Source organism: Pongo pygmaeus, chromosome 17, assembly GCF_028885625.2.
Source record: "Pongo pygmaeus isolate AG05252 chromosome 17, NHGRI_mPonPyg2-v2.0_pri, whole genome shotgun sequence".
Taxonomy (NCBI): Eukaryota; Metazoa; Chordata; class Mammalia; order Primates; family Hominidae; genus Pongo; species Pongo pygmaeus.
In genome coordinates this window covers 25,153,201-25,275,096 of record NC_072390.2, presented here as the reverse complement: position 1 = coordinate 25,275,096, position 121,896 = coordinate 25,153,201, and the positions used below count along the sequence as shown (strand labels likewise).

The 121,896-nt window shown below is 41.2% G+C and overlaps 1 protein-coding gene across 2 annotated transcripts; it reads left to right on the top strand.

Annotated features, from left to right (window-relative positions):
- The first annotated feature begins 9,086 nt into the window (after positions 1-9,086).
- On the top strand, positions 9,087-49,985 carry VAPA (VAMP associated protein A). Of its 2 annotated transcripts, XM_054460259.2 has the most exons (7): positions 9,087-9,826; positions 27,048-27,200; positions 31,363-31,466; positions 32,233-32,313; positions 40,117-40,251; positions 45,568-45,741; positions 49,214-49,985. In XM_054460259.2, the coding sequence occupies exons 1-7, from the start codon at positions 9,748-9,750 to the stop codon at positions 49,370-49,372; spliced, it is 885 nt and encodes a 294-aa protein (XP_054316234.1). In that variant the 5' UTR covers positions 9,087-9,747; the 3' UTR covers positions 49,373-49,985. The 2 variants fall into 2 exon arrangements, with proteins under 2 accessions (XP_054316234.1, XP_054316235.1); XM_054460260.2 differs by lacking the exon at positions 40,117-40,251 and having other exon boundaries at positions 9,135-9,826.
- Positions 49,986-121,896: the final 71,911 nt, after the last annotated feature.

Below are 121,896 nucleotides of genomic sequence, written 5' to 3'. Positions count from 1 at the left end.
TCCTGACCTCAAGTGATCTGCCTTCTTTGGCCGCCCAAAGTGCTGGGATTACAGGCTTGAGCCACACCTGGCCTTTTAATTATTTTTAGTTGACAGATGATAATTGTGTATATTTATTGGGTACAATGTGATTTTTTGATATATGTATACATTTTTAAAAAGATTCAATCAAGCTAATTAACACATGCATCACCTCACCAACTTACCATTTTTTTGTAAGGACATTAAAGATCTATTCTTTTAGCAATTTTGAAATATGCAATACATTATTATTAACCGTGGTCACCATGTAGTACAATAGATCACTGAAACGTATTTTTCTAGTCTAACCGAAACTTTGTACACTTTGGTCAACATCTTCCCTTTCCCTACCCCTCTCCTTCCCTGCAGCCTCTGTTTCTACAAGTTTCCTTGCTGAGTTCCCAGACCTAAGCCAAGTTTACATTTGGAGCTCATGGACTGAAGAGATGGCCAAGTCCCCAGGAAGAAGCAGGCAACAAAACCACGGCTAAGAAAAACCATGATGATTCCCCCAGGACTGTCCCAAAGGGACCTATGGCCATTTACTTGGGTCACTATATGTTGGGGAGGAGGGAATACCCAGACCTTGAAAAGATTGTTGGACACAGGGACTTAGTTGACATGAATACCTCGAGATCTGAAATGTCATCTTGCGTGTGTCCCTTCCCCGTCCCACCTTAGGGCCCTGGCTAAAGTAATATGTTTTATATGTGTACAATCAGCCCCTCGGTTGCCACACATCTACTTAGTGGTCATTTTCTTGGGCCCTGGCTGCTGAAATAACACCTTTGGGTCCGTGGTGTGTGGGGTAGGAGCTATCACACTAGGGAAGGCTAAGTAGGAGTCTCTAAAGCTGCCCCCACCCCAGGACCAAAATAGTAAATCAAAGCACTATTGCATCACAGGGTTTAATGCCTATTAGAGCTTGAAAGGATACAAGGTGGTGGTCCCTCCTATCATGTCTCCTTTTGCTCAGCCAGTCTGATGCTTGCAATGATCTGATCGTAGAATACCAAAAGCCTAACCAAGCTGCGGCCCTACTACAGCTGCCAAACAGAGCAGTATTGTTGCTAAAGCAGATTATTAAAACCTCAGGTACATGTTATGTGGCCACTGATTTGGCAAATGTGCTCTTTTCTATTCTGAAGAGCAGCAGTCTGTATTCATGTGGAACGGACAACAGCATTAATTTACTGTCTTGCTTCAGGGCGTTGTGAACTTTTCTACCCTCTGTCATCATACAGTATGAAGAAACCCAGACAGTCTGGACATCCTGCGGAACATTACAGTGATCCATTACATGGGTGACATCATGCTGATTGGGCAGGACAAACAAGAGGTAGCCAGCATTTGGGAGGTCTTGTTAGGACAGGGACCTGCCACTTCAGGAAAGTTTTTGGGGGTCCAGTAATCAGAAGTATGCCGGATACTTCCTCCAAATTAAAAGACAGATTCTTGCTTTTGCATCTCCCGCCACAAAGAAGGAAACTCAGGAGCAGCAGCTCCTGAACCAAAGCTGTATTCCTAGAATGGAATGTGGTGAGCAAAGACAGATGAGAAAAACTACAGGGGAAGGAGTTGGAGGGAGCTAGCAATGGGGTCTAAGGTTGATTTAAACCCACTGCCAAAAAGAATAGGTCCATCATAAGTCTGAAACTAGTAAAATAGTGTCTGAGGAGTTCAGAGCACAGACTACAGACAAGAGAATTAAAAATACGCTGTTTTAAAGGGCTAGTCTCAGAAACACATGGCTTCTGGGGAAGAAAAAGCAAAGCAAAAAAACGAAGGGAATTTGTCAATACCAAAAACTACATACACTCTTACCTTTTGAACTACAAGTCCCATTTCTAGGAATCTACTCTTTAGATATACCTCCAACATATGAAAATACATATGCACAAGGCTATTCATTGCTCACCACAAAGACTTGCAGTGGGTGGGCATGAGACAGGAATACTTTCACCTTGCACTCATCTACTGAACTGACCAATCTATAAACCAAGCTTGGGCTCGTTCTTCTTTTTCCACCCAGTTGTACAGAATCCTCCATGTGGCCATGGGTGTGAGCCTGAGGTTGCAAGCTGGGGTAAGCACTGTGGGTGATATGGGGTTTGGGCAACTTGTTCATTGATTGTTAATTGCAAGATAATTAGAGACAGCCTAAATGCCTATGCATGGGAAAGTGGTTGAATAACATCCACTGAGAGGAGTACTACGCAGCTGTAAGAACAAGGAAGTGCTCTATGACCTGTTATGGAGTGAAACTAGTATAACTAGCAAATATCCCATGTCTAGGATGTATTAAGTGAAAAAAGCAAAGCACAAAAAGGGCATAATATTTTACCCTTTAACTAAAAATGAGCATTATACAACTTAGGCAACATGGGGAGACCCGTCTCTGCAAAAAATTAAAAAGTTAGCCTGGCATGGTTGCACATCCCTGTGGTTCCTGCTACTTGGGGGGCCGAGACAGGAGGAATGCTTGAGCTCAGGAGGTTGAGGCTGCAGTGAGCTGTGTTCATGTGTCTGCACTCCAGCCGGGCAACAGAGTGAAACTTTGTCTCAAAAACAAAAATGTATTATATAAGAAAATATACGTACATCTGCTCATTTGTGCCAAAGAGTAAATTAGGAGCTGAAATTGGTTACCTACAAGTGTTGGGTGATAACAGACGGGAAATATTGGTATTTCTGAGAATGGAGTCACAGGAATCAGGGAGAGATACTTTGCTAACCGTGTTCATACTTAGAACCATGCTAATTTTTACTCTTAGAGCCATGTTAATGCTTCACAAACTCCCAAAATAAGTGGTTAAAATAGTGGGGATGGGACAAAATGGAATGCGAAAAGTAATAAATGAATTTACCATAATTGTATTATGAATGAATAACATAACCACACTGAAGAGGTGGGAGAGAAAAGCACTAGCCAAAGTTACTTTGGAAAACAGTATTTTATTGTATATTGTAAAGGAAAAGGCAAAATGAACTAGACACAAATATTGTACTCTAGTTTCCTACCTGTTTTTCACAGGGGTATGCAAGAATGAGACTCCTTCATATGCACATTATGATTCAGCAGATCAGTAAATTTATGGAAGGTGATGAGACTCAAATGTTATTAAGAACATCATAAGGAAGAGAAACTGTATCTCCAATTCATTTAGTGGAAGTGGATCATCGTAAAGGTCTTCATCATCATGGTCTTTACGCTGAGTGGGCTGAAGAGGAAGATAAGGGAGGAGTTGGTCTTGCTGTCTCAGGGGTAGCAGAGGTGGGAGAAAATTCCCATGTAAGTGGACCCACACAGTTCAAACCCATGTTTTTCAATAATTAACTGTAATTCAAAATAAAAATTAGAAAACCATAAATATATGTTGAGCAGCTTCCACGTCTCAGGCCCTGTTGCAGATGCTAGAGATATGCCAGCGAACAGCATGAGGCGTGAGGCCCCTGCTCTCATGGGGTTTACATTAAGTCATAGGTCTCATGCTAATCACTCACCATTTGTAATAAAGACAATGAGAATTTACCCTGTACAGATTGAAATATTCTGACTGAAGGTTTACATAATTTATAGTGACACTCGGCTTCTGTCTTAATGATGTCACAAAAGAAAATGTAGAATCAGGGAACAGACATTGTTTACTACACTGCTGAACAGCTCTGGAATTTATATACTCATTTCCAAAAGTACATAGTTACTAAGTCTTCTTGGTGGGCACAATGTAATTTCAGCTTAATGCATTTTTTCTTAAATTGAACCATGCTGATAAGATTGATGTGTGATAAGCCACACCTGATAATTGCCCTTTACATGTAAGTCTAGAAACTTCAAGAACGATCCATACACATTTAATTAAATCTATGACTTGTATCTGAATTGTGACTTCATTTCCATTATTTAGCTTTACAATTCTTCAAAATCCACAATTCTATTGATCTTTGACCAGATTACAAATAGGAACAATGACAGCTGCCGTGGCCATGGGCTCAGTTCGTTTGTCACAGTTGTGTATGATTGCCTTCCCCTGCGGGGAACTGGGCAAGGGGCAAGCCTGGTGGTTCAGTCCTCTGGAGTCCTGATGCTTGTTGGGCTTTTTCTTTTTGCCAGCATGCTCTGGCACTGGCAAACAAGTCATTTAGAGGGAGCTGAGGAGAGAGCAACAGAATCTGAGAAAAGCAGGCGATGTGTGAGTTTTCCAAGGGTTCAAGAATTTTTATCACAGCTGTAAGGTCAAGTACAACGTTGTGAGCCACTAAGGTGGATACATTAAGTCTCCAGGGTTTCCTCATTCCAAAAAAGAGCCTAGATGCAAAGGAGTGGCTTCCGCAACCCTCCAGGGTAAGGCAACCCTGGAGAAAGTCGGAATGGGGATAACTGAGCCATCCATGGTAATAACCATGGCCTCCTTTCTTACTCACCTCTCTGGCCACTTTTCTTCCACCCAGGCTAACTCATTCTACTTAATGAGATATTTGAAAGTTGCAGTTTCCCAAGAAGGAGTACAAGGTTCTGGTCATTTCTCTGTCTGTATTAGGTGACTTCCTATATGCCCGTGACCATTCATGCTCAAGACTTGGAGGTTCAGTTTTCAGCGCAGAGCAGCTGCTCCTGAGTTCCCACCAGAACACTCTATTGCTTATTTAACATTTCCTCATGAATGTCTCAAAGGCATCTTACATCAAACTGGCTTAGTGATCTTTCCTTCCCTGTACTCCAACATCAGAATCTGGTCCTCTGTCTCTGTGACTAGTACCATCATTCATTCACCTGCACACACCAGAAGAAGGGGAGTGATTCCTCATTCTCTTACTTTCTCTTACCACTCCTGTATCTAATCAATAGCTGATTGGTTATTGCTTCTACCACCTAAATATCTCTCAAATCTGTTCGTATTTATTTGCTCCATCTCCACTGTGTCTACCTTAGCCCAAACTGTCATTCTCTGCAATACCATCCTCTGTAACACCATCCTCTGTCTTCTGAATTATAGCACTAATCTAAACAGTTCTCCCCATATTCCCTCTTACTCCCTCTAATCCAATCACCACATTGTAGTCAAGAGAACTTTTAAGAATTGCTCCTATGACTCTATTGTTTAAACCCTTTGATGGTTTCCTATTTTCTTACGATAAAGACTCAAATCCTTAATATGGCCTGAAACAATCTGCATAATCTGGCTTTTCAGCCTCATCTCCTGCTACTCACTACCCACTTTATTCACCATAACACATCAGCCTTTCTTCTACAATTTGCAATGAGCCACGCTCATGTCAGTCTGGCCTTTGCATATGCTGTTCCCCTTTCCTGGATATCCAGATATCCTTCAGGATATACTTCTTATTACTCCCTGAAGGAGATAATCTCCAAACCCTCAACTCAGTTCCCACGGGTTACTCTCCCAGTACCCTAGACCTCTCATTCCTAGTGTTTACCACAATTCAAATGAAATAATTTTATAGTTATTTCACATTTGTCTCTCACTCTTGAATATAAGCCTATAAGGGTAGGGACCATGTCTATCAGCTCATGACTAATCACCAGTACCTGCTACAGTGCTGGGCACACAGCAGTAATTTAACATTTAATATTAATAAGGTAACAGTGCTGGAATCAGGCACTATTATAAGCTCTTCATGTGTAGGAACTCATTGAATCCTGGTAACAAACCCAGAATGTAGGTATTATTCTTCTTCTCATTTTACAGATGTAAAACAGGCACAGAGAGGTGGAGTGAGCTGCAAAGACCACACAGTGGAAAATGGAACTTGAACCTAGCAGTCTAGATTCAAAGCCTGTACTTTTACTTTACTGCCTCAATATTTATGGAAAGTATGCCTGTTTAAATGTTCACTGAAGTGAATTACTCAGAGAATTGCTCATAAACAAATTCATAATTATAGAGCACCTCTACTGTAAAGTTTAACATGTTTAACTATGTAGAAGGAGAGGGGTATAAGTACTTCGATACCATCCGTACTGAAAACCAAAAAAAAATTTGCCAAGTCCATAAGAGAGAACTTGTCCAAAGGTGAATACTATTAGTGATTCAAATAGGTTGAAATAATATTCAAAGCCTTTGTACTTCTTAGACTCATGAAAATTTGGTTGCTTGATATGCTGGAGTATATATATTTGCTAATACTTTAAGGCCTTTCTGTGCTGCATTAGCCAATCTAAAAAGAGCAAACAAAATGAACATAGGTCACATGGTTCATTATTCCTAGCTTAAATGTTAAACAATAGATAAGTCAATGACATTTTAAATTGTTGCCTTGATCACTGTGGGTTGTCATTTTATTGCGGCTTTGGGAAGAGCAAAAATGCACAGAATAGAACATTGGGCAACTTCCCCTGCCCATAGTTGAGCTCTATTACTAAGATGAGATGCTGTCATCTGTGTTTTCATTTCCACATTTAACAACAAAAGTGGCACTTGCCAACTATCATAAAGTTGTTCTGAGTAGGGTGTGATGATGTTTGTAAAGTTTGTAGTGCTGGAAGAAAGGTACTAATAAATATCAAAGCACAAACCACTTAAATAGTACACTATTTGATGTGAAGTAGATGATTCAAAATGACTCAGTGATTATTAATCTAATGCTCTAAAATATGAGTAGGGGATTAATCCCAAGATGTTTCACATATTCTTAGAATATCAGAATTTTAAATTCTTATATGTTTTAAGACTATACCTACATGATTTTTGAAGCAATATTGAGAAGCGAAAAAACAGTTGATTCCAACGACAGATGACTCAAATGGGCAGAGATTTCTTAATAATATAGACTGGGAAACTAGAATACATCCAATTCAGGCTTCCCATTAAATCTATAGTGAATGGGCGATCATTCATCCTTCCACAGGGGAGTTACTGGGAATTTCCTCCGCATGCTATTCTGCTAGTTGACTATTTGCACATGGGGGCTTCCCAAATGGTTTCTGGTAAGAGAAGTAGCCTTCCAGCTATGGAGGGACTGGATCAGCCTAGGCTAGCTGGCCCATGGACAAGAGTTCTTAGGCCAGCAAAAAACTGGAGTTTGTGAGGGCCTTTAGGGTTGTCAATTCACAACTAAACCTATGTGGGACACCATCCTTTGGACTGATTGTCACTTTTAGCTTTTTTTTTTCTTAAACAAAAACAAAAACAACTTGAACCCCCATTTTAATAAACAATTTTTTTTGTATTCTACCTTAATGATAATTGACATTTCAAAATAAATTTTGTGAATAGAAAGAAATCACAGTAAAGGTAAATTTAGAATATGCTTCAAACTACTTAAGCACTCTATCCTCCTGCATCCGGAGTTGATTCCTTCCAGTGGGTTCCTGGTCTCGCTGACTTCAAAAATGAAGCCCCGGACCTTCACGGTGAATGTTACAGCTCTTAAAGATGGCACAAACCTGGGCCAGGCATGGTGGCTCATGCCTGTAATCCCAACGCTTTGGGAGGCCAAGGCGGGTGGATCACTAGGTCAGGCCTGTAATCTCAGCACTTTGGGAGGCCAAGGCGGGTGAATCACGAGGTCAGAAGATCGAGACCATCCTGGTTAACATGGTGAAACCCCACCTCTACTAAAAATATAAAAAAATTAGCTGGGCATGGTGACGGGAACCTGTAGTCCCAGCTACTCAGGTGGCTGAGGCAGGTGAATGGCGTGAACCTGGGAGGCGGAGCTTGCATGAGCTGAGATCACGCCACTGCACTCTAGCCTGGGGGACAGAGTGAGACTCCGTCTCAAAAAAAAAAAAAAAAAAAGAAATGATGGCACAAATCCAAAGACTGAGCGGCAGCATTTGTTGTGAAGAGTAAAATAAAGCTTCCACAAGATGGAAAGGGACCCAAGCAGGCTGCCCCTGCAGGCTGGGGTGGCCAGTTTTTATTGGCTTATTTGTCCCTGCCTATGCCCTGCTGATTGGTCCATTTTACAGAGTGCTGATTGGTCCATTTTACAAACCTCTAGCTACCTACAGAGTGCTGATATGTGCGTTTTTACAGAGCACTGATTGGTGCATTTTACAAAACTCTAGCTAGCTACAGAGTGCTGATTGGTGCATTTTACAATCCTCTTGTAAGACAGAAAAGTTCTCCAAGTCCCCACCCAACCCAGAAATCCAGCTGGTTTCACCTCTCACTCCCAGGAACTTCAGGGCTGAAAACACATTCCTCCTGGGTGGCACAATCTTCTGTGAATGCCAGGCTAGCAATTCCAGCAGGCTGTTCCTGGATGAACTCTAATACCTGGATCGCACATGAAAACTTGGACTTGGTGCCTACGTCTAGACTGCTGTTTCGTCTCGTTTATTTTCTAGACAAACTGTGCTGCTCCATGGCAGTAGCATCAATATGTCTTTTGTTTCATGGCGCTACCTAGGGATTTAAATTCAAACCGTATCACAAAATACAATAAAGGTTTATTTACAGCACATTGGTTTCATTTGACGTTCCTGTACCGGACTACCCTGGCAATCGGCTAAAGTTTTGTCAGCAAGTTTGCTGCTGGGATTTTTCTCATTTGGTTCAGTTTACTACAGCCTATCGTAAGTGATGCAGATGGAATTAGTTTCTAACATGTGAACGTGAGAACTGTTTTGGTTTGGGTCCATCATTAAAACTGAAGAAGATTATTTGGGTTCGATGGTGTAGATTTTGACTTTTATTTCTAGTTTCTGTGTGCTTTGTCATATTTCCCTTTGCTTCCTAGACGAGGTGTGTTTCCTTATCTGATTTTGCATCACTGGAGAGAACTCAGGAAGCAGGAGAGGCTGGATTGGATACCACAGGGAATGCAGCCCTGCCAACAGAGAATTGGATAGAATTAGAGCAAACGGACACATCCCCCCACGCCTGTTCTCCACAGGGCAGATTTTATTAATATATTTCTAACATTGGGGCCTCGTTTCAGTCTTCAAAAGTTTTTTCTTTTTTAGCGCAAACTAGACGCGCTCTGAGAGCCAAAACTAGCGTCCGCGAACCCCACCCCATTCGCCTCCAACGGACCTAGCTCTCCTTTCCACCTACAAACAGCCGTTACTACAGTTCCCAGCAAGCACCGCGCAGGGCCGCAAAGGGCCAGGCCCTCGGCGAAGGCCCCGCCCCGCAGGGGGCATGCCGGGAGTTGTAGTGAATGGGCGCTTCCCTACTACAACTTGTCCCTTCCACTGGGCATTCCCACTTGGAAGAGTGTGATGCGCTGCCAGAGCAGTTTCTCTAGTTCCGTACTCGGACCTCAAGGTGACAGAGGACTGCGCCTCCAGCACTGCGCTGCGCATCGCGTCGGTCCCGCGGACCTTTGCCCCGCCTCCTTCCACACCCGTTCCCTTGACAGCTGGGCAGCGCTCCGGACCGCGACAAGCCGCGAGCGCGCAGGCGCAGCAGCCCCGCGCCGCGCTAGGCAGGCCTGGAGGGCGGGACGAGCGCTAGGGGCTCCCGGCCGCCGGGGCGCGCACGTAGGCACGCAGAGGCCGTCACGTGAGTCGCCGAGGATCGCAGTGCGCGTGGCCGTGGCGGCTGGTGTGGGGTTGAGTGAGTTGTGAGACCCGGAGCTGCTGACCCAGCGGGTGGCCCACCGAACCGGTGACACAGCGGCAGGCGTCAGGGCTCGGGAGCCGCGAGCCTGGCCTCGTCCTAGAGCTCGGCCGAGCCGTCGCCGCCGTCGTCCCCCGCCCCCAGTCAGCAAACCGCCGCCGCGGGCGCGCCCCCGCTCTGCGCTGTCTCTCCGATGGCGTCCGCCTCAGGGGCCATGGCGAAGCACGAGCAGATCCTGGTCCTCGACCCGCCCACAGACCTCAAATTCAAAGGTAGGCAGAACGGGGACACCCCCGGGTGGGGTGGGGCGCGCGGACGGCTGGCTGGCGGCGGGGGGCGCGGAGGGCACGTCGGCGGCCCTGGCCCGAGGGAGCGCCCCCTCCCCCACGCCCCGGCGCCTGCCCATTCCCGGCTGCTTCCTTGCCGCCACCTCGGCCGGCCTGCCCCTTGCTCCGGCCAGCTTCATCCCCTCCCGCCCGCCCGCGCTGCGGTGCGCGCGCCGGCCGGGGCGAGGCGGAGGGGAGCCGGGCCCTGGCGCCGCTGCCGCCGCCGCCGCCGCCGCCATCTTGCGGTCCCGCGGGGGCGCCTCCTGGGCGTCCGGTCCCGCCCGCGCCGCGGTCCGCTTGGGCCCGCGTCTTTGGCCCCAGAGGCCGACGGCGTGCTCCGGCGGGGCGTGGGCGGGTGGGCACCCGAGGGCGTGCGCTCTGGGCTGCGGCGGGGAGTGGGCTCTGGAGGTGGCGCAAGCTGCGTCTGTCGCCCGCTCCCGGCTGTCAGCGGCGGGGGGAGGCTAGGGCGCGGCGCGGGACCCCTTGGGAGTGAGAGCCGCCCCCCGGCCCGGGGAGAGCTCGGTGCAGCCGGCCCTCGGGTTCCGCGGAGGGCGTCGCTTCTCACCTTTTCGCCAGGTTTAGAACTCGGCCGTAAGGTGTAGGGCGCGCCGGGGAGGTGGAGAATTTTTGGAGGTGCCTGGCAAGGGCTGCCGGGTGCTGTTGGCACGGACCCAGGCGCGTGCGGGCAGGAGCGATGCGTCAGCCGCAAACGGAGAGTTGTAGGTTCATAGTAGCGGGGCTTCCTGCCTTCTACGACATTTCAGTGTGCCACCCGCGTGCTTTTATTTAGCCCTTTAGTTGAGCTCCTCTGCTGAGAAACCTTTAGTGCGTGTGACTTTTTTGCTTTTACGTTTGCGGTTTCCGACAGATCCTGAGAAGGCTGATAAGGTGTCACCCAGCTCTGGAACTTTGTAGGTTTTTGTAGTACTGCCGGTGATAAGTTTTTAGTCTGACTTGGTGACCCTGGAAGAATCCCAGGGGCTTTTGGTCCGTTTCCTTGTCAATATGTAGTGTACTTTAGGAAAGAGAGTTAAAATGTACAGATTTTTATTTTTTTCTTTGTTCTTAAGGAATACTGAAAGAGTGTGAACATCTAATAGAAAGTAGGTTCCTACCTATCTTTAGTTAAGTGTAAAGTGAGTCCCGTTTTGGAAGTCTATGTCTTCTATTTCAATTGTTGAATGAGAACAATTTTTGTGAGGTGTATAGCAATTCTAGTGCTAAAAGAAAAAATTAAATCCTTTATTGTTGTGTAAGGCTGAGTCCAAGAGAAAACCAACTACATTGTTTTCCATAGGAAAAACTTCAGTTTTAGGAATTTAAAATACATTCTGGAATTATGAGATTAATATTGCGTAATTACATTGCAAGCTTTTTAGTGCATTTACAAATTTCTTTGAATAGAAGTGTAAGTGAGCTACTTGTTGGGTAAGGATTTGGTTTTAAGAGAAGGTGCAGTGAATGTATTTTATTGCAAGTTTATGTAAGTTGTGTGATTTTTACGTAGTTTTAGCTGGGGGAAAACCTTTGAGGAATTATGAAAAGTCCTAACTCAGCCATTATCTTGGGATAATTTAATGTAAATCTGTGTGATGTGTTTTTTTTTAATATTTCCTTTTTATCTTTTGATTGGCTGTGTTTACAGTGAACATTTCCTCTACTGGATAACTATGTGTAAATTGCCATTAGGGATTTATGAGCCTTTACAACCAGTTTTAGGCCAGGAAATGTCCACAGAGTTTGAAGTTTTCTCCTTAGGGAAGTTGTTATGTTGCTATAGTAAGAGAGTAATAATAGTGGAGAAGCAGGTTTAAAAAACAAGCAAAAGCCCTACACAGTGACTTACTCATATATTTCCTTTTTTGAGGGTATTGGAGAATTACAGCTATGGTTATAGAACTCATTGTTTTTGTGTTGCCAGTAAAAATAAGACTAGCCAGGGAAACAGAAAAGGTGTGTAGATGGTATAACAGAGACACAACCGTGTCTGAGGAAAGAAGCCCTTTCTCTACGTGCCCCATCCCTCCCTTAGGAAGGCTTTAAGGAAAAGGCTTTTCATTTCAGGGGAGGTTTGGGCCAAGAGAGTAGTTGAGTAAACACACTGCTGTGAGAGAATGACTGGTACTTAAATGCCCAGTAGTTTGTTGTGTGTTTCAGTTTAAAGAGGAGATAATGGGGAGGATTGGGAGGTGGCATTTGGTGTTTGATTCCTTAATATGATCGTTTTAGTCAAAGGTAAATTGTTGGCTTTGATGGAAACCTTTGTGTATTTAAACGCACAGTTCAACACTGAAGGAGATTGATTTAGAATGTACAGTCTACTTGTGCTTAGTTTATGATAGAAAAAAATCATTTAACTGACTTACCCTAAGTCATTCAAAACATTCTTTTTAAGTGAAGGACTTTTAAAAGACAGTTTTGCAGAATTCTTTGTCATCTTCTAGTAGGTTTATTTTAGTTACTTTGATTCTGAGTTTGAGATGGTTTCTCCAGGAGTGACTCAGGTAATTATTCTGAGATTGGATGGTTTTTCTTTTATACACCTAACAACCATCTTGAAGATGAATTAACAGTATGTTGCACAGTTTTGCAAAAGCAGATACCAACTATTCAGTACGTTTTTCTATATACCTCAGTATTTAAAAAAAAGTTTGTTTTATACAGTCGTTAACATACAAAAGTGCATTTATGATGATGTAATGAATTCTGAAGTAGATCTCTTGTGTTAGTAAAGAAAAAGAAGTAGACACTGCTTTACTTCAAATTCTGTTTAAACCTTGGAAGTAATTTAACCTAGATTTCAGATTTGAAACTTGGTGTCTTATGTGAAAGATTTTTTTTGTCTTTAAAATTTTTTACATGATAAAATTCCGTTTATAATGTATTACACATTTTATTTTTCTACCTATTAGCAGTTTTTTTAAATTTTTTTGTTTTTTGAGATGGAGTCTTGCTCTGTTGCAGTGGCTTGATCTCGGCTGATTGCAGTCTCTGCCTCCCGGATTCAAGCAATTCTCCTGCCTCAGTCTCCAGAGTAGCTGGAACTACAGGCATGCACTACCATGCCCAGCTAATTTTGAATTTTTTGTAGAGACGGGGTTTTGCCAGGCTGGCCTCAAACTCCTGACCTCAGGTGATCCACCTGCCTTGGCCTCCCAAAGTGCTGGGGTTACAGGCGTGAGCCACCGCACCTGACCCCTATTAGCAGTTTTGTAGAAAAGTTTGAAGAAGAAAGTTTATAAAATGCTAAAATAAATTTCAAATATATTCTTAATGATCAGAGAGAGACGAAAATAAACCAAAATCCTTGTGTTGAGAGTGGCCCATAACAATAAATCAACAAAGAAAATTAAGCTCTCTGAGGGATCAAGGGACGTGTGGTGTCAACATCAGCTAGTGCATCTTTGCATAGAAACAGCACGGCGGGAAAATTAGAGAATACTCCTCTGGATGGATATTTAGCACATTTTTAGGTGTTTCCAGTCAGCTCTTCATGTTTCCCAGTGGCTATGCAAAACGCCTGGGGCTCTAAAGACATGAATGTAATCTTTAATCATATTACTCCGTTCCTTAGTTTTTAGGTAACTCTCAATTGCTCACAGAATAAAAGTCAGATTGTTTTTTTTTTCACTAAGACATACGATCTCTTCCATGATGTGCCTTCCTCTTGTAACACCTGTTAATCTGTACACATCCATACTTTCTTCCCTAAGAAAGAAAAACCCTGCTCATACCCAAGGTTCTTTGTTCCTCTGTTTTTGTTGGCTAAGGTAAAATTCCTTATGACTCAGACCATGTTCCATGAGATGTTTTCCCGCTGGTTTTCAATCACTGGCTGCATTGTTTTAACATATAAATACACCAGAGTCTTTCATTTTAAAAACAAATAAGCAGGCATGTACTTCTTTCACCATAACTCTTTCTAGTATGTGTCGCTCCCTGTGTCGCTCCCTGTCCTTCATTTCCTTTTCATTCAGACTTTTTGGAAAAATAGTCCATATTCACTGTTTTTCCATTTACTCACCTTTTATTCTCTCCTTAGTCCACGGTACTTTTTTCCTCTCACTACTTATTGCTAACTTAATCATTTCCAGTTTTTATCTCACTTGACCTCCCCCTGGCTCTTGACATTACCGACAGTTTCTCTAAAAAAAACCCTCAATTCTTCTGGCTTCTATAACACCATTGTCTTCTGATTTTCTTATTTGCTCCATTTATGGTCTTATTTGTGGCGTTTTTCTCAAATGCTCATGTTTCTGAGATTCTGATTTGGTTTCATTTATCTCACTCTGTGAACTTTCTTTGTTCATTTCATTGTTTTGAGGTTTTCTCTTTATCTTCCTTGCTCTCTGCAGATATTGCTACACCCCCAGGTCTGTTTTAATTCACATTTTACTGTCAGTCAAGAGCACATACTCAAACAACTTATTCACTATTTAGATTTGAATATTGCACAGATATTCTAAACTCAAAATATCCAAATTTTTTACTACCCATGCCTACTCTTCTTCCCATATTTTTTATTTTTATTTTTGAGACGGGGTCTTGCTCAGTTGCTCAACCTGGAGTGCAGTGGCATGCACGTTCTTGGCTCACTGCAGCCGTGACTTCCAGGGCTCAAGTGATCCTCCTGAATAGCCAGGACTATAGGTGTATGCTACCATGCCCAGCTAATTTTTTACGTACATATGGGGGTGTCGCTGTGTTGCCCAGGCTGATCTCGAACTCCTGACGTTGCGTGATCCTCCTGCCTTGGCCTCCTAAAGTGCTGGGATTACAGGCCTGAGCAATTGCACTTGGCTTTATTTTTATTTTTTAGTGGCATCATGATTACTCACATCAGAAACAATATGCATATCTAATAATTAAAATTTGTGTTTCTATTTTTGACATAATCACTTTGTCCACTTCAATGCGTTTCTACTTCCAAATTCATTTTTAAAATTCATTCAATTATGGATCTAATATGATTAGATTTGAGTATCTGCTACATGTCAGGTATGATGAATAAATGTTGGCACTACAGTTGTGAGTGAAACACAAGCCATGTTTTCATGGGGCAGCTCTAACAAGAGAGATAGATACTAATAAAATCATCAGAAGAATAACGTGTACCCCTGAAGAGCTATATAGTGCTACGAGAATGTAAAATAAAGGTCTTCGATCAGGCTGTCACCGTTGAACTAAGATTCCAACAATCAGTAAAAGTTATCCTGGTGAAGAAGAAAGGAAAATGCATGTTCAAATATCCGGTAGCAGGAGGGACCGTGAAACATTTACCATACTGAAAGAGGTCGGTGTGGCAGTGGTGAAAATAGCCAAGATGAATGTAGTGCTGGTTTAGTAGGTCAAGTTAGGAGTTTTGTTTTTATCCTGAGCCACTAGGGTTTTTAAGTGAGGGGAGGAGCAGTAAAGATGGAGGGAATGGAATAACATCACATTTGCATTAAAAAATAATTCTGGTAGCAATGTAAAATTATACTAGAGGGGAGAAAGAGATGAATTAGGCAGCTGCAGCAGTACTGGCAAGTGGTGACCCCTTGGACTGAGGTCACGGTATTGGAGGTGATGAAAAGTTAGGTTAAATCAGTGAGACTTGGTGATCTCTGTGTGCCCTGAGAGAAAAGGGTATGTTTGAGATTTCTGCTTATATAACTGGGGAAATGGTGGTGCTATTTGTTTAAGAAACGGTGGATGTCTGGATGAGGACAAAATACATCTTATTTGGGGGTGTGTGAGAGAGGTGTAGGAGGAAGACGTATGGTAGATGTGTTTAGGTCTTTCAGGATATTAACAAGAAGGTGGATTTGGTTAAATGGGTGTGTTACTTAAGGAAAGGTCTGGGCTTTGGATAATTTCCTTATTTCAGGTGATTACCTTTTATATTTACTAGTCAGCAGACATCTCCTTTTCTATTCTTTCATTTTTTCTTGAGATGGAGTCTCGCTTTGTCACCCATGGTGGTGTGCAGTGGCGCTATCTTGGCTCACTGCAACCTCTGCCTCCCGAGTTCAAGCGATGTTCCTGCCTCAGCCTCCCGAGTAGCTAGGATTACAGGTGTGCACCACCATGCCTGGCTAATTTTTGTATTTTTAGTAGAGACGGGGTTTTGCCAGGTTGGCCAGGCTGGTCTCCCTGACCTCAGGTGATCCACTTGCCTCTGCCTCCCAAAGTGTTGGGATTACAGGCGTGAGCCACCGTGCCCAGCCTCCTTTATTGTCAGCTCTTTACCCTGTCCTCCACACTGCTGCTAGAACTACGCTTTGGAAAAAGGAGGCTGTTACTGTTAGTCCCTTGGTTGAAGAACTGTAAATGTTTTCCCATTATGTACTTGAAAAATCCAAAATCCACTGCCTAACTCTCCAGCCTCAGTGTCTATTCTTTTTCTTCTGTCCATAACTTTGGCTATATGAAACCATTTTCCCAAACACTCCAGGCCACTGCAGTGCTTTGCACAGGCTCTGCTCAGAATATTGTCCTCCCTCACGTCTGTCAGGCAGCCTCTTATTTGAAGAATCACTTCCTCTTGAGAAGTCGTTGATATTCTACCAGTCCAAGTTGGTCAGAGCCGTCATGCCACTGTTGAAGCTTGTGCTTACCTGTAATAACAGTACTTTCACATTAGACAGTAGTTATGCTTACATATTCTCCCCTCCCAAACTGTACTATGAACTCTGAGTATATACCTGTTAACATTTGTAGTAACAAGTTCTGGCATCATAAAATGATTGTCCAGTAAGTGTTGATTGAGTTAATAAGACTCAGATGATTTCTCCAGTAATTTTTATTTTTTAGTCTTGGATCTTGACTCAGTTGGAGTTTTCACCTGCCTTTGCAGGTAATAGTGCTTTCAAAATTTTGTACTTCCAGAAAAGAGGTGGTAGGGTATTTTGTAAAGAGCTGACTAACCCTAAAGGTAGGTTGTTTCATGTTTGTGTTTTTTTTCATTTGTAAAGTGAGAGGTAGGACTAGGTGGTTTCTTGAGTGTTCTGTGTTTAAAAGTTTGTGTGAATATATGGCAATTGAGTACAGAAAGAAAATGCTATTTTTCTGTGCAGCAGAAAAATGCATATAAAGAATAGGGAAAACTATACTTTTAATCCTTTAAAAAGATTTTATTGTGTATATTTGAGGTATACATATAAGATGATGTTATGGGATACATATTGATAGTAAAATGGTTACTATAGTGAAGCAAATTGACATATACGTCATCTCAACATAGTTTCTTTTTATCTTACCTTTACTGACCATTTAGTGAAATCTTATTTGCCTTTCAGAGGTGGAAGTTAATACAGGATGGATCTTGCTTTCTTTTGATCATAAAGTTAGTTTTGGAAAAAAATTAAATGTGTGAGAGGACTGTTAACTTGCAAAGGCTTGTTTACTGGTTTAATTCATTTTATAACTGAAATGTGACTCAAATTAGTAAGTTTTAAATTAGTAAGTTTTAAACATTTGAAAACTTTCAAACATGAGCACCTTATAATATGAACCTCAGTATGCCTTAATTTAGTAAATTAAATTTAAATGTAAATTTAATAATTGACATTTTACTATAATCATAGTTGTTTATTTATATATTTTTGTTTGCCTCTGTGTTTGTATTTTTGTATTTTTTTGCAGCGGTCTCACTCTGACACCAGACTGAAGTGCAGTGGTGCTATCATAGCTCACTGCAGCCTTGAACTCCAGGGCCCAAGCGATCCTTCCGAGTAACTAGGACTACAGGTGCATGCCACTGTGCCCAGCTAATTATTATATGTTTTATTTTTTGTAGAGACAGTCTTGCTATTTTGCCCAGGCTGATCTTGAACTCCTGGCCTCAAGCGATCCTCCTGCCTCAGCCTCCCAAAGTGCTGGAATTACAGGCATGAGCCACCATATCTGGCCTACCTCAGTATTTTTAAAACAAATCCTGGATGATAGCATAACATTTCATCTCTAGATACTAGAGTTTGCATTTCTAACCAAAAAAGGACATTTTCTTTGCATAATCATGATACTCTTAACACATAATAAAATAACAGTAATTCTTTGATATCCTCTAATATTTAGTCTATTACAAAGAACAAAATCACACTTAAGAGTTTATTAACAAGCAATCTCAATGGCATAGGAAATCAGGTATACCTGGCCTCACAGGAAGAGGCTGTTTATAATCTAGATTCAAGGCCAGCCAATATATATGCTGGTGACTGACCAGTCAAAATTTTGATGCCTCACCTTGAAACACAACTATAAATAGATGGTTATAGGTTTTAGACCTTCAAGGTCATATGGACTGGGAGACAAAACAGTGGCTGATTTGGACCAGTGGCAAGCAGAAGCAACTAATTGAGAGAAAAAAGACAGAGAAATGTAGGCAGAGAGGTCTTTTGATCCCAGGAATTCGTTTCTCTTGAATACAGCCTCTTCCTGTGATGCCAGTTGTACTTCATTTCCTGTGCCACTGAATTGCTTACATCTTTATGATGAACTCTTCAGTATGGGTTTTTTTAATAATAAAACATTCTTTCTTAAATGAGATTGGATTTGATATTTTCTGAAGACATTTGTAACACATTATTTAACATTTCACTTTATAAAAAATAAATTCTGTAATCTGTTATACATATTTCACTTTGTAATTGTTATTCTGTAACACATATTTCACTTTATAAAAAGTCTAAACTGGTGTCTTCAATGCTTATAAAAGAAACCTCCACATCATTTTTGTTGACTTATGCATCATTAATATACCATAGCATGCTTAGCTGCTTTTCTCTGGTGTTTGGATGTTCTTTATAACTAGTTATCACAAATGTTTGATACTGTTCTGAAAATTCAGATTTAAAGGAGTGAGAAGTTTAGTTACGTATCTTTCAGCCTTTTAAGGAAATGATTAGATTGAATTACCATTAAAAAGTAGGGATGTTAATTAAAAAAGAATTGTTGCTATGAGAGGACTTCTAAACGTGTGTTTATAGTATAACTTGACAAATTTCTCATGGGCCTATGTTTTGACAGCTCTTTTGTTTTGTAGCTGTATGTTTCATGTATGTGTGTATATGTGTGAAGTGTATATGAATATGTATATAATTTTAATTCTTGAATAATATGACATGGAGTGACTGTCATACTTTAAAGACATATAGGGTGCCTTTAAATCATACAGTGTGTTTCCTGTTTAGTTTTTCCTGTGAAAAAATTTTACTTTTTAAAGCCTGCAGGGCCAGAATCTCTTGGTCTTGTTTTCTGAGTACTGTTCCCACTGAGAAAAACCTCACTAACAACAGATCCCCAAAAAATCTGTGGTTCTGAATTTTTTCAGTTTTTTTCTTCCAGGATTTTACAAATAAGAGGATTTATAAGCAAATTAAGCTACTATGGGTACATGTTTAAAAGTCCCTTGTTATATAAAATCAATGCTAAATGTAGAAAATGGAAAAAGTATAGATATTATAAAGCCGTCTATGGCCATACCACCCTGAAAGCGCCCAATCTCGTCTGATCTCGGAAGCTAGCAGGGTCGGGCCTGGTTAGTACTTGGATGGGAGATATTATAAAGCCAATAAAAATTACTCAATCTCACAAAATAACCACTGTTAACATTTTGATAAACTTTTTATAACTATGCTGTGTATAACTATATATTTATATCTTGTATGTTTTTAGTTAAGATTATTGTGATCATTTTTTCATGTTATGTTTTCCCCTAGCAAGAACTTTAGATCTAAATAATAATAAAAAAAGTTTATTTCAGGTTCTCTGAAAATGTACCTTCTTTTCTATTTCTTTGCATCCTATCTATCTAGAATCCAAAAACTTAAACTTTAGATGTGGACCGCTTGTTTCTATTTTAATCAAGATGTTAAATTATTATTAGTAGCATGCACTAATTTCATGTTCATTCTTGAACACTAACGTTGTTCTTTTACAAATAATTTACATATGTGTACATCTTATTGTTCTTTGGAAGTTTAGAGTGGAGGGACATAAAATTGGTATGATATGTTGCAAATCAAAGTGTTCTACTTCTGTGTTAAGACTATTGTTTATTTTCTCTGCGTTGTTTTCAAAATTATGTCACCAGGATTGTTTAGGTCAGACTGAGCAGTGTATGCATCAGAATACCTTAAAAAGCACTGCTAAAACGTTTAAGGTAGTTTTTTTTTAAATGAAATGTCAGTAAAGCTGTGATGGGTTTAAGATTGAATTATCTCCTGTCTTTACCACAGGGTAGAAGACGTTCTTTAAGGTGGTAAGTAAAGTTAATCACAATGTCACATGACATGAGAGAAGCCTTAGAGATCATTTTGCCTACAAATTCTAAAATGAAGAAGGTTAGACTGGGATAGAGAGGGGAAGTGATTTACCCAAGGTCCATCACCTAAGTAATGGTTTTAGCTGTTAAGTCTCAGATTGAACATACTACATTATGCTTTTTTTAAAAAAGTCATAGTATAACATCAGTAACAGAAATGAGCATCTCTCTTCCCCCAGAAGGCTGCCAAAAGAATGGAAAGAAGTGTTTTCATTTTTTATTTAGGTACCTGTTTATGTAAAGGTGATGGATGAGTATTTATGGGACCAGAACAATACTACACTGTATGAAAATGGTGTAAAAGAAGTAAAAGACATGGTCCCTTCCTGTTGGTAACTTTTTCATACTGTTATTTTAGGCTCCCAGAGTGGGAATACTGGTTTATAAAAAATGGTTACATGACTATATTAAGTGGATTTTGGAGAGTTTTCATGATACATTCTGAAACTGTTTGTTGATTATATAATATGGATAAACTGATTGTATAATATGATTGTATAATATGTTTGTAAAATTGTATAATATGGACAGTGAGGCAGTTTCAGTAATTAAAGCCCTTAGAGGCTGAAATAAAATAGTGCAGTCTTGCTTTTCCATTAATCTCAGGATCCATACTTTTATGATGCTTGTGAAATCTTATAAAGAGATATGTTTTAGTGCTTCAATGACTAAATTTTTAAAAATAGAACTAAGACTCTTTTTTTTCCCCAGAAAGTAGTACTCTATTTGTACAAAAATATTTATACAAAAATATTTCTTCAGTACCTACTACACCAGGCATTGTGTTAGTTGCTGGGGATACAGCAGCTAACGAAACAAAGACCTATTCATGGAGCTTACATCAAGTCTGATATTTCAGTGTGTTTGAAAAAAATATATAGTAAGGGTAAATTCAAGTGACATCATTTAAAAAATTTGTAATAAGAATGTTTTAGGACTTTCTTGGGTGTAAAATGTAAAATATTTTTTGAGTGCTTGATACTTAGGAAGTGTTCAGTGTTGACCTGTGTGACCAAGAGAAATACAATATCCATTTAAAAATCTTTTTCATATATTGCTAATTTGACTGCATTTTCATGCTTTATTGTGGCAGAAGTCTACCTGGAATACTTATGAATTAGAAAATAAATACCGTTAGGTTATACGTACAAAATTTATGAGAGTTCAGACCCTAGAGTCAGACCTGGTTTGACTTCCCACTTTCGTTGCTTTGAGTTATATGACCTTGGACTACTGTTTACCTTCTAAGTTGAATCATCTGTAAACTTGGTATATTAAAATGTAATGGAAGTATCTACTTCGTGGACTTGCGAGGGTTAAATAACATAGTTCATATAAAGTTATTGATACATGAGTGCCCAATAAACGCTAGCTGTTCCATTAGTAGATAGTCTGTGTACTATATAGTATTAATATATGTTTTGTATATATGATTACCTTAACATGACACCACAGATACTCAGCAGCATAACCCTTGTGTAACTGGGAAACAGTTTAATCAGTGATACAACTTAATTAGCTAAAACCTGTTGGAAACATTGAAGGTAGTCATCGCCTGCATTGCTGTGGGTACATTGTTTGTGTATTTGAACAGAGCACCCAGCATTCCTCATTAGTCTGCCCTGCATAGCTAAGAATTTACAAAGACCTTGTCAAGAACTGTGAAGGGACTGAAAATTTAGCCTGCTGCAGTTTTGTAGATGTTGGTAGAAGAAGTGAGATTTCCTGAGTTAGACAGTAGACATCATTGTTCATGGCACTGCAAGTGGAATGGGCTTTATATTTGTGTTGGTTTTCCTTGCCCTCCTCAAGTTCCATGGAGGTGACAGAGGTGTTCGGGTAGATGCTACTCACATAGTGAGTTTGCATCATAACTAGAAACCCTGAGCTTAGAGAACCGGAATCTTTCATAGTGGGCTGCACAGAAACCTACCTGACCTTTGTTCCAGTAGAAGACCTTATCTTGATTATATTGGTCAGTGAACAAACCTGCCCCTCTCCTCAGAAGGGAGTTGTTGTCTTCTAAGACAATTCACTATTTAATACATCCTTGAAAAGATAGTCTGGGTAAAAACCCCCAGGACTTTTCCTTGCAAGAGGTGCAGAAATGCTAGAGGCCCCTGGAGAATTGTCTCCTAAACACACCTCTGAGTAACTAGCCTAAATGGGAGTCACAGAGTTCATAAATTAATGTTCATGTGCATTGTCTGTTTATTCTTAAGCTATATTTTAGAAGTGTTTTCTGTTTTCTGAAATGCTCTCCGTGATATACTACTGCTTATCCCGTATTAAAATTTTATTCTTCTAACAAAACAAATACTAAAGTTGATATGCATACTGAGATGTTCGGGAGTGACTATACTGATATCTTCAGCTTACTTTGATGTGCATCAGAAATTAAGTGGATGTCTGGACAGGGCAGATAGATAAGCTGCAAAGTAAATACAGCAAAATGTTCATCGTAGAATGTGAGTGTATGAGTGTTTATATAATTATCTCAACTTCTGTGTCAAATTTTTCATAATAAAATGTTGAGGGAAAAGCTAGCTGTTCCCCTCCTCCACAATTGATTCTCTTTGCAGCTGAACTCAACTCAGCCTTTCAAGATAACTTCGTTATCAATAGTTCACATCAAAATATGGATGAAAACAGTTTTTAAAAACCGTTAGAGTGGTTCTTTTTTTTTTTTTTGATAGCTCTTCTTAGCTTAGTGGGATTCCTTTTAAGACTGGGTGGTTTGGAGAATAAAGGTCCCACTATTTAAAAGGAAGTCATTGTTCTGAGTGGTTGAATTTTACATATATGGACTGATTAAAAAGGGTATTTCCTGCTGGAAAAATGTTTTTAGGCAAAGGAGGTAGGCCAGTCTCACTTGACTGACTGCTGGGTGAGCTGCATTAAAATTTTCTAATATTTTTGACATCTCAGGCTCTAAGTTTTTTTAAAACTTATGTTCAGACTTTTTTACTGAAAGGCCACATTTGTGTATGTGTTACATTTCTGTTTGATTGTAAGAATTTGGGAATAGGAGTAGGATTTTGGCTTAATGGCAGTGACAGCTGTAGAGGAGTTGGGACAGAATACTTAGTGGCAGGAAATGGTAGGGCTTCCAAAGAACAACAGCCACATAATTGAAAGGTAGAAGTATTTTAATTGTAGATTTTTTTCAATATAAGAGTGCAAATAAATGTAACTTGTATGCAGTTTTCTTTTTTCATATGGGATAGTTCATTATAAACAGTGACATATCTCTAACCTAAGTTTCTATCAGTACTTTTGATTAAAATGGACTAGTTCAAAAATTGTTTCCTAAATGTTAAACTAAGCATTCATATTGGGCAAATGATAGGATTTCCCTCATTTATAGGGATTAAGTTTTAGAAATCCTCTAAATATATTTATTACATAAATTGCATCAGATGTTCACTTTGTCATCGAAACTGCTTTTCACTGGTTTTTCAATTTTTCAAGGTTATTTCAAGGATCAGTTTTTCTAAAAAAGATTTTTATTGTTTTTCGTAAATGAAAGATACATACAGTTCAAGGAATTATCAAAAGTTAAATACTCATATAATCATCTCCAGGGTGAGAAATAGAACTTGGCTAGCATTCGGCAAAGCGCTCCTTTTACCCTCTCCCAGTTACTTCCACTGCAGAGTTAACCATTATCCCGACTTTTATGGTGGCCACTTGTTTCTCTTGATGGTTTAATCATCTAAACCTTACAAAGGATATATTTTCAATTAGTGAAGCAGGAGATTGTTGGTTTAATTCAGGGGTTCTTAACTCTAACTTCATAACTCATGTTTATATTTTGTAATGCTGTTGCTGTCCTGAAATGAAATTCATATATAAAATGACCAGCATGTGTAATTAAAAATGTTAAAATATATTTGCCCTAGCTATAACATAAGGAAAAAAAAGGAAGTAATTTTATAATGGAATGCTCATTTTAAGTGTAAATGTTTGAGCGTGACTACACTAGAAGACATGATGAAGTAGTCAAATACTTGTACTCTACTTAAGTTTGTAGGTACAGTAGTCAGATGTTTGTATCTACTTAAGATGAGTAAGTTTGGATTTAAGAGAAGTAAGACAAGAGTTACCCGAATAGTACTGACAGTTTTCTTAACATTGATAAAAGGGCAAAATAAGAATATGCCCTTTTAGGGCATATAGTAGATTCATGTGAATATAGGTAGATTCATATGAATGTGTCACCTACAAATGCCAGCTGACTAATTCAGATGTGTTGTATGGGTGATTCAGGTATCATGAGTGGCATTGCTATTGTTAGAATAATCTTCTGTAATGGTGAACTCACCTTTTAACATTTTGAAGCAAGGAGTACACATTTTTCCTGTTCACATAATAGATGAATACTTGGAAAAGAGGCTTTTCACCAATATGAATTTCTGGAGGAGTATTTGAAAATTCAGTGCAATGGGAACATAGTACTTCATTGTATGGGTCTGCATTGCAGAATGTCTACCGTCCTGTTTCCTGCTCCCACCGTCCCACCCCAGTAGTACCACCCAGTCATAATGCCTAATGAAAGGAACAGTTATCACCTAAAGGGTTATGTTTGTAGCACTTTCAGTAAGGTAAATAACTTCTCTTTTCTGAAGATCTTAAGGTAGATTTCTTCATCAGGCCTTTTAATCAGCAGCTCCTGGCGGGGTGGGGGGTACATGATACAACTCCTCCATCCCTGAACTCAGCTCTCCAACTCATTTTACCTTCCATAAAAGTCAATGTAAAATTTTTGTGAATATTTACCTAGGTATGTTTTTCTGAGGTGGGATATGGCTTTCGTCAGGTTCTTAAAGGATTCTGTGACTCACAAAAGTGGACCAGATATTTCTTCCCATGACCTTTTTTAGCTATTAAATCTGGTTATTCCTTTGCTAATGGTCATCAGTACTTGATAATTTTCCATTTTAAACTAGGAAAGGGGCTCAAACTCTTAGCTGTCTGCTGGGAGCAACCCTCATTGAGAGGCTAGAGGGATACAATGGAGCAGAAAATCTCAAATTCAGTAGTTAAGTGGGTTTATTATAGATAATTCTACATTTTACTCGCAAGGTTAACATGTCCTGTTAAGAATTTTGTTTTGAATTGGTGAGGTGTATTTCTTTTGGTATGTTGTCATTATCTTCAGATAATTTATATTTTTATGTCTAGAAAGCCCACAATCTGTATTGACAATTTATAATCCCTGGTGGGCAGTATCATGAAATGTAAATACTATTTCAGAATTCGTACAACTCTTGTAGAGTTTGTTGATGAAAACTGACCCGCAGTCATTTTAAAAATCAGTTTAAAAAATTATTTTACCTTAGTTTGGATAATTGGTACTTTTTAAAATTGGGGAGAATTAAAATTAAATTAATAAAACATTTAATTCTAAAAACTTACATAATTATGTTATGAAAATACATAAATATGTAATTAAAATAATTAGGCATTCACATTATGGATTAGGATTGTTCAAAATTAAAATTTTGTGACATCTTTTTGTCACGTTACTAAGAAATTGGATCTTTATTTTAATCTGTGCTTGCTACTAATGTTAAAGTCCTAGTCGAAATAGTCCTATAACATTTTACATTTTTAAGTGTTTGTAGTAATTATGGGTTTGAGAATGTTAAGAAATGGAATTTGCCTTTAAGACTTCTAGTTTTATCAGTTCAAAACGTATCTCCAGCCAGCCATTTTGTGGATTCATGTAGTGAAATGGACACATTGGAGTTTTTTGTCTTTACTCTCATACTAGTTTTGTGGTGGAGTTGTTAATCAGATGCTTTTCAAAAAGAAAATGCAAGCACTTGGGGTTGAAGAAGCAGCAAGGGGTATATGTTGTAAATGGAATTAGTTTGACCATATAATGAAACAAGCAGTTCAGAAGATGATACTTTGTCATATGTATGCTTTTTTTTTTTTTTTTTTAAATGCAGACCTGTTAGTTATATTAAAATGCTTTCTTTTCTATAACTGGTTCTCTGCCTTTATATGCTTTCTTCTAATTTTCACCCATTTTTATCTCCTTCCTCTCATCCTAGTTCCAAATTTTTATTTATTAGAAAATATTTTACTACTAACAAACTTTAAGCATAGCATAAAATCATTTTACTTCTTAGGGCTTGAAATAGGTGTCTTTTAATGACTTTGCCTTTGTAAAATTTTAAAAGACGTGCTTATTCTTATTTAAGATTGAAATAAAAGAGAGCCTTTATAATTGTCTTTGATTCCAGCCTTCTAGCTTTTTAAAAAAATACATAACTTTAAACGAATTGTTTTCAGAACGATTTAAAATTACTTTTGGAATACTTAGAACTGTGGTTATTGTTCCCAACTGGAACATGTTTTTATCTTCTTCCTCCAAATTAACAGGTATTTATTTTGTTGTCCAAATTAATCTGCGTAATTTTTCTTCAGGCTTTTCTTCAGCAAAATGGATCAGCCTTTTGGGTTCTTTGTTTTGTAATTTTATGTTGTTTGGGTGCAGAACCAAAGCTTAAAAACTTTGTATCTAGAGCATATGGCATAATAAACACTTAACAAATACGTGAAATACAGTTGTAAAGTTCATAGATCAAAAGTTTCATAGTACTTTTTTGATAGAAATCATACATGTTTATGGTAGAAATTTTGTGAAATACAGGGAATGAAGAAGAAAATACGACTTGTTTTTTAAGTCTACCACCTGGAGAAAGGCAGTGTTAGTAGCCATTTGGGATATTTATGCCTACAAATGTCAGCACTTAATTAAAATTGAGGTTATATACTTTCAGTTTTGAATCCTTCGTTGTTGAGAATCCAATTAAATTTTGTTTTCTCTTTGATTTTTAAACTTTACAGGCCCCTTCACAGATGTAGTCACTACAAATCTTAAATTGCGAAATCCATCGGATAGAAAAGTGTGTTTCAAAGTGAAGACTACAGCACCTCGCCGGTACTGTGTGAGGCCCAACAGTGGAATTATTGACCCAGGGTCAACTGTGACTGTTTCAGGTAGCAGATCATGTTCTGAATTTATGTACATTTGAATTTTGACGTTTTATGATTATGTTTTTGTTTAATAAGGTTTCATCTGGAGGGAGGGAAATAATTCGTATATTATTCTGGTTTTGCCTTTAAAGGTGTCTTGTTATAGTACTATGCAAGCTGTTTCAGAAAATTTCCCACTCTCATCTTCTGTGTAGGGAGTGTGGTCAGTTTATCAGAAATTATTGTCAATTACAAACTTTATATTTAGTCTTTATTTCTACAGCTAACCGCTACCTTCTCTGCCTTTGTTATTTTATCTTTGAAAAATTATATCATTTTTCTGATGGGTCATTCTCCTTCAGATCATGATCATATTACACATTGCATGCAGCTATAGAAGTGTCATAATTCTTTTGCTTAAAAAGGTGCAATTCCACTTTTTTGCCTACTCTGTCAAATCAGATGAGTCTTTATGCCTTTCATTGTAAATGTCAACAGTGTCCTGTGTGTGAAAAGTTTATTTTTATTTTACTACTCTCTTATGTGTTTACTTGTCAAAGAAGTATGCTTGCCATATATGGATTGCTTACTCCTGCTATGGAGTCGATACTGGTACCATACCTAATGCCCCCTATAAACTGTTTCTTTCTTTCTCAGTCCCTCTGACTTCACTAATATAGCTGAGAAATAGGAAATAGGAAGTAAATATGAGAACTTATATGGTCCCATGTGTTTTACTTTGGGGAGAACCTCTCAGGCCGCATTTACTCTTTCTTTACAGCAGTACTTCTCAACTCCCACTATGTGCTGTAATAACAGGGAGCAGGAACACACATGGATTCATCTCTCCCAGATTGGAATCTCTAGGAGCATGGCTTAGAAATGTGTACATTTAGGCTGGGCGCGGTGGCTTATGCCTGTAATCCCAGCACTTTGGGAGGCCGAGGCGGGTGGATCACGAGGTCAGGAGTTCAAGACCAGCCTGGCCAAGATGGTGAAACCCCATCTCTACTAAAAATACAAAAAAAATGAGTAGGGTGTGGTGGTGGGCGCCTGTATTCCCAGCTACTTTTGGGAGGCTGAGGCAGAGAATTGCTTGAACCCAGGAGGCGGAGGTTGCAGTGAGCCAAGACTGCACGAGTAAGACTTCGTCTCAAAACAAACAAACAAAAAAAGTGTACCTTAAAAAAAAAAAAAGCCTGGGTGATCTTGATAAGTAATCCTAAGATACTATAATAATTCCGTATCAGTTTTCAAGTCCACAGCAGAATTGGGTACAGAGAGAGAGAACCCAGGGTAGGCTCATTGAGAGAGTGTTTAGAGGTGGACCCTGACTGCAAAGGCCATGAAGGACAGACCATAGAGTTCTTGGTGACACTAAATCTTCCCTCAGCAGGTATAGCCAAAAACCTCAAGAGCTAGGAAAAAGATGTTTTAGTGAGTCTTGTGGTAAGGAGGCCTGGGAGGAGTGCTTTTCATGTTTCTTTGCTAAGTCTAATTCATCAGTTCCTGGGAAAGAGAGACGGGAAATAAAGATGAAGGAATGAATGCATGCACTCTGGATGTTGCTGCTTTTTACTACATCTTTAAGCCTTTAGCACAATTAGAAGAAGAGAGAATTCTTTCTTTTTTGAGACAGTGTCTTGCTCTGTTGCCCAGGTAGGAGTGTAGTGGTGTGATCTCAGGTCACTGCAACTTCCGCCTCCTGGGTTCAAGTGATTCTCCTGCCTCAGCCACTCGAGTAGCTAGGATTACGGGCGTGCGCCAACATGCCTGGCTCATTTTTGTATTTTTAGTAGAGGCAGGGTTTCACCATGTTGGCCAGGCTGGTCTCGAACTCCTGACCTCAAGTGATCCGTCTACCTTAGCCTCCTCAAATGTTGGTATTACAGGCGTGAGCCACTGCACCTGGCCAGAAGATATAATTATTTCAATCCACATGGCTAAAAATAGTTTATTGGTACAAACAGTTATATCCCTAGGAATCCATACAACTATGCAGAAGGACTTTTTCTTTGAGGGGCCTAGATTGCTGGTTTCTGTGTATTAATATTTCTTGAGAAAATAACGTATCAAAGCACTTTCTCCCACAGAAACCTGGCTTATTAAAACCTTCAGACAAACTGGTTACTGATTACGCAAACATGCCCTTGGATTGTTCTACTTCAATTAGAATTTGGCTTTTCCAATTTTTAGTGTAGTGTATTTCCATTTACAGTCACTCAAAGCTATGCTTCTTCCAGCAACCTTCTCTGATTAATTCTCTGTACTACATGCTCATCTCTTTTTCCCTGTGTCCCTTTGACGCTTTGTTTTTTGAGTTTGCTTCAATTTGTGCACATTTTTATATGTTTTTAAGATCGTCTTTGTCTTGTTATGTGGTCTGCAACCTAAATTAGAGTATAACTGCTATAAACTTAACCATGTTGTAAGTTTTCGTTTTATTCACAAATTTTTGGTTCATAGTGATTAGCTTATAATCATTACTCAGTGAGGGTTGCTAATGGAATTTTATTTAGCTTAAGCTGTATTCTGAGGCATTTTATTCAGTACATTTCCTGCTGCTGTGTATTTGGCCCCTTGAAAAAGTTGTCTTAACCTTGATAGCAGTTAATGGACTTCTCAGACACACCTTATGAATAAGACTTTATTACATTAATTATTATTTCTTACATTTATTTACCCGTGTTTATCTTTTTGAAAGTGTGGAGATATATCTTAGAAATAATCTAAAGTTAGGGAAATAATTTCTATAATACTATGTACATATTTTGTGTAACTGTTGATTCATTCTTTATATAGTCTCATATTGGACTCATGTTACATAAATTTAGCATGACTTACAACCACATGGAACCTTAGAAAAGTTAAAAGATGGGAAATTATAAATGCTTAAAAATTGCTCATGCCTGTAATCCCAGCACTTTGGGAGGCTGAGACGGGCGGATCTTGAGGTCAGGAGATCGAGCCCATCCTGGATAACATGGTGAAACCCCGTCTCTGCTAAAAATACAAAAAAATTAGCCGGGCATGGTGGCAAGCACCTGTAGTCCCAGCTACTCGGGAGGCTGAGGCAGGAGAATGGCGTGAACCCGGGAGGCGGAGCTTGCAGTTAGCTGAGATTGCGCCACTGCACTCCAGTCTGGGCGACAGAGCAAGAATCCGTCTCAAAAAAAAAAAAAAAAAATGCTTAAAAATTTTGAATGTTATTGAGACTGTAGAATAAATTTTAGAACTCAGGAGGCTATATGGTTTCCTTGTGTACTTTTGTTTTCTTAGAAGATTTAAATAAATTCATAAACTCTGAAATAGATGTTTATTTAAAATACATTTTTGAAAAATTAATTATATTAAAACAACATATGGGCCGGGTGCTGTGGCTCACGCCTGTAATCCTAGCACTTTGGGAGGCTGAGGAGGGCGGATCTCGAGCCCAGGATTTTGATACCAGCCTGGGCAAAATGGCGAAAACCCTTTCTCTACAAAAAATACAAAAATTAGCTGGGCATGGTGGCATGTGGCTATAGTCTTAGCTATTTAGGAGCCTGAAGTGGGAGGATTGCCTGAGCCCAGGGAGGTTGAGGCTACAGTGAGCTGAGATTGCGCCACTGCGCTGCAGCCTCAGCGACAGAGTGAGACCCTGTTTTAAAAAACAAAAAACAGATGGTAGTGAGGTTTTAAGTTACTGAGTATTTCTCCTTTAAATATCTCAGTTGTATAATTTTAAATCAGAAAACACTAAAATGAAGCCTAAATTCATAAGTAGTTTTAATAACATATTTAATCTGAGCTTATAGGCATTATAGTTAATGTTGGCAAAGTTTTGAAAATTTTCACAAGCTGAGTTTAGAAAGGGCAAAATCATAGATTCATATTTAATTTTTAAATGCAATTGTTTATTTTGTTGGTTGTGGAAAACTTAGTAAATTAGAAAGACAGACAATTTAAAAATACTTGGGATCCATTAAGTTGATTCTGGATTCTTAAACATTCCAGTGTTTGGTTTCTTGAACCCTTCTTGGTTTTTTTAAAATTTGCATATTTGTGAAGTAATAGGAATGATACTATTGCCAGATACTGTTTAAGGCAAATCCCAGACTTAGTATAATTTAATCTGTAACTGTTTCAATGTATGTCTTTCAGACATGCAGGAGACAATATAATGTATCCTTTTTTTCTTATTTAGTAATGCTACAGCCCTTTGACTATGATCCGAATGAAAAGAGTAAACACAAGTTTATGGTACAGACAATTTTTGCTCCACCAAACACTTCAGATATGGAAGCTGTGGTAAGTATAGAAGAAGAATTTATTTTGGGAAGTGGAGTTTAAACTGTGGGTTTTGTTTAGCAGTCAGTAGAAAAATCTTAATTTCTAAAAACTAAAAGTTAAATTTAGGGTTTTAAAAAACTGCCAATTTCTTCATTATAGATAATCCTAACTTAAAGAATGAAAGAATTTTTAAATAGTATTTTTTTTAGAAACAATTTAGAAATGCTGCTACTGGCCTGGTGCAGTGGCTCACACCTGTAATCCCAGCCTTTTGGGAGGCCAAGACGGGAGTATCTCAAGCCCAGGAGTTCAAGACCAGCCCAGGCGACATGACAAGACCCTGTCTCTACAAAAAAAAAAACAAAAAAAACAAAAAAACCACCACCACAAAAATCAGCTGGGTATAGTGTTGGATGCCTGTAGTCCCAGCTACCCAGGAGGCATGGGAGGATTGCTTGAGCCCAGGAGGGGCCACTGCACTCCAGCCTGGGAGACAGAATGAGACCAACTGGAAAAAAAGAAAGAAATGCTGCTCCTAAGAAGAAGTCGTGTGGTTGCTAATGAGATCATCGTGATTTTAATGGATGGTGATAGTAACTCTAGGATTATATAAAGGTTCTGTGACATTAGCCGATAACAATGGCAGGGTGATCAATAAAGAGTGCACCAGTGTATTTCAGCCAAGCCAGGCAGCTTCACTCATCTTTTAGCTGTCCCGTGAGGTGAAACAAACTTACCATGATCATACCTCCTATGTCTCATGTTTGGTTTTGTTTATTTTTAGTGGAAAGAGGCAAAACCTGATGAATTAATGGATTCCAAATTGAGATGTGTATTTGAAATGCCCAATGAAAATGATAAATTGGTAAGTAGGAGAATGTAAAAAAAATTGAGAGCTGTTGAGCTCTCAGTTCCTTTGATTAGTTTTGCTTTTATTTTTTACCTTTGAGGTATGTGTGATATGGCTATTTCACTTCATAAGACTCAGTGGTTAAGTTTTAAAAAACTTGGTATGCCTTTTTTTTTTTTTTTTTTTTTTTAAATAACATTTTGTTTATCCAAGAAGAAAGAAAGACTCACTTTTAGGTCCAGACTGCATCCTGGAGAAGAATCATTTAAGTCTACCAGATTTTTTGTGACGTAAACCACTACAAGTTCTTTTTTAGAATGAGACGTGTATACGTAATTTGAAAATACATATAAATTGCTTTTTGGCCACTGTGTACCAGCAGTTTGGGGATAAATTCACTTACATGGACAGTTTATTCCAGGTTTAGTTATTCCCAGGTATTTTGCTCACTTTTGTTTTTAGTCAAATCCATCTGATTGTATTCTTTAGTAAATAATTATTATGCTGCTCACTCATTAGTGTAAGTCAAATACAATTTGGGGGACTGAGGGATATATTTGTTTATTTAAAAACAAAAAGTAGTCTGTGAATGTACAGAGTGGGTTATAGTCACTTACCTTGTCCTTTTCCCTGTCTGGATTGCAAATTTGAATCTTTTCCTATGGTAAGAGAGACTTGAAAGATAAGTTTTTCTGTGTGTGTATGTGACTTAATACATACAATAATATGGATAAATAGAATGGTTTGGCACAATTTGGTTACAATCTGACATGACTACTGCCTTAATCTGGTGGCCATTTGCTCTATTGAAAAGTAAACATGCAGATTAAATATGTGGGTTCAGTTATTGTGTTCCTCTTTCAGGATAAGCAGAAATGAAAAGGTCTCTGGTAATTAGGTGTTGACCAAATTATATTTTGAATTTTTAAAATGCCTCTTTTAAGTGATTTTTGAGGTATTTGCCATGTGAACACGTATATTCTCTCTGTAAAGTGAGTGTCAGATGGCCTGTGTATGCTTCCCATTTGGAGGTTTTCTTTTTTGCTTAGGCGGAGGGAAGCTAATAGCTTGCCCAGCTCTTACTGTTGAAACCAAGAAAACAAAACAGCATGTTGTCTGGATTGACTTTTTAAAAAATTTGGATATTTTCTCACTGAGAGTTTTATGTCATTTTTTACAGTAATTGGGTCAATGTAAATCTGTCTTCTATCTGGGCTTCTACTATGCTCTGGATAGCACACACTTTGAGATGTGTGAAAAGGGTTGGAACCCCAGGTATTTGATACTGCTGATTAAGAGTAGCTCTCACTGGTTTGGAAACCAAACCAGAAATTGATGGGAATGATATGGCAATGAGAGTTGAACCTCGCCATTTACACATCTTGAGTGAAAAGAGCAGTTATGCCTACCTATTGGTGTAGCCCACAGTTATCCAAGAAAGTAGTTTTGGGTCTGTTTTAGCGCTTGAACAAATACTGAATGGAGTTTCCAGAATCACCTGCGGTGGAACTCGAGCAGGAGTAGTTTGAGCCTGGAACCTTTTCAGAGCAGGTATTACTAGTAACCTAAAAGCTGTTAAGTAATTTCAAAGTACTTTAGAGAACATCTGAGTCTGAGCCTTGATTAGCTAGCTGCAGAATGTATTTTCACTAATTGGATTGTCTGGACTTGTATATTAAATTGTAGGAAATATCTGCTAAAGATAATTTTTAAGATTTGTTTTGAAAAATTTGAAGCACCTAGAAGAGTAGGTAGGAGGAGTACAATGAACCTCTGTGAACTTATGAGCAGCTTTAACAATGACTAATTTGTGGTTAAGCTTATTATATATAAATCCTATTCTCATCTTAGGTATTGTTTAAGGCAAATCCCAGACGTGATATAATTTAATCTGTAACTGTTTAAATGTATATTTTTCAAAGTACTTTAAAAAAGATAAAAGAGTTTTAATGACAATACTGTTACTATGCCTTTAAAAATTTAGTATATCCTTAATATCAAGCTGTCCAGACAGCATTAAAACTTGTCACGAATGTCATTAAAATTTTTTTTTTCTGCAGTGTGTTTGAATTAGATGAAAATAAAGTCCAAATAGTTCTTTTTTTTTTTTTTTTTTTTTTTGAGACGGAGTCTTGCTCTGTTGCTCAGGCTGGAGTGCAGTGGCACAATCTTGGCTCACTGCAACCTCTGCCTCCCGGGTTCAAGCAATTCTCCTGCCTCAGCCTCTCTAGTAGCTGGGATTACAGGTGCACGCCTGGCTAATTTTTGTATTTTTTGTAGAGATGGGATTTTTGCCAGGCTGGTCTCAAGCTCCTGACCTCAGGTGATCCACCTGCCTTGGCCTCCCAAAGTGCTGGGATTACAGGTGTGAGCCACCGCGCCTGGCCAAGTCCAAATACTTCTGTTGGATGATATGTTTCTTAAATCTCTTAGTTTGTTATGTTTCCTCTATCTCTCTCTCTCTTTTTTTTTTTTTTTTTTGCAAATTATTGAATGTTTTTATTATTAAACTAGGTTTGCCTATAGACTTTCCCACAGAATTGATTTTGCTGATTCCATCCTTGTGGTGCCATTTAACCTTTTTTCCCTGTCCCTGGTATTTCCTGTGATCAAAAGTTTGAAATGAGTGGTTCTCATCCAGGGGCAATCGATTGGCTCCTCTGGGGACTGTGCTTGGAAACATTTTTGGTTTTCACAACTGAGAGGTAGGTAAGGGTGCTACAGGTAACCTGTTCAGTGGGCAGAGGCCAGGGTTGCCTTTCAACTTCCTGTGATGCACAGAACAGCCTCCACAACAAAGAATAATCTGGCTTAAAATGTCAGTAAAGTTGAGATTGAGACAGTATGGCCTAGGTCTGTTAATTCATTTAAGATTGTCTGATGGTCATACTCTTGTCATTCCTACTTCATACACTACTTACAATACTTGTGTAAGGAGAAACTTGTGCTTATGTAATATTTGGTTATTCAGTGGTAAAGTTTAAAAAGGCAGAACAAATGCCAAAGTTTCTCTTTAAAGGCGTTAAAAAATGAGTTGGTTTATAAGCATCCCACCTCGTGAAGTACAGTTGATTTTCCACCTTCCATCCTTTCTTTCTTCCCTGCTTGCTTCTATATTGATAAAACTCATGAATTTAAACATATTTGAGTTTTAACTCTTGGTAGTTAATTATTATTATTGGTGCTCAAATTGCCTGGTAAGGAGACTTTTCAAATTGGTTCTTGAGTTTGTTTGACCCTCATAGTTTTTGGTAATTTTCTTGTCTAATGTGGCAAGATTTTTCCAGGTCCAGACCTGGAAAGAAGCTCAGGGCCATTTCAGTGGGAGATGGTATTTCAGGACTACAATCTACCGGGTACCTGTGACAAAATTGATTTTTAATTTTATCAAACTTTCTATTCATTTTTTTGACCAAGGTAAGAGTGGAGGCCCATTTTTCATTTGAAGGTGCTTCTTCAAATGGTAAAATTTTAATGATAAAACTGTGTCAGCAACATATAGGATGATGTGAATCCTTTTATTTCTTGGGGTAATGATTGCATTTTATGGTTGGATTATGTTGGGTAATTCAAAATGTGCAAAATTCAATACTGATCCTGAGAAGAATGGGCAGGTACTTCTATGAACCAGCTGAAGTGGTGTTTCAATATAGCAATACATAAATATAACTTATGACTTTGATGGCTCACTGGCCTTGTCATTATGCTTTTTGATGGATGTTTTTGAGTGTTTATAATTTACATTTCAAGTTTTACACATAAAATGAGACTTAAAGATTGTAATATATCACCATTTCAAATTTATGTAATTCAAACTTGCAAAAATTGTGTTTATACTATTTAGGCTGGAAGTGGCCTTAATTGATTAATGTGTATGTTAAAGAGAGGCTAAAACACAATTGTGTTTTTATAAGGCAGTATTTCCCAGTGTATTAGGTTGGAAGCGTTCTGTAGTCAGGTGAGCTTGGAAAAATACTATAAATGTCTCCAAGAGGAATCACATTGTGTATTTGCCTATTAAAGGCTCTGAGAAAACGTAACGGTAAAGAAATATATTTAACTCAGTATTTTTTTTTTATTTAAAATAACATAATTAGGAAATATCTGATGTTCTGAAAAAATATACTTTGGGAAATACTGTTCCTGCCTAAACTCACTGTTGTAGTATTAACTAACCTGCAGAGTGTACAAGAAATGTTACTTACTGAGAAATGTGTTTAAACTCAGTGCAACCTGGCACAGACCCAACTCCATCTGGGTTGTTAGTTGATTATGTGACTTTCAAGTTAATCAGTTTAATGTTGCATCTCATCTTTTACAGAAAGTATGAAATCTTTAGGTACCAAATCTGAAGTCTTATGATAGTACAAAATATATAAGAAGTTTTTGTTTCTAACAATTAAGGATAAAACCTTTTATATCTATCTAAAGATAAACAAAACACCTCTTTCTTAATATTTTATTCATGTGGTAGTAAGACCCTATTGATAATTGTATCCTGCTGTTTCTAGGTCAATATTTTCTGTAGATGAAGTTGATAAAACTGGTTAAAAAAAGTATCTTTGACATGTTGGTTTCTTTCTAGTATCTAGATAAAATTAGTAGTTAATATTCCTTTTCTTTGTTTAGCATGAAATTTGGCTCTTTGGAAATTAGGGCATTATTGGATAGTGTGATGCATAGATACAGTTTGTTAATTTACTTCAGATGAATTGATAAAATGCTGTATGACGCTGAATCCTGACTTACACAGTTGCTGAAATGACACTCCCTTATCCAAAGAAAATACATTTCTAAATGTGCAAGGTTAACAAAAATGGTTTGAAAACTGTTGGTGATGTATTTTTTAAAAGTATAGAGTAGAAAATATACTTTTTGTCTTATAGTTATGATTGTGATATAGAGAATTCTTTGAGATCTTTCGACCCGTTATTCTTTTAGTTTATTAGTATGTTGTAAAAAGTATGTTAACTTAAGCAAAATCAGTTTAGTTTTTAACTGCGTTGCTGGTAACAACTTAGGATTTAACATAGAACTCTGTGGATGGCATTTGTATTTTATTCAGCTTTATTTATTGTTTAGAGCAGTGGACAAGTTCATAGGGGTTCCTTACACCTTTATTTTTTGTTTCAATATATGCATACATTATTAAATGATCACCACAGTCAAGCTAATTAACCTATCACCTCAGATAAGAACCATTTTTATGGGTCACATTTATTTTAAAGAGTTGATCAAAATTTCATTTTTGGTAGCCAACTTAGAAAAATTTGGTTAGTGTTCAAAGCAGATTCTGCAATAGCTATCACAATTGTTGATGCACTCTCCTCAAATATTGTAGAGATAACAAGTCTTGAACTCTGATTTTTTTTTAGTGTGTCTTAACCTCACTCCCTCACTTCCCCAGCCCCCCTTCCTGTCTCTTTGCAGAAGTATGCTGGTATTTAAGTACTGTATTAGTCTATTCTCACATTGATATAAAGAAATACCTGAGACTGGGTAATTTATAAAGAAAAGAGGTTTAATTGGCTCACAGTTCTGCAGGCTGTACAGGAAGCAGGGCGGCTTCTGCTTCTGAGGAGGCCTCAGGAAACTTCCAGTCATGGTGGAGGGCAAAGGGGGAGCAGATGCCTCACATGGTGGGAACAGGAGCAAGAGAGAGCGAAGGGGCAGTGCTACACTCTTTTGAACAACTAGATCTCATGAGAACTCTTATCATGAGAACAGTATCATGGGGATGGTGCTAAACCATTCATGAAGGACCCATCCTCATGATCCAGTCGCTTCCCACCAGGTTCCACCACCAACACTGGAGATTACAATTTGTCATGGGATTTGCTGGGGGACACAGATCCAAACCATATCAAGTATGTTGTATACGTATACCCCACTTGTTGGAGGATTTTGATCTTTTTATGGATGCTGTTAATTCTTGGGTGTTTACATGTTTGGAACACATGAAAAAAGAGTATGATGTTATTTTGTTGATTTCTTTAGACTTTTTAGGACCTTGATACTGAATATATAAGTAACGAAATGATTGAAGTTTTGTGGTCATCTTATAGGGTAAAAAATGGAGCCAGCTTTAGAAGCACAGTGGCTGAGTCCATGTTTTTATTTTTATAGTTTAAATAAATCATTTATTTGTGATAAAACAATTCTCATTTATTTGAACCATCACTAAAGTATGGGCTACTTTTTGGGAAATAGCCTTCTGATTTGGATCATAGATAAAGTGCCCCAGGAAACTTAGGAACCCTTTTATTTTAGAACAAAAGGACTCAATATTTTTTCCTGGATAACAAGCATAAGCAAATACCATCCTTAAGCACAGTAAGATGTGTCATTACCCTAGTCCTCGGGATCAGCAGGTGTGTGCCAATACATTTCATTTTGTTAATGGCCACTAGTGTCTTCAGTTGAGTTGTTGTCAGTGCTAGTACTGAAAGCCATTCAGCCTGTTCCCTGTATTGTTGACAGCTGGAGGCACATGATACGAAAGCGCTGTTGTACAAAATAGGGTTCTTTGAATTATTAGCTCTGTTTGGATTGTCAGCTCTGTATATACGTAGTGTCTAATTAGTGGTAGTGGTTATTTTTTAAGGATCAAATGTGGTTTTATTATTTTTGAAGTTTTATGACCTATTCAGTTCTTTGTGTTCACTTCTAAAAAATTTTTGAGGCCTTAACTCTGACATTTTCTAAATTTCTTAAATGTATTGCATTTCATTTATGTCCTCCATCTGACATTTGAAGGTGACATATTTCCTTTTTTTTTTTTTTTTGAGACAGTGTCTGGCTCTGTCACACAGGCTGGAGTGCAGTGGCGCGATCTCGGCTCACTGTAAGCTTCGCCTCCCGGGTTCGTGCCATTCTCCTGCCTCAGCCTCTCCGAGTAGCTGGGACTATAGGTGCCCGCCACCACGCCCAGCTAAGTTTTTGTATTTTTAGTAGAGACAGGGTTTCACCGTGGTCTCGATCTCCTGACCTCGTGATCCGCCCGCCTCGGCCTCCCAAAGTGCTGGGATTACAAGCGTGAGCCACCGCACCCGGCCTTGAAGGTGACATATTTTCTAGAAAAAAATACTGATTTTTTTAAATGAAGACTGAGGGGCTGTAAAGAACAGGGATTTCAGGGGTCTTATAAAGACATTTTATGGTTGAATATACATTGTTTTCTGTTGAGACAGAGAACAAATGGGATATCAGTAAGTATAGTTAGGGAATCCCTTTCCCACCTGTTTGTATGATACAGTATTACTTCTATTAAAGGAATTTGAAAAGAAAGAAAGATAACTGTGGACTTAATGGTTATATGAGTCTTTAAGTGTGTTAATTGGCCTGGGATGTGTGTGAGAGAGTGAGTGTATTGGGGGATAGGCTTTAAGTACAAGAGAGGTTTATGAAATTGTTCAGATTGAGTGTTATCAAAGATAAGACATAAAAGTGCTTGTTTTTCAGATTATTGACAATTATTAATTAGTAAAAAACATTAAAAGCCACAAAGAATTAGATACTATTCATTTTAAAACAATGTAAGGCTGGCATAAATTTTAATAAAGTATGTACATTTAATAGGTGCACGTAATGCAAGTAGATTATAACTAATTTTGTTTGGGAAATATAAAAAGCGAGTTCAGAAACTGTACTTTTGCTTTAACATAACTATTATTAGTATTGTTTCTTATGCATTAATGTGTTTTTATAAAGTGTTAATGTTTAGAGCCTAATGCTTTCTGTGTCAGTCATTCCCAATATCATGCAGAAGAAATCAGAGTTTGGTGAGAATCTGAGAATATGTTTCCCATGCCATCTCAGGGTATAACTCCACCAGGGAATGCTCCAACTGTCGCTTCAGTGAGCAGCATCAACAACACAGTTGCAACACCTGCCAGTTATCACACGAAGGATGACCCCAGGGGATTCAGTGTGTTGAAACAGGAGAAACAGAAGGTTTGTTATAGGGAGCTAACAGACTTAGGAGTCTACTACTGTTAATGGTTAAGTTAATGTAGATATCTAGCAGTTAAGTGGTATTGTGAGTGTGTTGTATGAAGTAGATAGAATTGAACTATGCCTAAAATTACAATAATACTACAAAGCACTTAAAAATCATGCACACAAACTATTCTTTTCTAAAAAACTTCTGAACTTAACTAAAATCTGAGTAGTGAGCAGGACAGTATAAGTGTGAACATTATGAAGTTGCTGTAATTGTTTTTCCTTTGAGATTTGGGGAATATACTCTTTTTTTTTTGAGATGGAGTCTCGCTCTGTCACCCAGGCTGGAGTGCCTGGCACAATTTCAGCTCACTGCAACCTCTGCCTCCCCAGTTCAAGCGATTCTCCCACCTCAGCCTCCTGAGTAGCTGGGAGTACAGGCATGTGCTACTATGCCTGGCTAATTTTTGTATTTTTTTGGTAGAGATGGGGTTTCACCATGTTGGCCAGGCTGGTTTCATTAAACTCCTGACCTCAGGTAATCCACCTGCCTTGGCCTCCCAAAGTCCTGGGATTATAGGCGTCAGCCACCACATGTGGCAACCCCACAGTTTTAACAGATTGTTTATACTTTGATTTGGTTTTGCAGATGATATGCATACTAAGGCTTTAAAAAAATTATCTAAATGTTTAATACTTTTTTGTTTTTGTGATTGGGAATTATTTACTTCTGGGAATCATGATCCTAAAGAAACAGTAAATTGGCTGTTTAGAGTGGGAAAAAAAAATTTCAGGTAACCTTGTTACTTAAATCCTGTCTCTTAATTCATAGGTTAAGACCTTAATTCTGCCTCTCTCGGTTTATGACAGTACTCTTGACTTTAGCCTTTTAACTCCCTTTATGTGCGTTTTTATCCATCACTCCTGTTAGTTGTAAGAATGTAGCCCCACGTTTATGTCCTTTATCTGCTTTGTTCTTCCCAAGGCTTCTTTGCAAACTTTTTCTTGTATTTCCAATTCCTAGTTCCCTCTTTTTCTGATTAACCCCTAGTAAAAATACTTGGAATATTAGAACTGAAATTCTGATGGTTAAAAAAGAATACAGAAGTATAGTCATGCATCTCTTAAGGATGGGGATATATATTGAGAAATGCGTTGTTAGGTGATGTGTTGTGTAAACATCATAGAGTGTACTTATGAAAACCTATATATGGTATTGCCTGTTGCTTCTAGGCTACAGACTTGTATAGCCTGTGGCTATACTACAATGGTATTTGTGTATTGAAACAATCTGCACTGAGCTTATTCAACCTGCAGCCTGCGGCCCACACGTGGCCCAGGATGGCTTTGAATCCGGCCCACCTCAAATACATAAACTTTCTTAAAATACTATGAGTTTTTTTTGTGTGATTTTTTTTTTTTTAATAACTCATTAGCTATTGTTAGTGTATTTTATGTGTGGCCCAAGACAATTTTTCTTCCAGTGAGGCCCAGAGAAGCCAGAAGATTGGACACCCGTGACTATACACAGAAAAGGCGCAGCAAAAATATGGCATAAGAGATAAAATTGTATACCTGTGTAGGGCACCTACTGTGAATGGATCTTACAGAACTGGAAGTTGTTTTGGGTGCGTCAATGAATGAGTGGTGAGTGAATGGGAAGGCCTAGGACATTACTGTACACTGTAGACTTTATAAACACTGTACACTTAAGCTACATTTATTAAAATTTTTTTCTTTAATCTTAGCTATCTGTAACTTCGTAAACTGTAAAATTAAATTTTTTGACATAACTTAAAGCACAAGCACAGTGTATAGATAAAAATATCTTTTTAATGTCCTTTTTCGCTTTTTTCTATTTTTTAAATAAGATTTTTTAAAAAACTTCTTTTGTTAAGACTAAGACACAGCACACACATTAGCCTAGGCCTACACGGGGGCGGGATCATCAGTGTCACTGCCTTCCACCTCCACATCCTGTCTCACTGGAATGTCTTCAGGGATAGTAACACACATGGAGCTGACATCTCCTATGATAACAGTGCCTTCTGGAATGCCTCCTGAAGGTCCTGCCGGAGTCTGACTTAGAGTTAACTTTTTGTTTTCATAAGTAGAAGGAGTACACTCTAAAATAAATGATAAAAAGCATAACACAGTAAATACATAAACCTGTAACATAGTCATTTATTGCCAAGTGTTCTGTATTGTACATAAATCATATGTGCATTGCTTTTATATGATTGGAGTACAGTATGTATATTTACATCAGCATCACCACAAACATGGGAATAATGTATTGTGATAAGACCTCACTAGGTAATAGGAAGTTTTCAGTGCCATTATAATTGTATGGGAACACTATCATATGTACGAATCATTGTTGACCAAAACATCATTATACAGTGCATGACTGGACAACACATTGATGGAGGATTACTGCAGATAGGCTAAATAATATAGTGGAAACTGGACAAGATTGGTTTATTGTTTTAGTTGATACATACCTTGACCTTCCAGCTTATTCTGAATTGCAGTGTTAAATATAAGGTTACTATTCATCAATTTACTAAGAGTCACAGCATGTTGAATCCCTCTGGTTTGCTTGTTTCATGGTTCTCAGAACAACCAGTCTTCTCTTTCTCGACCAGTTTGAAGCAGCTCTCAAGAAACAAGCTGTTTTATTGGAGCCAAACCTCACTAATAGAGGTCCTGGATGGAAGCATATACTTAAAAGTTACACCGGCTTAATTTTTTCCATCAGGCTCTTCAGATTGTCACTCCGTGCATGACTCAAACCCCACCCTCCCATCACACTTCCCCCATTACATATACATGTGTAGCATAACATATACATATGTAGCGTATGTATATGTAAATAAATTAGATTTTCTTGCACCTGTTATGTATGTTGACTGGTTTGTAAGGGGCCTAGGTAGTATGTGATATAACTTATTGGGCACACTTTTGAAGTGTGTTTTGGCTTCACTGTATTCTTTGCATTCTATTCTCTTTATGCTCCACATATTGGTTATCATTTCTTCTCCTTTTTGTTACAAAAGCAGTATAACATTTTTAAGAGAAATTCAACAAAAAAGAAAAATCTAATTCTATTTGCTTAGATAAATTCTAATCTAATTCCAAGTCTAATTCTATTAGAATTAGAAAAATCTAAATCTAGTTCCAATCTAGTTATCTTTTTATGGAATGTCTTCTTATGGACATGTTATTTAAAATTTGAAAGAATGGAAAGCTGCCCATCAAATGCTTAACAAAAGTGAAATGTTTAATTTTGGCAAGGCATAGAATGGAATATTTAATGATGTCATTTAATAAAGTAATATAAATAATAGTTTTGTTAATTTGACAAGATTGTGGGAAATGACTTTTTCCCTTCACTCCATAATTTAACATTTTATGCAATGTAAAGAATTTAAAAATAATCAGTTGTCAAGCTTGATGATTCTTTTAGTTTTTTTCTCTTTGGTGTTGACCCCATGTATATCTTTTTTTTCCCCCTTTTGGAGACAGGGTCTCACTCTCACCTGGGCTGGAGTGCAGTGGCATGATCTCGTCTCATTGTAACCTCCACTTCCTGGGCTCAAGCCACCTCAGTCTCATGAGTAGCTCAGATTACAGGTGCACACCACCATGCCTGGCTAATTTTTAAAATTGTTTTTTGTAGAGACAGGGTCTCCCTCTGTTGCTCAGGCTGTTCTTGAACTCTTGGGCCCAAGCAGGCCACCCATCTCGGCCTCCCAAAGTGTTGGGATTACAGACATCAGACATGGTGCCCTGCTTCATCCTGTTAAGTTTTTTGTCAGTTTTCTGGTATGAGTATGATACTTTTTCCCAATTCTTAACCAAAACCTGAAAGTTCTTCTATTGCCATATTGGTGGCCATTGCCACCTCCTTTATAGAGGAAGTCAGTGTGCCAACCTCATTATCAGAAGTTGGATTTGTGCTAGGTTAGAATTTGACCACACTGAAAATCATTTTGAAATGAGTTCTAACTACTATTAAGGAAAAGAATAAGTATTGGCAGGGTAAAATATATCTGAAACAGTTTTTTAATAATAGGGGTGGCTGTTATTAGATTGGTTGGGGTGGGAGAAATTGGGGTGAAGAACAAAAAAGCTAGCAAGAGAAAAACTCAGAGAAAGAATTGAAGTAGGCTTCTTTAAAACGTTTCTTAACTGGGAAGCTTGAAGAAAAATGGAAGAATCTGCGGACAGGTCACATACATACTGTTGTTCATTAGAGCTTCATTATAAATTTTCATTTTTAAATAGATTTTACATGGATTTAGGCATACTAATCAAATCACATCCCCTTCATAAGAATAACAAGTTTGCCCTTTGAACAATCTGTTTATACTTAATATAAAATTGGCAGCTGGGATGGTGTGGTATGTGTGCAGCCTCTGATAAATCTTATAAAATGAGTATTGTGGAATGCCATAAAGTTGATTTTGTAAATGTTTTTGTTAGTTTATAGCTGAATAAAGCAGATTTTACCTAAAATTATTTTAAAGCAAGTAAATTTAATTAAAATGAAAAAAGCTTGTTACACTAATACTGCTACGATGTGTGGTGACATAAATGCTGTTGGAGTAAAGGATGTTGGGGTACTTTAGACAACAGGCTGAAGAATACGTAGGTGCTGTCATAGATGTTTATCTCCAGGCCTTCAACACTAGCTTCAAATGGTTCAATGTTGGTGAGGATTAAGATTTTGGGGCTCATAGTCTTCAAAGCATGCTAAGTGCTACTGTGATGTTGAATCACGTGAATTAAAGCAAACAGCATTACTAAAGATGATAAATTAATAGAAGTTAGCTCTTTTTGGACATGTTTTTTCTTAGGTAGTTTCTGATTTTATTGGAATGATTACGATAATATCCCCCTAGCCCCCAGAACCTTATTTGAATTGCAGAACCAGAGCACGGAAAATGACCTTCAATGGATTTTGTTGACGTCATTCAGCATACTTTCATTGAATACCTACTCTTGACCAAAGTGCTGGTTTTAGGGGTAAATACAAAGAGAGATGGCTCTTGCTCTCTCAGCCTTTGAAGTATTACAGGAAGGAACTTGAACAATAATTATTAAGATACATAATAAAATGCTATGGTAGAGGTACGTGCCAGGGATTATGGGAATAGAGGGAGTGGGCTGGTTGTTTAGACTAATATGACTGCTGACATGTACTGATTTCGGCCTTTTAAAGAGTTTTTCATAAACAAAGATGTAGAATTTATATTGTTATTTGTTTAAAACCTGTAAAGAGATTTGGTTGGTTAAAAAATTCCCAATATCTTTATAATGCAGAATGACATGGAACCTAGCAAAGCTGTTCCACTGAATGCATCTAAACAAGATGGACCTATGCCAAAACCACACAGTGTTTCACTTAATGATACCGAAACAAGGAAACTAATGGAAGAGTGTAAAAGACTTCAGGGAGAAATGATGAAGCTATCAGAAGAAAATCGACACCTGAGAGTAAGTTCTGTTGGTTGAAAATAAATTGATTGAAATGAAGGTATAGGACATGTGAGTGTTATTAGGCCATTTTAGCAATTAGGTTTTAAATTTTTCCTTGGTTAGTTCTTCTTTTCCCCAGTGCCTTTGCTCCCCACCCTACTCCTCTTTTAACAGTCTTCCCATGTTTTCTCATTGCTGCAAGTTCCTTACCTTAGCACACATTCTAATTATTTGTGATCTGGCCTGCACCATTGCCAGCTTCTATTCTTGTTTCTCATGTCCTTCCCATTTTGTGCCCTAGTCATACTGAACTGCCTAGGATTGTGTTGTCCCACATCATAGCCATTAGTCACCTAGGGCTGTTGAGCACTTGAAATGGGATTTGTTCAAATTGAGCTGTGCTGTTGAGTGTAAAATACTGATGTTGAAGAGTTAGTACAGAAAAAGGTAAAATCTTTTTTTTTTAATGGTTACATACTGAAATAGTAGTTTGGGTATATTGGGTTGAATCAAATATATTATTAAAATGAATTTTACCCATTTCTTTTTACTTTTTAAATGTACTATTGGAAAATTTAACGTTACGTACGGGGCTCACATTTGAAGCTCACATTGTATTTGCGTGGGCAGCATTGGGCTGGAGTATGCTGGAGAAGCATCTGTTTATCACCCCTCTTTTGCTTTAGTGTAAGCTCTTCACTGTGACTGGAAAGGCCTGGAACCCTGTCCTTCCCGACACAGCACATACACACATTGATGTTTTGCTACTACAGTATATAGCCTTTGCTGGGATCCTCCCCAAAAGAAAAAAAAAAAATCGATTTGTCGTGTCTGCTTTGTGCCTCCGCTATGCTGATCGCCTTCTACTGCTCTTACTTGTTAGGAGGCCTTTCTCCGTGGGCAGTAATTGCCTCGGGGGCAAGGGCAGTGTGTCATTTATCTCTGCATTTACCATACATGCATGTGGTAGTCATTCATGTATTTGATTGAATAAATGGATGGCGAAGGAGGACTGATTTGAATATGTCTGAAATTTATGAATAATTTGTCTTTGACAAGTAATTACTTGTTTCAAGACCTAAATACCTGTACGTTGCTCTTGAGGCTTTGTTTGAAGCTCTTTGCAGCAAAGTAGATGATACAAAAATGTATGTAACTAAAATAAGCTAAATGATGGGAGTTATTTGATTATTCCTTTTGTTAGGTGTATGTAGGAACTACACTCTAAAGGCGCTGTGTTTTAAGTCGATCTGTGAACTCCTTTGCTGAAATGCTTTTTAAAGTGAATTTTTGTGTCTCTTCATGCTTGATATTTCATAGTACCCCCTCGAGGGGTGCCTGTCTGCTTCCAAGCACTTGTCTGGGTAGCGGAAAGAATATCTTTATTTCACACCTACACGCCATGGATCTTTTAAAGGATTTTGTTGGTTACTTTTACTTTATCTGCCATGACTTCCATAGTTCTGTTCTTTGATAAAGATGTGCTCCTTAGGGTGCTCAATAGATTTCTTTCAAAAGCCACTGTTTACCTCTGGCAGGGAGGGGAGAAGAGGAAACAGTGAGAATGACATAGGTGGGGCAGGGCTGGAAAATAGGAAAAATGAACCAGGGAAGTAGGTGAGAGAGACTTTATTCCTGGTTTCTACTCTTTTTATGCTAATGTTCTGTATGAGATTTTATTTGAGAGATGATTCTGCTGTTGGAAAAGTAAAACAAAAAAACTGGGCTGGGCGTGGTGGCTCACACCTGTAATCCCAGCACTTTGGGAGGCCGAGGCGTGTGGATCACCTGAGGTCAGGAGTTCCAGACCAGCCTGGCCAATGTGGTGAAACCCCGTCTCTATTAAAAATACAAAAATTATCCGGATGTGGTGGCGGGTGCCTGTAATCCCAGCTACTTGGGAGGCTGAGGCAGGAGAATCACTTGAACCCAGGAGACAGAGGTTGCAGTGAGCAAGATCACGCCATTGCACTCCAGCCTGGGTGACGAGCAAAACATCATCTCAAAAAGAAAAAAAAAAAGCCCTTGAAGACCCACTGGCTTACAGAATTTCAGACCCTATACACAGGCCCATCATCATTTTTTGCCAGGTTAACTTTCTTGTTCCTGTCTGTTCACTATCCCTTTTAGTTCCCCTAGCCCTATGGTTCTTAATTCACACTGCATGTGAATCACCTAGTGAGCTTTAAAAAGTTACAGTTGACCAGGCCCTCCCCAGACCTAATGAATCAGAATCACAGGAGTATTAAAAGTTCTGTAGATGTTTGTGATGTGTAGCTGAAACTGAGAATTACTGTTTATATAGGACTAATTAGCATGAGACCAAAAAAACCCAACTCCAGAAAATCCAGTAATGCAAATAAAACTGTGCCGTTAGGTGTACTCTTTTAGTTAGTGTTCATTTATAAGCACAATAAAAGAATCATGGGAGAAAATATTGCCTTGCACTGAAAAAAGTAAAAAACTGTCCTGCCATTTATCAGATTGGTTAACAGACACAGATAAAGACAACTGTGTAGTTAACAGGTATTAGTATTTTTCCCGGGGTTCACATTGCACACAGTGTCATAACAACCTCCTGCTTGGAGTGACTTCTGCTTTCTTCTGAGAAACCTTCTGCTGTAAAGACATAGTGCTGTGTGAAGCCATATCAGCAAGAATGAAGCAGCCTACTCTTGACTGGAGGATCTAAGTCATTTTGACGCAGAGAAGCACCCTCAGTTTCCAGTCCAGGTGCAGAGCTTCAGATAAGGGTTTCCTATGTACATTTCTCATCTAAATTTGTAGTTTCTGAAGAAACAGTATTCTTTCTCTGCTTTGCAGTCGAGACCTGGTGCTACCACTTTACACACAGCCCTCTGCTTTGCTTTGAGCGTATAAAAACACTGTTACTTAAATTTCACGCTAAACTGTTTCCTTCCCCCAAATTCTGTGATACCATATCTCTGTTTCCGGCAAGAGTACCCTCTTGTGCCTCTGCTGTTCCGGTTCCTTAGTTGCAGTGGGTCATTAAACCCAGCTGGCAGACTACAGGTCTAGGTAGTTTTTGGCTGATTGGGCTAGGACAGATGTAACTGATTTTAAATACCATGGGCCACCTTGGAAGTACTCTTCTTTAATTATATTTTTAGTGGAATTTCAAAAAAAGGTAAATATAGCCTATCTAACTTTTGTTTTTTAGGAATACATTTCTCAGCTCCAGTTTTAAAAAATCAGTGTTATTGAGGTATAATTTATATCCCATGGAGACACCCACTGTGAGTGTACAATTCACTGATACATAGAACTTTGCAACGGTCACTATAGTTCAGTTTTAGAATGTCCATCACCCCCGGAAAGTTTCCTTATGTGGTTAGCAGTTAATCCCTGTTTCCGTCCCCAGCCATAGGCAACCACTGATCTACTTTCTGTCCCTATAGATTTTTAGCTCCAGTAGTCTCCTTAGTATGCTTGTTTTTAAAAACCTTTTATGTGTGTGTTTTTTTTCTAGGATGAAGGTTTAAGGCTCAGAAAGGTAGCACATTCGGATAAACCTGGATCAACCTCAACTGCATCCTTCAGAGATAATGTCACCAGTCCTCTTCCTTCACTTCTTGTTGTAATTGCAGCCATTTTCATTGGATTCTTTCTAGGGAAATTCATCTTGTAGAGTGAAGCATGCAGAGTGCTGTTTCTTTTTTTTTTTCTCTTGACCAGAAAAAGATTTGTTTACCTACCATTTCATTGGTAGTATGGCCCGCGGTGACCATTTTTTTGTGTGTACAGCGTCATATAGGCTTTGCCTTTAATGATCTCTTACGGTTAGAAAACACAATAAAAACAAACTGTTCGGCTACTGGACAAATTGTATATTACCAGATCATCACTAGCAGATGTCAGTTGCACATTCAGTCCTTTATGAAATTCATAAATAAAGAATTGTTCTTTCTTTGTGGTTTTAATAAGAGTTCAAGAATTGTTCAGAGTCTTGTAAATGTTATTTTAATAATCCCTTTAAATTTTATCTGTTGCTGTTACCTCTTGAAATATGATTTATTTAGATTGCTAATCCCACTCATTCAGGAAATGCCAAGAGGTATTCCTTGGGGAAATGGTGCCTCTTACAGTGTAAATTTTTCCTCCTTTACCTTTGCTAATATCATGGCAGAATTTTTCTTATCCCTTGTGAGGCAGTTGTTGACTGAGTTTTTCATCCTTACAATCCTGTCCCATGGTATTTAACATAAAAAAAAATAAAACTGTTAACAGATTCTTGCTCGATAGCTTGTTTGTGTCTGTCGTGTTATTAGAGGGGACTCCACTATATATGGTCACTTGAAATTATGATGCAAAGGTTTCTCTTGCATTGAAACCCTCTTGGATATTACAGTATTTTTAATTGAAAGTCCTAATTCTGTTAAGGAAAGGAGTTGATTAAATTTTAAGGTACTACTGGTATTTTGGGAGATTATAATCAGTTTGTTTTCAAGATAATAGAAAATAAGGTCCATGAGAATGGAAGTTATGTGATTTCAGTGAGTTGATGTGTACAGCATGGCTGTGCTCCATCTGATTTACCCCATTCTTAAGTTCTGAGAGTAAGTTCTCAAGGAAGATTTAACTCTCTTTGTTTTTAAAGTACTTTTTAACCAGCCTAATAAGTCTTACTACTTTTCATAATAATATTTCATAATAGTTAAAAGTAGGTGTTTTTTCGTGCCCAATTCGGCACTCAAAATAATGTTCATTATGGAAGTTTGGTAATACTGAGCAAGCCTATGGAATTTTCTTTATGAAAAATGATTTTAGCCTTTGCAAATGTTAACCATGTGAAACACATTTTCAGTATAAGTATGTGTTACAGGGTTTGATACTTTCCTGCACTTAGGTTTGTCCTATTCTTCATTTATTCATATTAGGATAGAAAATTTTGGAATCAGAAAATAGATCCAGTTTTTAGCTACATGCGGTCTAGTACAAGTGAATTTTTATTCTTAAACATAGGTGTTGGCTATTTTTTTTAAAAGATGCGCTCTACCTGAAAAGGAAATTGGATTTTAGAACTGGATGTGGTGCAGTGAAGTATTTTAGGCCCAGGTCTGTGTACACATTTTATAGAAGAGTGAAATATTCTGCTGAAGTATTTTGGTTGCCTTTTCATTTCAACTGTGTTTTGAATTTGTCAGATCACACATATATTGTGTTACTGTGTGCTGTGGTATCTTTTATAAAACCTCTTGTGTGCAAAAGTTCCTAAAAGGAAACACAAGTAATGCCTATCCATTACTAGCATGCTATGCTGCATACTTTACTGCCATTGCTGTATGCTTTACTGTCTTTGTAAAAATCCCCCCTTCCCCTTTTCTGGTAACTGGAAAAGCATGCTAAAAATAGTCTTATATTTTCACCCCATAAATGCAGAATCAGTAATTCCTTGGCTTAAAGCTCTTATTATATAATCAATATTACTGGTGATAAATACCAAGTTTGGTATCTCATAGCTATCTTTTTTTAAAGAAATTAAGTTCTTGAAAATTTAGCCAAATCCCGTTTTATGGGAATGCTCTTTAGAATTCATTTTGTTCAGCCCATTTGTTCTATGGTTGAGAAATCTGAGGCCTTAACGAAGGTTAAGAGAACTTTCCCCGTGTCTCACAGGTAGGTAGAGGCAGAGCTGGAACTAGAAATCTGGTCTGTTGACACTAGCTCAGTGTCTTCTGGTAACTGTTGAAAATTGTCTTAATTTGAGAGATGGCTGAAATAATGAACATAAAATGCTATTTATAATAACAAGTATATGTGAAATTTCTTATCATAAGACTACTACCGGCTTACTGTTGAATAGTTTGGTTATAGTGTTTAGGCTAGACATGCCTCCCACATTGGTAATAAATAAACATTACAAAATACAATGTATTTTTAGGTAGGCATTTTATAAAATGCATTATGCCATGGTTGCTTTTGAGATAGATTGTAGTCCGGGTAGCATCTTTAAAATGTATGTGGGCTTAACAGTTGTTCATATCAGGAGATGCTCTGATTGTATAGGTGAGACTCTGTTTCTGTTATTTTTAATTGCTGTATGAAATGTGATCAGATTATTTTACTACCAACAGTTATAGTTTGAAAGTCCAACTGTATTAATTGACTGATAATATGATAATATAGAGATTAAATCGTTTGTCTTCATTCCTTACATGTTTAGAAGTTTTTGCTTTGTCTGCCTGCTTACTTGTGTATGTAAGCATGAGGGAAATACACTGTTGCTAATACTGAAATTACAATCAAGTAACTAAGGCCTTAAGTTCATATGTGGCACTGAATGCACTAGTTTCCTTCGTTCTATAACTAATGTACCTTAACTTCCCCCATTCTTGTATTTACAAGAAACTAAGAAATTATGTTCTGAGTGTGTGGTATGTTCCCTTAAAAAAAAATGACACTTGGAAGAAAAATATATGAAATTCAGAAATTCCAATCAAAGAAAAGTAATTCTCTCTCTCTTTTTTTTTTTTTTTTTTTTGAGACAGAGTCTTGCTTTGTTGCCCAGGCTGGAGGGCAGTGGTGCGATCTCACCTCACTGCAGCTTCCGCCTCCTGGGTTCAAGTGATTCTCATGGCTCAGCCGCCTGAGTAGCTGGGATTACAGGTGTGAGCCAACAAGCCTGGCTAATTTTTGTATTTTTAGTAGAGACAAGGTTTCACCATGTTGGTCAGGCTGGGCTCAAACTCCTGAATCCGCCTGCCTCGGCCTCCCAAAGTGCTGGGATTACAGGTGTGAGCTGCCGCACCTAGCCAAGAAAAATAATACTCTTAAATACTTAGATGTTCACCTAAAGTTGATATTATTTGGTATGAGAATTACTTTTGAACTGTAATCTTTCAGATTACACCACTTTGAAAACAAGTTTTAACAGTAGGGTAAAAATATAGTTTTTGAGGGTATTCCCCACTTGTGATCTTCTGCCACTTTTCAAGTAATAGTTTTCCTAGAGCTTTGCACACTCCCATTCACTGAGATTTTTAAAATTTCACCTTTATTAGAGGGAAGGATCAATGCTTATCATTTGGAAAAACAAAGATCAGAAGGTAAATAAATGATCTTTATTTTCTAGCTGTAAAGGGAAATTAAACCATTCATGAATAAACTGTTTAAAAATGTGAAGTGTCCTTTTCCTTTTCACAATACAAAAAAAATTTCAATGATTGTGTGGTTTGTGCATATATCCTGTTAAGCATTAATAGCTAATCACTGACTGGGACTTGAATTCTGATGGCAGATAGTCTCTTGCTTAGTGAGATAGAGTTAACTATTTTTTAGTAGGAGGTGAACAGCTGATTTTTCATTCCACATTTCATAGCCCACTATTGGTAGACTACCACCATGCTTCTTCACATAAGCAGTGGCATCTTGGGAATAAATGCCCAGCCAGTCCTGGGTTGGTGCAAAGAAGTATAAACATACATCACTAAGGAAAAAGAAAGTCTGTCTTCCCATTCTGACACAGTGTGTGCACTTTAGGCAATTTTTGGAAAATATAAAAAATTCCAAATTCTGCCTTTCAGCAGCATCAATTGCTAGGAACATTTCACTCACTTCCCTATAATATTAATGTTGTTTAAGCATAATCACTAATTATAAGTTGTATCCTATCTTTTTCCAACTTAATTTCTGTGGTTTATTGAAAACCGAGTGTAAATGTGACTGTAAAAGCATTTTGCTTTGTTTTTATAGTTAACTTTCTTAAGGTTATGGACATTTTATAATGTAACATTTGATTGGCCTGGCCTCTTGACAGTTCCCTTCTAGTTATGCATATCCTCCCATTGCCACATTTCTTGTTTTAAAACTTAGTTTCTTGTTTTCCAGTTGTTGCTATGTATAACACCCATCTTGAAAGAGAGTATATAGGAAGTTATTCAGATAACTTTTGTAGTGATATTCAACTATAGCAGTACCTTAACTCGTGATGAGCTTAGGAACATAAAAGATTATTGTTGCTTGAATAGCACCCCCAGAGATACTGACCTAATTGGTCTGGGGTGGAGACCTGGCATGGTAGTTTTTTTCAAGCTCCAATCATCGGCCAGACAGTTGCTTTACATAGGTTTTTAAATGCCAAAGGCAGATATGAAGTAGATTTAATTAAGACTTTACTTCAGCAATACAGGGGAACTTAAAATACTTGTTTTTCTTTAGATTGCCGGAGTCACTGTTAGGTATTAAAAGCTTTGCTTGTCAAGTTAGGATTGCTGAAATACCACTAAAGATTTTTGACTTGGGAATAAATGAGCTGTCAGCGCAAAAAGGCGATTTGAGAAATGTGGGCTTCAGTATTAATTGCCGTTTTGCTGACATCCAGTGTACCTACCTACCTGAGAAATTTATTTTGTCCATCATGTATTTCTCAAAGCAAAAGGTGGTTTTCAAGTATAATGTCGTTTTCAATATGCTTATTACTTAGTTTTATGTCGGCTCATTTCATCATCATTGATAACTTGTGAAATAGATACTTATCTCCATCCTATGGAATAGGGGAGATGGGTTTAGACAGGTTCAGTTTGCTCAAGTCTACACAGCTGAAGTAGCAGAGAAAGTGGGATCTAGATGGTCTGATCCTAGTAATCTACCATATGAAGCAAATAGTTTGTGTCCTGGTCCAAGTCAAATATTGACTCCTCACAAACAGTAAGTATGGCAATTTTGTGATGCCTTTGATTGTACTTTACAGGGACTATTATTTGTGAAATGTCTTTAAGATTTTTGGTCTTAAATTTTTGAAGACCGCTTTCCCCCTTTATCTCCCAGAAAATTGAGAAGAAATAAACTCCTGCCCACTAACAATCTCAGTACGTGAACAAAACCAACATGAACATTCCTAAACAAGTGTGTTACTCTAAAGAAGAAGGCTATAGAATTTATGGAAATGGCTTATGTAACCTTCAAGACTGGAGAACAGAATGTGACGGGCCTTTTCTAATGGTCCTTTAAGATTTAATGATTAAAGCAAGACTTTTATTTTTTATAATTGAGTTTGTGGTCTAAATTCTTGATACTGTTTATAATTCTACAAAGAACAAAAATTGTTATGTACTATAGGCACTTAAGAACCCTGAGGAGAAATAATACAGGGTGTGTGTATGTGTGAGAGTTACTGACATGTAAGTTCCAAAAAAAAAAAAAAAAAAAAAAAAAAAATGGAGGGTTGAAATGGTAAGGAATTGGAATCTTGTATTTTCGAGCAATAAGAATTCCTAATCTTAGTATATTTCTTGTTTCAAGTAGAGGTTTGTTAGGAATTACAGTTGTGGGGAGCAAACTTACTTTCTTTTTGTGCTGTTTTAATCCAAAATGTATGTCCTTAATTGTATATAATATGTAGATAAATATATGAGGGTATTAAGCTACTTTGAATTAAATTTAAGGATATATTTCACATGAAAACAAATACAAACTTGAGAATCAAAATAAAGTTTTGCAGAGTATTTCTTTGGGTGCTTTTGTGTACTTTGCCATTGAGCAAATTTTATGAAGTTATTGGGATATTAAGATTTTTTAAAGTTAAATGTTAAATCAAGTAAATTATCTCTCCAAGGGAGACATGCTCTTGTACATTGGGACTCCCATAGAATCCCTCAGCTGGAGGAGTTTCCCTATGCATGTTTTAAGAAATTATGGAGATTGTACATTCTGCAATGAAGGAAATGCCTTAAGAGCCTTAATTTTGAATTGGACCAAGGGGTTCCTTTGTAAGATAGGTGGTGAGTAGAACGGGCATTTCAGGGAGAGGAGTATATTGGCATATGTACTTAAAGGTTCCCGATGTGAACTTTAAGGTGCTAGAAATTTGTGTTCATTGTTATAACATTTGCATCACAAGGTGATGGGGGGAGATAACAGCTACAATAGTATTTGCATTGAGTAGTTAACAAGCCTGTCACATCTATGCATTTGTTTGAGGAAATAGTGCAAATGTTTTCAGCAAATAATGTTTAAACTACTAAAATATGTAAACAGTTATTTCCATCCAATACTTTGATGTCTAACTCGAAGATGGTACATTGGAGATACCAATAGCAAATTAAGTTTTACATTTTCATAATGTGTTTCCCATACCACAGTAGTATGGAGATGAGGTGGCTGTAGAATAGTGTTTCCTTTTCCCTTTGCTTTGATTTCTTTTCCTTATGAAGTTTCCCCAGCTTTGACACATTATTCTTCCGTATCTGGTTTAGAGCCTAGATATGATTAAAGCCACCTTTATGCACTTCCCTGTCCACATTTTCGTCCGTCAAACCACTAACCTGAAATTTGTGTCATTCTTGTGTTTCAATGTTTTGCTACATGTGTATGTAATTATATAATCAGTTTTATAGTGTATTTTGCATGTTTTAAAATGCCACATAGCTGTGTATCTTAGATGATTATTTGTCTAGCTTTACCTTCACCTAACATTTTTTTACACCCCCAAACTTCCACCTAAATTCCGTTGGGGTCTCTCATGCATTTCATGTACTAATATATTGTTTTCTCCTATGAGTAGCAGCTTGGACCCATTGTAGTGACTTTCCGTTGCTGCCAGGGCTAGAACTGAAATTAGGACACCAGTCTCTAGCAAAGGCTGCTGAAGCCTATTGATGATTGCAGCAATGCCACCACTGCCTGATGTTAGCACACAGTCTGTTGATCGGTCTGGCACAGATGTAGTTGATATCCCACTGAACATCTCAGCTCTTTCCGGAATCTCTTGTGGTTTGTTCTAGGACTCAGACATCAAGTCTGGCCAGAAGACAGTTGTTGAGACAAATGTCGCCCTAAAAGCCACTTGCTACATGTGACTGTACATAGTCACACATAATTTTAGAAGGAAAACGAGTCTAGGGGAAGAGAGATGAGGTGCATAAGCACATATGTGGAATCTTCAGGCTGCTTGCACATCCACACTGTTTATGCATGTGCTGCAGAGTGTGTGTGTGTGGAAATGGAGAAATGACACAAAGTCTGGCATTTTTTTTTTTTTTTTGAAAATTCAAGATTTGGAACAAAGGTCTTACATTACCACATGGCAGCGATTTTCTGGAGCCAAGTAGCAGTTTCCCCTGTAATTCCCATCACTTGTTTTATACTCTGTCTTACTTGTTACCTCCATGATCAGTGTATTCATCTGAATTTGTGACCCCTGATTTAGACACTAATCATATGTTACAAATACTGAGTACTTCTATATTGGGTACAGGTTGGAGTAGGGAGTGTAGGGTAAGATTATACCAGATTGAAATACTGGGATATGGGGTGGATCCTGTTGTCAGGAGGCAAAACTATTTAAGCACTTGTACCTGGTCAACAGATAATTGGGCCCAGAATGTCCAAAACACTGTAAACTGAAACAGGCTAAAGTTTGAAGAGCGGTAACTGTAGAGTATCTATTATATGTCAAGTACTTTACATATATTATTTTATTCTCAGAATAACCTTTCAGATTTATTTATTTATTTATTTACTTATTTTTGAGACGGAGTCTCGCTCTGTTGCTCAGGCTGGAGTGCAGTGGTGCCATCTCGGCTCACTGCAAGCTCCGCCTCCCGGGTTCACGCCATTCTCCTCCCTCAGCTTCCCGAGTATCTGGGATTACAGGCGCCCGCCACCATGCCCGGCTAATTTTTTGTATTTTTAGTAGAGACGGGGTTTCACCATGTTAGCCAGGATGGTCTCGATCTCCTGACCTCATGAACCTCCTGCCTCTGCCTCCCAAAGTGCTGGAATTACAGGCGTGAGCCACCGCGCCCGGCCACCTTTCAGACTTTTAAAAAACACAGATGAGAAGCACTTGGAGAAATTCACTGTCCAAACTTAACTGTCTTGGACAAGTCTGGGCCCTTCATCATACCATGCTGCCTTTAGGGAAAAAAGGGGGTGGGAATGACGGTGAAATTGATCTAATGATGTTTAATTCAATAAAAACAAGAACTTAATTTGGTCTCAGTCACTTTTGAGAGTATAAAATAATTTTTTTTTCTGGTTTTGAAAATCTCAACATCAAAGAATAATGTGCCTAAAACTTAATTACCTAATACACCATACTAGTGGCTAGAAGTTGGCATGTGGCTGCAATATGGTTTCAGAATATAACCTTTTGAAATTCAGGCTCTTCATAGCCCACCTGTCAGCAAGTTAACCTAGATTTTTAGCTACGTCAATGGCCTTTAGCGTTATAGTTCCAAATATTAAGCATGAGAGAACCTTGGGAGGAAAGCATTTCAAAGTGGTATGAGTCTGGATGCTGAAATGAGATTGTGGGTTATAATTCCGGCTCTGTCAGTTTACTAGTTGTGACCTTGGGCAGTTTTATTTCTCTGTTGTCCCAGCTTCCTCTGTAAATAGGGTAATAACTATGCCTGTTCACTGGATGTGGAGGGGATTAAAGAAGTACAGCTCTTAGAGCAGAACTTGGCACAAAGCAGATGCTCAAGAATGGTAGCAATTATCATATATGTCCATATGAAGTGGAAAATTGGGAAGCTGTCTGATTATTTGGGTTAAAAATTAATATATCTGGACAATGGGTATTTGGCTTGAAGTTTTATTTTTGAAGTCATTAGCCAGGTCTGCAGCTGCAAGCATTATCTGTGTTAGGCAACAGCCTTTTATTGAATGCTAATAGAGGGGCAGCAGGACAAACAGTGTGGGTTTTGGAGGATAGACAGACTTGAATTTGGATTTCAACTCTGCCATTGGCTAGAGACGAACCCTGGAACAATTATGGAACCTCTTTGAGGCGCAGCCTCCTCATCAAGGACACCGTCTGATTTTTACACTCCTCTTTTGTAACTTTGTAAGGTTGTGGTGAAGACTGAAAGATATTTTAAAAATTACATTTTTACTCTATTCTTCAATCATATTGAACATGATATTGGGATAATTAAAAATTTTTAAATTTAATGGTAAATTTTAAAGCTTAATGGTAATGAATACTCTTGAGTTAGAAAATGTAAAAATACTGTAAGGGTGGAGGCATTCTTGTAGGTGAGCAACCTGTGAGTGTTAAGAATGATGCATTTCTTTGTTGATTCTTTTTTTCTGCATATGAAAGTAACACTAGTGGATTATAGAGGTTTGGAAATGATAGAAAAGTATATAGTAGAAAAAAGTTCCAATATCTCACTTCCCAGAGATAACTTTTTAACAGCCTTTTTAATGCCTAGGAGCATAGCAGAGATTTTATATATATGTATATAATTAGTATAAATATTAATTTATACTAATAAATAAAAATCAACATGGTTAATTGATTTAACTAAATTAAAATTCATTTTTTACCTGGAAATAATTTTTGAAATTGTTGTAAGAAAAGGTGTAAGAATAGTAGAGAAGACACCCGCTTTGCCTCACTGCTTTATTGTTGGTGCTTCCTCCCTGCCCCTCCACAAATAAGTACATATACATTATATGTGCATACATGTATGTTCATATATACACATGCATACATTCATGTACATGTATACATGTACACACGTGTAAACATTCACGTGCATATATACCTATACACACATATACCCACATCTTCTCCAAACCATCCAAGAGTAAGTTGCATATATCATATTGTATGCTACTGGGGAGGCTGAGGTGGGAAAATTGCTTGAGCCCAGGAGTTTGAATTAAGATTGCACCATGGCACTCCAGCTGAAGACATGCATATATTATCCCTAACTATGTCAGTGTGTATTTCCTAAGGTAAGGTTCCCTTACATAAACACAGTACAGTTGTGAACTTCAGCAAATTGAACGTTGATACAGTTTTTTTCCCCAAATCCATTGTCTGTATCCAAATTGACTAAATAATGTCATTTATGGCATATTCCCCCCTCCAGTACAAGGGTTGGTCTGGGGTCACATGTTGTAGTTAGTTGTCAAGTCTCTTTAGTTTCCTTGAATCTGAAATAGTTCCTCAGCCTTTCTTTGTCTTTTATTACATTGATGTTTTTGAAGAATGCAGTCCCTGCCTCCTCCTTTGGGCTTTCTTTGATGTTTCCTCAGTAGACTCAAGTAATAGATTCTTAGCCTGATTGCTACAGAAGTGACACCATGTCCTCCTCAGGGTATCATGTCCACTGGCACATGAGGTTCCCCTGCCCCTCATTTGTGAATGAAGACCCAGCTGAGGGCTGGGAAAGAGGAGGACTCACGCTGAGGTGAAGACTTGAATCAGATGGCCTGGCTTTGAATTCTGGCTTTGCCTTGTAATCTTGGGCATGCTTTCAACGTTGCTGTCTCAGGTTCTGCATCTGTAAAAAGGGGATTTAAGAAAGTGTACTGATACACACCTCATAAGGTTGTTATTCGATTAAATATACCTAGAGTGTTGAAAATAATTACTGGCACAAAGTTAACACCATATGAGTGCTAGCCATCATTACTGACATCAATTCTCTCTACAATATAATCATTACCGTTCTTTTTGAAAAATTAATAGTCTGAAGTGCTGAAATGCCAAGTGCATTGTTTAAGCTCATACAGGTAGGATACCAAGTCTCATGAAGCTAAATACTGTGCTGTCGTGTTCATATTTTTATTTGATTTTTGCAAGATCCATTGTAAGCACACCTAATTTCTATGGGATAGATCGGAAAGACCCCAGGAGAGTGTCTTCTTGTGTTATGGTGGGAAAGCCTCTGGGAGGCAAGTTGGGAGCTGCTCTCCACCTCGTCTGCCTAGAGAAGTGTATGCTGTGGAGGTGGCTCTGTGCCGTGGAGAAATGGAGCAGAATTTACTCCTGTGGTGTTCAGCCATCACCAGGCAAAACATTAATTTTATTTGGATAAATCAGAACATCTGTGGATATTTGGAGCTTTTTAATGTAAAAATGGTGCTAATTTTCACATTTTCAAATAGACTCTCAGGCATTATGATAAAATTTGAAGTTTCTTTTTATATAGGTGATTTTCAACCGTGCTTGCACAGAACTGTGACACCTGGGGACCTGCATATTCCTTTCTTCTTTTCCATTTTTTGTTGAGACTTCCTTACTGCTCATTAGAACAGGTAAAAGGAACATGGTGTCAAAAGCAGCCTAATTCCACTCTTATTTGCTCAGACACAACTGATCTAGATTTCTAACAATGCCAATTGCCTTATTTTGGGAAACAATTTGGAGTTAACAGGGATTGTATTCCATTGATTTGCTCGGGGGAGACCCCAGCAATGTGGAAACCATTCTAAAATGTGAGGAATATGTATTAGCGGTATGTAAGTGACTGTCCACAAGAGGTAGTAAGGAATTGCAGGAATGCTACCTGCTTATGAATGTTTTCTCACCAGGCTACAAGGACAGCTGTTCCCCTGCCTGGCTTGACTCCCCTCTCTAGAGCAAGTCATGAATGGGTTAGGACAGTCAGGGTGGGCAGAATAAAAAGGAGAAGAGCAAGCTGTGCTCAAGTGGAGAACCAAGCAAGAAAAGATGGATCTAGATGTTTGTTTTTGCAACTGGACTTCATTCTTTTTGTATTCTGATTTACTTCTGGGCAGTGGTATTACAGCAGTCCCCCCTCCCCACCCTCCCTTATCTGTGGTTTCACTTTCTGTGGTTTCAGTTATCTGTGGTCAACTGTTATCTGAAAATATTAAGTGGAAAATTCCAGAAATTATAAGCTTTAAATTGCATGCCTTTCTGAGTAGCATGATGAAATCTCATGCCTTCCCACTGCGTCCCACTGGGGACCTGAATCCTCCCTTTCTCCAGTGGATTCATGCTGGATGCTCCCCACCTGAGTCATTGACATGGTCTGCTCCTGACACCCAACCGTCAGCATCGTCATGGCTTGATGATCCAGGATCACCTGGAGTGAGTGATCCTCCGATCTGTCAAAAGAGGGTCAACAGCAGCCTCATGCTGCATCACCTCACTTCCTGTCATGGGCCTGCTCCTCTCACATCTTCACCAGAAGAAGGGTGATGCAGATGAGCCCGGTTTATGACACTTTAACTTGGGATTCGACTGTAAGGTGATGCAAAGGTGATCTGCATTCAGGAAAAGCCATACTTCCGGTACCATTCAACATTGTTTTCCACTCTAGCACAGCATTCAGTAAATTACACGAGATATTCGACACTTCATAATGAAGTGGGCTTTCTGTTAGAGGACTTTGCTCAACTGTAGGCTAATGTAAGTGTTCTGAGCATGTTTCGGGTAGGCCATGCTAAGCCATGATGTTTGGTAGATGAGGTGTATTGAGTGTATTTTCGATATATAGTATTTTAATGTATGGTGGGTTTATTGGGACATAAGCCGTTGTGGGTTGAGCAGCATATGTACAGTACAGTAAGATATTTTGAGAAAGAGTGAGCATGCACATTCACGTAACTGGTATTACAGTATATTGTTATAATTGTTCTATTTTATTAGTTATTGTTCATCTTATTGTCCCTAATTTATACATTAAACTTTATCATAAGTATGTATGAATAGGAAAAATGTGTATACAGGGTTTGGTAGTACCTCCGGTTTCAGGCATCCACTGGGGGTCTTGGAATGTATCCCCTGTGTATAAGGGGGGGACTACTGTAGTTTTCTGTTGTGACTGTAGAAGGTTACCACAAATTTAGTGACAAAAACCAACACAAATTTATGCTAAAGTCCCTCTCCCTTATCTAAATTAAAATATCAGCTGGGCTCCAGGGCAGACTCCATTCCTGGCCTTTTCCATCATCGAGGGGCCACCCACATTCCTTGGCTTGCGTGGCCCCTCCTGCGGTCACATGACACCAACCTCTGCTTCCACCATCTCTTCCCCTTCTCTGACCCTCCTGCCTTCCTGTTATAGGTACCCGTGCGATGACACTGGGCCCACCTGGCTGATCCAGGGCTATCTCTCCATCTCAAGAGCCTTCACTTAATCACAGCTAAGGTCCCTTCATGGAAGGTTACACATTCAGGGATTCTGGGGTTAGGATGTGAACATGTTCCGGGGCATCGTTTCCCCCAGTCCCTCAGTCGGTGCTCTTCAGCCCGGGCCAGGTCTCTGGCAACGGGGAAAGTTAGAAGGTCTACATCCGAGCCAGTCAGTGCATCCCAGTGCTTCAGAGACCAGAGAGTGACCCATTCAGAGCCAATGAAACCACGTAAAACCTTAGCTGAACTTTCAACGGATCTCCGTTTCCTCTGGTTTTATCGTCCCCTTCAGCCCCTTTCAGGTTAGTTCAGGCTCTTTTTCATATTCAATTCAAAGTTTATTATCGACACTGTGCTTGTCTGAAAGATTTGGATTTCACTGGTACTTCTGGTCCTCTGGGTCTCGGCAGTACCCGCATCCTGTTCCTGCTCCAGCGTCCCCTCACCCCCACCATCGCACTCCCCCTAGGGCAGGGCCAGTGCTCCCCAAATCAGGGGTACTTCCTGAGTCGCGGGTGGGAACTTGTGACCCTTCCCTATCACAGATCGGTGAGGGTGACTCTTGGCTCTCCCGGGCTCTCTTTCTTGCTAACCACAGAGCGCCGGCTTTCCATCTGTCCCCTCGCCCCTCTTCCCTGCTCCCAGCCCAGATATGTCCTCGAATTATAGACTTACATCCCCTACGACTTTGGCCATCCGTCCCATACCTCAGACTTAATATGTCCAGAACTGAATCCAGTCTCCCTCACACCCACGCTTGCTCCAAGCAGGCCTCCCCCATCCGCATTCTTTCCTTCACTCAAAAGACGGAGTCATCCTTGCTTGGTGCAATCCCTTCCTTCCCATGCCACAGCACAGCCCGTCTTGTCAACGCTGCTGCTGGCTCCACTTTCAAAACACACCCAGAACCCAGCTGCTTCTTGCCACTTGCATGTTTTGTCCCCTCTGTTTCCTTCATTTCCTCGACAGTCTCAGCAGATCTCCCAGACGCCCCCGTGTCCCCTCAGTCTGTCTTAGAGCAGGAACCAGAGCGGCCCTGTTAAACACAGGTCGGAGGGGTGTTTTCCTGTGCTCAGACACTCCAAGCCTTCCCCCTTCACCGTGAGTAAGAGTGGGGAGCTGGCACTGGCCCACAGGACTCCAGCGTCCCTGCCCCGGCCCCGCTTCCCCCTCTAGCCCCATTCCTTCTCCCTCCACCTGCCCCACGTGGTCCTGCCATCGCGCTGTTCTCTGGAAATTCATGGAGCATTCGCACATTCCAGTCCTGGAGCCTATACCCGCTGTGGCCTCTGCCCCAATGCTATCCCCTGTGTGTCCGCGGGGCTCACTCCTTAGCTCTCCCAGCCTTCACTTAGGTCACCTTCTCCGTGAGGCCTTCCTGGGTCTCTCCAACTGAACAATAATGGCACCCGTCCCTTCACACTCTGGCCGCTCGCTCTGGCTCCCCTCACCCCCATGGAATGTGCCATACCTGTCTTCATTTGTCTTGTGGTCTTCTCCTCCACCAGAACGCAAATTCCCTAAGCAGCGGTTTCGGACGTTTTGTTCACTGCTGCATCCCCAGTGCCTGTTAACAGCCTGGCATACAGTAGGTGCTCAGTAAGTCTTTTTTGAAAGGAGAGAGCGAAAACGCACAATTGTGCATGCACACGGGGTAGCCATATAAAATGGGCTCTTACTATGGATTGCGGTTAAAAGAAAAATCTGAAAGCCCTGCCTCAACTGGAACCTACCCCGCCTGCTTCTCCTCATCTTCATTTCTGCGCAGAGCTCCAGACTTCCCGTATGGGATCCACAAACCTCCTCGCTCTTCATCTTCTGGGGACAGCCTTTTGCCGTCAGGCTCCAACAGAAGCTGAGATGTCTCCTGGGGGCTCTGCTGTGGTCTGGAACGGAGAAGACCCTTCCACGCTGGGAGGAGCGGCTGGTTTCCTTCCTCGTTTTGACGCCTGTTCTGAAGTTTTCTTTCCTCCCTCTTGCAATAGCCCAGGCTTGTTTCCAGCTCACGCCGCCCTCAGCCCACCTCGCTCCTTCCCTCTTCCAGCGTGCGCCCTCGCCTGCCCGCCACACTCTCGGGGGTCATCGCTGGGCGGGTTGCTGTTTGTTGACCTTCCCCTTCCAGGGCACTTTCTTCACACACCTGTCATTCACTGTCCTGAGGGAGAGTTTTTGTCACCACTGGGCAGAAACATCTCTGAAATCTCGGCTCAGATAACTACTTTCCAATCACAGCGATCCTTTCATCCGAGTTGCAGAAATATCCTCTATGGCCATAACTTCTTACCTGAACTCTTCCACTCACGAAGTCACCACTTTCTTACTAAGAGTGGCCTTTTCTTGGTTCCCTGGCTGGCATTTGATGCCAGTGCTGCCAACTTCACTGCTTCCACCGGCTCCACAGCTGCCTGGCACGCCCAGCCCCTCGGGGTTTGCTGGCTCGGGGCATCCCCTTCATTGTAGTTCAAGGCCCCTTCAGTGCACATTTGGGGTGAGCCAGTGTGTTAAGCCACGCCACGCTGACTTTAGGAGATGGGCCGATGCTGCCTTAGACTGCAGGGACTGAGTTGAGACTTTTCTGGAAACATATAGGTGTGCCTGCATGGAGACTTTCCTGGAAAGCCATCCTGGAAGTGGCCATTTAGAAAGAAGGCAAGCCTTGGCCCTTGGGAAAAGTGGGACGTCCTCTCCCTGGGCCCAGGGAGTGGGACGGGAGAGGATTGGACTGTGGCCTTGTGGAATTTGGTGTTTTCCCACTGGGGGAGATGGTAGTTGCAGAGCCCCGGAGGTTCCTTTAGCTTCACGGGGACTTGTCTGTGTCCAGGCCCCCTCTCAAGCACAAGAGAAAGGTGACGATGCAGGATCCTTCCCTCAGGCGACACCCTCTCAGCTCAGCCACCAGAGTTTATGGCCAGCCTTGGTTGCGGGTGTGGGTCTGAAGAGTGGATCATGAAAAGCTGGTGGTTCTCCTGGAGGGAAACCCTCGAAACTTCTCTCTCATCCTCTGAGGAGTTGGTGGAAATATCTCAGGCCTCCGCTTGGGAAGAACGTGGAGCAGGGCTGGTGCCTCTGCGGACAGCAAGCTGGGCTTGGTTCTGCAGGAATGAGTCTGAGGAACCTGCGGGTCCTGCTCTCAGCGGGGGCGATGGAGGAAGCCACCCTGCCATGTCCTTGTATTTAGAGAAGGGGCTCTGGGGAAAGCGACATGGTGCTTGACTACTTCATCATCAGATTAGGAAGATATCTGGGGCCTTAATTTGGATAACTGGGTCAAGATTATACAACAATGATGGTTATATGCAAATTCTGTTGCTTTAAAATAGGAATCACCTTATTTAATTATTTTAGGATCACAAAGCTTCCATCCTCCAAGAATGACCACATGGTGGAATTTCAGGAGCCTTGGAGAGCCACACCTCTAATTCCACCATCACACTGAACATGCAGCTTGCCATCCTTCTATTTTTGTCTGTAAACTGGTGGCTATTGTCCTAAATCATTTTTCTTGGGGAATTTTCCCTAACATCAACCCCAATATTTTAACAATTGTGGCGTGTTTGGGATGGGGATCCCAGGCATTTATCAGATTCAAGCATTTCCTATACTTGGAGCTTTTTTCTTTTTGGTTTCTAAAACTGGGTAAATAAGTGTATTTGGTTTCCTAACCTCCAAAGCCTTACTAATTTTATTTTTGCTAAATGGCGCTGCTGAATTTTAATGTACACAACAGAGGGTCCTTGGAGGAACCGGTGTCACTCTACTCCAGGGGCCCCTTTCTCATTGAATTTTAGATGGTGCAGAAGGAATTGGGCTAGCGCCTTTTCTAAGAAGCCATGGGAAGATTTAGCACTCCAAAAAATTGTTTTAATTCAGCATCTCCAACAACCTGTCCCCAGACTCTTGTTTTTCTTAGTACTAAACTATAACCACCTAGAACATACACTTTTCTCTTTCTGAATAGTAGCTTGAAGCTGGTGAACCATTAAATTCAACTGTTGTAAAATCTGATCCTGCCACCAGGTGGCAGTGTGGTCTTGTGTCTTGAGGCTTTCTGCACGATGGAAAACCCAAGTTGGTTTATACTGTCTGTACTGATAGACATTTAGTACAGACGGTATAAACCAATTCTTTTCAGAAACCCACATCTCAAACAAAATCAAACTATTAAGTTTTTAATGCAAACTGTAATTACAGGCTGAAGGAAGCTTTCTTTTTGATTCTAAGGATAGATATAAAACTTCTCCCCTCTCTCTTAGAAGATGTAAGATAGTTGATATAAAGTTTGTTTTTCCAATATAAAATTAGGCTAATTACAGTGATAATGTGGGTAAGCCCTTGTGGTATCTTTGATGAAAATATATAGTAGAATAATACCTTTAATTTCATTACTAACTTTCATCTGTGTGACTTACTTTGTTGAAAGCATTAATTTTTTATAATGTCTTGTAATTACAGAAGGCATTATGTGTTTTTCTTTACCTGATCCTTCCCTCAAATGTTGAATAACTTTTTGATTTCATGATTAAATTCTGGGTTCCATGTACATCTCTCTTTCTTACCACACCCTCAACATGTTAACATGTAAATAGCCTATCTTGTCCACCCATTGTCAACTGGAAGCTCTGACTGAGGGGAAAGTAAGCTTGAATAAGGGCTTAAAAATAAACAGTAATTTAAAAAGCAAAAAAGTCCTAACTTTTTTATTGCTGAAAATGTTAAGACACAATTGTCTTTGAGTTTACTGTTTTGGAACTCTAATGAGGGCCATCTCATTAACTTGAATGCTTTTGAACTCAGTTTAGCTTTAATGGTGTGCTCTCAGGCAGGCAGGCAGGCGTGTTCCTCTGGTATTGCAAACACCTGTTTGGAATGGATCTAAATTCATATACACCATGCCTGTGCATTCAACATACCACCCTACCTAAGAGCTAAGGATGAAGAAGATGGTTATTTTTGACAAAAATCATCATTCCTGGGTGTCTCCATTGCACTTGGTAAAAATGTCACTTGGTCTGGGCCAGGTGACAGCCATGGGGTTAGACCAAGGGGCCAGGCCATGGATTAGAGCAGGCCTCAGACCCAGAGCTTGATCAAGGGGGGAATCACCCACAAACGGAATGAACGCCTACTCTGTGACTGTCAGTTTACTTACATTAGCTCCTGCAATCCCTCCAACAGCCCCATATCTCCCCTTTCCACAGAGGAAAAAGGTTTACCAGGTATGGTTGGCAGAACAATGGGCCCCCAAAGATACCCACACCCTAATCCCCGGAACCTGTGAATACGTTCAATTACACAGCAAAGGGGAATTAAGGTTGCCCATATAATTAAGGTTGCTAATCCAACGACTTTCAGGTAGGGAGATTATTCTGGGTTATCCTGGTGAGTCCAATGTAATCATAAGAGTTTCTATGGCTGGAAAGGGGAGAACCAAAGAGATGGCAGCATGAAAAGGCCTCAGCCAGATGCTGCTGGCTTTGAAGATGGAGGAAAGGGCTTGAATAAGGGCTTAGAAGCCAAGGAATGTGGTGGCCTCAGGAAGCTGGAAAAGACATAAAACAGATTCTCTTCTAGAGCCTCTAGAAGGAGTACCGCCCTGCTGACACCTTGATTTTAACCAGTGAGACCCATTTGACTTCTGACCTCTAGACTTGCAAGAATGAATTTGTGCTGTGTAAGTCACTACATTCGTGGTAACTTGTTATGGCAGCAATTGGAAACTGACACACTGGTGCTCTATATTGCGGGTTACACAGGCAGCATGGGGTGATTCCAGACTTAAATCATAGCTCACATGACTGAGAAAATGTAATTTCTTTGTTTCATGGATAAAGTGATATTTCTCACCTGCTAGGTAGAGGATGAGAGGAAAATCATTTTTAGTTCTGTTTGATATGAAATTTAGTCTTAATCCAATAATTAAAAAAAAAAATCCCTTCAGGGAATGCTGTGTTTTTATTTTTAATAACTGTTCATTGTTTTAACTTCCTCCTTAATCACCTGCTCTGTTCTCATGGAGTGTGTGTGTCAGGTGACTCAGTGGCTGTGGGATGGGGGGGTCTCTGGCTCTCATCCAGCTCTGAGGCTCCCTGTAACCCCCCGCCCCCCATGTGTGTGGGTGGCGTCAGGGAAGGATTTTGCACAGAATGGGACTGAAGGGGGTGGGGCCTCAGGGAGTGGTTTTGCACAGGGTGGGGCCATGATGAGCTGAGCTTTGGGGTGCCTGCTGCTTCCTGCATTCCTGTGGGCAGGCCCAGTCTACACCGACATCGGGAGACCTTCATGCCTGGTGTCCATTTCCCCAACTCTATAGACTTTTCCCCTGCTGAGTCTGCTGCCTGGAGTCCAGTCACCCTGGGTCCCCTCATTTCCCAGTCCAGCTCCCTGGTGCAGTCTGTGATATAGCCCCTCTACTCCCTAATTAATTCCTGTTCTAGTCATAATGACCATCAAGGAGTGGCATGGAATTAAAGTCTCTGATTTTGGTTCTTTAGAAGCTGAAGAAAATTACAATTGTTTCAATATCTAAGCCTGTTTTTCAGCCCTTTTGTCCTGTGAAGGGGCTAAGTATCATCCCTCTGTTGTCCCAGGGCCATAAGTATGGAGACCATAAAAGGCATATGTTTTATAGGAGGCTGTTAAAATGCATACTTTCCTGTTTGCTGTACATGGTTCTATAGCAGCAGAAGCTGAGCTGGAATTGGAGCCTGGGTCTCTGTCCTCAAAGCCCACATTCTCACATACTACAACACCTTGGCAGGCTGCAGGTGGACAGAGGCTGTTAAGTTTCCAGGTAAGGAAATCTGGTCCTAAGGCCAGCGTCTAGGAGGAGAAGGACGGTGTCTCCCTTTGGCATGATCTACCAGGAAGATGGAAATTACTGCCATTCTCCAAAAGCGGCTCATTCTGCCAGAAGCTGTCTACATTAGAAGGGAGAACAAACTTGGAGGTGGAGTTGGAGGGGTGCAGCGTTGGGAATGTCTGCTTCTCCTTAGGTTGTGTGTGTGGGAGAGAGGGGCTAGGTGGAGTTCATTAGCATCATTAGGTAGTTGTCCTGGACTTTCCCCAGTGGGAAGGAATGAGGCCTCAGGGCACTTTCAATTAAAAAATCTGATTTTATGTCTTTGGGAAATAGTTTTATGTTTATTTCTTAACATACCATTTTCTAATGAAGCTATTTGACTTCTAAGAGAACATTTTTTATTCACTATAAAGAATAAAACAATCTTGTGATGTTGAAACCATGTTCCACAAATTCAGTATGGAGTCATCTGTCAAGAATAAACAAACCAATCAAAACCACCATACAGATTATTCGAGAGTAAAATGTGATTTTTAAGACTTTTACTGCTCAGCACAGAGGTATTCTGGAAGTCCAAGCAGACATTAAAAGGGATTTGTACATGCAAAGTTGGAATAGGGTATTTCATGTGTCATAGGCCTTCCTGGAGCAGTAGCACTATTGCTCTGGCCTTACACAAGATCCATTCTTCTTTCCGTCTTCACGGATGGAACCCTGCTTTTGTTTGGGGTAGCACTGTGCCCTACTAAAAATTACATTTCTTGGCATCCTTTGTAGTTGGGGGAAGGTCATGTGATACTCTTCTGCACAATCAGAAGTGAAAGACTGCTGGAAATTTCTGGGAAGTTGTACTTTCCTATTTTGGTATCCACTACTTTCTCCTTGTGTTACTTTCCTCTTCTCCAGATTGAAATGTGAATTTGATTGGCTTTATGTCTTCAGGTTTATTCTCAAAACCATGAACTAAAGACTGAGAAAATTACAGAATTCTCAGCCCTGACACATTTGAGCTGCTGGATTAATACCAATTGTCTGGATTTCATGTGGCGTGAGAGAAAAATAATAGCCCTAATTTATTCAAGTGACTCATGATCAAATTTTCAGTACTCCTAATTTATATTTGACATTTCACTAACATAAATATAATTATATTTCTTGTATTTTTCTTACTAAAATGCTTCAGCTGCCACATGCCCATGTTTGCAGGAAGCCCAGGCTCTCCATCTCGAGGCCTCTTCTGTCACTCTCCCCACCCCTCACAATGACCAAAGGTTTTCATTCTACCTCTAACTCCAGGTGGATGGATAATTGGAAACCCTGACTGCCCACTAGCAGAGCCTATTGCCCACCACAGGATGTTGTTGGAAAAATCTTGAGCAGTCTTGTGCTTCCTAAACTGCCGTTGGCACAGCCTTTTCTTTAAAAGAAATTTTACCTGGAAATGTTATTACTTCACCTTCATTCTTGAAGGATATTTTGTTGGGTACACAATTCTAGGTTTTCAGTTATTTTATTTCAGACCTTTAAAGATATCATTCCATTGTCTTTGGGCTCCACTGTTTCTATGAATAGTCAGCTGTTAGTTTATTTGTTGCTCCTTTAAGGCATTTGTCTATTTTTCTCAGGCTTTTAAAAGATGTCCTCTTTGTCTTTGGTTTTCAGCAGTTTTAATATGAAGGAGGTGTGGTACTTTTTTTATTTGTTTGTTTTTATGTTTAGTTGGCTTGGGATTTGAAAGTCTTCTGGATTTTGAGGCTTGATATTTTTAATTAGTTTTGGAAAAATTTCCACCATTATTTCTTATAATACAGCTTTTACCTAAATAATTTTATCCCTTCATGGGGCTTCAATTTTTTACGTGTTAGACCTTCTCATTGTGTCTCCTATGTATCTTACCCTCTTTTTTGTATTATACTTCATTTGTCTTTTTGACTTCACTCCTGGACATTTTCTTCTGGTCAGCCTTCTATTTTACCATTTTTCTCTTCAGCTATGTCTAATTTGTGGTTAAACCTATACAGTAATATCTTAATTTTGATTGCTACATTTTCTTATTTCTAGACTTTTCTTTTAAAAATAGTTTCCAGTTCCTGACAAAACTTAAAACTTTATTTTTTATCTACTTGCACATGAGGACACCTATTTTAAATTCTGTGCCTTATATCTCAATTATCTGGAATACATAGAGTCAATTTCCATTTTGTTGATTTTCTTGGTGTTTTCTTATTTTCTAGTATACATGGCTATTTTAATTTTAATGCCAGACATTGTTTATGAAAAATGGTGAAATAATTTGAGGCCTATAATGATTTTATATTCTTTTGTTTTATTATACTTTAAGTTCTAGGGTACATGTGCACAACGTGCAGGTTTGATACATAGGTATACGTGTGCCACGTTGGTTTGCTGCACCCATCAACTCGTCATTTACATTAGCTTTTTCTCCTAATGTTATTCCTCCCCCAGCCCTCCATCCCTAAAAGGCCCCAGTGTGTGATGTTCCCTGCCCTGTGTCCAAGTGATCTCATTGTTCAATTCCCACCTATGAGTGAGAACATGCAGTGTTTGGTTTTCTGTCCTTGTGATAGTTTGCTGAGAATGATGGTTTCCACCTTCATCCATGTCCCTGCAAAGGACATTAACTCATCCTTTTTTTTATGGCTGCATAGTATTCCATGGTGTATGTGTGCCACATTTTCTTAATCCAGTCTATCATTGATGGACATTTGGGTTGGTTCCAAGTCTTTGCTATTGTGAATAGTGCTGCAATAAACATACATGTGCATGTGTCTTTATAGTAGCATGATTTATAATCCTTTGGGTATATACCCAGTAATAGGATCACTGGGTCAAATGCAATTTCTAGTTCTAGATCCTTCAGGGATTGCCACACTGTCTTCCACAATGGTTGAACTAGTTTACAGTCCCACCAACAGTGTAAAAGCATTCCTATTTCTCCACATCCTCTCCAGCATCTGTTGTTTCCTGACTTTTTAATGATCACCATTCTCACTGGCGTGAGATGGTATCTCATTGTGGTTTTGATCTGCATTTCTCTGATGACCAGTGATGATGAGCATTCTTTTCATGTGTCTTTTGGCTGCATAGATGTCTTCTTTTGAGAAGTGTCTGTTCATATCCTTTGCCCACTTTTTGATAGTGTTGTTTGTTTTTTTCTTGTAAATTTGTTTGAGTTCTTTGTAGATTCTGGATATTAGCCCTTTGTCAGATGGGTAGATTGCAAAAATGTTCTCCCATTCTGTAGGTTGCCTGTTCACTCTGATGGTAGTTTCTTTTGCTGTGCAGAAGCTCCTTAGTTTAATTAGATCCCATTTGTGAATTTTGGCTTTTGTTGCCATTGCTTTTGGTGTTTTAGTCATGAAGTCCTTGCCCATACCTATGTCCTGAATGGTATTGCCTAGGTTTTCGTCTAGGGTTTTTATGGTTTTAGGTCTAACATGTAAGTCTTTATCCATCTTGAATTAATTTTTATATAAGGTGTAAGGAAGGGATCCAGTTTCAGCTTTCTACGTATGGCTAGCCAGTTTTCCCAGCACCATTTATTAAATAGGGAATCCTTTCCCCATTTCTTGTTTTTGTGAGGTTTGTCAAAGATCAGATGGTTGTAGATGTGTGGTATTATTTCTGAGGGCTCTGTTCTGTTCCATTGGTCTATATCTCTGTTTTGGTACCAGTGCCATACTGTTTTGGTTACTGTAGCCTGGTAGTATAGTTTGAAGTCAGGTAGCGTGATGCCTCCAGCTTTGTTCTTTTGGCTTAGGATTGTCTTGGCAACGCAGGCTCTTTTTTGGTTCCATATGAAGTTTAAAGTAGTTTTTTCCAATTCTGTGAAGAAAGTCATTGGTAGCTTGATGGGGATGGCACTGAATCTATAAATTACCTTGGGCAGTATGGTCATTTTCATAATATTGATTCTTCCTATCCATGAGCATGGAATGCTCTTCCATTTGTTTGTGTCCTGTTTTATTTCATTGAGCAGTGGTTTGTATTTCTCCTTGAAGAGGTCCTTCACATCCCTGGTAAGTTGGATTCCTAGGTATTTTATTCTCTTTGAAGCAGTTGTGAATGGGAGTTCACTCATGATTTGGCTCTGTGTTTGTCTGTTAATGGTGTATAAGAATGCTTGTGATTTTTGCACGTTGATTTTATATCCTGAGACTTAGCTGAAATTGCTTATCAGCTTAAGGAGATTTTGGGCTGAGATGATGGGGTTTTCTAAATATACAATCATGTCATCTGCAAACAGGGACAATTTGACTTCCTCTTTTCCTAATTGAATACCCTTTATTTCTTTCTCTTGCCCGATTTTCCTGGCCAGAACTTCCAACACTATGTCGAATAGGAGTGGTGAGAGAGGGCATCCTTGTCTTGTGCCGGTTTTCAAAGGGAATGCTTCCAGTTTTTGCCCATTCAGTATGATGTTGGCTGTGGGTCTGTCATAAATAGCTCTTATTATTTTGAGATAAGTTCCATCAATACCTAGTTTATTGAGAGTTTTTAGCAGGAAGCGCTGTTGAATTTTGTCGACATCCTTTTCTGCATCTATTGAGATAATCATGTGGTTTTTGTTGTTGGTCCTGTTTATGTGATGGATTATGTTTATTGATTTGCGTATATTGAACCAGCCTTGCATCCCAGGGATGAAGCCAACCTGATCATGGTGGATAAGCTTTTTGATGTGCTGCTGGATTCGGTTTGCCAGTATTTTATTGACGATTTTTACATCGATGTTCATCAGGGATATTGGTCTAAAATTCTCTTTTTTGTTGTTGTTGTGTCTCTGCCAGCCTTTGTTATCAGGATGTTGTTGGCCTCATAAAATGAGTTAGGGAAGATTCCCTCTTTTTCTATTGATTGGAATAGTTTCAGAAGGAATGATACCAACTCCTCTGTACCTCTGGTAGAATTCAGCTGTGAATCCATCTGGTCCTGGACTTTTTTTGGTTGGTAGGCTATTAATTATTGCCTCAATTTCAGAGCCTGTTATTGGTCTATTCTGAGATTCAACTTCTTCCTGGTTTAGTCTTGGGAGGGTGTATATATGTCCAGGAATTTATCCATTTCTTCTAGATTTTCTAGTTTATTTGCATAGAGGTGTTTATTGTATTCTCTGATGGTAGCTTGTATTTCTGTGGGATCCATGGTGATATTCCCTTTATCATTTTTTATTGCATCTATTTGATTCTTCTCTCTTTTCTTCTTTATTAGTCTGGCTAGTGGTCTATCAATTTTGTTGATCTTTTCAAAAAACCAGCTCCTGGATTCATTTATTTTTTTGAAGACCAGCTCCTGGATTCATTTATTTTTTTGAAGGGTTTTTTGTATCTGTACCTCTTTCATTTCTGCTCTAATCTTAGTTATTTCTTGCCTTCTGCTAGCCTTTGAATTTGTTTGCACTTGCTTCTCTAGTTGTTTTAATTGTGATGTTGGGGTGTCAATTTTAGATCTTTCCTGCTTTCTCTTGTTGTCATGTAGTGCTATGAGTTTCCCTCTACACACTGCTTTAAATGTGTCCCAGAGATTCTGGTACGTTGTATCTTTGTTCTCATTGGTTTCAAAGAACATCTCTATTTCTGCCTTCATTTTGTTATTTACCCAGTAGTCATTCAGGAGCAAGTTGTTCAGTTTCCATGGAATTGTGCAGTTTTGAGTGAGTTTCTTAATCCTGAGTTCTAATTTGATGGCACTGTGGTCTGAGAGACAGTTTGTTGTGATTTCTATTCTTTTACATTTGCTGAGGAGTGCTTTACTTCCAATTATGTGGTCAATTTTAGAATAAGTGTGATGTGGTGCTGAGAAGAATGTATATTCTGTTAATTTTTCGTGGAGAGTTCTGTAGATGTCTATTAGGTCTGCTTGGTGCAGAGCTGAGTTCAAGTCCTGGATATCCTTGTTAACCTTCTATCTCGTTGATCTAATATTGACAGTGGGGTGTTAAAGTCCCCAATTATTATTGTGTGGGAGTCTATGTCTCTTTGTAGGTCTCTAAGGACTTGCTTTATGAATCTGGGTGCTCCTGTATTGGGTGCATATATATTTAGGATAGTTAGCTCTTTTTGTTGAATTGATCCCTTTACCATTATGTAATGGTCTTCTTTGTCTCTTTTGATCTTTGTTGGTTTAAAGTCTGTTTTATCAGAGACTAGGATTGCAACCCCTGATTTTTTGTTGTTTTCCATTTGCTTGGTAGATCTTCTCCATCCCTTTATTTTGAGCCTATGTGCATCTTTGCACGTGAGATGGGTCTCCTGAATACAACACACTGATGGGTCTTTACTCGTTATCCAACTTGCCAGTCTGTGTCTTTTAATTGGGGCATTTAGCCCTTTTACATTTAAGGTTAATATTGTTATATGTGAATTTGATCCTGTCATTGTGATGTTAGCTGGTTATTTTACCTGTCAGTTGATGCAGTTTCTTCATAGCATTGATGGTCTTTACAATTTGGCATGTTTTTGCAGTGGCTGGTACTGGTTGTTTCTTTCCATGTTTAGTGCTTTCTTCAGGAGCTCTTTTAGGGCAGGCCTGGTGGTGACAAAATCTCTCAGCATTTGCTTGCCTGTAAAGGATTTTATTTCTTCTTCACTTATGAAGCTCAGTTTGGCTGGATATGAAATTCTGGGTTGAAAAGTTTTTTCTTTAAAAATGTTGAATATTGGCCTCCACTCTCTTCTGGCTTGTAGGGTTTCTGTTGAGAGATCCGCTGTTAGTCTGATGGGCTTCCATTTGTAGGTAACTTGATCTTTCTCTCTGGCTGCCCTTAACATTTTTTCCTTCATTTCAACCTTGGTGAATCTGACAATTATGTGTCTTGGAGTTGCTCTTCTCGAGGAGTATATTTGTGGTGTTCTTTGCATTTCCTGAATTTGAATGTTGGCCTGCCTTGCTAGGTTGGGAAAGTTCTCCTGGATAATATCCTGAAGAGTGTTTTCCAACATGGTTTCATTCTCCCCATCACTTTCAGGTACATCAATAAAATGTAGATTTGGTCTTTTCACATAGTCCCATACTTCTTGGAGGCTTTGTTCATCTCTTTTTACTCTTTTTTATCTAACCTTGTCTTCTCGCTTTATTTCATTTATTTGATCTTCAATCACTGATACCTTTTCTTCCACTTGATTGAATTGGCCATTGAAGCTTATGCATGCATCATGAAGTTCTCATGCCATGGTTTTCAGCTCCATCAGCTCATTTAAGGTCTTCTCTACACTGGTTATTCTAGTTAGCCATTCGTCTAACCTTTTTTCAAGGTTTTTAGCTTCCTTGCAAAGGGTTCGACATGTTCCTTTAGCTCAGAGAAGTTTGTTATTATTGACCTTCTGAAGCCTACCTCTGTCAACTCTTCAAAGTCATTCTCTGTCCAGCTTTGTTCCTTTGCTGGCGAGGAGCTGCAATCCTTTGTAGGAGAAGAGGCGCTCTGATTTTTAGAATTTTCAGCTTTTCTTCTCTGGTTTATCCCCATCTTTGTGGTTTTATCTACCTTTGGTCTTTGATGTTGGTGATCTACAGATAGGGTTTTGGTGTAGGTGTCCTTTTTGTTGATGGCGATGCTATTCCTTTCTGTTTGTTAGTTTTCCTTCTAACAGTCAGGTCCCTCAGCTGCAGGTCTGTTGGAGTTTGCTGGAGGTCTACTCCAGACCCTGTTTTCCTGGGTATCACCAGCGGAGGCTGCAGAACAGCAAATATTGCAGAACAGCAAATACTGCTGCCTGATCCTTCCTCTGGAAGCTTTGTCCCAGAGGGGCACCTGTTGGGAGCAGGACCCCCAAAATCTGGCCATAAACTGGCCCCAAAACTGGCCATAAACAAAATCTCTGCAGTACTGTAACATGTTCATAATGGCCCTAATGCCCAAGCTGGAAGGTTCTGGGTTTATGGGAATGAGAGCAAGGAACAACTGGCCCGCCCAGGGTGGAAAACCGCTTGAAGGCATTCTTAAGCCACGAACAATAGCATGAATGATCTGTGCCTTAAGGACATGCTCCTGCTGCAGTTAACTAGCCCAACCTATTCCTTTACTTCGGCCCATTCCTTCGTTTCCCATAAGGGATACTTTTAGTTAATTTAATATCTATAGAAACTGCTAATGACTGGTTTGCTGTTAATAAATACATGGGTAAATCTCTATTAGGGGCTTTCAGCTCTGAAGGCTGTGAGACCCCTGATTTCCCACTTTCACACCTCTATATTTTGGTGTGTGTGTCTTTAATTCCTCTAGTGCCGCTGGGTTAGGGTTTCCCCGACCAAACTGGTCTCGGCAGGCACCTACCTATATGAGGTGTCTGTCGGCCCCTACTGGGAGCTGTTTCCCAGTTAGGCTACATGGGGGTCAGGGACCCACTTGAGGAGGCAGTCTGTCTGTTCTCAGAGCTCAAATGCTGTGTTGGGAGAATCACTGCTCTCTTCAGAGCTGTGACAGGGACGTTTAAGTCTGCAGAAGTTGTCTGCTGCCTTTTCTTCAGCTAAACCTTGCCTACAAAGCTGGAGTCTAGAGGCAGTAGGCCTTGCTGAGCTGCAGATTGGCTCTGCCCAGTTCAAGCTTCTTGGCCACTTTGTTTACCTACTCAAGCCTCAGCAATGGTGGATGCCCCTCCCCCAGCCAGGCTGCTGCCTCATAGTTCAATCTGAGACTGCAGTGAGCAAGGTTCCGTGGGCGTGGGACCCCCCCAAGCCAGGCAAGGGAGAGAATCTCTTTGCCTGCTAGTTGCTAAGACCTTGGGAAAAGTGCAGTATTTGGGCAGAGTGTCCCGTTTTTCCAGGTACAGTCTGTCACAGCTTCCCTTGGCCAGGAAAGGGAAATACCCCAACCCCTTGCACTTCCTGGGTGAGGCAATGCTCTGCCCTGCTTCAGCACACCCTCCGTGGGCTGCACCTATTATCCAGCCAGTCCCAAGGAGATGAACCAGGTACCTCAGTTGGAAATGCAGAAATCACCCGTTTCCTGCCTCGATCATGCTGGGAGCTGCAGACTGGAGCTGTTCCTATTCGGCCATCTTGGAACGGATCCCAATTGCATATTCTTATAAAACTATCTGGTGATTCTGTGCAGAATATATTAAGATTATATTGATCGACTCATATCCTCTAACATCCTCATATCCTGTAATATTGATATGAGTCAATCAATATAACCTTAGTATATTCTGCACAGTTAGAATCACCAGATAGTTTTAAAAGTTACCATACCCAAAGATTCTGACTCAAATGGTCTGGAGTTGGGCCTGGACATCAGTATTTTGTGATAGCTTCCCAAGTGACTTTTAATGAGTACCAGGATTGAGACCTGCCCTAACATAAAACATAAAGATAGTATAAATGAGGGGCAATAATAGCTCAATTACTTAATCTCACTTATGAATATAGTTGCAAAAATAAAATATCCGTATATAGAATTCACCTGTCATCAAAAATAATGACGTCTACTAAATAGACTATTTCAGAAACACATGAATGATTCCCTCACAGAAAATTTATGCACATAATTTATTACATTACAGTTCTGGTAAAGAAAACCCATAGGAACATATCAATAGATGCTGAAATTTTAACAACCAAATAAAAAATTTTAATAGAAATGGAAAAGAATTACTGAGATGTACTAGGGTCTGCTTGATGGATATTAATAATGTTTACCCATATCTGCTTTCTGTTTTCTTCCAGGCATTCAGGCAGTTATATTTCCCAGTCCCCTTGCAGCTTTCCGGGTGGAGTCTGTGAGTCGTTTTGGTTAATGGGCTGGGAATGGAAGACTTGTGTCACTACTGTGCCAGAGCACAGAAGAGTTGGGGTATGAGAATGCATATGCTCTCTTCCTGTACCGTGGTGACCCCGAAGGCTTTCTGTTGTGATTGCGGTGCCGTGGAATGGAAGAGCCTACTTTCTATCACTTCCTGGAGGTTTGTCCGGAACCACAGCTGGCTTTGAGGGAGTAAGGAATAAATGTGTAAAGCCACTGAGATTTTGGAGTTGTTTGATACCACAGTATGACCTCCCTTGACCAGGAGTTGTTGGAAAACTTTTCCTACAAAGGGCCGGATATTTTAGATTTTACAAGTCATATGGTCTCTGTCACAACTACCAATAATTTTCCATTGTAGCAGAAAGCAGCCATAGATAATATATAAATGAAGGAGCATGGCTGTGTTCCAATGAAACTTTGTTAACAAAAATAGGTGGTAGATTTGGCCCATGGACCATCATTTGCAGACCTCTGCTCTTGATGAATACTTCTGTATACTCAGGCTTTATTATAAATATAATTCAAAATGATAAAATCTTAAAACCATTTCAGCTAAAAGCAGGAACAAGCAGGGTTGTCCACTATCGCCACTTAATGACACTATTTTAGACGGTCTAACTAATGCAATATGGTAAGACATTTAAGCAATTGGTATAAATATAGGCAAAAGGCCGATTGTGGTGGTTCACTCCTGTAATCCCAGCACTTTGGGAGGCCGAGGCAGGTGGATCATGAAGTCAGGAGTCCAAGACCAGCCTGGCTAAGATGGTGAAACCCCGTCTCTACTGAAAATACAAAAAATTAGCTGGAAGTGATGGCGGGCACCTGTAATTCCAGCTACTCAGGAGGCTGAGGCAGAGAATTGCTTGAACCTGGGAAGTGGAGGTTGCAGTTGAGCTGAGATTGCACCATTGCACTCCAGCCTGGGCGACAGAGTGAGACTCCATCTAAAAAAAAAGGCAAAAAATGTTTTCTGATAACATAATTAAATATCCAGAAAATCCAAGAAACACTAGTAAAAATGACTAAGATTTATGTGACAATTTGGTAAGATGACTGAATATAACAGACATACAAAAGTCAATAAACTTGCTGTGTGTGCATGTGCACGTGTTAATAAATCTCCTATATATTCCCAATAGCAGTACCCTACATAGTGAAATGGGAAGTATTCACAATAGCAGTAAAAATTATACAGTAATTAGGAGTAAATTTAACAAGAAAGATATATCATGTAAAGAATAGCAGAATCTGGACAAATGCGAAGACATCTGCTGACTCCGTTTCTTGCTGGGGGGAGCTGCATAGTCACATTAGGAAGGGTGGAGAATTGGGACCACTTTGGAATCCAGCTACCACACAGGGATTATCAGCTTTGAAGGCCCCATGACCAAGCATGGCTGTGTTACCAGCATCTAATGCCTCAGTTTGGTGTGAGGTATTATTTGCAGTGGAATAAAAGTGAAATGTATTGTACGTAACATGGTCAAGGTTTCATAGAGTAAAACCACTTGAGAGTCGAATGTGTAGGGATGCTCACACACATCAAATGGTAAGAGAAGTAACACAGGTCATTTTTGGGGTTCTAGCATTTTAAATGAGCACAGAGGCATTTTTCTAGTTAATTACATAACAGAGAGCAAAGACACTGGGAACTGGAGCTGCCCTCTATGGTGTGGCTTGTTAGGCCGTGACAGGTTGCATGTCCTTAGGTGCTGTTACAGCTTCAGCATCATCGCCTTTCCAACATTCCGAATGACTGACACACAAGTAAGAAAGCATTCTCTTCCAGCCCCACTGTGAATGGGGAAAGAGCCCCAGGGCTGGGAGACGTGGGGCAGGCAGGGCCTGTTGGTGAGCCTGCATCCTTCATGCACCTCCTGCCCCAGAGGCTCAGGCCACTGCTGTCACTGGCAAATAATGGGACATGAACTCACCTCTTATTAGGTCTCCAACTGATCCCTTGATAAGCCATCCAGAATGTGCACCCAGATGCTTTTATGAGAAAACTCATTAGGTTGCTCTGTACAAAGAAACATATGCTGAAAGTTGATGAAACTTCTGGGGTCCCTAATAACCAGTCTTCCTGCCGTTGTTACTAAATGTCGCCAGTTGTCTTTCATTTTTTTCTGGTGGCACTACTGCTTAATTGAAATCCATCAATCAGTTCTATCAACTTGTCAGAATGTGTGGAGCTGGGATTGTGCTCAGCACCAGGCTTAGCGTCTTTGAGATGATGGAAAATGTATGTGACACAGTCACTACCTTCAAAGAATCGGAAGTCTGTTTGGGAGCAGTGAAGTGAACACTCAGGGCATAGTTATGGGAGAAATCAGGCTGTGCAGGGCTGAGCTCAGGAGAGCGGGGGCTCTGGAAAGGAGAGATCCATGTGGGCTGGAGGAAGAGGCGAAGTGAGCCTGGCCTGATATGACCGGTGGGGTTTAGATATGTGGAAGGGGGAAGGGAGGGCATTCCTGGGGTGGGTCATGGTGCGGGGAAGTATAAGAAGGTGGGATTCAGGTTGGTGTAAGCTGGGGACAGTGAGGGTCTCAGGCCATCAGAGGGTGGGCTTTGGAGCATGTGGGGGACAGGGAGGAGCTGGTGGTGAGCTGTGTGCAGTGCCACGGGACCTCCTGATGTGGCACGCAAAGCCCCACTGTTCTCATCCACGTTCAAACCTTTTGTTGGGCGGGCATGCCATGAGCTGGGAGGAGCGGGAGCCGAGGATGCTAAGGGCACTGTGTGGAGCAATTCTCGCTGCAGGGCTGGTCAGGGAGCATCTGGATGGTTTGGGGCAACTTCCTGAATCTCCCTCCCTTGGTTCTCATTTATGGGAAATAGGAGTAATGACAAGTTGCTGGGAGTGTAAGTATTTAACACTTGGACTGAAATGTGTGTGCAATATATATGCATATCTAATATATATGATTGTATTATTTAATGATTTATAAGTATATATTTATGATGCACAATGTATAATAATTTATAAGTATATATTTATATTGCACAATTTATATAATTTATATTCATAAAATTATATTTGTATATTATATAGAAGTAGATGTATCATTATTTATGAAAATTATAATACACATTTTAATGACTCCCAAACTCATGGGCTTGTCCCTGGTTCCTTTTACTTATGAAACCTCTACTTGGAAATTAAAAAATAGGTGAGGATTTATCTCCAGGTAGATAAGAAAAAATAAATCATACTGTGTAGTGTGCTGCAGATTTTAGTGCCTGTAAATTATCTTTGTTTTATCTTTATTTCATGGACAAGGCTGCTGAGGCACGTGGAAGTGAGTGGGCTCCCCTAGCCCCGACCCAGTCAAGACCAGAACCAGGTCCCAGCATGTCTCTGGGCTCCAAAGTACCATAACGCTTGGGGGCCAGCAGAATTCAAAATAGACTCTTTTCCTCATAATCTCAGGCCATGACCACATACTTTTGGCTTCGTTTCTTTGGCAAGAGTCGTTTCGTGAGCTTGTTCCTAGATAATGAGGACCTGTGAGGAGTCCCGGCCTGCCGACAGCCTTAGCACAGGGTCACTGCCACCTGGGACCCAGGCCAAAGACATCCTGCCTCCTAGGAATGGATTCCAGTGGCCCTGGTCACTGACCAGCACACCTGTGAGTGAGACACAAACCCCCTCTTCCCACACGGAGCCAGCACTGTCTTTGCATTGTGTATTTTGTATAAAAAGAGCTCCAATGTGGGAGCATTTCCTTTTTTGGTCTAAAATTTTCCGGATTGTTGACACCATCATTATCTGGACCTAGTTAATTACATTCAAACTTGCTTTTGTCCTAAGCAAGAGTTATTTCTGCGACTTTTTACACACAGTTTCCTAAACACAGGGAAGAAAACACTAGCCTGGATTTCATCTTCAGCTCCTCATCTTTACAAAGAAGGTACCAGCTGTTTGTGAACCCGCAGGGCATTAAATGCGCAGGAGCCTAGGGCGGGAGCATGGAGAGAGAAATCCACAGGTTCCACCCAGGCTTTCTGAGCAAACAAAACCAGAGAAGGCAAACACAGGCCTTTTGTTCTGACCCCATGGTTCTAACCAAGCGCTGCTTCGCTAGGGTTGACCTCACAGAGCTGAAGAGTGTGGCGTGAATTGCCAAGTTGACTGGAGCCATCCTGTGTGCCAGGGGGACTTGGCCCTCCTCCCATGCCAGTCTGCCTCACACCTTCACACCCTGCCTCTCGGCCCAGGGGCCTCGGCGCAGGGGGGTGAGGGAGACATCAGCAGGCTCCATCTCCCAGCAACGGGGTCGCTTTGATGGGTGCAGTTTCTGAGCCCGCTCAGCCAAGATCAGTAATAGCTTCCTCCTTCTCCTCCCCCACACAGACCTAGATATGTTTTTTTCCACATGTAAGTTATTGAAAATAGTCAAAGGCTCATCAAGACTTTGAAGAAATTCTTTCTTATGAACTCTTGTCCTTTTAATTAGCAGGAAGTAAATTCATGTAAAACAGTTTTGCGATTGCACAAGCAGATAGGAGGCGATCAGAAAATGTGCTTATCCTCATCTCCCAGCTCGACTTTCACATTGCGGGGAAGTCCTTCATCCTCCTATCAACACTTTCTTTATTCCTGCCTCAAATCCTGGCTGCTTATTTAATCCGATGAAAGTCTTCTTTGCCTGTGTCTGCTCTAACCCCAGATATATGCAATCATATAAAATGGATTCATGTGTGGCTCTCTTGCTGCTGTGCCTAAGCCTGACACTCTGGGTCAGATGCACAGGCTTCTAAACCACGTGAGCAGAGACTGCGGACACACGGCATGCGTTTGTCTCTGTCCCAGGGTTCACAAGATCAATCACAATATTGTTCCCGCTGACCCTGGGAGGAAAAGTCATGAAACCCAACCCATGCCCCGTCCTCCCAGGGAGTTTGGGAAGCAAATTGCAGTCAAAGATTGAAGGGACGAGGACTGGAAGGGGAATTGTCCCTGAAAACCAATCTGCAGGCAGCTTCCTTTTCTCCTGAAACATGCCTTTTTTACTTTTGAGTCGCGGTCTCACTCTGTCAGCTGGGCTGGGACGCAGTGGCATCCCAAGTTGCTTGGATTACAGTTGTGAGCCACTGGTTCCCAGGTCCAAAACATGCCTTTTATTTTTATTATTATTTATTATTATATTTATTTATTTTTGGAGACAGGGTCTTGCTCTGTCACCCAGGCTAGAGTGCAATGGCATTATCATAGCTCACTGCAGCCTTGAACTCCTGGGCTCAAGTAATCCTGTTGCCTCAGCCTCCTGAGTAGCTGGGACACAGGCACATGCCACCACACCCAGCTAATTTTTTATTTTTTCATAGGGACAAGTTCTCTCTATCTTGCCCAGGCTGGTTTTGAACTCTTAGGCTCAAGTGATTTTCACATCTTGGCCTCCCAAAGTACTGGGGTTACAGGCATGAGCCACATGCCCAGCCTGAAGCATGCCTTTTACATGGGAGTTTGTGATTTTGTAATACCCTGAAATAGTTTACAGGCCTCTTAAAGCTGGTGCTGTTGTGAGGTGGGTCTGAGGGGAGCGAGGGGAGAGCTTCAGTTTGTCCTCTGGAAAGAGTGAGGCAGAACCCACCTGAACTCCAGGGGCAAAGGGGGCGGCTGGGGCTCCTCCCTGGGGAGGCCGAGCACTGTGGGCTTGGCAGGGAGCCCAGAATTTAGGTTTCCTGTATTGTCTTTAGAACAAGCTTCCCCAATTTGGTTTAGAAAGTTGCCTTTCTACACTGGAAGAGTTTTCAGCAGTCTCTTCCCAAGTGTCCAGGGCACGCCTGTTACCTCAGCTTTTCCATCAGAGGTGTTGGAGGGTCCCGAGCTGTCTGCACAGTTTAAAGGAGAACTTGCAGGAAATAATATTTATTTAGCATTTACTAAGTGCCAGGCACGATTCTAAACACTTCCTATAGATATTAACCCATTGAATCTGCATGACAACCCTATGGGGTAGGTATTCTGTTTTATCCAAATTTTACAAATGGGGAAGCTGAGGCACAGGGAGGTTATGTAATTTGCTTACAGACACAAGCATGAGATGAGACATTGGCCATTATAGATCTTTTCATGGTGATGTTTTGAGCCAAGCTGCCAATAAGCCAACTGTGTCTGGCACCCTAAGTTCCTGCAGCCGCTCCTGCCTGTCTGGGGTGGTTGTGTTTCCTTTTATATTGTCCATTTCAGGACTCCTTTCAGTCAGCTGTTTAATTTCACCTCAGGGCGGCCTCTTTTTCTTCAAAATGGAATTGGTTCTAGGGTAATGCGTGGGGGAGTCCTCACCACCGTGGAGGGCCTGCCCTGCAGGGACACTCGGCCTATCTGAACAGAAGTTTATTCATTCTTCCTCAGAGGTGGCACGTGGGCGTTCCTGAAGTGCTCATTCATCTCCAGGGAAGGTGGGTGAGAAGGGCACGGTCAGACCAGTCTCATTTTACCAGTCTCATTTTATGTCTGCTCAGTTCGTAAGCTGTGCATCCCTCAAACATCCTGAGATCCTAGGAAGTCATGTAGCCAATCAGCCTGTTGTCACTCAGTTTCTTCAAATACGGAATACCATCAGGCTCATGGGTTGGGAGAAATATATGTCCAAAGCCCCAATAAGCACTTTAAAAAAGCAAGAGCTCCTGAGTGCCTTCCTGCAGGATGGACCCTGGAGGTGCTGAAGGGTAAGCTGAGGCTGATGGCTGGGGAGTGTTTGGGGTGGTGTTGGTGGGGGTCAGCCTGGGGGCGCTGCCTTCCCCACCCAGCCATTGTCTGTCCAGGGCTGCCCTGAACAGGCATGCTTCGTGGAAGGAGCTCCACAAATACACAGAACTGCAGAATAAATGATTCAAATAATGAAATCTATCAAGTTTGTACGTGAGCTTAACCAGCGCCCAGACTGGGGCGGCCTCCCAGTTGCACTCCCTGAGTGCCCGTCTGCCCCCTGGATAGTGTCTTACCTTCCTCGCCGCCTAGTGCCTGGCTTCCCAGAGGATGGGAGGACAGCTCCTTCACTGGAAGGAATGCCCTCCTTTGAGTGATGTAGATATTTCTAGACTCTTCTCAGATCTTTGGTTCTCCCTGCTCCCTTCTCACACACACAGGGAAAGCAGAACCTACTGGGCGGAACTCGGAACTTTCAGGGCCAGCATTCCCGTGTCTAGCCTGCCTTCCTTCCTCCCCAGCCTCCTCCTAATCCCAGGTTCCTGGCACTCCCGGCCGCTCTCCTCTTGCCTCCGCAGAGACTGCTCTGAGACCATTTCTTCTCTGCCTATGTCTCTCCACTCTTTCTATGCGCTCCTTCCCATCTGCATTCAAACGTTCTCAGGTGTCTTTCATAGGTTCAAAACGAGAATTCCCTTGACCTACGTTTCCACATCACCTCTCCTCTTTATGGCCACCACGTGGCGGTTTGTCCCCTCCTCTCCTCTCCCTTATTCACAGATTCTGTCACCCCCAACACAGCTCTCAGCAAGGCCACTGAGGACCTCCTTGTGGCTCTGGGACCAATGACTCCTAGCGGCACGTGACGCTGCTGACCTCCTTGTTCTGGAAACATTTTCTCAGCCTCGATGCTGCTGTGAAGCCTTTTCTGGTTTCTCCTCCCACTGGAGGTGCCCCTGCATCACCTTTGCCAGCCTTCTTCGGCTCTGCCTGAGCTTCTTTGGTCCTGGCTTCTCTTCCCTTCTCAGCCTCCTTGCCCTGCGATTGGCGGGATCTCTTCCCAGGGCTTGGAGCCCCGCTGTGTCCTCTGACAACTCAGGTCTAAGTGTCCTGCTGGTTGTCTCCCTGAGCGCCGCACACCTACGGCTCCCCCTGTATGTGCGTGGATGCCTCAGACTCAGCAGGTCCACAGTGGGGCTCCAGCTTCTCACACCTATGCTCCTTTCTGTTTCTGTCTCACGTGAACGGGACCATTCTCTACCCAGTGGCCCTATCCAGAACTCGGAGGGTCTCCCTTGACTTCCCCAGCTTTCTTACCGCGCATTTTGACACCATGCAATGAATCATGAAGTCCTGTGAATTCTCCCAAATGCATCCTCTCTGTCCCCGTGTCCCTTCCCCACTGAGATCCCCACATCCAGGCCACTGCCAGTTCTCGTCCAGTTGCCGCACCTGCTCCTAGGTCTTTCTGTCTTAAAATTACTATTTTTTCAATCCATTATCCAGACTAAAGCGGAGCGATCTTTTCAAAATGCACATATAAGTCACTCCCGATCAAGATTTCCAATAGATTCTATGTATTTGGGGTGAAGTCTGAACTTCTCAACTTAGGTGAATCTTCATGTCCTGGACCCTACCTCCTTCTACTCCCGTCTCCTGTCCTGCTCATCTGTGGCAGGTTTTTACATTCCTCAAAAAATAAAATGTGGGGCCATCTAAGTCTCCTGTGTGTGACTTGGCTAGCCACATGCACAACGACCACCCTAGTCGCTGGGGTTTTTGAGCTGAGTTTTCGGCAGCTCCCAGTGGTAGGCTGGGGATGTCACCATCCTCTTGGAAAGTCCGTGGTGAGTTCTTTACAGCTGGCAGGACCTCTGAGGTGTCACCCTGAGGCTTAGCAGTTTTCTCATCACCTTCACTCCCTAACTAAGAAAGAGGGAGGGGAAGAGGGTGGTGAATACTTCAATATTTAAAAGCACCAAACACAACAAAATTTATGTGGACATCGTCATTATTACTATCCTGACTTAATGAACTTTATCCTCTCCTTTTTTGGCTGGAAAAACATAAAAGTCCCAATGAAAGGAAACAGATGTAGTTGCTTTGAGCATTTCCAAAGGAAACTGCAGTAAAACGTGAACCACCGCCCTGTGAAAGCCTGTTGTGTAATGGAGATGTGCTGATACTGTTTCCATCTGCCAGCTCTGTGTGTAAGTGGAGGGGGTGTCTCTGGCCAGCAGAGCTCCCACATCAGAGTCACAACAACAGCAAAGTCGTGGAAATGTTTGGGAAAAAAGCTCAAACCACACTTCTAACCATGCTCGGTTTTTCTTGTAACCAAAAGCCATGCAAAAGAAGGGAGGCCAAAGGAGGACCTGTGGGCTGGCAATTTAGAATGGTGTTTGAACAGAGGAAGAGAAGTGAAGATGATTGGGAAGAACAGTCTTTGGTGATCAATTCGTAAGCCCCAGTGAGCAGGCACAAACTCAGGTTCACCCAATGGGGAACGGGAACCAGGGTTGCCAGTGCTCGGGGAAGGCTGCAGCTTGGTTCGCCTTAGTGAAAGCTGTGGATGGCTCATGGTCCCAAGCTTCCTATTTTTCTTACTGTGCTCAGGGTGTCTGATTCCTGGCCAGTGTCTTGGATGTCCTGGGGCAGCCCACGTCCGCCAGTGCACGTTGGAAGGGGAGAGTTGATTCCCTCTCCCAAGCCAGGAGGTCCGTGGGTATGGGCTCTTTCAGAAGTGTGCCTTCCTACAAAACGTCTGAATGGTCACAGTCCTGTCTATAGCTTAAAAGAAGTGCAGGCCTTCTATTTGCGCCTATTTTCCTCACGTGCCTTCCCCCGTTTCCTTCTCACTTCCTACCATGGTGGTGTAGAGACTCTCAAAATCAAGAGGGAAAAGAAGGAAGCTCAGTACTTCTTGCAGCGAGAGAAGCCAGTGCCGGCGTGGACACTCTTGGCTGGTGGAATCCGTGGTGGGGGTGGGGGGTGCCCTCACTGGCACGGAGCTTACTAAGATGCATTGGGTGGTGTGAAGAGATCACAGATGTACTTGGCCTCTATCTGTTAGCCCCTACCGTGTGTGCCGTGGCTCCTACACGTATCCCGCCCCCGCATTGTGCTCCACAGAGCTGGAAAAAAGAATGGTCCCGTTATCATTGTCACCCAAGCAGTCGCTTCAACAGATGCCTTTGTTCTTCCAGGGTGCCCAGATACCGAAGGGCTGGAATTAATAATTGACTAAAATTAATAGGGCAGTGCTTGTCTAAATGAAATGTGGTCTGGGCTGCATTTCAACTTGACAGTTCTTGTTCTCCTGTTGGATTTTTTTGTTGTTGTTGGTTCTGGGGCAACTTTACAAGGATGTGGGTGAGTGTGCCTCAGTTTGATTTGTGGCTCAGCTGTCTACTTTTAAATTAAAATACCTGGCAAACAAAAGGCCCAGCTCTTGGGTTCAGAAAACAAATTGCAGACGTCTGAGGTGTGGCCCTGAGATTTCGCGGGAGCAGGAGTAAAACGGGTTAAAGTTTGGTTGAGAATAAAGTTAATATTCAGCACTGGTGTGTTGTGGCTGCCAAGAATACGAGCTGTGGCCGCGTTAATAAAAGTGCAGTGTTTAGAGGGAGTGAGCGATCGTCTTGCTCTGGCTCTGTGGGACCACCCGTGGAGCTTGGCTGGGCTCTGTGAGGGGCACCTCTATTTAAAGGGAGCATGAGCAGATGTGGGGTTCTGACAGGAGAGCAGTGGGACCCTGTGGGCACCCGGGACCATGCCCGAGGCACAAGGGAAGTGGGGAGGGCATGGATGTCTTGGTTAAGAGAGTTGAAAGGCTACAGATACAAGAAAGGGGCACTGGATTGCTGTGCACATGAATGGTCCCAGCTCTGCAAGGGAGAAGCAGTGAGCGCCCCGGGAAGGGGATGCTGCATAACCACCCTGTGTGTACACATCAGAAAGAAGCTTGAAACACGTGACTGTAGTCTTGTCCAACCATGAGATTTTATCATTTTCAGATGGACGCATTTTCCTTCTTTTCAATAGGTTTAAGTAAAATTTATTAAGGTCAGTCTCCCGGGTGAATACTGAGAGCCCCTTGAATCAGCTCAGTGGGATTTCAACTCTGTCTGCACCTCAGATACTCCCCAGTTTGACTCTCAACACACCCTTGATATCTTTCAGTGAGCCTGACTGCATGGCACGAGGCCTGACTGCCAAGGAATCTCGTTCACTAGGAGTCTGAAAGAGTCAGTGCCTCTTCAACATGGCCAGTTCATTCCTGAGGAGGGCTTTACTTGCTAGGAGCAAATGATTAACTATTCATAACATTTGTTGAGCATCAAAAAATTGAGAATGAGCATGTAGCCCAGAATTTGATACATTTCACTTCTTTGACTTTGCCATCTGAAGCCAGAGACAGGAAGTCATCTGAGCTGACAGGCATTTTGGGTGAGTGGTGTGCCAGTACCTCCTTCCAGGCCAGCACTGTGCAGAGAATCCTAGCAGCCTCCAAGACATCTAACAAACAGATAGAACTGAAAACCCAGTCATTGCAAGCTTCTGGTTTGGGTCCAGAACGTAGGCCATTTCAACCCTGAGGACAAAGCCTTCTTCAGCATCTTGCCAGAGAAACAAAGGGCCAGTCCTTGGTTGCCCTGGCAAAGACTGGGTCATCTAATTTAGTGGCATCTCTGAAAGCCTTGCAAATGCTTTGTAAAGGCTACAGCAAAGGAAAAGGACAGGAGGAAAGTCACCTTAAGAATAACCATTTACCTTTCTTTCATCTTTTAAAAGACAGGTAGGCAGAATTGCATGGAAGGAGGAAATCTAAGAACAGATAACTGTTATTCACATTGGCCCATTGCTTACTCATTTTTTTTTTTTTTTGAGACGGAGTCTGGCTCTGTCGCCCAGGCTGGAGTGCAGTGGTGCGATCTCTGCTTACTCATTTTAAAGGCACAGAAATAACCTCCTAGGGTGCACAACCAGGTCCCACTTGACCATGTAAAGGGCTGTGGGTATTGACAGTTGCATAGGGGATACCCAGCCCTGCTTCTGTCACATGAAAGCAACACCCACTACGTGCTTATTAGCTGCCTTTCTTGATTATGCACAACACCAATGGGACAATCAGAGACTTCCAGAAAGGGTCTGCTGATGTCATGTGGCTGATATCATTGGTGAAGCTGCCAATGCATGGATCCTGTCCATTTAGAGACTCTTGCCATGGAGTCACACTCCATGCTGACTTGTCAAGCAAGACTTTCCAGCTGGGTCATAGCCCTGTGCCTGGCCAGCCAGGGAGTGGGACCACAGAAATGGGAATGCAGGCTCAGAGGGACATCCTACCACCTCCCTGCGACATGAAAACAAAGCAAAGTGGGCTGCTGGCCTCATGCATGCATGCACAGCGTGTGTGTGTCCATGTGTGCATGCATGTGTGTGTTGGGGTGGATTGGATAAAGCAGGGAGAGGGAATATGGAAGAGATAAATGATGAAAAAAACGAGCGAAAAATTGAACCAGATTTATTCTGACCATGTTTAGGCCTGTGACTCTAATATTATAAATCACTTTCTTACAGAGGAATTTACTTCCTGAGCTTTACACAACTTTATAAGCCTGGCATGTGTATGAGAACAGAACCTAGAAACTGGAGATGGGAAAATGATGGTTTGTATAAATGTGGTTTGAAACCACAACTGGTGATTTTGTCAATGCAGGGGCTTCATCAGCCTGGGGCCCAGCACTGCAGGAAGTTTGTACAGCTTAGGAGTTTACTTCCAATACTTCCAAGATAAAATTTTAAAGAGCAGAATTAAAAAATGTTTTGTGGCGGCCACATGGCCTTGAACTCTGGGCTAAAAAGAAATTAAAGGGAATTTATAATCTGAGGATGAGGGCAGTATTGGGCTGTCAATAGAAGGTACTTGTTCAGGTAATCCTTATCCAGAGATGGGATGTCCACATGAACAGTATAGATCCAAACTCTCTTTCTCTGATCCTGTCTTCAAGGATATCCATGGCTCTAACACGTTAGTGGGCACACATGGCTCAGAAATTGTTGCTGATTTAATGAATGAAGGATTGAATACAGAAGAAAATCTGGGAGCAACTTCTATTTTTCTGGTCCCAGGAAAAAACTCAGCATGGGTATAACCTACCCCAGTACCTCTAGTTGTCCAGTTCTTAACTTCTTTCCTTATCTATCTTCCTCCTTGGCCCATCTCTTCCCAAACAAAGACACACACATATGTGCATGTGCACGCACATACACACATGCACGCACACACACACGCACACATGCACACATGAATGCACACATAAACTCACATGCACACACACATACACACATGCATGCACACACACTCACATGCACGTCATAGTGCCCTTGGCTATATCTCTTCTACCCCAACATTAAAGCCTGCTTTCCAGAAACCCTCCCAGCTTCCCTCTCAGGAAACTGAGTTCTTTGAAGCCAGAACATTATCCTGTTATGTATCTTGGTCTTCCCAGGGCATGCATGGCACCTTACAGGTGCTCTGTGAGTCACTCAGGCACACAGTGACAGATTGGTACAAAAATGTTACAAAGAAATGAAGCTTCAGAATTTGGAAAGTGATGTCAGCAAGATGGTACAATGGGATTCTCCAATGCTTGTCTCCTTGCAGAAAAGTAAGTTTGAGCCACAATCAACACATAAACTTACCTTCAGAAGAGTTAAGGAATCTAGGTGTGAGATTACTGCACTTGTGTAAAGCAAATAAAACACATATTGAAGAGGGTAGGAGGGACCATTTCACATTACTTGTGTCACCTTTCCCCTAAGCTTATGCAGCACACAGAAAGAGACCCTCTACGTGGGAGAAGGAGAGTGAGGTGTACACCTGACTTTGTTGTGGACCCCAGCACCAGGCTTATCCCAGTGAACCCTGATGCCAGGCCAGTTCCCACAGCCCCATGTTCCAGGCTGTCACCCATGAACCTAGCTTCTAGGCATGTCCCAGCACCAGGGTATCTCCCAAGGACTCAGCCTTCAGGCAAGCCTCTGTAGAGTCAGATTTCAAGCCTACCCCAATGCCCTCTGGCCCCTGTGTCCCAGGCTCCAGGTTGACCCCCCATAGACTCAGGCTTCAGTTTGGCCCCTGTGAACCTAGGCTTCGGGCCCACCCCAGCATCATGCCAGCTCCCATCTCCCTAGGCTCTAGGCCAGCCCATGTGGACACAGGCACCAGGGCTGCCCACCCCCTGACCTTGGCACCAGGCCAGCCCATCTGCACACCCTACCAGCCAGCCTGCTTAGACTCTCTGGGCAGGGTAACTGATGCAGAGCTTTCACTGTTGAGGCCCATTTGTAAAGACCAAAAGACGTGTGTATTCTTCAAGTGCATAGACACCAATGCATGGCCACAAGAATCATAAATAATCATGGAAACATGACATCACCAAAAGGACAAAATAAAGCACCAGAAACTAACCCTAAACATATTGAGATCTATTAACTACCTGACAGGTTAAAATTATCATCTTAAAGAAGCTCAGTGAGTTATATGAGAACAAGATAGACAACTAAACAAAATCACAACAGCAGTACATGAACAAAATGAGAAGTTCAACAAAGATATACAAATGATAAAAAGAAGAAAACAGAAAGTCTGCAGCTGAAGAACACAATGACTGAACTAAAAAATTTGATAGAGATCTTTAACAGCAGTCTCAATCAAGAAGAAGAAAGAATCAACAAGCTTGAAGACAGGTCAACAAGCTTGATAGACTAGGTCACTAGTCTATCCAGTCAGAGGAACAAAAAGGAGAAAAAGGAAAAAGGGTGCAGAAAGCCTAGGGGACTTGTGTGACACCATGAGGTGAACCAATATATACATTATGAGAGTCCCAGAAGGAGCAGAGAAAGAGAATGGGGAAGAAAGTTTATTTAAAGAAATAATGACAGAAAACTTCCCAAAACTAGACAAGGAAATGAACATCCAGATCCACGAAATTCCAAAAACCCAAAATATATTAAACATAAAGAGAACTTCACTAAGACACTAAACAAATTCTCAAAAGTCACAAAGAAATAATTTAGAAAACAGCAAAAGAAAATGGACTCATTGCATACAAGGGAGCTTTCATAAGTTTAACCGTGAATTTCTCAGCAGACACCTTGCAGCACAGGACAGAGTAGAATGATATATTCAAAGCACTGAGAGAAAAAAAAATCCTGCCAATAAAGAATACTACAACCAGCAAAACTGTCCTTCTGAAATAAAGGGGAGATAAAGACTTTCCCAGACAAATAAAAGATGAAGAAGTTCATTACCACTAGACCTTCCTTACAGGAAATGCTAAAGAGAGTTCTTCAAATTGAAATGAAAGTGTATGCTAACAACATGAAAACATATGAAAGCATAAAACTTACTGGCTAAAACTAATATGTAGTCAAATTTAGAATTCTCCAATACTGTAGTGTGGGGCATGAATCACTTATAACTCTATTATAAAAGTTAAAAGACACAAATATTAAAAACAACTATAGCTATAATTATTAATGGATACTCAAATACAAAGGTATAAAGTGTGATATCAATAGCATAAATTGTGTGTGTGTAAGTAAAAATATAGAGACTTTCTATGTGATTGTAGTTAAGTTGTTGCCAGCTTAAAAAGCCTATGAAAATTCTAAGATGTTTTATGTAATCATCATGATAACTACGAAGAAAAAAAAACCCTAGTAGAGACAGAAAAAATAAAGGAATCAAAGCATACCACTACAAAAAAATCAACAAATCACATCACATTGTATCCCATAAATATGTACAATTATTGTGTCAAAAAATTTTAAAATGACAAAATAGCAAGAGAGAAAGAAACCAAGGAATTACAAAACAGTACAAAAATTAACAAAATGGCAATAATGAGTACTTACTTATGATCACTAATCACTTGAAATGTAAAGACATTAAATTCTCCAATCAAAAGACAGAGTGGCTGATCAGATTTTTAAAAAGGATCCAAAAATATGCTGCTTACAAGAGACTCTCTTTAGTTTTTAAGGACACACATAGGCTGAATTGAAGACACGGAAAAAGATATCCCATGCAATTGGTAACAAAAAGAGAGCAAGAGTGGCTTTATTTATATTAGATAAACTAGACTTTCAGTCAAAGTCTGTCACAAGAGACAATGAAAGTCACTATGTAATGATAAAGGGATAAATTCATCAAGAGGATATAACCATTGCAAATATATATGCACCCAAATTTAGAGCACCTAAATAAAAAGCAAATATTGACAGTACTGAAGGGAGAAATAGATAGCAATACAATAATAGTAGGAGACTTCAAAACCCCACTTTCAACAACGAATAGATCATTCAGACAGATAATTTTGTTTACTACTGTTTAAGGAAAGAGTAGACCTGAATAACACTATCAGCCAAATGGGCCTAAAAGACCTATATAGAACATTCCATCCAACAGCATCAGAACAAATTCTTTCCTAGTGTACATGGAACATTATCCAGGATAGATCATATGTTAGGCCACAAAACAAGTCTTAATAAATTTAAGAGGATTAAAGTCATATCAAGTGTCTTTTCCAACCACATAATATAAAACTAGAAATCAGTAACATGAATGAAGTAGTCTGTTTTCATTCCACACGGCTGGGGAGGCCTCAGAATCATGGCGGGAGGCAAAAGGCACTTCTTACACGGCGATAGCAAGAGAAAATGAGGAAGAAGCAAAAGCGGAAACCCTTGATAAATCACATCAGATCTCGTGAGACTTATTCACTATCATGAGAATAGCATGGGAAAGACCTGCCCCCATGATTCAACTACCTTCCTCTGGGTCCCTCCCACAACACATGGGAATTCTGGGAGACACAATTCAAGTTGAGATTTGCATGGGGACATAGCCATACCGTATCAATGAAGAAAATTGGAAAATTCACAAATATGTGAAAATTAAACAACATGCTCATGAACAACAATGAGCCAAAGAAGAAATAAAAAAGAACTTGAGACAAATGGAAATGGAAACACAACATACCAAAACTTATGTGATGCAGAAAAAGGAGTGCTAAGAGGAAAGTTGATAGCGATAAATACCTATGTTAAGAAAAAGGAAGGATCTCAGATAAACAACCTAACTTTATACCTCAAGGAACTAGAAAAAGAACAAACTAAGTCCAAAGTTAGCAGAAGGAAGGAAATGGAGATCAGAGCAGAAATAAAAGAAACAGAAGCTAGAAAAATAATAAAAAGATTAATGTAACTAAAAGTTGTTTTTTTGAGACAGGGTCTTGCTTTGTTGCCCAGGCTGGAGTGCAGTGGTGCAATCTTGGCTCACTGCAGCCTCAACCTCCCAAGCTTAAGCAATCATTCCACTTCAGCCTCCCATGTAGCTGGAACTACAGGTGCATACCATCATGCCCAATTACTTTTTTTTTTTTTTTTTTTGTAGAGATGGGGTTTTGTTGCCCAGGCTGGTCTTAAACTCCTGAGCTCCAGGGATCTGTCTGCCTCAGCCTCCCAAACTGCTGAGATTACAAGCATGAGCCAACACACCCAGCCAAAAGATAAAATTGACAAATCTTTAACTAGACTAAGAAAAAAAGAGTAGATTCAAATAAATAAAATCAGAAATGAGAGACATTACAACTAACACCAGAGAAATATGAAGGATCATATGAGACTACTGTAAACAATTATACACAAAAAATTGGATAATATAAAATAAATGAATAAATTCCTAGAAACATACAACCTCCCAGGACTGGATCAAGAGGAAATAGAAAATTTAAACAGACCTATAATTAGTAAGAAGATTGAATTGGGAATAAAAAAACTCCCAAGATAGAAAAGCCCAGAGCCTGATGGCTGGACTAGTGAATTCTACCAAGACCTTAAGGGCAATTACTGCTAATCCTCAAATTCTTTCAAAAAACTGAAGAGAAGGGAACACTTCCAAACTCATGTACAAGGCCAACATTAGACTGATACCAAAGCCAGACAAACCCACTGCAAGAAACAAACATTACGGGCCAGTATCCCTGATGAACTTAGATGCAGAAATTCTCAACAAAATACTAGCAAACTGAATTTAGCAGCACATTAGCAGGGTCGTTCACCATTATTAAGTGGGCTCTATATCTGGGATGCAAAGATGATTCAACATATGCAAATCAATAACTGTGATACACCAGTTAAAACAGTTAAGAATACAAATCATATGATCATCTCAGTGGATGCAGAGACGCATTTGTCAAAGTTCATTATCCTTTTATGATAAGAGCTCTCAGCAAATTAGATATATAAAGAATGTATGTCAACACAATAAAGACGATATGTAACAAACCTACAGCTACCATCATAGTCAATGGTGAAAAGCTGGAAGATTTTCCTCTGAGATCAGGAACAAGACAAACACACCTACTCTCACCACTTCTATTCTACAAACTGGAAGTCCTAGCCAAAGCAATTAGGCAAGAGAAAGAAACAAAAATGACCCAAATTGGAAAGGAAGAAGTTAAATGATCTCTGTTTGCTGATGACATAATCTTATCTACAGAAAATCCTAAAGACTTCACCAGAAAACTGTTAGAACCAATAAACGAATTCAGTAAAGTTGTGGGATAAAAATCAACATATAAAAATTAGTAGCATTTTAATACAATAACAATAAACTATCAGGAATAGAAATTGAGAAAACAATTTCATTTACAACACTATAAAAATACTGAGGAATAAATTTAACCTAAATTAGGGCCTTCTGGGGGCTGGAGGGAAATGACGCAAGAAAGAGGAAGAAGAAAGGCTGTCCTCTGTCACCCCATGGATTCTGAAAAGAAGAAGGGAGATGAAAGAGACTCAAGACAGTTGGTTGACAGGGTCCTCTTTCCTGCTCCTCTTGCTCCCGAGGCAGCACTTAAACGTGCATTGGGTTTGCATTACAAAGTTAGTGAGTTAAGGAGAGACTTTATATCACTGTGGCATATGGGACGTTTACCCAGCACACCTCAAAGGAGACTGCAGACCCCAGGGAGGGTCCAAGATCCACATGGCCCCAAGAGCAGGAGTGCAGAGTTGGGTGAGCCAAGGCAGTTGACAAAGATTTTTTGTTTGACCAACCTTTAGTCAGGCTCCTGAAACTTCTCCTTGGCCCATGCATGCACTTCCTTGTAAAATTGCGTTTTAGCAAGAACCCTGTTAAGACAGTTTAAGAACCTTCTGTCCTTGATGTCTAATAATTCTTGATATTTGATCCAGTTCCCTATCCTCCACCATCCTCCAGGTGATGTATGATCACCCTAGCCTGTCTTCAGCAAGGGCAAGGACTCTGTTAGGTCAATGTAGCCAGAATCCACCTTATCCTGGATGTTTACTCTTAGTAATTTTCCATTCACTGACACCCCTGCTCCTTGGCTATACCTTCCTACTTGCTCATGACGCATTCAGAGTTGACCCCAATCTCTCTCCCCCACTGCAAAATCCCACAGCTGTGGTCCCTATACCTATTGTGATGGTCCTGAATAAAGTCTACCTTACTGTGCCTTAACAAGTTATCACTGAATACTTTTTTCTTTAATACAGTGAACTTCTTACAGACCTGGTTTGGCCCACAGGGAGTAGAGATGAGGGACGCAGAGGGGCAGGGAGATTGACAAAGGTCTGGAATCTGCAGCAACCAAGGTATTTATTTATAGCTGGAGGTGAATGACTTGGGCTTGGACCCCAGGTGTGGGCGCTGGCAAGACTTGTCAGCAGGCTGGATGGATAAGTTCTCCTTAGGGGTCCTGAATCCAGAAAGTGGTTAGACCAGGCATTCTTTGCAGAGTCAGCAGGATTCAGACACTACTGCATGGGTAAGAGGACCCCTGCCAGTCTCCTCCCAAGCCACCGTCTCCCCAGACCCTCTCTCCCAGAGGGTAGAGGGAAGGAGAGCAGGAGAAAGGAGAGGAAATTGGCTTGAAAGAGACTGGGTCACTGAAAAGGGACTATTTATACCAGAAGAGACCAGGATAGCACTAGCTGAAGTGCATAAGCCCACTGAGGTGGGTACTAGTGAAGAAAAGGACATTATTTTTATAAAATAAATAAATGTTATTCCTTTTTTTTGTCTAGAATGGAACCTCTCTTAAAGAGTGTATCTCTTATCCCTCTGGTCAGGCAGAACAAGATAAATGACCGGGTTGCCCAGATCACGGTGTTGTTTTTCGAACTTCCTTGATGGTGGACAAGGTTCTTTGGCCAGCAGCTCTGGTTACCCTAAGTGCTGTTGGCCAGTGCTGGGGGGCCTGGAATATCCCTGGTGGGACCCGCAGCACCTCAGTCGTCATGGTTTGCTCTGCGTCTCTCCTCCTTCTGTATGTTGGCTGCCATCTCCTCTCTCAGCACCCGCTCTCCTGTGCTGCCCTTTCCAGATGGTGGAGGGTGCATCTTCATGGCTCTGCAGATTCCTGGTTACAGCAGAGCCATATGTAGACCCACTGCAGCCCATGCTCCAGAGATGGGGAGCAAGTGTCCATCACGGGACCATGTAAAGATGCCACACTCAGCACTAACATGGGGAGTGAAGGTTCTTCCGATGAGCAGGCGGGCAGTTCCCAGAGAATGAGGCAGGGGTGTGCTGCACCCACTCCTGGCAGGTGCTGCCCCTTCTTCTTTCTGGGCATGAAGAGCTTCCCGTCTCCATGGCCAGGCTCATTTTTCCTGTCTAGAACGCTCCTGAAATGCCCCTTCCTGCATAAAGTCTTTCCTAGTTTTGTTTTTGTATTTCTCTTAGGACACTTACCTGTACTGTAACTATTTTGTGCTCTATGCAGTTTGCCTCAGGGATAGCAACTGTGACTATTCAGGCTTTGGAGCACACAGTGCCTTGGAGGTGTCCCAGGTTGATGTTAAATTGAGTTGTTTATAAATAAGTGACCAAGATTTTGACAAAGATTTTTTGTTTGACCAAACTGAAGTCAGGCCTCTGAACCTTCTCCTAGACCCATATGTGCACTTCCTTGTAAAATCCAGTTTTAGCAAGAGCCCTGTGAAGATAGTTTAGCAATAACCTTTCATCCTTTATAATATATATATAAAATAACTGTAGATTCCAGTTAATTAGTCCGATGTAATTATACATCTTAGAACACCACACAGGCAAGAGTTTCATATCCTCTTCCTTCATTGTCTGGACCAGAAAACATATATATACTATATATATATATTTACATAGTAATGTTTTATATATATAAAATGTAATGTTATATATATAATGTAATGTTTTATATATATATATAAATATAATGTAATATATTAAAGAGTGTATCTCTTATCCCTCTGGTCAGGGAGAACAAGATAAATGACTGGGTTCCCCAGATCACAGGTGTTGTTTTTCGAACTTCCTTGATGGTGGACAAGGTTCTTTGGCCAGCAGCTCTGGTTACCCTAAGTGCTGCTGGCCAGCACTTATATATATAATATATATATTTATATATAATGTAATATATATGTATATATGTATATATACACACACACACACACACACATATATATATATAATGTAATGTTTTCTGGTCCAGACAATGAAGGAAGAGGATATGAAACTGTTGCCTGTGTGGTGTTCTAAGATGTATAATTACATCGGACTAATTAACTGGAATCTACAGTGCTGGGGACATTGAAACAAGGTTCAGCTACATCATATGAACAGGCCACTAACCTAGATGAGGATGGCAGGTCTGTAGACCACTGGGGGTCTGCCATGCCACTCACTGCACAGCTTTAGCAAGCTCCATCTGCTTCCTGTGTACCAGTGCTCAGCTGGCTAAATACATCTGGAGGATTTTTCCTTCTTCACAGCGTCAAACGGCAGGCGGCAGGCACAGACCAGAGCTGGCCAGTTCCTCCATCAGGGCTGTGTGCAGATGTCGACTGTCCTTCAGGGGGTCTAGATAGCCTATGGCCCTCAGACGCCCTGTGTGAAAACCCTTGTCTTCAAAGTGTACGCAGGAAGGAGGCTGCACAAGGACACAGAGAATAGGGGCTCTGCTTGTGATGTTCTCAAGGGCAGGACTGCAGCTTAGCAGCTTCTAATCGTTGAGAACCCAAATTCCTCATATTCACCATATTTTGTCCTTTAAAACTATACAAGGTAAGTATTTGCGTCCATTGACTACACCTTGCACACAAGATACCTTAGTTACTGAGATGGCAAGGAACTTGCTCAAGACTGTACAGCTTGCACATTCCCGTGTATACCCAATATCTAGCACAATGCGTGACACACTACAGGAGTAATTAATTGTGCTTTGATTTCAATTCCATGTAACTTCTCTTTAAGTTCACACATTTTTCAACTTATTATTTTTGTGGGCCTAAGGAAACATACTCTATTCTCTTGTAGGGCAGAGGTAAATCCAGTGCTGATATTGATGTTGAAAATGTTAATTACAAGGATATTGATGACAATATTGTTCTTAACACAAAGCAAAAGCAAAGATTGGAGAGGATCAATCCTCCAGATGTCACATTTGAGCCCTCCATTTTTGCACATGGAACCTTTTGCTGCTCCATTTCCTCACTATCTACTGAAACGATCCAAGGGAGCATTGGTTTAATATGTGGCTGGTGACATCCAGCTCCACCTGGCTTGTCATGGGCTCCACCTAACACAGAGGCCACGCACAGCCCAAAACCCTCCCTTTGCTCTTCAGCAGTCTTTGTGCTACTCCCTGAGCTTTATTTTTAAAAGCCTCATGGGGGCAGTGAATCTACAAATATTGTATTTCAATCTACAATGGGCTTTAGCTCAAGGTCAGAAGCTATGCCTGAGAGAGATGGCCCAGGGCTTTGCTGGCACTTCAGGGAAGTGTGTTAGACATACAGAAATGGTCTTTGCAGTTGCTTATGATGGGGGTGGAGACAAGGGCCTAAGGAGAGGGTTTTGAGATGCTCATGATTTCTTTGTCCATGAGTAAGAAGTGCATTTTAATCTTTCTGCAGCCATATCCTGCCGTCTGGCCTTGTGGCAAAATGAAGAGAATTGTGCCTGAAGACCAAAGGCAGAACATCGCCCTGACTCTTGTGTAACTTCCCCCAAAGTCCTCGTCAGTCAAGAGACACTATTGTGCTGCCATGGGCAGCAGTGTTTGATAAACAGCAGTCCCGCATTTCCCTCCCATCTGTGTACGCAAAAAAATCCATAAATTAGAATTTCATGCCTCATTTTTATTTCTTTAGTGCTAAATGCAATGTCTACTTTGAAATTCCCAGGGGCAACAGATTGTGAATATTCAATAAATCACGCCACTTCTTTTGGACTGTTTTCTTGTTTTCATAACGACACAGTTGAACTAGGTAATTGTCAAGGTCCCTTTCAGGTCAAAATCCAACTATTTTTGAGAATCCTGAGATCCAATGAACACTGCTCAAAGGCTGAAGATATTAACACTGGAGTAGGTGGCGCACAGCCTCACATCTCCTATCCCAGACAGGCAGGTTCCAAGGACAATAGCGAAAGGCAGCAGTATTTGTATGTGAAATTTCCACTTTATAAAGCACCCTCATGAGGCTACCTATGTCTGCTAAAGCTGGGAAATCCTTTTTTTCTTTGAAGATCCTAGCTGGCTGCCTCCTTCCACTGATGCTCCAGCCAGCATTGGGGCACAGTCTGATGGTCAGGGGCCAGGAGATGGCCAGCCCTTCACAGCTTTCCCTGGCATCAACCCAAGGTAACTTAGCTGATGCCCTGTGTCTCAGCTCTTCATCTGGAAATGGGTAAGGAGGATGCTGTTTGTGACATTTGTGTGTCCACAGGTTGGCTAAAGGTTTGATAATGAGTATCAGCCTTTGGAAGGTGCTTGCAAGTTGACAGTGAGCTTCCACCTTCATGCTGTCTTATCCACAAGGAGGACTAACTAAATATTATTATTATTGTCGCCCTTTTATAGGTGAAGCAACTAAAGCACCAAAGAGATTGAGTGAGTTGCCTTTTGTATTAGAGCAAGTAAGTGGCAGACTCGAACCCAGATACTTAGACGCTAATCCGGGGCTTTCCCCTATGCCACACTGTCCCCAAGCAATTCTAGACTGAATCTGTCCATAACTTTGTTTACCATCATTCTTGCCCATGTAATCACTTGGCATGTAGACACTCCAGCTCCTGCCTTTTATTCTGTCTGTCCCTTCTGCCTTATTCCCATTTCTCATTACATGGTGCTCTCAATGAAAAGGAACTTTAGTGATTACTATTTTGTCTACTTTGTTACATCTATACTCCCCAAGGAATGTGTAATAGATAAGCAGTTTTGGAAAAATATCAAGGAAAGTGAGCAAGGATCTATCTTGATGCCTACAATGAACAAAATTTGCTCGTGCAGTTCTCATGTCCATCCTTCCATCCAACCCAAAATGTAGACAGGCATCATCCACTTATCCATCCACCCACCTATCCACCCATCCATCCACATACCCACCCACCTATCTACCCACCTATCCATCTACCTCATCCACCCACATATCCATCCATCCAGTCACCTAACCACCTATCTATCCATCCATCCATGCATCCACTCACCTATTCATCCACCCATCCACCCACCTATTCAGCCACTCACTCACCTACCCATCTATCCACCCATCTGTCTATCCATCCATCCATATTTTCATCTCTCTATCCACCCACCCACCCATCTATCCAAGTATTCATCCACCCAACCATACTATCTACCCAACCTGCCTATCAACCCACCCATTCACCCATCCATCCATCCACCTACCCACCTACCCATCCACCCACTCTTTCCACCAATCTAACCATCCACCTATCCATCCACCCACCCATCCATTCACCCACCCATCTATCTACCTACACTCCCATCCACTCACCCATCTACTCCACTCACCCACCCATTCACCCATCCATCCACCCACCCATCCATCCATCCATCCATCCATCCATCCATCCATCCATCCAATATTGACTATATACCTACTATTGACCAGGATGTCTGAAATACCTCTGAGTACAATATTGAGCAAAAACTACATGAGACCTTACCATCAAAGAAGTAAATAGGTACAATTATGTGTGAGGTGGGTTCTGGTCGGGGAGGTGCAAGTGTAAATGGAGCCTTCTGCCAGTCTGGCCTTAAGCCCTTGTTTAGCTCCCATGTTCCCTCGCAGGCATTCCATGAAGACGGCTGATTTATCATCAAAGGGCATTATTCTTTTGGTACTTTCACAGGCTGACTTATCCCATTTAGTTATCCATGTGTATGTCTTATTTCTTTACATATATGTATAGGTGCTTGGTTGCTTGAGTGGAAATCCCACCCTTGGCTAGAGCAGATTAAAGATGCCGTGGCCTCTCTGAGCACTTATTACTTTGTGAATGTCCAAGGTGCTTTTGTGTTTAGCTGAAGGTGATGATGGACTTGTTTTTGTTTTGGTGGTATGGCAGGGAGGGAGGTTGAAAGAGGGTATGGAAGGGCACAGCTTCCCCTCTGCCCTGTGGTCTGGACTGGCCTTTAAGGAGGGTGCATTTGGGGCCAAGAACCAAGAAAGCTCTTCTATTACAGACATTATGAGACTGAGTTTTCCCCATTCTGTCAGGTTCCTGCATTCATCTGGCACCCCAAGGCGGCTAGCTTTGAGCATCGGAGGACAGTAACAGAAGGAGGAGACTCACATTCTCCCAGTGCACCGTAAGCAAGGTCAAGGAGGGGGCCCTGCCAGTCTTCAGTGTCATGGTGCCCACATGAGGGAGTCTGAGAGGAGAGGGAGGTGGTAGGTGCAGCTGAAGGGCTGCCTGCCTGGGAGAAGGGAAGTTCTCGCGGACACGCTCAGGAATCTTCTGGGGGTGGGCTGCTGAGGATCCTGGGGTAGCCCGTGGAAGAGACGGGCCAGGAAGCCCCACCTCACACCCCTAACGCATAGAGGGCACAGGGGCCGGGGACCCCCCCTCACACAGGCTGCATTTGCTGTGCTTCTTCCTCCACCACCCAGGGCCAAGGGTCAGATTCACTTCCTCCGCGCCTTGTTTTGCAGCCTGCGCGGCTGCAGGGACATGTGGGGCTCTGAGCAGGCGCCATGGGCAGGCTCCTCCAGTTTGTGGGAGTGCTACGAATGCATGGGCTCAACGCTTGGCCTTGATGACGTCTTAACAGTGGCTTCCCACGTTGCCCTATGGAATTCTCTCCTCCTGGTGTTTGGCTGCCGCACCCTGTGCAGGCCTGTCCTGCTGCGGAAACTCCTCTCCCTCCTGCCGCCTCAACACAGTTGACTCCTCCCGTGTCTGAGCGCCCTGCTTGTCAGCTCCCCGTGGTCCTCTCCAGGGTCGGGTGCTCTCCGTGGAATGTCCAGAAAACTCCACCTTCCTCTTTTTTGGTGCTCTTCACCTTTCCACCTGTGATGGAAGCTGCTTCTGCGCAGGGCTCCTCTCCCCCTCTCTCCCATCTTCTCCTGGCCAGCGGGGGCTGTGGGGGAGAATTTTGCCTCCTGGAGAGCTTGGCACATACTGGACACCCACCTGAGGACAGCGGCGCCTTCCTGCTAACCTCTCCTGTCAAGGACTGCTTATTACCAAGGGACAAGGACGGCTCCTTTATATGTCACCTCAGGGCAGCATTTAAGTCAAGATTTAAAATTCTCGATGCTGCACAGGAGAAGTCACTGGGACAAACAATTTCCTTTTGAAGTTATAGTTTGATGCCTTTCAGCGAGTTAAGCAGACACTGAGCCCACCCTGAACTCTAACTGTAAGCCCCCCCTTTTTTAAAACAAACAAAAACCTAGCATTATGGGTACATAGATCATGGCTATAAAGAGCCACAAAGGAAACCCCCAAAAAACCAGCTCAATTATCAGCATCAAAACTGCCGAGCATTTAAAAAAGCATCTCCACGAAGGTAATTATGGGAACAGCATCATTCCGCTCATTCTCAGTCCTTCAGCCTACAGAGCGCACTTTGAGATGATGATTTCCTCTTGTTTATTTAGTTGATCTCCAAGACCAAGGAGGGTTTATCCCCACTAATCCGTGGACCATAAATCCAGCTCAGGCGGGCTGCAGCCTTGTCCTGCGTGGCCGGGTGCTCAGATGCCCAGTGGAAAACATCACGGTGATTGGGTGAGGGCAGCACGTCACGCTCACTGTTCTCATTCTGGCCAGGAGATTCCTTGGCACGACTTATCCCAAATTCCATTACAGCAACGTGATGGAAATTTCCTGGCATCAAGGATTCGTGCAGCCCAGTGTGCACACAGTGAGCGTTTGACTCTGCATAGCAAAAATGACAAAATCTGTATAGAGCTGTGTGGTTAGTAAAATGCTTTCACATCCCATCCCAGGTCTTTTTGATTCGCAGAACTATCTGTGAGGTAGCCAGGGAAACTGTCAGATGCAGTATAATTAGAGTTCTTTGGTGGCAAGTAACAGCAACTGATTTTTGCTAACTTTAGCAAAAAAGGAATTTATTGGGGGAGAGAAGATATAGAGGGACTCATATAGTTGAAGGATCAGCTAAAGAATCAGGCTGAGATAAATTGGCTTATATTGTCCACCCTTGGGACCCTATGCTCATGAGTCAAGTGACCTGGGAGAAATTCCAAGAGGCCCAGCATGGGTCAGCACCTGTCCCCTGTGTAGGGTGGGGTCTCTTTACTGATAGAGGCCTGCCAGGAGGATCAACAACAGAGGGTTATGGGGGCCAGAGCTGAGGGAGTTTATTCTCAAAATGAATCTGAGATTCTCTTATCAGGTTAAGGAGGTCGATAGGTCAAAAACGACCATGTGTATCATCACCTCCACTTTGCAGATAAGGAAATCAAGATGCCAAGAAGTTCAGTGATTTATCCAGAAAACCACAATGTGAAGTTAAAGCTTTAATTCAAGCCATCTGACTGAAGTCCAGTGAGCTCCCAGCCTGCTTTCTGAATTTGTTGTGGAAACAATGCAAGATCAGCAAAGACCACTTTGAAGGTACCCATCAAGCCACCAGTGTAACATTTGCCCGTTTCTTCCCAGACTTGCCCTCAGTTCATTTTCTTTGTCATCCAGTTTCAGTCCCAGTGTCCCTGTGCCCTGCCCACTCATCCACAATTCTCCTCGGCCTGGTATCTTCGGCAGACTTTGGTTTTATGGTGCAAATAGCAAACCACCAACAGGAGAAGGAAGTTTTGTTTGGAGTTAGGGGATCCCTTGTAAGTTACAGAAATTTACAAGGGCAAAGGCAGCAATGTGCTTTTGAATTAACTTCCTCTAGATGCTTCTTGACAGAAACCATTGGGACAAGTCTTCAACTTCTGAAATTATATTTTGAAGGCAGTGCCACACTTTTGCTGAGGGTGAATGGGTGGATTACTACATGAAGGGACATTAGGAGATGCCTCTGTTAATGGATTATTCTTTCATGGGGTTACCCACACAAAAACAACACAACTCAATATCAAGTGCCTTTTAGGCTTCCCTTTAATTTTAAGGATCTAAAGAAGGAGGTAGCAGATGGAGACACTGAGCCACACGCCTGCAGCCATGTGATAAATCAGCCATGAGTCCAGAGAACCAAGTCTACTTTTCCTGATTCCAGAGGCTCTGGATGAAGTCAAAGCAATTGTGTTCCAGGTGCTTGTTGCTGTTTTCAAGATGAGTGCACAACCAGCCTTGGTGCCTCGATGGGCCTGTCTCCTTCCTGGAATGGTGAGCCATAGTACCCGTCCCAAAAGGATGAGCTCTGAGAGGAGCTGAGTGTACAGGGACTCTGAGACAGAGCCCCAACATTGTGGAAAATGTGATGGCTAGAATCTGAGGACACCTGGGACTGCTATGTTTAAACTGCCAACAGCTCTTCTGTATTTCTAGGTGGAAGTTTGGGTTATACTTTCCAATTACTTCTTTGGGGGAAAAGACTTCAAAGGGCCTTTGGTTGCATCCTACAGTACATCGGGGAGCAGCCACAGTCACATGGAGGTGAAGAACCCTTTTCTTATGTTCTGTTCAGTTCTTGCCTATAGCCAAGCTAAGCCCTGTTGGATCTGGGCCAGAGCCAGGTGATATTTACTGCCCTACACACACTTTTGGCTCCCATGCACCTTGGTCAAGGGTCCCTGCCCCCTTGACCAGGGTGGTGATGGGGCTCATGGAGTGGTGCAGTGCCCCGGCCAGTGGCATCTTGATGGCCTGGACTCTGGAGGGAAGGTCCTGGGTGCCTCCTTTCCTTCTTGCCCATTGTTGGGGAGCAGACCTTGTGGGATGGGCTCTCTTGGCTCCTAGCTTGGGACTTTGGATGAAAGGCTTGGACCTCTGCTCCATGAGTGGTGAATTGTAATTCTGATTTAAATATGAACAGATATTGTTAGAGCTGTATGAAGGGAAGAAAGAAGTGCATTTATGATCCAGTTCTTAAAATAAGAAACTTGAAATTACTAGTCTGATAGCATGGACTGACATAATTGCATTCTGCACATCATCATGCAGAGCTGGTTTAGATAAGGTATGTTTTCTCCCCCTTGCTGATTTTTGGGCAGGGAGAGGCCCTGGACACTGGTAGAGTCACCATTATAAAAGCACTCAGAGGCGGGTCGCAGTGTCACATGCCTGTAATCCGAGCATATTGGGAGGCTGAGGCGAGAGGATTGCTTGAGCCCAGGAGTTCAAGGCTGCAGTGAGCTATGATTGTGCCACTGCACTCCAACCTGGGGGACAGAGCAAATGAGACCCTGTCTCAAAAAAATTTTTTTTAAGTAATAAAAGCATTCTGAAAGAGTGGTGGGTGGGTAAATCACACAATTCATCTTTCTAATTGGGACACTCAGTGGGTGAAAGGGGCAGCTGGAAACAACCAGTCCAGGATATATCGGATGATAGCTGTACTGTAACTGCCATGCAAGCTGAGATACCGGAGGGCTGGGGGCCCTATGGACACTGTTTGCAATTGTATCTGGCATTCATTTTTAATATACTTCTTTTCTCCTCTATTTTGTCATTCTCCCTGTTATCCACAAGTCCTGAAAATATTTTTGTAGAAGTTATAGCCTGATCTTAGTGCTGGGGAGATCGAGGGAGGGGCTTGTGTCTATGGTAGCAGGAAAGGATATAGGAACAGGGACAGAGCCTGGATAAACCGCTGTGATAGCAGGCAGTGGGGTGGACGTCCTCCTTGTGATGAGGCAGCCGGCTGAGGAGACCAACGACAGCAGCCTGGACCCACGGACTCTGCAGATCTTCTATGGGAGTCCCAGAGCCCTTTTGGAGGGAACTTGGTGAAGGATGGGGTTCCCTGCATGTAAGTGTGGAGTGGGGGCTGGACTGTCGTTATCTGGGCATTGAGGGCCATATGGGTAGTGCAGAACCAAAGGGACAAATGGCCACTAGACCACCCTATGACTTAGCTCTCATGACTCCCAGACACTGTGCCATTCTCCTTGCTCCGCCTTATCTTCTCTGAGAGTCCTGGCATCGCTCCCTGACCCTCCACCTCGTCCGTGTTACTCTGCAATGCCAGGCCACAATGAGGACACAGAGTGAGCAGAGGACCAGGCAGCTGTTCACCTCTCCCATCACACCCAGGTAAAACTCTAGCTCATGTTGGCCTACCTCCTGGAAAAGTCTCTCTGTCAATAGCATTTCAGGATCTTGGATTCAGAAGACAACAGCTTTAGCGAGGAGGGCACTGTGACTGTGGGTGGGCATCTGTGCTTCTGCCCGTGTGGGACCCCTGGGACACTTACGCTGGGGGAGGATGTGGTTAGCGGCCACACAAATGCCTAATCCAAAGACATTGGAAAGTGAATTAATTCACTAAAAAATAGGTTGTTTCTTTAGTGAATAAAATAACTTAGATACTTCATTGAGTCATATTTTGGATGTTTATTTTTATTTATTGATATTCCTATACCACAGGGATAGACACGGTGGCTGACACCTGTAATTCCAGCACTTTGGGAGGCCAAGGCAGGTAGATTGCTTAAGTCTAGGAGTTCAAGACCAGTCTGGGCAACATGGTGAAACCTTGTCTCTACAAAAAATATAAAAATTAGCTGGGTGTGGCCGCTTGTGCCTGTAGTTCCAGCTACTTGGGAGGATGAGGTGGAAGGATCACCTGAACCCGCGGAGGTCAAGGCTGAGGTAAGCCATGATCATGCCACTGCATTCCAGCCTGGGCGGCAGAGCAAGACCCTGTATCAAAAAAAAAAAAAAAAAAAAAAGAAAAAAGAAAACTGAATTCACTCAAAAATAGGTTGCTTCTTTAGTAAATAAAATAAATTAGAAGCTTCACTGAATCATATTTTACATCTTTATTTTTATTTATCGATGTTCTTATGCCACAAATTATTGTGAGCCCATTTATCAAAATCTCACAACACAAAAGGAAAAAACAGTTGGAGTTAGAGTGACCATAAAATAAGAGATTAAATAAAGGACACCAACACCAAGAATGAGGAACTGCTCATCTTCCAAACGGAAAAGCGCCCAGACAGCAAGCCCTTGGCGGCAACGCAGTGCAGTGAAGGTTTGTTCTTGGCTCTCTGGTGAGGCTTCCTAAACATCTCCATCAGGGATGAGGGTCTCTACATTTGCCTCCAAAAGTTTTTCAGAACTAGACAAGTCCTTCTGCCTCCATAGTGACTGCCCCAAGTTGCCTCGGTTCCTCCCACCTGGCAGTTAAAGTCAGTGTTCCCTGACTCAGTCTTTTATCTCTCCGAACGTAAGTACTCCCGGGTTGAGTCCAGCTATGCTGGTCATGATCTGATTCTTATTTTGTCCTCTTTCCTGAGCTCTAGGCTCCAATTTCAAACTTCTTGCAGCTAGTTCCGCCTCTGAGCCCTGCAGACATGTACTTATCAAATGGAACCGAGCTGTGTTTCTGCATGTCTATTTTTTTATGTTGGTGAATGACATTTTCTGTCTGGAATGCTTCATGCCCTTGCTTTTCTGCCTAGGAAATCACTATCGATCTTTTAAGTCCTTCTTAAATGTCACCATCTCTCTGCTGCCCTCTGAGTCATCAGGATGAAGTAGCCACACTCTCCTCTGTTCCCGTGGCACGGGGGCTCTCCTGCCATCATCGGCCCTTAGGGGCCTGCCATCATTTGTCTGCCTTCCTTTTTTTTTTTTTTTGAGACAGAGTCTCACTCTGTCACCCAGGCTGGAGTGCAATGGCCCGATCTCGGCTCACTGAAACCCTCTGCCTCCTGGGTTCAAGTGATTCTCCTGCCTCAGCCTTCCGAGTAGCTGGGATTACAGGTGTGCACCACCATGCCCAGCTAATTTTTTTTATTTTTAGTAGAGACGGGGTTTCATCATATTGGCCAGGCTGGTCTCAAACTCCTGACCTCAGGTGATCTGCCCGCTTCAGCCTCCCAAAGTGCTGGGATTACAGGCGTGAGCCACTGTGCCTGGCCTGTCTGCCTGTCTTATTCTAGAGCAAGGGCAGGCTTGCAAAGGCATACAAAGACTGGGAGCTGGCATTGTGCTTACTAGCTTACTAGCACTCCAGACATGCTTGTGGATGAATGCACGAGCAGTCAAGGCAAACTCTTTCCTGACTGGCAGGAAAACAGTCACTGTGAAGTACAGTGTGCCCCACCTGGGGAGGCAGAGCAGAGATGGCTTCTCATCCCAGTGGGCAGGAGCATCTGCAGGAAGCAGGAACAGAGCACTCCTGCAGAGGCCACTGTAAGAACAGGCAGAGCAGAGTATGTTGTTTGTGTCTGACCTCAGGGAAGAACTACAGAGAATGAATGCTGTGCTCCAAAACTTGGCGGTCGAAATTATTTGCCTCAACTATGATAAAAAGTTTGACTGCAGCTGGTCAGTGCCCTGCTGTCTTCACCTCTGAAACATCCCAGGAGCACTTGAAACTGGTTGTGTTCTGGGAGATTACTCAAGGCAATTTCTCCCTAAGCCTGGGAAAACACGAGGGCTCAATTAAGCGAAACACTGATAGATAAGTTAAGAATGTAAAGGAAAAACTAAGAGCTTTATGTCAATGATTAAGTATTTCTGTTTCTTTAAAGCTTGCCCCGTATTACACAAATACATTACAGTTAAATGTTGGCTACGTAACATTGGAAGAGCATGTGGTTAATGGCAAAACAAATCCCCAAAGAAAAAAAAGTTGAAAAGCTGATTCATCTTAAAAATATTTCAGATGACTTAAAATATTTAAGGTTCATTTTGGACTTTTTGACAAGTAAAGACCCAAATATGAGCAAATAAAACCATTAAGGCTCTTTCAGTATGGAATGACAAAGAGTGAAAGAGGGTAAGACCACCAGGTTGTTAAAATCATGAAAAGCTTAGATTGGGCAAAAGTTCAGTCTGGAGGCCACAATAAAGGAATATACCCGAAGACAAGAAGGTAGTTAGTGTCAGGGCCAATAAAAATTTTTAAATGTGTTGAGTAAAATAATGTTTTATAGAGTACATTACTGTAAATACATATAAGAAGGCCAAGTAGGGGATTCCAAGTTATGTCTGGGTGGCATTACTGAATTTTGTGAGAAGTGGCAGAATACGGTGCTGGGTGAACCATCACTTCCACAGCTTGCCTGGCATTTCTTAAGTGTGAATGCAGTTCACTCAAGTTCCTGGGGTGTCCCAGAAAGATGCGTATGTTTTGAAATATATTAGGAGATTGAAAAACTCCTGATGAGTGGTCATTGTAAATCTGAAGTGCTTTCAGCATGGACGGGTGAGAAGCATGGGATTAAGTAGGGACCTCTGTCCTAGTATTATTTTCTCTGTTGAATTCATCCCTACTAGATGCTGAGCTCTTTATTTGCACACATCAGCCTTTTAGGAAGGATCTCCAGGAATCCTGTGGGGAGAGGCTAGTGCTGGGGGAAGACAGAGGAATGCCTGGAGAGGACAGAAGTGAGGCAGGTCAAGGTAGAGGGGGTTGCAGGAAGAAGGTGGGGTGTCCAGGGTGAAGGAGAGATAGCAACGAGAGCAGAAGCCACAGCCCACTGACGGTCGCTCCGGGCCAGGCTTCTGTTCTGTGGGTAGGCTGTTTATTTCAGGGGCTGATTCTGTTTAGACTCAGTATTTTTTTTTCTCCTTCTTCTGACTGGAAGAAGTCTAATTCCATGTTCATTTCCAATTCTTGCATTCAAGCTTATAATTTATCATTAAAAAACAATGACAACAATAAAAAAGGCAAGGCATACAGAAGGGACTCCAGGCAGACATTGCAGCAGGGCAGGGCAGGGTAGGGCAGGGAAGGGACACCACATTTGGCGAGGCCTTCTGTGTGTCCAGCTGCACGTGGCCACCTGTCCAGTGTGCATCATGTGCGGTAAATGTGTCAAGTGCACTGCTGCACCAACCTATCAGATGCTGAAAAATCTTGTCAAGTAGAACTGTCTCTATACCCATTCTATAGATGAATGAACACAGCTAGGAGGAGTTGAGTAACTTGCTCATGGTCACAAAACTGAGAAGGGCCAAGCTGGCCAGCACCTGTGTGTTATCTACTGCACTCAGGCTAGAAAAGGCATTCTAATCAATTAGGACCTGGGGACTAATCTCAAATCTCTAATTCATAGTGAAATCCCTGGTGAAATTTAGAAGGAGATTGGACATAGGCTCTGAAGGAACATTGGCTCAACTGCCTTCAGGAAGGTCAGTCTATGTAAGCCAGTTAAAGAATATGTTATGAACCATACACCAGTCCAACAAAGGCCATGGTGTGGTTGTGATGTGATGCTGGCTCCAGCCTCAGCAGCTCAGTTTGGGCTTGGCTTTGTGGCTGGGTGTGCTCTGTTATCAGGGAAGTCTGCAGCCAAGAAATGCTCTGGGCCTTTCTAGACATCTCAGCATCCTTTTAGACAAATGGGGCATTGGCTTTGTTTGATGCTAAACATTTACTTTGATTGCTTTCATTGATAGCATAGGGCTTCTCCTATTTTATCTTGGCTGTTCTAAGAATGTCTGGAATGGGGCCGGGAGCGGTGGCTTACGCCTGTAATCCCAGCACTTTGGGAGGCCGAGGCGGGCAGATCATGAGGTCAGGAGATCGAGACCATCCTGGCTAACATAGTGAAACCCTGTCTCTATTGAAAATACAAAAAATTAGCTGGGCGCAGTGGCTGGCACCTGTAGTCCCAGCTACTCGGGAGGGTGAGGCAGGAGAATGGCGTAAACCCGGGAGGCGGAGCTTGCAGTGAGCCGAGATTGCATCACTGCACTCCAGCCTGGGCAACACAGTGAGACTCCGTCTCGAAAAAAAAAAAGAATGTCTGGAATGATCGGTAGAATTCATTTATTTGAATAATGTTTATGTGTGTCCTCTGTGTGCCAAGCACTGGGTTAGAGTCAAATGTGAGCAGTGCGTACTCCAGATCAGCACTGTCCTGTAGAACCACCTATGATGATAGAAAAGCTCTGTATCTGCACTGTCCAATACAGTAGTTACTAGCCGCATGCAGCTAGGATGACCAAGGGGCTGAACTTTAATAAACTTTAATGAATATAAATGTAAATCGCCACATGTGTCTGGGGCTACCCTATTGGACAGCACAGGGCTGGATTAATCTTAGGTTGCATTTTGAAAAATTGCAAACTCAAAAAATATTACATATACTGGAAATATAATGTATAATTGCTAAAATTTTAATAAAATTATATATTATACACTGATATATGGTTGTAATAAAGGTAAATAGAATTTCTATGTATTGATTTATTCAGACATTTAGGTGGTGTCTTCTATGTGACAGGCACTGTGCTAGATTCTGTGAGAATGCAAAAATGACTTGTAAGACAGTTCATGTTTTTAAGAAACTCACAGCTTTGTAGATAAGTGTCTACACTCACACATGTACTCTTACGCACCCACACGTATGAATACCAGGTAACAAACTGCCTAATGCCCTTAGGTAAGCATGCCTCACAACTATCAGATCACTGACAATAGCAGTCATCAAATCCAGAGGACACATGTGCATTTCTTTTTAAGAACAAAAAGTTGATCTCACGGAAGTAAAAAGTAGAACAGAGGACACTAGAGGCTGGGAGGAGTAGAAGGATAGCTAAGGTAGGGAGACATTTGTTAAAGGATATAAAATTATATCTACATAGAAGGAATAAGTTCTAGTGTTCTGTAGCACTATAGGATGACTGTAGTTAACCATAATATATTATATCGTTTCAAATAGCTAGAAGGATACTGAATGTTCCCAACACAAAGAAATGATAAGTATTTGAGACGATGGATATGCTAATTACCCTGACCTGAGCACTATATCTTCTATGTATCCAAACATCCCTATGTACCCCATAAATAGGTACAATTATTATATGTCAAATTAAAAAATACTTAAAAAATCAAGAGGGGGATAAAAAAGAACAAGGAAACCTTTCCTAGAAGTCCCCCAGCTGACTTCCTTTCATATTCCTTTGGTAGAATTTCTACGCCTGCCCATGCCTAAACCTATCCCAGACAAGAGGAATGGAATTGTCATGACTGGCTTAGGCCAGTCAGGATTTAGTCCTCTTTTATGGATGGATACCTGAACAAAAATCAGGGTTCTGTTAGCAAGGAACAGGGGCAGTGGAATGGAATTGCACAGGCAGTCACTGTCCCTCTGAAAATTTACCCATCCTCCAAATCAGAAGGAGCCTCTCCATTCATGACACCCCATTCATTCCTCTATGACAGCACTCACAGAAGAGAGTGTGTTAATGTGTTTGCTCAAGGGCCTGATTTCCTGTTAAGGATTGTGTAACCACAACGCACTCTTCTCTGTTAAACTGAGAGCTCATTGATGGGGTAGGACACGCCTCATTCATCTTTGAAAACGTGGCACCCAGCGTAGTAGTTCCTGGCATATCCACAGCTCAATAAATATTTGTTAGATTGAATATACATTTGTTCAAGAGCAACTCAATTAATATCTTCTTTCTTCATTTGTTTTTCAAAGACTACACCTGTTGGTCTGGATTGCAGCTGGAATTGGAAGGGAAATGCATTTCCATTGAAGGAAGAAGTGTAAGAGTGAGCAGGCAGGTGTCAGCGGATCTCAAGAGAATAATGTCAACTGGACGATGACTTAGAGGCAGGAGGAGGCAGATCAGCTAGGCAGATGTGCAGAAGTTAAGTGTGGTTTCATGCAGAAACTTCCAAATGGATTCAAGAGCCAAAGACTTCAAGAAGTTGGTGTAATTGTCACTTGGAATATGTCTGTATTAATTCAGGTAGAATATGTTAATAAACCATATTCTTATCAAGAATCTTCCATTTACAGCCCTTATTTTCTCCCTTTATTTTTGCCCTTTCTTTTCTGCCTGGCTGTTTAACTCCTGGATATCTGATTTAACTACATCTGCAGCTTCTCACTGATATGCTTATGGGTATCAGATGCCTATATTCCGGTTGCTTTTCCTGTCTCTGGGAATTAGATGTGATCCATGTACACCTTTGCTCTGAGTTAGATCTTAGAAAGCAATGGACCTGGGCCTCATTATCTCAGCTCTCCACAGAAAAGCATCTAACAAATTGAGACTTCATGTTACATCTTCAGCTTTGTGGAGGGAAGCTGACATAGAAATGTGCTTTTGAAGAACAAACCTGGGTATTTTGCAAAAGCATAGTGGAAGACTTTATCCATCATATTACTCGAAGTCCTTTTCACAATAACCTGCAGGACAGAAAAAAATGTTTGTTTCTCCAAACTAACTTTCAATTGACCTATCGATGTCAAGCATATCCCACCCCTACTGTCACCAGGGACTTAGGACTGGGTTTTGCCCCAGTGGTAGCATTTATCTGATCCTGGTGCCTGGTGGCATCCATTTATTTGCTCCTTTCAACTGATTTTGATTCTGTTTTTATTATTTAATTTTCTGTTTTATATTGTGGTTAATTTTCTGAGTTGCCTCAAATGTTTATGTTTGCGTGTATTTTTTTTCCTACTTACCTATACCCATCTACCTCCCACCTACCCACCCACTTACCTACCTATGTTCCTGGCTATTTATATGGTGCATAATCTCTATCAGCCCAGGCTTCTTTAAAGTACCTGCATTTTCTTTTCCTTTTTCTTCTTTGACCAGATCATACCTACAAATAATACGGAGGATTCAGTGATGGGAATTCCAGAGATGTGGGTCTGATTCCAGCTTTGCCTCCTGCTAAATATCTAATCCTGGGCAAGTCATGTAGTCTCTAGTTGTTCCAGTTTGGCCACCTTTAAAATGGGAATAATTCTGTCTACTTCACTTATCTCATAGAGCCAGAGTGAGGACATTCATATTTTGGCATATAATATAATAAGTTTGTAGATAAAGTGTTTATTAGGATAAAGTCTTTGGCTAATAGGTTGGGCAGACCAGTTGACATCCTAAGGGTATCATCAGAAGAACCCGAAGGTCTTATCCAAGTGTTTCCCTCCAATAATTCTCACATTTCCACCTTTAGATCTTTTGTTAAGGATCCTGTGGGAAATGTGTATTTCATAGGTTATTAACCAACCCAACGAAGTCAGATTTCTATTTCAACCTACTTATTTCACATTTTTGTTAAAACTTTTGAAGAAAATGAATTTCTTACTGAATTCATTTTAGACTGCTGTTAGCTCAGATTCACTTTGTGATTTAGAATGCCTCTTAGAAATATAACACACAAGGAAAAACTTTTGGTGAGTCTTTCTTTTTTGATAGTACCACATGAGTCCACAGTTTGCTGATCTCTATGAACATGGACTTAATCTTCTTTAGATGCTTTAGGACATGTGGTTATGCAGTCAGGGAGCTGAGATCTGAGGCAGGAGGGTGTAGGAAAAATAAGTGATTGTGGGGAGTGGAATCAGAAGACAGAGTGGGGGAAGGATATTTCTGGAGCACTTTGTGTTCAGTCCCAGACCGGTGAGGCCCAGGAGAACTTTCTCCAGCCGAGGAGGCCCAGGTGAACTTTCTCCATGTGGGGAGCTGTTGAGAACTTGAGCTTCCAGCATAAACACAGGCTGAACCTGGCTTTGGGGAATGTGGGCCTCCAGCCCATTTACAAAATGTCACCCTTTTTGTATGGCTTGGAGGAGACTCAGAAGTGACTTAGGAATTCCATGGAGCCCTGATGTAGCCATTGGCAGTTCCCAAGCAGGAAGCCAGTCCCTCCATTTCTTCCCCAAATTCTCCCAACCACACCCTGCCTCACCTCCTGGCTGGGACATCTATTACTATGATCATTTTACTAGTAAGAAAAATGGGGTGCTAGAAAGGTTATCTGATTTGTTGAAATTCACACACTAGTTAATGGTTGGGCTGGTGCTGGAGCCAATGTTGGGCCTCATAAACTCCTACAAAGTGTGCTAAGACTGGCCGCTCTTTCCTGCAGGCCATCCTCAGGGTAGTTCATGTAGCTGATGACCTTGAGAAATGAGGTAATGTCTTCCCTCATCCCCAAAGAGCAGACTTTCTTACTGCTTGCTATAAAAGCAGTGGATTCCCCAAACTCAGTGTTCCTTGGCTGTAACACAAACCCCCTTCATGTGTGTATTAGTTAATCTGAGCCTGTTGGGTCACTTCTGTGGAACTCAAGGGCAAGGGTAACTGATGAAATACGCTTGTGTTCATCTTGCTTGCTATGTTACCAGTCCTGTATTTCAGATCCAGAAATCTCATGTCTTCTGTCAGCATCTGTGAAACAGGCTAACACTGTCTTATAAGTTGGGTAAAATAAAATCTAAGACCTGACCCCCAGCTTCCTGAGTCCTGGCTGGAGTTTTCCCACCATGGCACTCAGCTTATGTAACCCAATCCAAGAGGAAGAAATGACGGTAGCATTGCTAGATTTGATCCAAGTTTCTTTTTTTTCTTTTTTTTTTTTACACTTCTCTGGGCCCAGGCTGCTGTTACTAGGCCTTCAGTAGATGTGGATAACAGGTAGGTGACTGGCTTGCTGGTAAGCAGAGATCCCTGGAAACCAACCCAGGCCAGGCCAGGGCAGGAGCAAAAAGGAAGAGCAAGAGTGGAGAGGGAAAAGGACACTTTGCAAAGACATTTTAATGCCTTGTCACCATCTTATGTACCTGTCACATCATGAAAAAAGGAATAAGCGTGGAGAAAGTGTTCTGCTAAATGCATCTGTGTCCTGGGGACACAGATCTATGAAATGGCGTAAGATGATGAAGCGGGAGGGAAGGCTGCACAAGTGGGGAGCAGGGTGGCCCCTTGTGAGAGGGGAGGGCCACTGGGAGGGCAGAAATGGGAAAGATGGTGCCATGTGGGCCAGAGTAGAAGAGGGGAACCAAGACAGGATGTCGTTGCGATCTTGCCGTCATTATATTCAAGTTGCCTGTAACCTGCTGACCAATTTCTTGCAAGAATCCTAAAGAAATCTTAGACAATAAAGCGAGATCTAACCATGAATGAGTGTCACAGCCTCTTCACACTGGACAGTCTCCTCCCACATTCGGCCCATAGAGGGGGAGGCCCACTCCAGCCGAGACTTGTCAACCAGAAACCTGAAACGATAGCGGTGCTTCTTAAAGTAACCTTCCCTTCATTGATGGAAGCAGATAGGCCTCTGTCATACAACTTTTAATGGCTTGTCAAATATTTGACTAAAATTGAGTAGTTTTCCTTCAGGGAAAGTTGGTACTCTTAAGTCACTAGCAAATGAGAAGTTGGTAAAAAAAATTGGCCAAAGTACTCTGTGTGTGTACACAGTGGTGAATGGTCAATACGTAACAATTTTCTGCACTGCTAGAGATTCTGTTTAATGTTTAATTTAAAAAATGACCACTTATATGAGGTATCTAAAGTAGTCAAATTCATAGAGACAGAAAATAAAATAATGGTTGCCAGGGGCAGCGAGGACAGGGAAGGGGTGAGCTGTTGTTTGATGGATGTAGAGTTTCAGTTCTGTGAGATGAAAAGTTTCCAGAGATCTGTTGCATAACAACATGAATATACTTAACACCACTGAACTGTACACTTAAAAGTGGTTACAATAGTAAATTTTATGTTATGTGTATTTTAGTCACAAGTATAAAAATTGTAGAGGAATCCATGTGGAAAGTGAACACAGTATTGATTTTTATAGTTTCAACTTCCCTGACTGATCTAAATTAAAATGTCCCTGCTATGGGAAAGGGCAAAAGTCAGAAAGGAAAGAATTTCCCTTTTACTGAATTTTAGTCAACTCCTTAGACAAAGAATTGGAGATATATATGTATATATATATTTGCTCACACATGTAAATCATTTGTTTTTGTTTTTTCTGAGACAGAGTCTCGCTCTGTTGCCCAGGCTGGAGTGCAGTGGTGCGATCTCAGCTCACTGCAATCTCTGCCTCCGGGGTTCAATTGATTCTCCTGCCTCAGCCTCCTGAGTGGCTGAGATTACAGATACCTGCCACCACACCTGGCTAATTTTTGTATTTTTAGTAGAGATGGGATTTTGTTATGTTGGCCAGACTGGTTTCGAACTCCTGACCTCAGGTGATCTGCCTGCCTCGGCCTCCCCAAAGTGCTGGGATTATAGGCATAAGCCACCGCTCTGGGCCATGTAAAGAATTTGAATACACTTCTTCACATTTCAGTAAAGTTCTTTGCATGTTTTTTTGTACAAAAGAAAATCATTTCAATACTTGTTAACTTCGCAGCCATTGTAAAAGATCACTAGTTAAAGATGCTTCTGGGTATATATCCAAAAGAATTGAAATCAGTGTCCTAAACAGATAGTTGAACACCTGTTTGCATAGCAGAATTATTTACAATAGCCAAAAGGTAGAAGTGATCCAAGTGTCCACTGACAGATGACTGGATCTACTCACACAATGGTGAATTACATATTCACACAATGGACTATTATTCAGTCTTAAAAGGGTGGAAATATTGACCCCTGCTACAACATGATTGGACCTTGATGACATTATGCTAAGTGAAAGAAGCTGGCTGCAAAGCAAAAGACAAATGCTGTATGATTCCACCCATATGAGGTACCTAGAGCAGTCAAATTCATAGAACAGAAAGTAGAAGGGTGGTTGCTGGGGCTTCCAGGGGGTGTGGTGGGGGATGGGAGTTTGTGTTTAATGGATACTGAGTTTTTGTTTTGCAAGATGAAAAGAGTTCTGGGGGTGGATGGTGGCAATGGTTGCACAGCAATGCTAACATACTTGGTATCACTGCACTGCCCACTTAAAAATGGTTACATTTTTTGTCATGTGTATATAATCACAATTAATACAGGCTATAAAAATACTGTTAAAGAAAAGAGCGCTAGTTAAGGGAGCAACTCATCACTTTGCCATCTGGGTCATTCATTTTAGGAGCCGCTGGCCAAGCCATGAGCTGGGCTCACAAGACTGATAAGAGCAGTCTGCATAACTCACTCTGGTGCTCTGCATCCAAAACCAACAGGGCCTAAATCTGGCTGAAACCCATAAGTCCTGCCTCACTCTCACTCTCTTCTTTCTGACACAGAGGTCCTCTTGTCTGGAGCTGGAAAGCAGTTGAAACACACAGGACCTGACCCTGCCCGTTTGGTGTTCTTCCCACATTCTGCAGCATTTGCAGTCCCCTTCATGCATTTCCGTGTGCATGAGGAAGATTTTCCAACATCAAAGTTATTTTTGCCTTTCATCATTAAAGAAAGCCTTTGATTCAACCACAATCATCTCTGAATGAGGTAATTCCTCCGAATGTTTCACTTGTAAGAATTGGCGATTCCTAAGCAAGACCACTGCCATATTGATTAAAGATGTCCACTTGGTTGGCCCTTCCAGCCTCGCCAGGGCAGACGTAACTGGAGGCCGGCCTTCTCCCACCCCAGCAAGCCGCGTGGACGGGCGACTGTGTAATGGGAAAGCTGTGCCATGAGAACGTGTACTTCCTCCACAACCACAGGCTCATTGTTGTTTTGTGAGCAACATTTCTGCTGAGGAAAGAGCAGCTGGGCACTTAAGACTCCTGGCAAAACCATAATGGTGGAAAACAAAACTTAACCCATATTTTAAGAAAAGCTGTGTTCTGTTCCCCTGATCAGCATTAGCCTGTAGGTATTTAGTTGAATTAAATGAAGGAAATGATGAAATTAATCCACATTAAAAAGCAATAAATAGTGGATTCATTACCCCAGAGAAGAGGTGGAGGGCTGC

Bases quoted from the DNA above. Each gene is read 5' to 3' on its own strand.
- VAPA (XM_054460259.2), top strand. From the start codon at position 9,748: ATGGCGTCCGCCTCAGGGGCCATGGCGAAGCACGAGCAGATCCTGGTC. The intron at 27,201-31,362 runs GTAGCAGATCAT...TTTCTTATTTAG, and splicing joins GTCAACTGTGACTGTTTCAG to TAATGCTACAGCCCTTTGAC. The intron at 45,742-49,213 runs GTAAGTTCTGTT...TTTTTTTTCTAG, and splicing joins AAGAAAATCGACACCTGAGA to GATGAAGGTTTAAGGCTCAG.